This window comes from Lynx canadensis, chromosome B2 (genome assembly GCF_007474595.2).
Source record: "Lynx canadensis isolate LIC74 chromosome B2, mLynCan4.pri.v2, whole genome shotgun sequence".
Taxonomy (NCBI): Eukaryota; Metazoa; Chordata; class Mammalia; order Carnivora; family Felidae; genus Lynx; species Lynx canadensis.
Window position 1 is genome coordinate 27,527,124 of NC_044307.1, and position 144,179 is coordinate 27,671,302.

A 144,179-nucleotide genomic window follows, 5' to 3' on the forward strand; every position below is an offset into this window, starting at 1 on the left:
CTGTCAGCACAGAGGCTAAGGTGGGATTTGAACTGGTGAACCCAGAGATTATGATCTGAGTAAAACTCGGATGCTTGACCTACTGAGCCACCCAGGAATCGGAATCTCTTTTTATTTAACTTTGCTGGGTGATTTCCTCATATTACTGACACTGTGTTCAGTGATATATATTCTAATATTTTTCAAAACTAACAATTTTTTTTCCCAGTAAGAATTATATTGTTATCACTGACTGCCTTTCGGAGTTTTGCCATCTCATTTTATATCCTCTAAATCTCTTTTTTAAAGTACTTCCCAACTGGTGGCGCCTGGCTGGCTCAATCAGTAGAGCATGTAACTCTTGACCTCAGGATTGTGAGTTTGAGCCCCATGTTGGGGCTTAGAGCTTACTTAAAACAAACAAACAGTTTCCCAACTAACTGCCAAAAGAATCTATTCACTTTTCAATTTGAGAGTACAGAGAAATATTTTCCTAAAATTTTCTTTTTTTACCTTCAATGAGTTTTCTTAAGTATATTCTTCTTTGCTTGTAATTATCATTTACTTTCACTTAAAAATTTGCGATGTTTGTGCACATGGTCTATTTCATATCCCTTCTGCATATTACTCATTTTTATTGGGATGGGTTTGTCTGTACCTTCTATTTGCTCAAAAAAAAAAAAAAAAAAAAAGATGAGGAGGGCAGAGAGTATTAGCTTCCAATCAGTCAATAGCGTCCAATTAGTTATATTGTCACTAAATGCTTTTTCCACAAAATCTACCACTTGGTGGACATAGTTCTTTCCTTATATTTGGAGTCTTCACTTTATTGAAGTAAAATGATCTCCCAACAGCAGCTGGACAGTGATTTCCAGAGATGCCTCATAGCTCAAAAGTTATTAGGTTTAACATTGATAATAATTTAACATTGATTTTTCTCTGCTCCTATGACTCTGGTTAACAATTTCTTACTTCCAGCTGCTTCTCCAGATTAAAACCTGTTTATAGAAAATAAATAAGAATGTCTAGTGTTGACCTCCACCCTTAACCAGTCTTCAAGATGGAAAATTGTATGTCTCCTACTACTCCTCTCCTATATTCATGCTCTCACCTTTTGATTTTCAAGTATAGCCTCATCAGATTCCTCAAGGTCCACTTACCTTCAGAGCAATCTAAAAATCTTGAGAGGTGTATTATCAGCTTTGAGATAGTTCCACTTCAGATGCATATGCAAGCTATAGAAAACCCAACTGAAAGAGCTCTAAATAAACAAAGTCAATTGTCTCCCACAGCTGATGAATCCAAGGGCATATCTGGCTTCAAATGAGATTTAACCAGGCCTTAAGCAATGTGACCATGAACCACTTTCTCTCTGTTTTTTGTCTTTGCATCTTGGGAGTTCTCAAGCAGGTCTTTTTTGGAGGTCTTAAGAGGCTGACTGACTATATGGGCCAATATAATTCTCATTTACTTGCAAAAGGAAAAAGAAATGAACTCTTCTCCAGTATGTCAGCCAAAGTATTGGAGATTAGTCTAATAGGCCCTTATGGGTCTAACTTGGGTTCTGTGTCCAGAATTGAACAAATAGTCTCAGCCCAGGGGTTTGAGATGGTCTCAAGATAATCAGAGTCTCTGCTTGGGCTAGGAGGAAAGTTCAATTCCACTGAAACCACATGGCCAGGAGACCGGAGTCCAGTTATGAGGAGAGAATAGGTACAAGGTGTGGAGGCAACCATAGTATTCTCAGCTGATCAAAATGTCAATTTATCTGGTGGAATTCTTAATATTCTTGAACTCCTTCCTAATTTAGTTAGAGATGAAGTTTTCTACTTCATTTTCTTTTTGTTGTTGTTTGTTGTTGTTCATTTTTATGACTTCCAGAGATGGGAAGAGAGTAAACCTCTTCATTTCTAATTTTTAATTCGAAGTCCCAAATTAGCAATTTTTTCAGCTTTATGATTTGGATTCTTCTTTGTTCATTAAACCAACGTATTTTGAGTGTCTGCTAGGCATTGTTCTAAGACTGAAATTTCAACAATAATTAAGAAAGACATTTCTCTTGCCTTCTTGACATTTATAGTCTATGGTATAAGACATAATTTGGGGGAAAATAGTTTTTTTTTCAAAAAAGTATAAAACCATTGCTGTATTCCATGTAACACTCCCTTTTCCTTATTTATAGGTAGGGTATAAAGAACAAAGCAACAAAGCAGAATGAAGAAATGGAAAGTTTCAGTAATAGTAAAGGAAGTCCTAGGTGATATAGGCCTTCCCCAATAGATGCTGCATATATCTGGGCTTTCTTGATTTTTGATTCTTAATATTCCCAAAGCAAACTCCAGTTGCACAATTTCTCTATTTCTTCAAGCTTTTGGCATTATGCAACATATTCCCAAAGCCAGGAACTCAGTATTGCTGTCTTGAATGGTTTGCTCTTCTTTTTTCTTGCCTCTTTTGTCCATCTTCTCTCCATTTTCCTTCCTCATGTTTCCCTTGGTGGTCATGAAAACCTACGTAGTGAGAACAGAATCTGGGGCCAGTATCTTTAGTCTACAGGCATAGAATTCATAGACCTTTGCCAATGCAAGTCCTATTCACATACATGGATATGCTGTTGTCATTTGCCCCTGTAAAGAACTAGGGTAGGGCCCCTGGAAAGGTCAGGCTCAAATCAGCTGTTGTTAGTGACATTCATTAATGGCCCATCCTGAAGACTTATTATGAGTCCGGAGTTATGCTCAGTCCATCACATGTGTCATTTCCTTCTGTCCCCACAACCCCCAGCAAGAGTTAAGAAATAGTTATTTCCAGAAGCGCCTGGGTGGCTCAGTGGGTTAAGCATCTGACTTAGGCTCAAATCATGATCTCACAGTCCGTGAGTTTGAGCTCCACATCTGGCTCTGTGCTGACAGCTCAGAGCCTGGAGCCTGCTTCAGATTCTGTCTCCCTTTCTCTCTGCCCCTCCCCTGCTTGCACTCTTTCTCTTTCTCTATCTCTCTCAAAAATAAACGTTAAAAATTTTTTTGAATAACAATTTAAAAAAGATAATTATTTCCATCTTACTGACCAAAGATGGAGGGACTCATCCAAGTCTTTCACTTTACCTGGGCATTATACTATGTCCACCTGGCTCCCAAGCCCAGGTACCCACACATTGTGCTCCACAAAAGTGATCCACCACTTACTCCCTTTGCATCTCATAACCTCTGGAGAGAAGGGCTGCATTTGCCAGCTACAGCACTACCCCGCTCATTTTGTACCCTTTCTCCCTTAGGTAGCAGGACTCTCCTTGACAAATTGGCAGGGTAAAGAGGTACAGGGATTGCAAGGGAAGGGCTCTGCTTGTCAGACAAGGTGTGTTGCTAAATAAGCATCTATGCTTGATGAAAGGGTAAGCTTTTGTGGGTCTCCATGTCAAAACTTTGAAGGCTCTTTTTGCCTTTATGGTTTTTGCCTTTGTTCACTCATTGTTTGTTTTTCTGTAATGTTTAAGTAAAATTTCTTTTGAATATCCCATGCTTTCTCAGCTGTGCAAAGAGGAACAGAGAAAAGAGACTTGGTGTTTTGTCCATACTTAGGTATTCTAAAGAGGAAGAGGCCTATCTTTGCCCCATCTGATGGTGCTGGGCCCAGTAGGGAAGAAATGGAAGGGGCTTAGATCCAGGCATGAAGCCTTATTGTGCTTTTCCACTGGCTGCCTTCCCTACCTCAGGTGTGTGTTATGATTGTTCTTTCTCACAAAGAGCTACTGCATCCCTTTATCATCCACAAAATGGAGATTAAAAACAATGTATTCCAGGAAGTTTACCAATTTATCCCTAAAAAAGATCCAAGTCAATGTTCTAATTCTTCCAATCCCACTCTGGCTATGATCTCCAGCATGTCATTAGGAAAATCAAGAGAGGCCAAGTGGGAAGAGGACTGGATTGAATGGAGTGAGATGAGACTGCTTTACCCCGATTTGGCATCAGGGCTGACTGGGTGAGTCACTGAACCCTTCTGAGCATCAGCTTCCAAACCTAAAAAGGAAAAAATGATACTGACTTTACAGGACAGTTGTAATGACTGAACAGGGAAATATATATGGAGATACTTGGTAACAATAACTCTTTCCAAACATTAGTGTCAGTATCTGAGCACTTAAAGGGTGTAGTGCATTTGTATTGTGTCTGTGCTAGTGAGCTTGTGTTTTTGTTCAGCTGAAAGGTAGACAATGCAGTACGTGGATACTAAACAATCAATCAAAGATGGGTTTGGCAAGGGGCCCCTGGATGGCTCAGTCAGTTAAGCATCCGACTTCAGCTCAGGTCATGATCTCATGGTTCGTGGGTTCGAGCCCCACATTGGGATCTGTGCTGACAGCTCAGAACCTGGAGCTTGCTTCAGATTCTGTGTCTCCCTCTGTCTCTGCCCCTCCCCCACTCATACTTTGTTGCTTTCTCTCTCTCAAAAATAAATAAACTTAAAAAAACATTAAAAAAATTAAACAGATAGGTTTGGCAAAAGTGTTCTCCTGGAGCAGGCCTATACCCACTCACAAGACAGATGCTGCTCACTTCCTTCCATTCCACATCCACACATCACGTTGGGAGCTGAGAACCAGCCATCATGGGACACTCATATCACAGAAATCAGTAAATGCTACCAATTAGGACTTTTTTGATTGAAGGGACAGTTCACCAGCAAACCACTGATTGGTAGGTTATATTTAAAAAAAAAAAAAAAAGGTGGGGCGCCTGGGTGGCGCAGTCGGTTAAGCGTCCGACTTCAGCCAGGTCACGATCTCGCGGTCTGTGAGTTCGAGCCCCGCGTCAGGCTCTGGGCTGATGGCTCAGAGCCTGGAGCCTGTTTCCGATTCTGTGTCTCCCTCTCTCTCTGCCCCTCCCCCGTTCCTGCTCTGTCTCTCTCTGTCCCAAAAATAAATAAACGTTGAAAAAAAAAATTAAAAAAAAAAAAAAAAAAAAAGGTTTCCAGGTAATGTCTTAGTTATTATTAAACAACAAGTGAAATCTGAGTAGTCCTAACCTCAGCAATCAGACAAAAGAAATTGGTAGAAGAAGTCAAACGTTCACGTTTTGCAAATGACACAATACTCTACATGGAAAACCTGAAAGACTCCACCAAAAAGTTTCTAGAACTGAGCCATGAATTCATCAAAGTCTTAGGATACAAAATCAATGTACAAAAATCGGTGGCATTTCTACACACCAATAATGAAGCAGTGGAAAGAGAAATCAAGACATTGATCCCATTTAGAATTGCACCAAAATCCACAAATACATAGGAATAAGCCTAACCAAAGATGTAAAATATCTGTATGCTGAAAACGATAGAAAACTTATGAAGAAAATTGAAGAAGACACCAAGAAATGGAAAAACATTCCATGCTCGTGGATTGGAAGAATAAACACTGTTAAAATGTCAATACCACCCCAAGCAATCTACACATCCAATGCAATCCCAGTCAAATTGCACCAGCATTCTTCTCAAAGCTAGAACAATGATCTTAAAATTTGTATGGAGCCAAAAAGACCCCAAATACCCAAAGTAATATTGAAAAAGAAAACCAAAGCAGGAGGCATCATAATCCCAGACATTAGCCTCTACTACAAAGCTGTAATCATCAAGCAGTATGGTGTTGGCACAAAAGCAGACCCATGGACCAATGGAATAGAATAAAGAACCCAGAATTGCACCCAGAAATGTATGTCCAACTAATCTTTGAGAAAGCAGGAAAGAATATCCAATGGAAAAAAGGCAGTCTCTTTAACAAATGGTGCTGGGAGAACTGGACAGCAACATGCAGAAGAATGAAACTAGACCACTTTCTTACACCATTCACAAAAATAAACTCAAAATGGATGAAAGACCTAAACATGAGACAGGAAACCAAAACCCTAGAGGAAAAGATAGGCAACAACTTCTTTGACCTCAGCCACAGCAATTTCTTGCTTGACATGTCTCCAAAGGCAAGGGAATTAAAAGCAAAAATGAACTATTGGGACCTCATCAAGATAAAAAGATTCTGCACTGCAAAGGAAACAATCAACAAAACTAAAAGGCAACCAATGGAATGAGAAAAGATATTTGCAAATGACATATGGGATAAAGGGCTACTATCCAAAATCTATAAAGAACTCACCAAACTCCACACCTGAAAAACAAATAATCCAGTGAAGACATGGGCAGAAGACATGAATAGACACTTCTCTAAAGAAGACATCCAGATGGCCAACAGACACATGAAAAGATGCTGAACATCTCTCATCATCAGGGAAATACAAATCAAAACCACACTGAGGTGTTACCTTACACCAGTCAGAGTGGCTGGAATTAACAACTTCAGGAAACAACAGATGCTGGTGAGGATGTGGAAAAATAAGAACCCTCTTGCACTGTTGGTGGGAATGCAAACTGGTGCAGCCATTCTGGAAAACAGTGCAGATGTTCCTCAAAAATTTAAAAATAGAACTACCCTATGGCCTAGCAATAGCACTACTAGGAATTAATCCAAAGGATACAGGAGTGCTGATTCACAGCAGCACATGTACCCCAATGTTTATAGCAGCACTTTCAACAAGAGCCAAATTGTGGAAAGAGCCTCAATCTCCATCAACTGATGAATGGATAAAGAAGATGTGGTTTATATATACAATGGAATACTACTTGGCAATGAGAAAGAATGAAATATGGCCTTTTGTAGCAACGTGGATGGAACTGGGAGTGTTATGCTAAGTGAAATAAGTCAGGCATAGAAAGACAGATACCATATGTTTTCACTCTTATGTGGATCCTGAGAAACTTAACAGAAGACCATGGGGGAGGGGAAGGGGGGAAAAGTTACAGAGAGGGAAGGAGGCAAACCATAAGAGACTCTTAAAAACTGAGGATAAACTGAGGGTTGATGGGGGGTGAGTGGGTGATGGGCAGGGAGGAGGGCACCTGTTGGGATGAGCACTGGGTGTTGTATGTAAGCCATGAATTATGGGAATCTACTCCCCAAACCAAGAACACACTGTATACACTGTGTGTTAGCTAACTTGACAGTAAATTATATTAAAATTTAAAAAGGAGACACAAAATGAAGGCTTGGGATTGGATCTCACACTGGCTATGAGATAAAGAAGACACAATCCTTGATGGAAAGGGCACATATAGACCCTGATGCAAGACGGGAGCTCAATTACTAAACATTTCACTGGAGTTGGCCTTGGAAAATGACCCTATGTGGAATGTTGCTGAGCTAAGTGCAATGATACAAGCATTTGAAAAACATGAGGGAACAGTTCTGACAAAGATAGTGGAGTTGGTCAGTTATTGCTATGTTGAGCTGATGTCCTGAAGCAAAAAAAGGAGAGAGTGAGATTTACTTACATGTATGAGTAAGCATAGAAGCCAGAGAGCTTCAGCCAGGGCTTCCAAAGAGATTTTCATCATCTGTGGTTAGCAGGAAGCTGCAATATAGCAGAGGGTCTATGTGAGAGTTTTAGATCTCTATAGTGGTGTGAATGTCCAGTGAAGGCAGGTCTGAGATATGCAAGTCAGAACCTTGGTGGGGAGGAACTTGGAAACCTGAAAACTATGACAGGAGTATCTGGGTGGAGATCCCTTTGGATGGTGATTCTACAGATCCCATTGTCTTTCAGGACTACAGAGTGCCCTCCCCTTTCCCAGTTAGAGCTCAGAAGGTCCCACCCCCATACACAAGCCAATAGGCACTTTCCTCTTCTAGCTGCCAAGACAACTAAGATTAAATATTAACAGAACCCAGTTAGGTATATGCTGGGCCTGATAAGGGAGGAAAAAGACTATTCATCTAAAGAATTGAAAGGCTCCCAACCAGGAGCAAAGGGAGTATACTTGGGATGGATTTTGAGGGTATGTGATCAAAGGGCTCAGACTATAAAGTCAGATAAGCAATAATTAAAGTTTTGTGGGGTTTTTTGGTTTGTTTTTTGTTTTTTGTTTTCTTTTGGTTTTTGTGTGTGTGTGTGTGTTTTAGGATATGGGACTTAACATCTTAGTCAGGAGTCCTAGAATGGAGCTAACTCACTACCGAGGTGACTTTGAGAAGACTAGAGAAAACTGGTGGCTAAATATCAGCAAAGTAGGTAGATGTAGAGGAAGGAACAAAGAGGCTAAGAGAATGGAACGTGTAGAAATAGGCACATGGTAAGAAACCGAAGGGCTACAAAATGACTATCTTTCATGAGAGGGCCCAATGGATATACATGCACCAAGGGCATAGGAAGGCACAGGTGAGAAGGGCATGAACACTAGGAAGTTTGGTGATAACCCTTCTCTGCACACTGGGTCACCAAACTGGATTCAATAACATCCTGGGAATGACAGGGCCCCAAAGTAATAGAGAGTAGAATCCAGGAAGCCATAATTACCATGTTCAATGGAGAGGTAGCCATAGATACCTGACCTACAGGGAGTTTTAGAGATTAATAGAGCAAAATGTTCTTAGGATTAAAAAAAAGTTGGGAGAAGAGCAACTGCTGTATTCCAGAATGCTCCCATATCCCCAAGGAGAGTTTCTACACATGTCTGTTGCCTGATTTTTATGTCTAGTTATATGGATTTTGCAGCTGCCATCCAGGGGCGTTCCTTGATTGCCTGGATCTGGAGGTCAAGGAAGGAGCTTTCATTTCTGGGTCTCGTAAAGCTGTAACAATGAGAGAGACAGTTTGGGGCAGACTATTACTCCCAGGGTACTGCACTGAAAGCAGATTGAAACACACTTCCAGTCTTTCTGAGAAAGAGGTCTATTTGCTTATCCAGGAGCTTTGGCTTGAGGGGCAGCTTTCTGGTTTGGTACACTTACAACAGCTCACGGAGTTGTCAGGGACACTTAGAGTAGCCTACAGAGGAGCTTCCAGGGAATGGAGGCTGATAAATTCAATTTTGTGCTTTCTTCTGCTTCACTACAGCTCATCAGTATCATACAGAAAGGAGCTTACATCCTTTTCTGGTGCCCTAATTTTTCATCTGCTACCAGAGGACACCTGTACATCATCTGGCTCTCGTGACCAGTGATGATTATGCTTATGGATGGATCCCACAAAACTATAACCAATGGAGAAAGAGTTCTTAAATAGTTACCACCACCAGGGCACAGTGAAAGGCACTGACCCAGAAGCTCAATATTTCTGAAAAGAGATCCATTTGTTTATCAGCACAGCTTCAGCTTGAGGGGCAGATCTAAGGGCTGACTGTAAACCTTTCCTGAGACCTCAGAAGGAGAGCACTACCTTCATGCTTTCCCTCTGCCATGATCCAGAGTGCCAGAGTGCTCATCCATTAAAGAGGAGTTCTTATACATGCTTGGTATTCTAGTTTATGTCTTGTGATCTGGTTTTTGCAACTGCCACAAAGGGGGTACTCTTTGATATCCTGGAACTGGTAGAGGGGCTAGCATTCTTGGGTCCCCTGGACTATAACAATCAAAGAAACATCCCTTGATAGGCTGCCACCTCCAGGGCACTGTACAAACAGCATAGTAATACACACTCCCAGGCTTTCAGGAAAGAGGCCAATGGGTTAGTCCTGGAGATTTGGCCTTAGTGGCAGTCTTCATGCTAGGCACACATGTAGAGGCTATACAAGTTCTTTCAGTGAATATAGGCTGAGGAATGCCATCTTTATTCTCTCTGTCTGCCTTGTATCTTCCAGAAAATGGCTGATAAGTTTGTCTGGAGCCCCACTTTTTGTAACTGCTACCCAGGGAACAACTCCAGATTACCAGGTCTTGGGGGCAATAGGGCTAAAACATGTGACAGGACTGTATATTTTGCATTTTTATAAAGCTATTGCCTGAGGGTCTCACTTCCAATCACCCTAAATCTAAATGCAGATATTTCTTTTAGTATCTGAGATACTTCTTTTTGGGACACTGATAGATCTTGGCACACCCTCAACTACAAGGAGCTGTTAAAAATAACATAAGCCACTTGGAAATCACAAAAGTTTGAGAGAAAACCAAAGAGAACAGGATTGAATGATAAATTTCATCTCCTATACAAGGTCAGTGCTTTGAGACAGAGAGGTGGCTGTTTGTTCCAATGTATAGAAATAAATATGAATGTCAACCAAAATGAAGAACCAGAGGAATACATTCTCAATGAAAGAATATGATATAATCCCAGATAAAACCTTAATGTCATTGAGATAAGGAGTTTACCAGATAAAATGTTCAAAGTAATAGTCATAAAGATGTTCACCAAACTGAAGAATGGATGAATACAGTGAGAACTTCAATGAAGAGATAGAAAATATAGGGAATTGCAAACAGAAGTCACAGAACAAAAGAATAGAATAACTGAAATGAAAAGTACACCAAAGGGGTTTAATAGCAGACTAGATGAAGCAGAAGGAAGGATCAATGAACTAAAACACAGGACAGAGGGACTCAACCAATGGGAGAAACAAAAAGAAAAAAGAATTTTAAAAAATGAAGATAGCTTAGGGGGCTTATGGAACAACATCAAACAGATTAACATTTGCATTTTAAGGATCCCAGAAGAAGGGAGATATAAATGAATAGAAAATTTTTATCTGAAGAAATAATGGTTGAAAACTTTTTTAACCTAGGAAAAGAAACAGACATCCAAGTCAAGGAGGCCCAGAGAGTTCCAAATAAGAGGAACCCAAAGAGACACACATCAAGACAAATCATAATTAAAATGTTAAAAGTTAAAGACAAGAAAAGAATCTTAAAGACAGGAAAAGAAATACAATTTTCTAGATACAAGAAAACCCCTGCAAGACTATTAGCAGATTTTCTTCAGCAGCAACCCTGCACAATAGAATGGACTGGCATGATATATTCAAAGTGCTAAAAGAAACAAAACAAACAGGAGTTGGAAGATGGCTGTGGAGTAAGAAGATCCGAGGCTCACCTCATTCCATGAACACAACTGGATAACTATCAAATGATCCCAAATGCCCCAAGAAATTGACTTGAAGACTGGCAGAACAAACTCCACAACTAAAGGTAGAGAAGAGGCCATGTTGAAGAAGGTAAGAAGTGTGGAGATGTGGTTTGGGAGAGAAGTGGATCATGGCTACTGCAGTGGGGAGGGAGCCATGGTTGCAGAGAAGGGTGTGAGACAGACTGACACAGAGGAGAGCACACTGGGAAAACAAATCCTCATAGTAAATGCCCCAGTAGGGCATAAAGTCTGGAGTTTTAAAGGTCAAAAGCCATGGCTGAGATAGAGCCCAGAGGGCATTGCATTGCTTTTGGAGTCAAGGCATACAAACAACCCCTGACAGACAGTGAGGAAACTGAGATCTAAAAAGTAGCTGATGCACACAGTAGGGAGGTTATTCACTCATCTCCTAGTGATATGGGATACAAAGGCAGAAGAAAAGGGCATATAGAATTAAATTTCCTTTAACCTGCAGCCCATTAACAAATACTTGAGGCAGGTAAACATTTCTCCAAGAATGCCCTACTGCCTTAATGTTAATGTTTTGCTAGAGGGAAAAACAACCTTAGTTTGACAATACTGAGGCCTCCAGTATCCTGTGAGTCTTCTTTAGCATATGAAAATCTCTTTGGAAACTTCCTCTTGACTTCACCTCCCCAAACTCCCAAGTATATAATCAGTCTCTCCTCAAGGTACAGGGCAGCTCTTCCTGCCCATGGGTCCTGTCCCCGTGCTTTCATAAAATCACCTCTTTTTTTTGCACCAAAGACATCTTTAAGAATTATTTTTGACCATTAGCAACAAACCTTACCATCACTTCAAAAAAACATCATCACTAGAACATCCCAGAGAGGCAGCATCACAGAGAAGCCCCCTCCAGGAAGAAAGGAAATAGCCTGTGGCATTTCCTTCCCCCACCCCTCAACATTAACAGAGAGACATTTGTTGGAACTAGCACAGACAAATAGTTCCTACCTAATTTGCTTACACTAAACCCCAGCCCTGGATTCCAAAAGAACAACCCTTCCAGTCACCCTTGTCTCAGTCCCATTAGGGTAGGCACCCTCCCCCAGAAGACCAGCCCAAACCCCTGCTCACACCTTACCTCCTGATGTAGGAATTTTGCAGAGCTTCTGTGTCCATGGTGGTAACACAGGTTTCAGTTCACAAATAGACCAGAGCACACCTACTTAAAATGAGCCACATTCAGGCTAAGGACCAAACACTGCCCACATTGAGCAAAGAGAGCCTTTGAAGATGACTAACCTGAAAAATAAAGCAGCCAGGACAAAATACCAGAGAACATATAACACACACTGGAGACACTCCTGAAAGAGCCAGGCTGTGGGCAACAGGGGACACTACATGGCAGAGCACTGCAGAACCTCTTTTTCATAAGGCCATTATCCATAAGAATGGGAGATATAGTTGACTTTCATCACACACAGAAACAGGCATAGCGACTTAGAAAACATGAGAAGATAATGAAAGTTATCCCAAACAAAGAAAAGTACAAGGCCATGGCCAGCGATCTAAGCAAAATAGATATAAGTAACATGTCTGATAGAGAATTTAAAGTAATATCATAAGGATAGTCACTGGACTCGATACATAGTGGAAAACATGAGTGATACTCTTAATACAAAGATAAGGAATAACATAGTAGAGATAAAAGGCTCAATAAATAAAATGAGAAACATGTGTGATGGAATGGACAGCAGGCTGGAAGAAACAGAGGAATGAATTAATGACCTAGAAGACAGAGTAAGGGAAAGTCATCAAGTTGAGCAAAAGAGAGCAAAAATAAATATGCAACATGAGAATAGACTTAAGGAACTCAGTGACTACATCAAGCATAATAATATTTATATTATAGGAATCCAGAAGCAGAAGCAGAAGCAGAGGAGGAAGAGGAGGAAGAGGAGGAGGAAGAGAAAAAAAAAAGCGGGCAGAAAATGTATTTGAAGAAAAACTAGCTGAAAACTTCCCTAATCTGAATAAGGAAATAGGTATCTAAATTCAGGAGGAACAGAGCTCTCATCAAATCAACAAAAAGAAGATCCACACAAAGACATATTGTAATTAAAATTGGTAAAATATAATAATAAGGAAAAAAATTTTAAAGCAGCAAGACAAAAGAAGATATTAAGATGAAAATGGAAAACTCATAAGGCTAGCAGGGGATTTTTCAGTAGAAATTTTTCAAGACAGAAGGTAGTGGCATGATATATTCAAAGTGCTGAATGGGAAAATCTGCAGCCAAGAATACTCTATCCAGCAAGGCTAACATTCAGAATAGAAGGAGAGATAGTTTCTGAGACAAACAAAAGCTAAAGGAATTCATGACCACTAAACCAACCCTAAAAGAAATATTAAGGGGCCCTTTGAATGAAAAGGAAAGACCAAAAGTGATAGTATAAAGGTAGACAACACAAAAGCAGTAAAAATGAATATTTCTGTAAAATTCAGTCAAAGAATTCACAAAATGAAAGGATATAAAATATGACCACATACTCTTAAAATGTGGAGAAGAGTAAAAAATAAGATCAAACTTAAAGGGCCATCAACTTAATATAGACAGTTATACTCAGAAGAGCTTATATACAAAACTGATGGTACCATATATCAAAAAACACAAATAAATATGCAAAGAATAAAGAGAAATAAATCGAAATAGATCACTAAAGAAACTAAGCAAACCATGAAAGAGAGAAAGACAAGAATCAGAGAAAATCTTCAGAACAATCACAAAACAAATAATAAAATGACCATATACATATCTATCAACAATTACTTCAATGCAAATAAACTAAACACTCTATTCAAAAGACATAGGGTGACTGAATGGATTAAAATAAGACTCATCTAAAAAAAAAAAAAAGAGACTCATCTATATGTTGCCTATGAGAAATTCATTTTAGACCTGCAAATTGAAAGTGAGGGGATGGAGAAACATCTATCATGTAAATGAATGTCAAAAGAAAGCTGGAGTAGCAATAAATATATCAGACAACATGGACTTTAAAACAAAGACTAACAAGAGACAAAGAAGGTCACTATATCATAATAAAGGAGACCATCCAACAAGAAGATAAAACAATTGTAAGCATTTATGCCTCCCAAATCCAAGCACACAAACATGTAAAAAAAAAAATGAATGACCAACATAAAGGAACACTTTGACAATAATATAATAATAGTAGGGGACTTTAAACCCCACTTACCCCAGATCATCTAAACAGAAAATCAACAAGGAAACAATGGCTTTGAAAAACACCCTGGAACAGATGGATTTAACAGACATAGTCAGAACAATTTATCCTAAAGCAGCAGAATACACACTCTTCTCCAGTACACATGGAACATTCTCCAGAGTAGATCACATAGCAGGTCACAGATCAGCCCTCCAAAAGTACAAAAAACCAAGATCATACCATGCATATTTTCAGACCACAATACTAGGAAACTTAAAAACCAGAAGAAAAACTGGAAAGACCACAAATACTTGGAGGTTAAAGAACATCCTATTAAAGAATGATTTGGTTAACCAGGAAAATAAAAGAAATAAAAAAGTACATGGAAGCAAATGAAAATGAAAACACAATAGTCCAAAACTTTTGGGATGCAGCAAAGGAAATCCTAAGAGGGAAGTATTTTGCAATACAAGCTTACATCAAGAAGCAAGAAAAGTCACAAAAACACAACTTAGCCTTACACCTAAAGGAGCTAAAAAAAAAAAAAGTAGCAGCAAAGCTCAAAGCAGCAGAAGAAGGGAAATAATAAAGATTAGAGCAGAAATAAATGATACAAAAACAAACAAAAACCCAGTAGAACATATCAATGAAACTAAGAAGTGGTTCTTTGAAAGAATTAACAAAATTGATAAATTTCTAGTCAGACTTATTAAAAAGAAGACAAAAGGCCCAAGTAGATAAAATCATGAATGAAAGAGAAGAGATCACAACCAACACTGCAGAAATACAAATAATCATAAGAGAATATTGTGAAAAATATGTCAACAAACTGGGAAATCTGGAAAAAATGGACAAATTCCTAGAAACAAACAAACTACCAAAACTGAAACAGGATGAAATAGAAAATGTGAACAGAGCCATAATCAGCAAAGAAATTGAATCAGTAATCAAAAATCTCCCAACAAACAGAAGTCCAGAGACAGATGGCTTCCCAGAGGAATTCTACCAGACATTTAAAAAAGAGTTAATACTTATTCTTCTCAAATTGTTCCAAAAACTACAAATGGAAAGAAAACTTTCAGATTTCTTCTATGGGGCCAGCATTACCCTGATTCCAAATCCAGACAAAGACCCCACTGAAAAGAAGAATTAAAGATCAATATTACTGTTGAACATGACACAAAAATTCTCAACAAGATACTAGCAAATCAAAGTCAACAGCATATAAAAAGAATTATTCACCATGATCAACTGGGATTTAATCTTGGGCTTCAGGAGTGGCTCAATATTCACAAATCAATCAATGTGTTACATCACATTAATAAACAAAAGGATAACAACCATATTATCCTCTCAATAGATGAAAAACATTTGACGGAATACATCATCCATTCTTTATAAAAACCCTCAAGAAAGTAGGGATAGATGGAATATACCTCAACTTAAAAAAAGCAATATATGAATGACCCACAGCTAATTTTATCCTCAATGGGGAAAACTGAGAACTTTTCCTCAATGGTCAAGAATAAGACAGGGTTGTCCATTCTCACCACTACTAATTAATATAGTACTGAAAGTCTTAGCCTCAGCAATTAGACAACAAAAAGAAATAAAAGGCAATCAAATCATCAAAGAAGAAGTCAAACTTTCACTATTTGCTGACAACATGATACTCTAATGTGAAAAACATGAGACTTCACCAAAAAAGTTGCTAGAACTAATACATGAATTCAGCAAAGTTTCAGGATATAAAAGAATGTACGGAAGTCTGTTGCATTTTGACATACAAATAATGAAGCAGCAGAAATAGAAATCAAGGAATTGATCCCATTTACAATTACACCAAAACCCATGAGATACCAAGGAGTAAACCTAACTAAAGTAGTAAAAGATCTGTACTCTGAAAACTATAGAACACTTATGAAGGAAATTGAAGAGGACACAAAGAAATGGAAAAACATCTCATACTCCTCATACTCATGGGTTGGAGGAAAAAATATTGTTAAATAGTCTATACTACCCAAAACAATCTACACATTTAATTCAATCCCTATCAAAATTCCATGAGCATTTTTCACAGAGCTAGAACAAACAATCCTAAAATTTGTATGGAACCACAAAAGACCCTGAATAGCCAAAGCATCCTGAAAAAGAAAAGCAAAGCTGGAGGTATCATGTTTCCAACTTGAAGCATACCATAAACCAGTAGTCATCAAGATAGTATGGTGCTGGCATAAAAACAGACACAGTTGGGTCTCACTCTTTCACTCCCCGATTTGTGCTGTCTGTCTCTCTCAAAAATAAAATCAATAAAACTTACAAAAATGGTGCTGGGAAAACTAGACAGCAACATGCCAAAGAATGAAACCAGACCACTTTCTTACACCATACACAGAAATAAATTCAAAAGGGATGAAAGACCTAACTGTAATATAGGAAACCACCAAAACCTTGAATAAAAACTCAGGCAGCCACCTCTTTGACCTTGGCTGCAGCGACTTCTTACTAGACATGTCTCTGGAGGCAAGGGAAACAAAAGCAAAAATGAACGATTGAGACTTCAAGATAAAAATCTTCTGCACAATAAAGACAACAATCAACAAAACTAAAAGGTAGCCTATGGAATAGAAGAATATATTTGCAAACAACCTATCTGATAAAGGGTTAGTATCCAAGATATATAAAGAAGTTATCAAACTCAACACCCAAAAATCCAATAATCTAGTTAATAAATGGGCACAAGACATGAACAGAAATTTCTCCAAAGAAGACATACAGATGGAAAACAGACACATGAAAAGATGCTCAACATTGCTTATCATCAGAGAAATACAAATCAAAACCAGAATGAGATACCACCTCACACCTGTCAGAATGTCTAAAATCAAAAACATAAGGAACAACAGGTGCTGGTGAGGATTTGGAGAAAGGGGAACCATTTTGCACTCTTGGTGGGAATGTAAACTGGTACAGTCTCTGTGGAAAACAATATGGAGGTTCCTCAAAAGGATTAAATAGAACTGCCTTATGATCCAGCAATTGCACTACTAGTTATTTACACAAAGAATACAAAAACACTAATTCAGAGGAATACATGTACGCAATGTTTATTGCAGCATTATTTAGAATCACCAAGATATGGAAACAGCCCAAGTGTCAATCAGTTTATAAATGGTTAACAAAAGAACAAATATATATCTACAATGGAATAGTATTCCTCCATAAAAAAAAAATGACATTTTGCCATTTGCAGTGAAACAGATGGAGCTAGAGTATGATGCTCAATGAAATAAGCCATTCAGAGAAAGACAAATACCATATGATTTCACTTATGTGTGGAATTTAAGAAACAAAACAAATGAGCAAAGGGAAAAAAGAGAGAGATAGACAAATCAAGAAACAAACCACAGAGAACAAATTCATGGTTACAGGGCAGGAGTGTGAAGAGATAGGTTAAACAGGTGATGGGGATAAAGGAGGGCACCAAGTGATGTATGGAATTGTTGAATTTCTGTATTGTACACCTAAAACTAATATAATATTATATATTAACCAACTGGATAAAATAAAAAGAAGCTAAATGAAAAAAAAAAGAAGGTGGGTGAGGAGAGAAAAGAGCTAAAAGAATTCATCACCACCAGACAAGCTTTATAAGAAACTGAAAAGAGATTCTGGGAAGATGGCGGCGTAGGAGGACACTGGGCTCACCGCGCGTCCTGCTGATCACTTAGATTCCACCTACACCTGCCTAAATAACCCAGAAAACCGCCAGAGGATTAGCAGAACGGAGTCACCGGACCCAAGTGCAGACGAGAGGCCCACGGAAGAGGGTAGGAAGGGCGGCGAGGCGGTGTGCGCTCCACGGACTGGCGGGAGGGAGCCGGGGCGGAGGGGCGGCTCGCCAGCCAAGCAGAGCCCCCGAGTCCGGCTTACAAAAGCGGAGGGGCCTGACGGACTGTGTTCCGACAGCAAGCGCGACTTAGCGTCTGGGAGGTCATAAGTTAACAGCTCTGCTCGGAAAGCGGGAAGGCTGGAGGACAAAGGGAGGGTGAGCTGCGGAGCCCCCGGACGACAGAGCTCAGTTTGGCGGGGAACAAAGGCGCTCGCCAGCGCCATCTCCCCCGCCCATCCCCCAGCCAAAATCCCAAAGGGAACCGGTTCCGGCCAGGGAAATTGCTCGCTCCGCGCAAACACCCAACTCTGTGCTTCTGCGGAGCCAAACCTCCGGCAGCGGATCTGACTCCCTCCAGCTGCCACAGGGCCCCTCCTGAAGTGGATCACGTAAGGAGAAGCAAGCTAAGCCTGCCCCCCCTGCCGCCGTGCACCTTGCCTTCCCACCCCAGCTAATACGCCAGATCCCCAGCATCACAAGCCTGGCAGTGTGCAAGTAGCCCAGACGGGCCACGCCACCCCACAGTGAATCCCACCCCTAGGAGAGGGGAAGAGAAGGCACACACCAGTCTGACTGTGGCCCCAGCGGTGGGCTGGGGGCAGACATCAGGTCGGACTGCGGCCCCGCCCACCAACTCCAGTTATACACCACAGCACAGGGGAAGTGCCCTGCAGGCCCTCACCACACCAGGGACTATCCAAAATGACCAAGCGGAAGAATTCCCCTCAGAAGAATCTCCAGGAAATAACAACAGCTAATGAGCTGATCAAAAAGGATTTAAATAATATAACAGAAAGTGAATTTAGAATAATAGTCATAAAATTAATCGCTGGGCTGGAAAACAGTATACAGGACAGCAGAGAATCTCTTGCTACAGAGATCAAGGGACTAAGGAACAGTCACGAGGAGCTGAAAAACACTTTAAAGGAAATGCAAAACAAAATGCAAACCACCACGGCTCGGATGGAAGAGGCAGAGGAGAGAATAGGTGAACTAGAAGATAAAGTTATGGAAAAAGAGGAAGCTGAGAAAAAGAGAGATAAAAAAATCCAGGAGTATGAGGGGAAAATTAGAGAACTAAGTGATACACTAAAAAGAAATAATATACGCATAATTGGTATCCCAGAGGAGGAAGAGAGAGGGAAAGGTGCTGAAGGGGTACTTGAAGAAATCATAGCTGAGAACTTCCCTGAACTGGGGAAGGAAAAAGGCATTGAAATCCAAGAGGCACAGAGAACTCCCTTCAGACGTAACTTGAATCGATCTTCTGCACGACATATCATAGTGAAACTGGCAAAATACAAGGATAAAGAGAAAATTCTGAAAGCAGCAAGGGGTAAACGTGCCCTCACATATAAAGGAAGACCTATAAGACTCGTGACTGATCTCTCTTTTGAAACTTGGCAGGCCAGAAAGAATTGGCACGAGATTTTCAGTGTGCTAGACAGAAAAAATATGCAGCCGAGAATCCTTTATCCAGCAAGTCTGTCATTTAGAATAGAAGGAGAGATAAAGGTCTTCCCAAACAAACAAAAACTGAAGGAATTTGTCACCACGAAACCAGCCCTACAAGAGATCCTAAGGGGGACCCTGTGAGACAAAGTACCAGAGACATCACTACAAGCATAAAACATACAGACATCACAATGACTCTAAACCCGTATCTTTCTATAATAACACTGAATGTAAATGGATTAAATGCGCCAACCAAAAGACATAGGGTATCAGAATGGATAAAAAAACAAGACCCATCTATTTGCTGTCTACAAGAGACTCATTTTAGACCTGAGGACACCTTTAGATTCAGAGTGAGGGGATGGAGAACTATTTATCATGCTACTGGAAGCCAAAAGAAAGCTGGAGTAGCCATACTTATATCAGACAAACTAGACTTTAAATTAAAGGCTGTAACAAGAGATGAAGAAGGGCATTATATAATAGTTACAGGGTCTATCCATCAGGAAGAACTAACAATTATAAATGTCTATGCGCCGAATACCGGAGCCCCCAAATATATAAAACAATTACTCATAAACAGAAGCAACCTTATTGATCAGAATGTGGTAATTGCTGGGGACTTTAACACCCCACTTACAGAAATGGATAGATCATCTAGACACACGGTCGATAAAGAAACAAGGGCCCTGAATGAGACACTGGATCAGATGGACTTGACAGATATATTTAGAACTCTGCATCCCAAAGCAACAGAATATACTTTCTTCTCGAGTGCACATGGAACATTCTCCAAGATAGATCATATACTGGGTCACAAAACAGCCCTTCATAAGTTTACAAGAATTGAAATTATACCATGCATACTTTCAGACCACAATGCTATGAAGCTTGAAATCAACCACAGGAAAAAGTCTGGAAAACCTCCAAAAGCATGGAGGTTAAAGAACACCCTACTAACGAATGAGTGGGTCAACCAGGCAATTAGAGAAGAAATCAAAAAATATATGGAAACAAACGAAAATGAAAATACAACAATCCAAACGCTTTGGGACGCAGCGAAGGCAGTCCTGAGAGGAAAATACATTGCAATCCAGGCCTATCTCAAGGAACAAGGAAAATCCCAAATACAAAATCTAACAGCACACCTAAAGGAAATAGAAGCAGAACAGCAAAGGCAGCCTAAACCCAGCAGAAGAAGAGAAATAATAAAGATCAGAGCAGAAATAAACAATATAGAATCTAAAAAAACTGTAGAGCAGATCAACGAAACCAAGAGTTGGTTTTTTGAAAAAATAAACAAAATTGACAAACCTCTAGCCAGGCTTCTCAAAAAGAAAAGGGAGATGACCCAAATAGATAAAATCATGAATGAAAATGGAATTATTACAACCAATCCCTCAGAGATACAAACAATTATCAGGGAATACTATGAAAAATTATATGCCAACAAATTGGACAACCTGGAAGAAGTGGACAAATTCCTGAACACCCACACTCTTCCAAAACTCAATCAGGAGGAAAGAGAAAGCTTGAACAGACCCATAAGCAGCGAAGAAATTGAATCGGTTATCAAAAATCTCCCAACAAAGAAGAGTCCAGGACCAGATGGCTTCCCAGGGGAGTTCTACCAGACGTTTAAAGCAGAGATAATACCTATCCTTCTCAAGCTATTCCAAGAAATAGAAAGGGAAGGAAAACTTCCAGACTCATTCTATGAAGCCAGTATTACTTTGATTCCTAAACCAGACAGAGACCCAGTAAAAAAAGAGAACTACAGGCCAATATCCCTGATGAATATGGATGCAAAAATTCTCAAGAAGATACTAGCAAATTGAATTCAACAGCATATAAAAAGAATTATTCACCATGATCAAGTGGGATTCATTCCTGGGATGCAGGGCTGGTTCAACATTCGCAAATCAATCAACGTGATACATCACATTAACGAAAAAAAAGAGAAGAACCATATGATCCTGTCAATCGATGCAGAAAAGGCCTTTGACAAAATCCAGCACCCTTTCTTAATAAAAACCCTTGAGAAAGTCGGGATAGAAGGAACATACTTAAAGATCATAAAAGCCATTTATGAAAAGCCCACAGCTAACATCATCCTCAACGGGGAAAAACTGAGAGCTTTTTCCCTGAGATCAGGAACACGACAGGGATGCCCACTCTCACCGCTGTTGTTTAACATAGTGCTGGAAGTTCTAGCATCAGCAATCAGACAACTAAAGGAAATCGAAGGCATCCAAATTGGCAAAGATGAAGTCAAGCTTTCGCTTTTTGCAGATGACATGATATTATACATGGAAAATCCGATAGACTCCACCAAAAGTCTGCTAGAACTGATACATGAATTCAGCAAAGTTGCAGGATACAAAATCAATGTACAGAAATCAGTTGCATTCTTATACACTAACAGTGAAGCAACAGAAAGACAAATAAAGAAACTGATCCCATTCACAATTGCACCAAGAAGCATAAAATACCTAGGAATGAATCTAACCAAAGATGTAAAGGATCTGTATGCTGAAAACTATAGAAAGCTTATGAAGGTAATTGAAGAAGATTGAAAGAAATGGAAAGACATTCCCTGCTCATGGATTGGAAAAATAAATATTGTCAAAATGTCAATACTACCCAAAGCTATCTACACATTCAATGCAATCCCAATCAAAATTGCACCAGCATTCTTCTCAAAACTAGAACAAGCAATCCTAAAATTCATATGGAACCACAAAAGGCCCCGAATAGCCAAAGAAATTTTGAAGAAGAAGACCAAAGCAGGAGGCATCACAATCCCAGACTTTAGCCTCTACTACAAAGCTGTCATCATCAAGACAGCATGGTATTGGCACAAAAACAGACACACAGACCAATGGAATAGAATAGAAACCCCAGAACTAGACCCACAAACGTATGGCCAACTCATCTTTGACAAAGCAGGAAAGAACATCCAATGGAAAAAAGACAGCCTCTTTAACAAATGGTGCTGGGAGAACTGGACAGCAACATGCAGAAGGTTGAAACTAGACCACTTTCTCACACCATTTACAAAAATAAACTCAAAATGGATAAAGGACCTAAATGTGAGACAGGAAACCATCAGAACCTTAGAGGAGAAAGCAGGAAAAGACCTCTCTGACCTCAGCCGTAGCAATCTCTTACTCGACACATCCCCAAAGGCAAGGGAATTAAAAGCAAAAGTGAATTACTGGGACCTTATGAAGATAAAAAGCTTCTGCACAGCAAAGGAAACAACCAACAAAACTAAAAGGCAACCAACGGAATGGGAAAAGATATTTGCAAATGACATATCGGACAAAGGGCTAGTATCTAAAATCTATAAAGAGCTCACCAAACTCCACACCCGAAAAACAAATAACCCAGTGAAGAAATGGGCAGAAAACATGAATAGACACTTCTCTAAAGAAGACATCCAGATGGCCAACAGGCACATGAAAAGATGTTCAGCGTTGCTCCTTATCAGGGAAATACAAATCAAAACCACACTCAGGTATCACCTCACGCCAGTCAGAGTGGCCAAAATGAACCAATCAGGAGACTATAGATGCTGGAGAGGATGTGGAGAAACGGGAACCCTCTTGCACTGTTGGTGGGAATGCAAATTGGTGCAGCCGCTCTGGAAAGCAGTGTGGAGGTTCCTCAGAAAATTAAAAATAGACCTACCCTATGACCCAGCAATAGCACTGCTAGGAATCTACCCAAGGGATACAGGAGTACTGATGCATAGGGGCACTTGTACCCCAATGTTCATAGCAGCACTCTCAACAATAGCCAAATTATGGAAAGAGCCTAAATGTCCATCAACTGATGAATGGATAAAGAAATTGTGGTTTATATACACAATGGAATACTACGTGGCAATGAGAAAAAATGAAATATGGCCTTTTGTAGCAACGTGGATGGAACTGGAGAGTGTGATGCTAAGTGAAATAAGCCATACAGAGAAAGACAGATACCATATGGTTTCACTCTTATGTGGATCCTGAGAAACTTAACAGGAACCCATGGGGGAGGGGAAGGAAAAAAAAAAAAAAAAGGACGTTAGAGTGGGAGAGAGCCAAAGCATAAGAGACTGTTAAAAACTGAGAACAAACTGAGGGTTGATGGGGGGTGGGAGGGAGGGGAGGGTGGGTGATGGGTATTGAGGAGGGCACCTTTTGGGATGAGCACTGGGTGTTGAATGGAAACCAATTTGTCAATAAATTTCATAAAAAAAAAAAAGAAACTGAAAAGAAAGAGTGCTAATTAGTAAAGGGAAACATAAAAATCTAAATCTCACTTGTGAAGGTAAATTTGTGATAAAGGTAGTAGATTAATCAATTATAAAGCTAATATAAAGTTTAAAAATGAAAATAACTGTAACTATAATAGTTAAGGGATACACAAGATAAAAAAGTAAAACATGACATCAAAAACATAAAATATAGAGCTTTAGAATGTGTTCAAACTTCACTTGCTATCAACTTAAAATAGACTGTAATAAATATAATTTGTTATATGTAAACTACTTAGAAAATAACCTCATAAAAACTCAAAAGATAATGAAAAAAAATCTAAGCATACTACTCAAAAAATTTTCAAACTACAAAAGAGGAGAACAGAAGAAATAGAAACAAAGAGATGAACTACAAAACAGCCAGAAGATAACAAAATGGCAATAAGTTATATCTATCAATAATTACATTAAGTGTAAATGAACTAAATTCTCCAATCAAAAGACTTAGGGTAACTAAATGGATTTTAAAAATCTACATTCATCTCTATGCTGCCTACAAAAGATTCACTTCAAATGTTAGGAAGCACACACACTAAAAGTGAAGAGATGAGGAAAGACACTCCATGCGAATGGAAACATACAAATATATATATATATATATATATATATATATATACATATATATATATGTCTGTGTGTATGTATATATATACACATATATATATATGTTTGTGTGTATGTATATATAGTAGTTATATATATATATATGGAAATATATATATATATTTGGGGTAGTTATATCAAACCATATAGACTTTGAAACAAAGATTGCCATAAGAAACAACAATGGATATTATATATTGATAAAAAGATCATTTCAAAGAGAGCATATAACCTTTATAAATACTTATGCACCCAACATAGAAGTACATATATATATATATATATATATATATATATATCAACCTAACTGGAGAAATAGACAGCAAACAATAATAGTAGAGCACTTTAATACACCACTTACAGTGATAGATAAATCATCCAGAGAGATCATCAATAAGGAAACATTGGCTTTAAAAAACACATTAGGTCAGATGGACCTAATGGATAAATGCAGAGCATTCCATCCAAAACCAGCAGAATATACATACTTCCCAAATGCACATGAAACATTCTTCAGGATAGATAATGTATTAAGCCACAAAACAAGTGGCTCAACAAATTTAAGAAAACTGAAATTATATCAAAGCATCTTCTTTGAACAAAACTGCATAGAACTAGAATAAATTATAAGAATAAAAATGGAAATTTTACAAAGATATGTAGACTAAACAACACACTATTAAACAAAGGGTCAACCAAAGAATCAAAAGTAAAATCAAAAAATACATTCAATCAAACAAAAATGGAAATACAACACACCAAAACCTATGGGATACAGAAAAATCAGTTTTAAGAGGAAAGTTCAAAGGCATAATAAAAGCCTACCTCAAAAAAAAAAAAAAAAAACCCTCAAACTAGCAACCTAACTTTGCATCTCAAGGAACTAGGAAAAAGAACAAATAAAGCCCGAGCTTAGTGGAAGGAAGGAAATAACAAAGATCAGACCAGAAATAAATAAAATAGAAACTAAATAGACAATATAAAAGATCAATGAAACCAAGAGCTGGTTCTTTGAAAAGACAAACAAAATTGACAAACTTTTAGTTAGGCTCACAAAGAAAAAAAGAGGATTCAAATAAATAAAATCAGAAGTGAAAGAGGAGACGTTAAAATGAATACCACAGAAATACAAAGGATCATAAGAAACTACTATGAACAGTTATATGCTAACAGATTGGATAATCTAGAAGAAATGGATAAATTCCTAGAAACATAATCTACCAAGACTGAATCATGAATATGTTAACCAGTAATTTAGATTTGAGATGCCTGAGAAACAGATCAGTTTGATAGTTGGTCTCTGAATAACAAAATCCAGGGCGGGGTGGGGGTGTGGAGGTCTGACTAGACTTAGACAGGTGAATGTCCACACCTCACTGGGAACCAGAATGACACACCACTTAGAAATGTGTGTCCACCAGTGTGAGGTGGCTCAGGGCTAGGGTATTTGTTTTCAACTTCCCTGGACAAATCTGTGCAGCCAGGAAGAACAATCAGAGGTAGTGTGAAAGAACACAGGCTTGTGTGAATCTGAATCTCAGGATTATTGTTTACTAACTGTGTAACCTTGAGCAACTCATTTTACTTCTCTGAGATTTAATTTCTCATTACCCATATTTACCCATAGATTCCTTTGAAAATTAAGTGAAATAATTATGAAGATGCCTAGTAAACTTTTTGTATAAACCAAGTGCTTGATAAATGCAGAGTACTATTATCAATAATATATTTTTATTCTTAACATCAAAGTTAATGTGTTGCAGGAAGAATAGGTCCCCATAGAAATAGAAAATCAAACACAGTGATTGCAAGTAAGAAGATTGAATCAGTAATTTAAAAACTCCCAACCACATGGGTGGCTCAGTTGGTTGAGCATCCGACTTTGGCTCAGGTTGGATCTCGAGGTTCATGAGTTCAAGGCCCACATTGGACTCACTGCTGTCAGTGCAGAGCCTGCTTTGAATCCTCTTTCCCCCCCCCCTCTGCCCCTTCCCTGCTTGTGCTGTCTGAAAACAAAACAAAAAACAAAAACAAAAACAAAAACCCACAAAAACCACAAAAGCAAACAAAAAAACAACTCCCTGCAAACAAAAATCCAAAACTAAACAGACATTATTAGTGAACTTTACCAAAAATTCAAAAGAGAATTAATATCAATCCTTCTTAAGACCCTCCAAAAAATAAAAGAGGAGGGAATACTTAAAGCTCATGTTAGGAGGCCAAAATTACCCTAATACCAAAACCAGACAGGAAATCAAAAGAAAAGAAAATTACAGGCCAACATCCCTGATAAACATAGATCCAAAACTCCTGAACAAAATATTAACAAACTTAATTCAACAAAACATTAGAAGGATCATACACTCTGATCAAGTGGGATTTCAGAGATAAAAGGACGGTTCAACATCTGCAAATCAATCAATGTGATACCCTTCATTAACAAAATAAAGAATAAAAATCATATGATCACCTCAATAGATGCAGATAAAGCGTTTGATAAAATTCAACATTTATGTATGATAAGTACTCAATAAAGTGGTAAAGAGGGAACCTACCTTACCATAATAAAGACTGTATATGACGAGCCCACAGCTCACATTATACTCAGTGGAGAAAGGCTGAAATATTTTCCTCTAAAATCAGTAATAAGATGAGGATCCCCACTTTTGCCACTTCTATTCAACATAGTATCGGAAGTCCCAGCCAGAGCAATTATGTCAGAAAAAGAAATAAAATGCATCCATATTGGAAAGGAAGAAGGGTTGTCTTTCCTACTTGCATAGTCTCAGCCAGCACCATAGTCCAGGTGTTTGAAGAATTCCTGATCCACAAGTATGGAACCTTATACATTTTAGCATTTAACCAGGGCACCCACCTCAGAGCAAAGGCAGCGCAGGAGTGGGTCCATGACCATGGAATACACTAGGTATATCATGACCTTGCCCTAAAGAAGCAATTGGTCTTGTAGAACATTGGCATAGCCTTCTGAAGGCTGAACTGAGGTACTAGATTAGAGAAACCTCTCTGAAAGGATAGGCTACCATCCTTGAAAATATAGCATACTTATTAAATCAGTCACCCCACAGTGGTGCTGTGTCCCCAGTAGGAAAGATACTTGGGTCTGGAAATCAAGAGGTATAAGTAGGCAGGGCCCCACTTAATATCACTCCCAATTACTTCCACAGACTGCTATGCTTTTCATCTACCTAGAGGAGTTAGAGGTTCCAGGTCTTATAAGGCAGTATACCCTTGTAGATGATACAACAAGAGTCCTATTGAATAAAAGTTATAATGATCACAGGGCACGCTGGACTGCTGTGTTCAAGAACCAGCAGGCAGGAAGGGGTGTTACCATACTGGCAGGGAAATTGACCCTGATCAAGGGACGAGCTGGGGTTGCTTTTACATGGTTGGAACATAAATGAACACCTGTGGAAGCCAGGGGCCCAAATGGGACTTTCTCCTTTGTGAGCAAGAATGGACATTCTGAGCAACCCTGGACTGAGAAGAATATGCTTATCAAGTTTTGGACTCTCCATGAATGAAGGTTTGGGTCATCCCATAAAATAAATGCACATGATCTGCTTAGGCGCTCTCTCAGCATAAGGGACATTTAGAACAGAGAGTGGAGTAGGGGGAGGATAAGTACCGGTTGTGCCCCCAAGTCAACTTTCATAATGGCAAAGGAGGATACAGTTCATCCTAATCATCTCCCTATTCTGCATTTTCCCTTTGGAGAAAGCCCCACAGGAGCCAGGGAGGCACTGCTCCCAAATGTATGATCTTTAACCATAGAGAAATAATTGAATGAGGGGCCCAGCATCTGCCTTCTGAAGTCTATCACCATATTTGTGCCATGGCCATCCCTCTTCCTGGCTAATAACAGGGCAGCAGAGATCCCAAAGCCAGCCCTGGAAGAAATGGGCTTCTCTGACTTTTGCTTAAAGACTGACTCTCTGAGGGCACTTGGGTTGCTCAATCAGGTAAGTGTCCAACTTCAACTCATGATCTCAGAGTTCATGAGTTCAAGCCCTGTAATCAGACTCTGTGTTCACAGCTCAGAGCCTGGAGCCTGCTTTTGATTCTGTGTCTCCCTCTGTCTCTGCCCCTCTCCTGCTCATGTTCTGTCTCTCAAAAATAAATAAATGTTAAAAATTAAAAAAAAAAAGACTGACTCTCAGACTGGCTTAATAGCAGTGTAGGATGATTCCTTCCACCCCACCTCACCACACTGCCTCCACTCTATCACTCCAGCACACACTTGCCTCTCAGTCTGATAGTTTTTGCAACCTTCCTCCATTCCCTGTCCATTCTCTCTCACATGGGGATGTATAACATTCTTGCACATCCAGCCTCATATTGGTAAATTTTACATGGCTGTGGCCAAGTCAGTTTACCTCTCTGTATTTTGGTCTCATACACAAATTTATAGATTTAGAATTTCAGAATCCAAGGTACTATTAAGAATATTTTATTCAAACCTCCAAACTCATTCTATGAGGTCAACATTACCTTGATTCCAAAATCAGACAAAGACCCCACAAAAAGGATACCTACAGACCAATTTCTCTGATGAACATGGATGCAAAAATTCTCAACAAGATACTAACAAACCAAATCCAACAATACATTAAAAGAATTATTTACTACAATCAACTGAGCTTTATTCCTGGGCTGCAGGGGTGGTTCAATATCCATAAATCAATCAACATAATAGATCACATAAACAAAAGAAAGGATAAGAACCACATGATCCTCTCAATAGATGCAGAAAAAGTATATGACAAAATATGGCATCCTTTCTTGATAAAAATCCTCAAGAAAGTAGGATTAGAAGGAAAATACCTCAAAATCATAAAAGCCATATATGAAAGACCCACAACTAATATAGTCTTCAGTGGGGAAAAACAAAGCTTTCCCCCTAAGGTCATGACATGTGATGTCCAATCTCACCAACATTGTTCAACATAGTGTTGGAAGTCCTAGCCTCAGCAATCATACAACAAAACAAAAAGGCATCCAAATCAGCAAGGAAGAAGTTAAACTTTCACTCTTCACAGACAACATGAAAATCTACGTGAAAAACCCAAAAGACCACCAAAAAACTGCTAGAATTGATTCAGCAAAGTTGAAAGATATAAAATCAATGTACACAAATTGGTTGTATTTCTATACATCAATAATGAAGCATCATAAATAGAAATCAAGGAATCAATCCCATTTACAATTGCAGCAAAACCAGAAAATGCCTAGGAATAAGTCTAACCAAAAAGGTAAAAGATCTGTAAGCTGAAAACTATAGAAAGCTTATGAAAGAAATGAAGAAGCACACAAAAATGGAAAAACAGTCCATGCTCATGTGTTGGAAGAACAAATATTGTTAAAATGTCAATACTACCCAAAGCAATCTATGCATTCAATGCAATCCCTATCAAAATAACACCAGCATTCTTCACAGAACTAGAAGAAACAATTCTAAAATTTGTATGGAACCAGAAAAGACCCCAAATAGTTACAGCAATTCTGAAAAAGAAAACCAAAGCTGGAGGCATTCCAGACTTCAAGCTGTATTACAAAGCTGTAATCATCAAAACTGTATGGTAATTCCACAAAAACAGACACATAGATCAATGGAACAGAATAGAGAACCCAGAAATGGATCTACAAATGTATGGCCAACTAATCTTTGACAAAGCAGGAAAGAATATCCAGTGGAAAAAAGATGGACTCTTCAGCAAATGGTGTTGGGAAAACTGGACACCAACATGTAAAAGTCTGGACCACTTTCTTACACCACACACAAAAATAAACTCAAAATGAATGAAAGACCTAGATATAATACAGGAAACCATCAAAATCCTAGAGGAAAATTCAGGTAACAACCTCTTTGACCTCGACCACAGCAACTTCTTACTAGACATGTCTCTGGAGGCAAGGGAAATGAAAGCAAAAATGAACTATTGGGATCTTATCAAGATAAAAAGCTCCTGCACAGTGAAGGAAATCATGAACAAAACTAAAAGGCAACTGACAGAATGGGAGAAGATATTTTCAAATGACATATCAGATAAAGGATTAGTATCTAAAATCTATAAGGAACTTATCAAACTAAACACCCAAAAAACAAAGAATCCAGTGAAAAAATGGGCAAAAGACATGAATAGACACTTTTCCAAAGAAGATCTCCAGAATGCTAACAGACACATGAAAAGATGTTCACCATTACTCATAATCAGAGAAGTACAAAGCAAAACCACGAGATATCACCTTGCACCTGTCAGAATGGCTAAAATTAAGAACTCAGGAAACAACAGATGTTGGCAAGAATGCAGAGAAAGGAGAACCCTTTTGCACTGTTGGTGGAAATGCCAACTGGAGCAGCTACTCTGGAAAACAGTATGGAGGTTCCTGAAAAAATTAGAAATAGAGCTACCTGACGATCCAGCAATTGCACTACTAGGTATTTATCCAAATGATACATAAATGGTGATTTGAAGGGGCACATGCACCCCAATGTTTATAGAAGCACTATTAAAAATAACCAAATTATGAAAAAGCCCAAATGTCCATCAGCTGATGAATGGATACAGAAGTGGTATACATGCAATGGAATATTACTTGATGGTCAAAAAGAATTAAGTCTTTTCACTTGCAACAACGTGAATAGAGCTAGAAAGTATTATGCTAAGCAAAATACTATGTCAGTCAGAGAAAGATAAATATATGATTTCACTCATGTGGAAAGTAAGAAACACAACAGATGAATATAGGGAAAGGGAAGGAAAAATAAGATAAAAATGGAGAGGGAGGCAAACCATAAGAGACTTTTTAAATTTTTTTTTAAAAAATGAAATTTATTGTCAAATTGGTTTCCATACAACACCCAGTGCTCATCCCAAAAGGTACCCTCCTCAATACCCATCACTCACCCACCCCTCCCTCCCATCTCCCATCAACCCTCAGATTGTTCTCAGTTTTTCAGTCTCTTATGCTTTGGCTCTCTCCCTCTCTAACCTCTTTATTTTTTTTCTTCCCCTCCCCGATGGTCTTCTGTTAAGTTTCTCAAGATCCACATAAGAGTGAAAACATATGGTATCTTTCTTTCTCTGTATGACTTATTTCACTTAGCATAACACTCTCCAGTTCCACCTGTGTTGCTACAAAAGGCCATATTTCATTCTTTCTCATTGCCACGTCGTACTCCATTGTGTATATAAACCACAATTTCTTTATCCATTCATCAGTTGATGGACATTTAGGCTCTTTCCATAATTTGGCTACTGTTGAGAGTGCTGCTATAAACATTGGGGTACAAGGGCCCCTATGCATCAGCGCTCCTGTATCCCTTGGGTAAATTCCTAGCAGTGCTACTGCTGGGTCATAGGGTAGATCTATTTTTAATTTTTTAAGGAATCTCCACATTGTTTTCCAGAGTGGCTGCAACAGTTTGCATTCCACCAACAGTGCAAGAGGGTTCCCATTTCTCCACATTTTCACCAGCATCTATAGTTTCCTGATTTGTTCATTTTAGCCACTCTGACTGGCATAAGGTGGTATCTGAGTGTGCTTTTGATTTGTATTTCTCTGATGAGGAGCGACGTTGAGCATCTTTTCATGTGCCTGTTGGCCATAAAAGACTTTTAAATACAGAGAGCAAACTATGGGTTGCTGGAGGGTAGTTGGGTGGGGGGATGGGCTAAATGGGTGATGGGCATTAGAAGGGCCCTTGTTGGGATGAGCACTGGGTGTTATATATAAGTGATGAATCACTAAATTCTACTCTTGAAATAATTATTACACTATATTTAACTAACTTGGATTTAAATAAAATTAGAAGAAAGTAAGAAAGAAAGAGAGAAAGGGAGGGAGGAGGAAGGAGGAAGGAAAGAAGGAAGGAAATTTTATTTGTGTGATAAGAACTTTAATTCAGGTCACACCCAAATTCCTAACGCAATGGAGAACTTATGTTCATTAGTGAATTTTACAGGTTAAAAAATTTGGGATATGGGGTGTTTGAATCAGGAAGATAGGTCTCCTTCCCAGGATCTCCTCTGGCAGCTGTTCATAACATGTATCACCCACTCCCATTCTACTGTATGCCTCTCCAGATTGCCACAGCTTCTGTGATCACTCGTGAACCTGAATTTTTGTGTCCTTTTCTCCCCAAGCTTCTGCCCCTGCAGTAGCTTTACCCAGTGTGTTTAGGTAGGAGAGAACATTGTACCGGGAGGCTCATAAGCCTTTTACTTGAGTATCTCTGGCATTTTCTCCTCCACTCTGAAATACATACTCTGAATTATATTGTATCATCCCCAAAAGGCTACATTTTAAATTAATATATTGGTGGGGTGCCTAGGGGGCTCATTTGGTTAAGTATACAACTCTTGATTTCAGCTCAGGTTATACATAATCTCGCAGTTCATGAGTTTGAGCCCAGTCTTGGGCTCTCTGATGTTAGCAGGGAGCCCACTTTGGGTCCTCTGTCCCCCTTTCTTTCTGCCTCCACCTCACTCATGTTCTATCTCTCTCTCTTTCTGAAAACAAAAACAAAAACAAAATTTTAAAAATAAATAAATTATTATTTGGATAGCAGTGTCTATTTAGTGAATACTTAGAATTTTGTATTCATTATAGAGTCTTTCAAATAACCAGGGTTAATATTATCTTCATTGAAATATGAGGGAACTCAGAAAGGGTAAGTAAGTTGTCCAAGGTCCATAGAGCAAGTATGTAGCAAAATTAAATTAAAATATAGTTTTTTGGATTTCCCTGAGTCAAGGCATGTTTCCAGTGCTCACCATTTTAATAATGAAGAATTGAAAATCAGATAAGGCATTCCCTGAACACTCAATGTCAGAATCATTTCCTTTCTTTGAGGATTCTAGAGCACAGCTGGGCTCCCTGGCTTACCATTTATCCCACTACAATGTAATTGCCTGTTAACTTATTTTCTTACCCACTAGACTAACTAAAGTCTCTTGGAAGGCAGAAGTGGGGCCTTACACATTGTATTCCTGGAGCACAGCATGATACTTAGCATGTAGAAACTGTGTAACAAATAGTTATTCAGTAAATTAACGGATGATAGTAAAAATTAGTTTAATTTATTCTACAAAACACAAAGTAATCTTGGGTAAATTACTGAAGATGTTTGAACCCCAATTCCATTTCTTCATTTGTAAAGTGAATACTATATGCTTTAATTAAGTAATCTCTGAGTTCCTTTCCAGATATAAAGACTTGTGATAGTAAATAATATGTATATGTTATGAAAGCTTAAAATCATGTACTCATGTGTACAATAAGGAAGAATGCTAAGAAATTAGTTAACCTTTTCCTGTTTCAGCATTTTGAGGTAACAGTTAATGTTACTAAACATAATTCTTTGACTATAAATCTTGGTATACAACCTATATTAGCTATGGACTGAAAAATGGACATGTTTTGTAGAAATTCACATATACTATTTACAGACAGCAAAAATTTCTAATAAAGTCGAAGACACATTACTCACATAAAGGATTACTGCTAGCTATGAAAGGTCAGTGTAGTCCTTACTAATGAACATTCCAAGTGTTCTCTCACAAGTGTGGATGGTAGTGTGATCTAAACACAGACATGAATCACCATGGTTTTACAGAACATGAATTTCTTAAATAGCATACTTTTCATGGTAGCCCAAAGAACAGATTTATTTTTCCCATTCTAAATGTGGAAGAATTTTGAGTGGATTTTTTTTGGGAAATCCAGAGAAGCAAATCATGCAAATTAGCCTTCATGTGTTTATGTATATTATTTGAGCCTATAACTGAAACAAGCTAGGGGTTAGCTCTGGGATGTACAGGTGGAAACAGTGGGAACTGCTCACCAAAAAATAAAGAACCCTTTAGATTTTTGCCTACAAAGTAAAGCCAGAGAATCTCCAGTCAGGGTGGGCTTTTCCCCTGGACTCCCTTGTTACTAAGGTGTGAACATGCAAGAGGTGGGGTGTGGGTAGTCATAGGGTTACCTAACTGCAGTTTTATGATCTTTTAGTGCATAGCTCCTGCTGTTAGTCACAGTAAGGACTGAAATTTCAGAGGTGGCTTTATTGTCTACTTGACCAAAAAGCAGATTTTAAACTTCAATCCCAATGAGGCTATTATCAATGAAGCTATCTTTGATTAAGAAACAGAATCTATGGGGCACCTGGGTGGCTCAGTTGGTTAAAGGCCTGACTCTTGGTTTCGGCTCAGGTCATCATCTCATGGTTTGTGAGTTCAAGACCCACATCAGGCTCTGTGCTGATGGTCTGGAGCCTGCTTGAGACTCTCTTTGTCCCCCTCTTTCTCTGACCCTTTCTGCTCTCTCTCTCTCTCTCAAAATTAATAAATAAATTAATTAATTAAAAACATTCAGAATCTATTTTGGTCACAATGCTCAATGTCTATAATCTAAACTTTGAAAAGTTCAATTAATATATATTTTCCTTAAAATCAAATAGAAATGTGTTCTTGTAATTTTAATTCTTCTTAGCATATGGTAGGGTATTTGCTTCATTCTGAGATGTACTTTGCTTGTTCTATTCTGTTCAATTGACGTTTATTTTTTTTAAGTAGAAGAAAAAATTATAAATTGGAACCCTCTTCCTATAACACGTTGACTTTAATGTTAAGAATAAAAATATATTATTGATATTCGTACTGAGCATTTATTGAGCACTTGGTAAATGCAAAAAGTTTACTAGGCATCTTCTATTATTATTTCACTTAATTTTCAAAGGAATCTATGCATAAATGTCTTCTCTCTACATTTTTTTCTCTTTTTCAAATGAGAAATTAAGTCTCATAGAAGTAAGATGAGTGGCTGAAGCCTACATAATTAGTGATGAATTATCCTGTGAATTCAGATTCACACAAGCCTGTGTTCTTTCACAGCACCTCTGATTCTCCTCCCTGGCTGCAAAGATTTGCCCAGGGAACTTAAAAAATCCCCTAGCTCTGTGCCACCTCACACTGGTGGAAACACACTGAGTGGTGTGGGAGGCATCTGGCATAGACCACCCTACTCTACATGCTGGCTCCCAGTGAGGTGTGGACATTCACCTGTCTAAGGCTAGTACAGACATCCCCCCTGGACTTTGTTATTCAGAGACCAGCTACCCAGCTTATCTGTTTCTCAAGGCATATCAAACCCAAATTACTGGTTAACATGTTCTCCTTTTCTGAATATAAACTAAAATGTTCACTTCTACTTTGTCAATATGTATGAAATTCCATAACATGAACAATTCCTGGAATTCTAGAGATTCTAGATCACTGGACTTGGGGGCCTGACAACAAGGCTGGGCGATATGGGAATAGGAGGCAGCTGAGGTCCTGTCAGTATACGCTCACTGACATCCACAGACGAAATCATTTCGTAGTCAACCCATCATATAAACAAATTTCCATAGTTGTATATTCCTGTTATTTTGAGACAGAGGGAATAGTAGGGATAGTACCTGCTGTGTACCAGGCCCTATTCTAAGTACTCTGTCTCTGTATGTATTAATTCATAATCTGCACAACTCTACACTATTAACATCCCCCATTTTACAGATAAGGAAGCTGAGGTGCATGTCACACAGCAAGTGTGACTAATGAAGCTAGGACTGAAGCTCCAGAGCCCATAGTGATAACTAGAGGCTATACTGAGGTATCAGTAAGGAAGGTATCAAATGTTTCTTTACCTGTTAGAAAATTAGAAAGTCAAGCAAACAATAAGAAAAACATTCCCAGTCATTCTTCTACCTGCTATTAATATTTTTATAAATACCCTTGTAGAATTTACCTTTTATGTATATATTTATTTTATGTATTTATAGGGTTTTTAAGAAACAAAAATCATATCATATCTTGTAACCTGAATATTATTTATAAGTATTTAAATTATTGACCTTTAACTTATTGATAAAAATACTTCATTGGAGGCAATATAGAGGAATATATAGGAATTTATAACAGACCATTCTTTTGGTACCTCTTGATTTCTCTAAATAAGAATGCCTTCTTCTGAGTCTCCAATGGAAATATTTCGCCAATCTCAAAGCTAAATATTAAGTATTTTGAGAATGCTTATTACCACTCCTCTACATGTGAAATTTAGCTTATCACCTCCCTTTGGTATTATAGTGCCCAAGTGCCTCTCATTCATTTCTATTCTGTGTCAATTCCAATCTTTTCTCTTTTTCTTGCCTTTCAGAATGAGTGTTGTTTTGGTTGAATCCAGTTGATTATGATTTTTCTGTCTTCACTTTTAATATCTGAAACTGTCACTAGAATATCAGAGTCTGTGGTGGGCAAGCTATGAGTTAATATTAAGCAACTACCATTTGTAGAATAGACTACAGCTCAGGATAACATAAATGTACAAAGTCCCTTAAGTGAATGAATGCTGAGGATTGACCAGGTTATTCATGTGTGCATCACCTCAACCCCCCTAAAGCATTGTCTGTAACCTAGTCTCTGTGCTCTTAGGTGGGTGGTGACTTTATGCCTTTTCTCTCCTCATTGTCTTTCTTCACTCATTTTCTCCAATATGCAGTCTTTTTCATTTTCCTCTGTTCTTCTTTCTCCCAGATTTTGACCTACCAGAAATTTCTAATCAATGCCCAGTTCAAAGACATTTTCTCCATAAAGTCTTTGTTCTTTTCCTTCAAATAGGCATAATGTATTACTCTTTTTTTCTGTCTTCTCAGAGTATGTTTCTTATACTTCTATTGTAGTACTTCTCTAATTATTCTGTTCTAATTATCTGTGAACTGTTCTGATTATCTGTGAACTGTATTATGGATTGTACTAGATCAGAAACCACCAGGTAACTAGGGATCAATCTTTTGTACTTCCCTCTGCCCTAGTCCAGTGACTGACACATGTATATTTTTTTTTAAATTTTTTTTTCAACGTTTTTTATTTATTTTTGGGACAGAGAGAGACAGAGCATGAACGGGGGAGGGGCAGAGAGAGAGGGAGACACAGAATCGGAAACAGGCTCCAGGCTCTGAGCCATCAGCCCAGAGCCTGACGCGGGGCTCGAACTCACGGACCGCGAGATCATGACCTGGCTGAAGTCGGACGCTTAGCCGACTGCGCCACCCAGGCGCCCCAACACATGTATATTTTTATTGAAAAAGTAAATGAGGGAATGAATAGACGGTTGAATAAGCATGTGAGCTTGAAGATCTAAGTCCCCAAATTGTCTCATTTTTTTACTACTTAATTTTGCACATAGGAAAACTGGAGGCTAACCTCATACATTGGATCCTCTAGGGCCCTTGTTCAAAGGAAACTTTAAAAATGCAATCACTATGAAAAGGGTTTGTCTCTATAGCCTTTGGATAGGAGGATTTATTATGAGAGATTTTACAGGACTGCCATAAACAGTGAGTAAACAAGAAGAAGGAAAACAAATGTGACAACTCTGCATCTGTTTATTTCCTTTATTTATGTTCTGTCTTCTGTATTTAGATTAATTTCTATATCAGAAGCTTTGGAGGTCGTGCTGGTCTTTAATTAAGTATGAGTGAGTCAGTGTGTGTGTGTGTTGGGGGGTGTGCATGTGCACTCCCTGATGTCAGACTGAAGAGCAAAAAAATTTAATCACATAAGCAAATAACAAGATTTCCCATGGCTTGAAATGCATTAACAGTCACCAACGCCCCATATTTCAATGTGTCCCTTGGGTTGTAGATGCTACAGTTATAGATCTTCAAGTGGGAGGGTCCAGCTCACTGAAGTCAGACTGATTTATTCACTACCCAGTCCTCACTCAGTCGCTCATGAAGAAGCTTAGATAAACATGGACAAAGAAGCTCAGTGTTCCATATTGAGTGTAACAGTCTCAGAATCTACTTCAAACACAAAAGGTTAGCTTTGTGTCATATGGGCCTCTCACATAGTGAAGTCCATGCTCCCCATTCAACTTCTCATTGAAGATTTCTGATTAGGGGAAGGTCAAGGAAAGCCTGTTTGGGCTCAGTTCCTCAGCAACTTCAAGGTAGCAGATTTCATTACCTGGAAAACTGAGGAGCCACACTTTATATGGAAAAGAAGACTGGACTTATTTCTGGAAGACCCATCTAGCCCTGACTTGCATTAATTTCTTATATTCTTGAGCCTTGTTAGATCTGTTTTCTGCTTACTTACCTCATAGGATTGTTTTAAGAACTGAAAGCTCCAAGCAGACTCCCAAGGCTTGATTGGGCCTGTCATGAAATGTCTGTATGATCAAAACCTCCTGTATGACCTCCAGGTGAAACTTTCATTGAGGTATACTATCATTGAAGATTTACACCGGAGAGAAAAATACCACAAATACCATTAAAATGTGTCCAGAAAAGTCTGAAATTGGCATTTCCTTTGGTTTAGACTTATGCTGCTGGGTATAAGGAGGGAAATGAATAAATCTCTGGATAGCTTCTACTTCACTGATAGGATTCTACCAATGCTCCACTTATTAAAAGTAGGTACGTTGAGATGCTAAGAAAAAACACCTTGTGCTAAGGAGAACCATTATTAAGAATGAAGACTCTGAAATACATTTCAGTTGGAAAACACCCCCTTGAGTCAGTACTACAAGTGGAAAGTGAAAACACTGAGTGGAGAATATTTATTACAAAATGTGAAGGCTCATGAAAAATCTGTCTTGTAGAGGCAGGAAGATAATCTCAACCAAATGTAAAATTGCAAGTGAATGTTTTTATAGGACAAATTGTGAGTCTGATATATATTTACTTTGCCTAATGGGTAGCTGAATCAAAAGAAAGAAATCATAAATATAGTATGATTTCATATGTTTTAGCTGAAGTACATTTTTCAAGCCCAAATGAGTTATCAGAAGACAATGGGTAGAGTTGAAGTTTTAAGAAGGAAAAAAGTCTAAATTGACCAAAACATAAAGTAGTGCAGGAAAGTTAAAATTTTTTTGCAGGGTTATTGAAAATATCAGATCACAAAAAGTGCCTTGAGCTGACAATTGTACAGATGGAAGAGAGAAATTAAAAGTTAGACAAGATGAGTAGGACTTGGAAAGGAGAGCAAATGTCATGGTGGTTTGAGTGGGAGTTTGCTGCCAAGAGGAACATGTGTTGAGGGGCATGAATACATAGCTATTCTGTCTCAATTGTTACTGTGGACAGGGCTTGGAAAACTTTTCCTTCAAGAAAGTCCTGGAAAACCTACAATATATGGGTCATTTCATGGGGAACCTAGAAAAATGAATAAGACTGCAGGGACACTGCCTGTCACCCTTAGATAAAAATTTGCCAGTAAGACCAGGATTCATATTTGGTGCCCACAAATCCAGATGCACAGCTAGCATTATGATTTAACTAGATCAGATACATCACCTCTCTTACCCATTCCTGTCCTATCTTTCAAATTATATAGATACCACTGTGATTCATAAAATGCAAACTCTTTGATAACCATTACTGAAGGCATAGTAAATTGTAATCATGTAGTTAAGCAATACACACATTCTGAAAGTCACAGATAGTCACAAAAAGAAATGTCCTTAAAATTTCTGGGTTTTAAAGCAAATTTATTAAATTCATAATGGTTAGAAATATGTGCTCCAGAGCATAACATTATAGAGATGAGTTCTTTCCTCAGAACAGGAAAAGTGCTTAAAGAACCCTGGCTGAGTTCTGTCTTTTATGGCAACAACTGGCTGACAACTGGCCCCACAGATTGCTAAGAGCTTTCCTTTATGGACTGAAGATTTGGAAAGATTGGCTCTGAAGCATTTAGTGGAGAGAAAATCACACCCAGAAGGGAAGAGAATTTTTTTTTATGAAAAGTGTAGACTGTGATAGCAGCAAGAAAACAGCTGTGGGATGGAAGACACATGTAGACCAGATCTGTATAAAAAGAGAAAATACAGGGATCTGGCTTAGAAGCATTCCCAACAGTAAGTGAGTGGTAGTCTGCCCCATCTGCCCCTCCACCCTTCGCTAGGCACAAAAATGTTCTGACAAAGATGTTCACATCCTAATCCCTAGAAACTATGAATGTTACTTTACATGGCAAGAGGGACTTTGTAGGTAGGATTAAGGACCCTGAAATGGGGAGATTACTCTAGATTATCCAGGTGGGGCCAATGTGATCACACAGATCCTTAATAGCAGAGCATCTTCCTTGGCTATGGTCAGAGACAGAGATGTGCCAACAAAGAAAGGTAAGAGAAATGTGATATTTCTGACTTTGAAGAAAGGAGGCACAAGGCCAAGAAATGTGGACAGTATCTAGGACCTGCAAAAGGCAAGAAAATGGTTTTTCCCATAGAGCCTCCAGAAGGGAATTTAGCCCTCTGACAATTCAATTTTAGTGCATTGACACCCATCTGAACTCTGACTTACTAAATTGTATTATAATAAATTTATGTCTTTGTTTTTGGTAATTTGTTTTAGTAGCCGTAGGAAGCAAATAAAAGCCCTCATCACCAGCTACAGACCACTGGGAAAACTGCATTTTGAGGGCAGTATTGGGCTTGGCCCTTGGAGCTGAAGACTCTTGAAACACTTCTTGCCTCTGTGGTGCACTTGAACTGCTAACACCCAAGGACACTTGAGCAAAAATGTCTCAGGAGATCCATCCTTACGGAGATTTTTGCAGAGTGAATTCAGAAGACTTGGGTGGTGGAGTATTGGAATTACCAATTCTAACAGAAAACCTATTTTCTAAATGGCCTTGATGAGGACCTGTAGGAAGTCTACACAAGTAATGAAACTTCAAATTGGGCAACACCATTATTTCTTTAGGAATTGGGCCAATTACTAAAGGAAGATTGGGGAAAAACATATTATTTGAAAAAAAATACTCTAGAATAAGCCTTGTAAATAAGGTTGAAGTACACTATTTTCAGGGCTCTGGAAAAGCAGCCCTGAAGATTTCAATGACTAGAACATACCTGAAAGGAGGAAAGACTCTACTAATTTGTAAGGCAGTTATGATTAGGCAATTAGAGAAGAAGGTGGGAGATGTTTCAGTACTAGAAAACAGGGAACTAGCATCCTGAGGTAGGAAAACAACTGTCATGTTAGTATACAGTGAGAAAAATGATCAGAAAAGAAGAAAAGAAAGAAGCGTAAGGAGGGAAGGTGAAAGAAGGAAGGAAAGCTGGTTGTGAGGCAGGCATGAGGGAAAGTAGGAAGAGGGGACTAAAGTCAAATTGTAACAGGCCTTGACTCCCAGCCCTCTGCTCCTATACCTCTGGGAGTTACTTTGTCAGCTCTGGATGAGTGACAAAGTGGTATGGGACAGGGGTCTAAGGTTAGTGCATGCCTTTTTTTTAATAGCTCCTTGCATTTGTATAATACTTTTATATTTGTAATGTAGTGTATTGGAAAGGAGAACTGGACTGGCAGTAAGCATGGAAAAGAAGGAGTGAAAGTAAGAGAAACCATCAGTGTTGAATGATTCAGTAAAGCTCAAGGACCTGCCCCTGACTAGATGTCAGCAGTGAGGGAAAGAGAGAATAAGACTTAACAATTTGTCCTATATGCACTAATACCAGCCTTTCCTGTTTCAAGCATCCCCTCCACCAATCATTTCATCTCTCTTGGACACAGCTCACTGAGTTTTCAACTTTAAACTGCCCTTCCAAAAAGTCACAGACAGATGGGTGCTCTAAAGCCTCAGATCTCACAGTGCCCTGTTGCAAATAGATAGCTACCTGTGCACACACAGAGAAAAGATGACTATTGAAAAAAATGGGTTATAAACAGAAGCTACACATGTGAAAAGCTGCTCAACATCACTAAATTATTAGGGAAATACAAATCAAACCAACAAGAAGAAACCATTTCACCTCCACTAGGATGACTACTATCAAAGAAACTAAAGAAAACAAATAGATAAGAGCTATGTGAAGAAACTGGAACCCTGGTAGCTACTGTGGAAACAATATGGCAATTCCTAAAAAAATTAAACAGAATGGTCGTATGATCCAGAATCCCACTTCTGGGTATATACTCAAAGAAGTGAAAGCAGCGACTCAAGCAGCTATTTTACAAAAAATGTTTATAGCAGTGCTATTTATAATAGTCAAAAGGTGGAAACAACCCAAATGTCCACCAGTGGATGAAAGAATACACAAAATGCAGTATACACATACAGTAGAATATTATTCAGCCACAGAAAGGAAGGAAATTCTGATATATGCTATGGTAAGCATAAATTCAGAAGACATTATTTTAAGTGAAATGAGCCAGACACAAAAAGACAAACACTCTATGATTACATTCATATGAGGTCCCTAGAGTAGTCAAATTCATAGAGACAGAAAGTAGAAGGGTGGCTACCAGGGGCTGGTGGGGAAGGACAGGGACAGTGTTTAATGGGTGCAGAGTTTCAGTTTTGCAAGATAAAAACAGTTCTGAAATGGATGGTGGTGATGGTTGACATTAAAGTTAAAAATGGTTAAAACGGTAAATTTCATGTTGTGTGTATTTTACCACAGTAAAAAAGAGACTAAAATGTGTGACTATCACAAGCACACTCATTCATTACTGATACAATTATTTAGCAACAAATGGGGAGCCAAGCACATGTTGCCAACACATAATCCAGTTTATAATAAGCAGATATCAAATCCAGCACTGGTTTTACCTCGAGACTCCTGTAGTAACTTGGAAACAACACATTTTGCACCTCTCTAAACTTCAGTTTTCTTATCGGTAAAAACATATGTTTCAACTAAGTAGTACTTAAGATTCTAATTCTAATCCATTGTGCTTCTTAGATAGTTTGGGATCAGGCTGACAAATCTGGCATATTTCTAAATCAGCCTGATGTAGTCACAACATGAGTATGTTTCCTTGTCCAAAAGTACAAAATTATACCAGAATGTGTTCAGGATGGTGTGATCTGGTAGCTCACTGTCTAGTAGTGAGAAAATGCCTTTCTAGAATAATGAAGTTCTTATCAGGTCAAATTAGCTAACAACCCTGACTCCCCCAGACTCTTCCTGACTTGAGGGCTAATTAAGTGTATGGATGCCAGAGGCACCTCTTTTAACTCTTGTCCCTACCTGGAAGAGATGCAGAAAGTCTAGTCTTGCAGTCCTTTCTTCAATACATGGGTAGTCCCTGAGCCTTCCTCTGTGGCCAAAGAAACTCTTGGGTTACTGGTATGTTTGACCTGAGAAGTCTACCCCGTGGTAGCGTCTTTTGGTAGCTGATGCTTCTACCGCCCCATAGAACTTGTCCAATACCGCTGGTGTCCTGGTCTCCATAGTCCATAGTCCTGCTCTTCTGTGTGAGGCTGCATTTTGCCCACCTAGAATTAGGGAAAGCCTTCTCCTTGCCTGTGAGCACAGGCAACACTCTCTCTGACTTTGAGTAGCGTGACCTTACAGAAAATGCTGCTTTTTTGTTTTGTTTGTTTGTTGTTGTTTTTTACTTTGGTCCAGCGTTGACAATTCAACAAGGGGCCAGATTACATTTGAGTCATATACCGTGGTGTGATATACTTCTGTGCATAGATGCCTACCCTGCTAACAAGGATAGCAACACTATTGATAGGATGGAAGCTTGCCATTTGGTACTCAGGATTGTAGTGAGAAATCTCAATAAGGAAAGGGGGGCAGAATTGGACTTATTAAAGTGCAGGTGGCAGACATAGGGATGCTTGTCACATGTGCACCAAATTTAAATAATTCTGGAGAGTCCATAACAACTAGAAATGTTTTCACTAGTATTGATAGTCAACCTGATCTGTATTGACCTCTTTGCTAGCTGACCATAAATCAGTTTATCCCAAACATGCAAACTTTCTGCAGCCTTGCCTTCCCTGTCTGCTTCTGTTCTCATATGCATCTCTTTTTTCCTTTGTCAGAGAACACTGATAAAGTGGATTACTGCCTCCCATGTGAATACAAGTAAAAAACTGATGACAATTAACCAGATGTCTTTGAGTTACTCTTTGACAGTTGTGGTCTCTATGAAGTTTGGAACAAAATTTCTGTCCCTTTCTTTTCAGGGAAGCACAATTTTGGCTCCTTCTACCTGAACAATGACCATGAAATTTCATTTTATTGCTTTGCTAGGAACTCAAGCCATGCTCATGAGGACTCTGAGGGTCTATCTCTGAAGGGCAATGTCTCTTGTTGGGTGAGCATATCAAGCTCCACACACTGTCTTACTATATCTTGATTCATCATTTTCAAACAGGTAATAATGTGTGATTTTAGGACTGTCCTAATACCTATATCACTGTTTGATTCTAAAACATACAATCTGACCTATGAGAACATTGAAAAACACCTTACCCACCCTGATTGAATCCCTTTTCTGCTTCCAAGAAAACACCCAGGAATGTGCTGAGGAAGTGGCACACTGGTTGCTTGCACCTAATGTGCAGGAAGTATGGTTGCAAGATGCCAGAACAGTCAAGCAGGAAAAAAGTCAAAGGGGCATAAAAATATCTTTTAAACAAGTACAAAAGAGCCTTCTGCACCTGGTGGAACCCTCACTTCTCGTAGATGGGGTCACCCTTAGCTGTTTGCCCACCTGGGGAGCTTTCGGTCACCTGGAAAGAGACATTCCTGTCTGGGAAGACACTGTACTATCTGCATTTTGTGTACATCTCTTACTAAGTGTCCCAACTTTGACATTAAAGAAACTCTATACCTTCTAACTGTGAATGCTGGCAACTCTCTGTCAAGTACATCCATGTTCCCATTGGGACCATGTACAGAGCCACAGAGACAATGAATGTTGGGCTTAGGAACTACAGAGCCAAGTACACATTGGAGAAACAGGATGAAAACATACTTAGGGAGCTGAGAGATTTAAAAGCTATATCAATTCATTATTTTTTATAATGATAGAAATATATTTGCAATGTAGAAAAACAAAGAAATATTCTACTGCTAAAGAGCTGAGCCTTTGATTTTTTTTAACATATATGAAAGTAGGATACATATAGATTTAAAACCATATTTAATTTTCAATTTTTTAAAGAAAGAAAGAGAACACATCTGCATTTTAAAATATCCAAAATAGAGAACATATGTAAACATATTTCAAAAAATGAAATCTGGCTGTCTATATCCATCATATATGATCTTCTTGCTGCATTTACCTCATGGTCTCAGGGACACAGGGATCTGACCCTTCTGTTAAATATCTCCAGTGCTTATCATAGTATCTGGCACATTTTTAAAAATAATAAAAGCAATATTAGCTACAAAACCTGTATGCCATTTTCTTTAATATTAAAGTGGTGGCCTCTATAATGAGAACACAAAAATAGACAAAATTATATCTAATAAAGTAAAACAATAAATAATTTCAAATCATTAAGAAAAATGAAATCCTGAGAAACTGTGATTATAAATACTGAGTGAAAAAAGCAAAAGAAAGAAGTACATTTACAATATTCATTCTAAACGTTGACATTACTAAATCTATGTGGTAAAAGAACAGATAACTTTAATGTTTTGATTCATGTTTTCAAACATTTTAAAAATATTTTTTAATTTTATTTATTTATTTTGAGATAAAGAGAGAGAGAAAGAAAGCACGAGTAGAGAGAGGAGGAGGAGGGAGAATCCCAAGCAGATTTCACACTGTCAGCTCAGAGCCCCACATGGGGTTCAAACTCATGAACTATGAGAACACTACCTGTGCCAAAACCAAGAGTGGGATGCTTAACCAACTGAGCCACTCAGGTGCCCCTGTTTTCAAATATTTTTATAAAAAACACATATTACTATTAAAGAGTAATAATTTTAGAAAGAAATTATTCTCACTTCAACTTCTCTCAGGAAGTTATTTTTTATTAAACTTTTTATTTTGAAAAAAATCAAGATGACAAAGGAGACAGAGAGAGACAGAGAGACAGAGAGAGAGAGAGAGAGAGAACAGAAAAACAGACCCTTAGCTACAGAGAACAAACTAATGGTTATCAGAGGGCAGGTGGGTGGGGACATGGGTGAAATAGATGGTGGCGATTAAAGAGTGCATTTGTTGTGATAAGCACTAACTAGCACAGAATTGTTAAATCACTATATTGCACACCCCAAGGTAATATAACACTGTCTGTTAACTACACTGGAATTAAAATTAAAAAAAAAAAAACGTTTAAAAAAATAAATAAGTTCTGGAGAATCTAATATATAGCATTGTGGCTATAGTTAATATTACTGTATTAAATAATTTACATTTGCTGAGAGTAGATTGTGAGTGTTCTCACCACAAAAAAAAAAAAGGCAACTATGTGAGGTAATGAATGTTATTTAGCTTGATTATGGTAATTATTTCACAATGTATGCATATATCAAACCATCACATTGCACACTTTTTTTTAATGTTTATTTATTTTTGAGAAAGAGAGAGAGAAAGAGAGAGACAGAGCATGAGTGGGGGAGGTGCAGAGAGACAGGAAGACACAGAATCCATAGCAGGCTCCAGGCTCTGAGCTGTCAGCACAGAGCCGGGCGCGGGGCTCGAACTCACAGACCTGGAGATCATGACCTGAGTCGAAGTCCGAGGCTCAACTGACTGAGCCACCCAGGCACCCCTGTGCATTTTAAATATATACAAGTTTTGTCAACTATACTTCAATAAAAAAAAAAGATGTAAAGAAAAGAAAAAAGAACATTAAAGACAACAAAAACGTTGCAAGGATAATACCAGTCAATGTTCATATGTCCTTTACCTCTATTCTGACCATGAACTCTTTGCCACATTGACTCTCTCTGTCTGTCTCTCTGTCTATCCATTAACTCAACTCTTCTTTGCTAAAAAAATTATTTGAGGGGCACCTGGGTGGCTCAGTTGGTTAAGTGTCCGGCTCTTAATTTCGGCTCAGGTCATGATCTCACAATTCGTGGGTTCGAGCCCTGCCTCAGGCTCCATGCTGAGTGCAGAGCAGAGGCCTATTTGTGGTTCTCTCTCCCTCCCTCCCTCTCTCTCTCTCTCACTCTGCCCTTCCTCTGCTTGTGCATGCTCACTTTCTCATGCTGTCTCTCAAAATAAAAATAAACTAAAAAATTATTTGCTGTAAGTTTAAAGAAATAATGACACTTCACCTATAAATATTTAGTGTCTCCTAATAAATAGAACAATCTTTCACATCATCACAATGCAATTATCAAATTTAGAAAATTTAATATGGATAGAAAATTATTATCATTAGATAATACAGTGAATTTTCAAGTTTTGTTGATTGTCCCAAAACTATCGTTAAAGTTAACTTTCACTTCCCAATTCAAGAGCCAATCTAGGATTATACAAGCATTTATATATCATGTCCACTTAGATTCCTTTAATCTAGAACTATCCTCAACCTTTCATTGTCTTCTGTGACACTGACATGTCCGGGTTTTTTTTTTTTATGTTTTGTTTTGTGTGTCTGTGTGTTTTGTTGTCCCATGGACATTTCTAAAGAACTCAGGATTACTGCTTTGTAGACCATCTCTCAGTTTGTGTGTAGTCCCTTAGCAATGGTGGTGCCATTTCAATTTCTCCACTAGGAAGCTTCCTTTTATTCTTGGATAGTAAGTAATCTATGGACAGATACTAAGAGACTGTGTAAATGATCTGCACCTCCCCCAATCTCACCTAGTGAATTATTTAGTGAAGATTCTTGCCTGGATCAATTATTATGATGGCTGCAATGTAGTAAATTTCTATTTCTATTACTCCTTCTTCATTAATTTGTTGGCATTCTACTCTAAAGGAAGAGCTTCCCCTTCTACCTTATTCCTTTATTTATTTCTTTATTTTCTGCTACTAGTATGTAGTCACAGGTTTATTATCAATTTATTTATTCAAAGAGTTATAATCCATTACAGTCACTATTTGTTTTGATGCTCAATTTGCTTCAGGTTTGGCCAGGGACAGCCCCTTCAAACAAATTCCTGTGTACTTTTGGCATGTCCTCATTATTTTTTAAAACAATTTCATCTTCTGGGGCTCATCTTATCCTTTATAGCTCCAGCCCTGGAGTTGGCCATTTCGCTAAGGAGCTCTGATTCCTTTTAGTGGGTCTGGCACATTTTTAACAAAGGAAGAAGAAATGGAGGGAGGGAGGGAGGGAAGGGGAAAAAAAGAAGGAAATAAGGGAGAGAAGAAGGAAGAGAACATAAACACCACACAAACTTCATTTTAGAGAGTCTTGAAATTATCTGAGGACAGGTAGACTTCTTAATATCCAGTGGATTTTAAGTTTAAACTGTCCACATCATAAATCCTGGGTGTTTTTCTCTGTAAAAGTTACACAGTTTGCTCTGAGGCAGATCAACCAAGCCCTTCTCCAGTATGAACTCAATAAAACCACAAGAATTTTAGTTCACATTATGACTCATCTCAAAATCAAGTTTGTGAGTATATGACTTGCTTTTAACCTTATGTAAAAGAAAATCTCCCATGTGATGTTTATGTATCCCCAGATAAGAGAGAGCATTTGTGATGTCTTCTGTTTCCTGAAAGGTGAAATCACTGCACCTTGTTAATAACTTCCTTAAGAGGGACCTGTGTTTGGAACTTCTCCATACCCATTCTCTCACTCCTCTGAGACACTGGCATTTTGTTGAAACACACATCTCTAAGCAGGAATCATTTTTATCCTTACCTGTGCCTGGAGGGAGGTGTGTGTGTGTGTGTGTGTGTGTGTGTGTGTGTGAAAATAGAGGGAAATGGGATTGAGGAGGTAAGGTACTATTGAATAGATGAGATATTCATTATTATGGACATTTTTGGGTTTAATCCTAGTATCTCCTAGGGCAGAAACTTATAACTTAGGGTTTGTTTGTTTCCCCTTTCTCTGGGGACAGAGAAAGAGAAAGGAAAACATATCCAGAAGGGGCCTATTCAATCCTGAGGGGAAGGTGGAAGCTGTTTGAAAATGTGTCTACTTTTCATGTACCACTGCAGTCCTCCAACACCTTGAGTGTCACCTAATTGGATATTAGAGTTATGTTGCATTCAAAGTACTTCTCGACAGCCATAAAAGATTTGAAAAATAAATTGTACCTTTGAGAGATCTATAAAGAGTCTACATATTTATTTCAGCTTTTCTCTTAGTCACCTTTCTTACCCAGCACAGTTGCTTAAGCACCTCCACCTGCACCTCCCACAAAGCTGATATCCCTTCTCACCCAGTTGTTATCACATATGTCCCCTTAGTCTAAGAATATCCTCCAAGATATCCAAGAATGTCCTCCTTAGGACATTGGGGAAGGAGAAATGGGGATGATAACTGAATTAGAGGATATCTTATCCAAGAAAGGTGAGCAGGAAGTCTATGAATATCATGTTAATATGTCTGCCCATTATATCAGTTAAATCATTTCACTTCTTTATGCATCTGTTTCTGTGGCTTAGAAATTTGGGTTTTAATTGTAATAAAATGTTTAAAAGACTGAAATGTATTATATAAATCCAAAAATAGTTTATTAAAACAGTTTTAGAAAGCCATGTACCCCCTTAAACTGTCTGCAAAAATTGGGATTTTCTTTCTGAGTGAGGGTCAGAATACATGGTTGTCATAACTTTTCAACAGTCTTTCCAAGATCAGACAACCTGTCTCAGTGCCTGATCCCTTCCTGCTCTCTCTGCCAAGGTTTCTGGTGACTGCCGGCAGTTAGATTTGGCCAGTAAGAGATACAATGGGATAACGTATTCTACATATGGATCGATGATATATCCAAACCAAACTGAGGGTTATACTTACTCTACAGCAAATAGCTATTAATATGACATGGGCAAATCAACTGTAGAATAATTACCAACATTTTCCATGTGAAAGCAGAAAATTTCATATTTGGCTTTTTCATGGGTAACTTTACCAAATCCATTAACTTCTTAAATATGAAGACAATCTCTTATACTCTGTTTACTACAAAGTGGACCTTATGGAGATGGCTATCTCAAATTGAGAGTCACTATTCTGAAAAATGAACAATGTATAAATAGTAAAGTAATATTTAAGAGGATAAATGAGTCTAAAAAACATGGTAATTTGTCTAGAATTTTCTGTATTAAAGTCTAATTAAATAATCGTAAGTGTAACTCATTTATGTCCCAAGAAAAACAACAAATTGTTTTCACCTGTAATGCATTCCAATTGTCCACGGCAGGACGATAATGTGATATTGTGATATAGAAACTTCTGACTTCTAGAAATTGCTAGAATTAGATTAAAGTTGCTCTTTCTCAGAAGCGGAGTGGTGGGAGATCCTCTGCAGCAATAATGCCTTTGTTTAAATCTCCACTTACTGGCATGTGACCCTGGCTGGGGTAATGAGACTCCTGGACCTTACATTCTCCATTTGCACAGAGTAAGAATGAAATAAGGGTGAGGATGAATGGGCTAATATATATGTAGCACTAAGGGCATAGCTTGGCTCTGAGTTGGCACCATAAAATGTTTGCTATTTTATACTAGCTTGGAATGGTGTTTGTCCCTTGAGGCATTGATGATCTTTGAGGATGGTTTCCATAGCCATAGCCTTCTCCAGCTTTCTTATTGCCTGCTCTTCATCATATGGTCTCCTTGTGCTCTCCCTACACAATAGGCTGAAAACTGATTCAAAATCACAAAAGACTAAATCTTCACCTGTGCCATGATTCTCCTCAACCACCACCAGGACAAAGCTATGATGTCAGAAACTCACTCCCATTTCCCAAATTTGAAGACCAAGTTTTAAAGCTGTCTTTTCAATTCCTTCTTTCCTTTCTAAGACTAATGAATGTGAAAGAATTAACCCAAAGTGGTGTTAACCACAAATAAGGATTGCAGAATGTAGAGTTATTTCTAATAGTAGTTCTTTAAGGAACTAATTTTTTTTCTGATTAATTTACATCTATCTTGAGCACATAAAAGAATTTCCAAATACTGTTACATGTCTTATTCTCAATTTCTAAAATGAACTTTTAAAACAAAATTTCTTTTGCTTTATACCTAAAACTTTCCTTGAAAAATAGTCACACACACACACACACACACACACACACACACACACAATCCCACTCTGGGGACTCCCTCACTTTACTTTCTCTTCCTTGGCTGTTTCCTTCTCTTTTTTTTTCTTTATGTATATTTTCATTCCAAATATCAAAATGATAGTGAGACAGAAAACATGTAAACAAATAGCAAAAGAGATAATTCCTGTTAGAGATAACTGCTATAAACAAAAATAGTTGGTCATCTATAAAGAGTAACTAATGCTGCATCATGGACGTGAAAAAGACCCAAGGAAAGTGTTGCAGCAGAAATATATAAAGATTGGAAACTAGCTTGGCAAGAACAGGTAGAAGGCCAGTGTGGCTAGAACATGGTGGGTTTGGTGAATGGGGGCCTGTGAGGGTCTTGCAATATGAAGGGAGGGGAAGGAGTCCAAGAAGCAAGCAGAACCTTGATCATCTTAGGGATCTGTAGTCCTTGGTAAGGACCTTGATTTTTCCTTAAGCACTGTAAGAAGCCATTCGATTTACATACACCAAAAGTGACATTACCAGCTGTGTGCGGGATAGGTTATACCAAAGCAAGAGTGAACCCAGGAAGACAATTGAGGAGGCCACTAAATTAGTCCAGATAAGGGGTGGTGATGACTTAGATTGTGTGATAGGTGAGGGTGGACTTGGAGCGAAATGGGTGGGCTCTGGGTGTACTTTGGTGGTAAAACTTGATGATAATTAGATATGGAAATGGGAGGAATCAGTGGGTCAGTTTTAGACCAGTGAGTGCCCCTAAGTGATCTAGAGAGGTCATTTTGGCAGTTGGAGTTGAAGCTGTGAATTTTGCATTTATTAGCCTATAGACAGTGTTAACACCCAGCACAGTTTGGAACCAGGTTTGAGGGGAAAGATGATGACTTCTGTAGTTGACACCCACGAACTGGTTTTCTGGACCACAGGAACTCTTCTGATGTGCAGAGCCAGTCTCAGTGACATGTCTGTGCCACGTACTCTGTTCCTTTGGTTATAACTGATTGACCCTGGCTTGGGTCACTGTTCATCTCTAGAGCAGAGTCCCTCCTGTAATTTTTTGAAGCCAGAACTAAGGAAAAGAGTTAATCCAGCCTCTGCCATGCATGTTCCCCTCACATTCTTGAGGAAGGTGGTATGCAACAGAACATGAAGCAACACACAGGAACAAGTGGAAGAGGGGCAGTGGCAGGGGGAGGTGAGAGATTCTCATCTGTGCTTAAGAGACCCAACCCCAACATTTCTCACAATTACACAGATGCCCAGATCTCCTTGCAAAATATTTTTCTTCTTTCCCTAGTTGTTAGGCTTGTGTTATTTCTCACTTGTGAATAGAAGAACTCCATATAGTAAATTTGACTTTGTACAAGTTGAGTGTGTGTCCCCTCTGGAACATTCCTGTATATCTATTTGCCCTGTAGTTGAAATTACAAATCTGGAGTTCAGGGAGCACTTGGATCTGCCTCAGCACTCAGATACTCCATAAAGTCAAGTCAGGAGCCTGGCTGACATTCCTGGTAGAAAGTTCTCTGTTATAGAATGAGAAGAGAGTGGTAGGGAGGATGGAATTGTTGGGTTTGGGGATGTGCTGCATTCTGAACTCTAACCAGCAAGCATCAAGCCAGAGATCAATAGTCACATGAGGGTGCATGTGCCAGTGTTATGAATAGCTAGTCAGATGTCACCAGGACCAACCTCTCCAGAAGATGAATTGGAGTGCAAGGGTCCCCTCCTTGGGTACCACACTGGCATTTCAGTGGGGACAATTTTTTCTGTAGTGCACTCTCAGCCTCCTTTACTCAGGTATTCATGGGTGAGGGTCTCCACCCTCACCCTATGGTGGGAGAAAGAAGAGAAAAAGAGGTGTGTCCAGTGGTGCCTAGTAAATTAAAAAAATTAATTGAGAAAGAGAGAGAGAGAGAGAGACAGAATGCAAGCAGGGGAGGGGTAGAGAGAGAGGAGACACTGAATCTGAAGCAGGCTCCAGGCTCCAGGCTCCAAGCTGTCAGCATGGAGCCTGATGTGGGGATCAAACTCACAAACTATGAGATCATGACCTGAGCTGAAGTCAGACATTTAACCGACTGAGCCACCCAGGTGTCCCGTAATTTTTTTTAAATATTATTTTCTCTTGCAGACTCTAAGGTGCTTTGCATGTTAGTCTTTGTCAGTAGCAGAACAAAATACCCAAGATACTGTATGAACTGAAAAAATAAATATGTATATATAATATCTCTAATTTCCTAGTTGCTCCTTTTGTCATGGAGGCAGTGTTTTAAAGAAAATTTATCTTCTAAGCAAAAGCTTAGCATGAGGAGGAAAGGGGTGAATTGGTGGGCACCAGTGGCTCACAGAAGGGAATAAGTGAAACTTTGGAGCAGAGAGTTGGCTGGTCTTCTAATCCCAATATTTCTCTTCTTGATTTGTCTTTCCTATCCTTGGGTCTTCCCTTCTTCATATTTTAACCTGATATGCAAAGGGGCAGATTAAAAGCTTTGTTTTCTTCAGTGATATTTTTCAACATGAAGCATCTTATATTGGGTCTAATATATGAATTCAGGATGTCTCCTTTGAGTTTTTCTCAAAAGCCCCATTCTTCCAGGTCATCTTGTAACTGTATGTCACATCCCTAACCCAAAAGAATGTGCAAATCAAGAATATGTAAGTAGAATGCATTGTCCTAAAGCAACATATATTTTTATAAAATTAAGGTACATAGAAAAAAGTGAGACGGTCAAGTTTGTTTTATATCCTATGCATGATTGAATTTTGATTTAGAGCACAAAGAGAAGATTACTACATATACTACATTTTCTCATGTTTTAGAGAGAGTTCACTAACGTGGATGATTTGAGACATAATTTGCTGCAAACTTGAAAATAACAATAATTTGTGGCTTACAGAATGATTGTTTCAAGTAATTCCCAGGAATTGAACTTAAATAACCATCAACATACGGGAGAACCCATACTGTTCTGACGATGCTTTGAGCTTAGTGGCCACAGTTGCAAACATGTGTCTGCCCTGCCGGGTTTCAGATTTCATTGTCCTCCTTTTAGATGAAGCTTATTTAGTAACTCACATCTCTCTCTTTAGATTATTGGCCCAACATTCTGGTCTCTAGACCCAATCATTGCTTATTTGGTTTTCATCATGGAGTTTAGGCTAGTGCATTCCATGCCATAGTTAGTGGGGGTCGTGGTAAGCATCAAAAGATTCTAGTGAGGAGGGAGCCAGCTAACTCTCAGATGCTTATGTAAGCATCATTGGTCTGGAACCAAATTGACTGGAAACCTTATATGAAGACAAAATTTCTCCTTTCCAATCTTTTGAAAATAGCATTAGACATCACCTCAGAGGGTTTTGATTCTGCTAATTTTGACCTCAGAAGAAATCTGTGTGTTTTCAAAGCTTCAAGTGACCCCTGAACACCAGAATTTCAGGGAAGCCATGGTGGTCCTTACCAAAGCTTCCTCCTGACCACAAACATGGTGTGTGGACCTATCTAGTACAGTAAATGAAACAATGTCTGCTTTTGGACAAAAAGCATCTCAACTTCAAGAAGCCTCATTCTTTTTAATCAGTTTTTTGCACAACCAAAGTTTAAAACAGCAAAGAATCTGCATGGCCATGTGAGGTAGTCTTAAGTAACATTGGGCCTGTTACTTAATAACAGTAAATAAGAGAATAGAAGAACACGGTGGAAAATAGGGGGACCTGAGGTTCCCTTGTCCCTCAAACACAGCAGTGTTGAGGATAGAGGACTTGGAATTCCAAGATTCTGGGCTACAGAGTGACAGAGACATATCCAGGAGCCCACAGGGACAACATGGTGGGCCATAGGTGCATGATTGAAAACTGGGAGAGATAAAATGGGAGACTTAGGCATGTAAGGGAGGGATCCCCTTCTGCAGAGAGACAAAAAGAAGAGAGAGACTGTAGAAGTATAGGATTTTATTTAGACAAGAGAAAAAGCATGGACTGGGTATTGGAAAAAACAGACAAAGATCCAATTTCTAACAGAGGGGCTTTCTCCAGACTGGGTCTCGTTGCCCTGTTAGTGTGCCTAAGGAGGAGGGGAGCCAGCCCCAGCCTTGGTAACTAGCTCAGAGTCATAGTCCACAGTGATAGAAATCATTCCCCTCCCCTGAGTGCTGTGGGAAGAAGGAAAAGAGCCATTCCAAAGACAAAGGTCCCTGCTTGCGCCTGACAGCCAGAGGCCCTTTACTGGTGGGGCAGAGTGACTTTACCCCAGAACCAGAGAGCAAAGAGAGGGATCCTTTAATACACTGTGGTTTGAACCCCAGCCAAGTTCCTGGGAGCTATGGAAGACTGTGGAGTGGGACAAACAGCGTCATTCTTGCCATGCAGCACTATGAGGAGCCACAGGCCCTTTGTCGGTGGGGCAGAGTGTCACTTCCCCGGAACCAAGGCATGCAGAGTGGGATTCTTTAAGACATCAGGGTTTGAATCCCAGGCGACTACCTGTGGCACAGGAGACTGTGGATCAGGCACAGGAGACTGTGGATCAAAAAACACGGCCCACTCATGTGCACACAGCACTGTGAGGACAGCCTGAACAGAGTGGTTTGGGACACCTGGTCTGGGGAGGAGAGACTGGGGTGTCACCATTTTTCTCCCCATCACCAACAATGTAAGGCTTCAGGGAACAGAGAGTGGGCTCACAGTGGAGGTGGGACCTGCCTACACCAAACTATGCTTTCCGTGCCTGGTAACTGTGTGTCTACCAGAGCAAGACTGATAGTGACCAACCAGACAGCCCCTCTTCCAGACCAGGCTGCCACCAATTCCAAGGCACCTAGCAATTTTTCATTTTCTGATTTAATTCTTGGTCAATTCATATATATATATATATATAGATATATATATATATACACACACACACACACACACACATATACATATATATATATACATATATATATGTGTGTGTGTGTATATATATATATATATATATATATCCTTCCTTTTCTTCCTCTTATTTCTTCCCTTCTCTAGTCTGGTTATTCTGGTGGTTGGTTTGTTTAAACAGCCATATTTAATCTATTCTCTTTACACCTGTTCTGTATCTCCTTTTTTATTTTCCTCTCTCTGAATTAAGCTGTATAGTTTCTCTGCCTGATCTACCTTTTTATTTTATTTTATTTTATTTTATTATTATTTTTTATTTTTCCCTGCTCCTATTATTTCTTTTTTTGTATGGGATAAGGCTTCTTCCACAACCACCAGACACTTAGAACGGAGTTAATACCTATCCTTCTCAAGCTGTTCCAAAAATGGAAATGGAAGGAAAAATTCCAGACTCATTCTACGAATCCAGCATTACCTTGATTCCCAAATCAGACAGATACCCCACAAAAAAGGAGAATTACAGACCAATATCCCTGAGGAACATGGACGCAAAAATTCTCAAGATACTAGCAAATCAAATTCAAAATATAAAAAAAAAAAAATTACCATGATCAAGTGGGATTCATTCCTGGGCTGCAGAGCTGGTTCAATATTTGCAAATCAATCAATGTGATACATCACATTAATAGAAGAAAGGATAGAACCATATGATCCTGTCAATAGATGCAGAAAAAGCATTTGACAAAATACAGTATCCTTTCTTAATAAAAACCCTCAAGAAAGTCAGGATAGAAGGAACATACTTAAACATCATGAAAGCCGTATATTAAAAGCCCACAACTAATATCATCCTCAGTGGGGAAAAACTGAGAGCTTTCCCCCTGAGATCAGGAACAAGACAGGAATGTCCACTCTCACCACTGGTTAACATAGTGTTAGAAGTCCTAGCTTCAGCAATCAGACAACAAAATGAAATAAAAGGTATCCAAATTGGCAAAGAAGTCAAACCTTCACTTTTCACAGACTACATGATACTCTACATGGAAAATTCAAAATACTCCACCAAAAAGCTGTTAGAACTGATCCGTGAATTCAACAAAGTCTCAGGATACAAAATCAGTGTATAGCAATTGGTTGCATTTCTATCACTAATGATGAAATCAATACCATTTACAATTGCACCAAGAACCATAAAATTCCTAGGAATAAACCTAACCAAAATATAAAATATCTGTGTGCTGAAAACTATAGAAAACTTATGAAGGGAATCGAAGAAGACAGAAAGAAAGTGAAAAACACTCCATGCTCATGGTTGGAGGAACAAATAATGTTAAATGTCAATACTACCCAAATAATCTACATTTTCAACGCAATCCCAGTCAAAATTGTACCAATATTCTTCTCAAAGCTAGAACAAACAATCCTAAAATTTGTATGGAACCTGAATAGCCAAAGTAATGTTGAAAAGAAAACCAAAGTAGCAGCCACCACAATTCCAGACTTAACCTCTACTACAAAGCTGTAATCATCAAGACTGTATGGTATTGGCACAAAAACAGACCCATAGGCCAACGGAATAGAATACAGAACCCAGAATTAGGCCCATAATTGTATAGCCAACTAATCTTTGACAAAGCAGGAAAGAGTATCCAATGGAAAAAAAGACAGTCTCTTTAGCAAATGGTGCTGGGAGAACTGGACAGCAACATGCAGAAGAATGAAACTAAACCACTTTCTTACAGCATACATAAAAATAAACTCAAAATGGATGAAAAACCTAAACGTGAGAAAAGAAATCATCAAAACCATAGAGGAGAAGAAAAGCAACAACCTCCTTGACCTCAGCGGCTGCAATTTCTTGCTGGACACACCTCCAAAGGCAAGGGAAATAAAAGCAAAAATGAACTATTGGGACCTCATCAAGATAGAAAGCTTCTGCACTGCAAAGGAAACATTCAACAAAACTGAAAGGCAACTGACAGAATGGGAAAAGATATTTGCAAATGACATACGGGATAAAGGGTTAGTATCCAAAATCTATAAAAGAACTTACCAAACTCAACACCCAAATAACAAAACAGCCAGTGAAGAAATGGGCAGAAAACATGGATAGACACTTTTCCAAAGAAGACATCCAGATGTCCAACAGACACATGAAAAGATACTCAACATCACTCATCATCAGGGAAATATGAATCAAAACCACACTGAGGTACTACCTCACACCAGTCAGAGTGGCTAAAATTAACAACTCAGGAAACAACAGATACTGATGAGGATGTGGAGAAACAGGAACCCTCTCGCACTGTTGGTGGGAATGCAAACTGGTGCGGCTGCTCTGGAAAACAGTGCAGAGATTCCTCAAAAATTTGAAAATATAACTACCCTATCACTATGACCTATCGATAGCACTACTAGGAATTAATCCAAAGGATACAGGAGTGCTGATTCACAGCGGCACATGTACCCCAATGTTTATAGCAGCACTTTCAGCAAGAGCCAAATTGTGGAAAGAGCCTCAATCTCCATCAATTGATGAATGGATAAAGAAGATGTGGTATATATATACAATGGAATACTACTTGGCAGTGAGAAAAGATGAAATTTTGCCATTTGCAGCAACATGGATGGAACTGGAGGGTATTATGCTAAGTGAAATAAGTCAGTCAGAGAAAGATCTCATATATTTTCACTCATATGTGGAACTTGAGAAACTTAACAAAAGGCCATGGGGGGAGGGAAGGGGAAAAAATAGTTACAGAGAGGGAGGCAGGCAAGCAAACCATAAGATTCTTAAATGCAGAGAACAAACTGAAAGTTGATGGAGGGAATGGGGGAGAGGGAAAAATGGGTGATGGACATTGAGGAGGGCACTTGTTGGGATGAGCACTGGGTGTTGTATGTAAGTGGTGAATCATGGGAATCTACCCCCAAAACCAAGAGCACACTGTGTACACTGTGTGTTAGTTAACTTGACAATAAATTATATTTAAAAAAAAACAGTAAATAAGTAATTTTTAAGCACTTAATGTGGGTCCCATTTGATATTCAACACAGTGTCTGCCCTCCAGGTAAGACATAGGTCCTCCCAACCCTCAGAGTGATTACCTAGGACCTTGACCCCCTTCCTGTATTTCACCTTTCACATCCCAGCCCTAACACAATGCCATATATTTACCTTTTGTTTGAGAAGTTTGTTATTGGTGTTTTGTTTTTAAGAATTATTCTGGGATTTCTCCCTTGATAAAATTTGATAGACTTGGGCCAGAATCAGATAAGGCTTGAAAGAATCTATGGATTGCTTTGTTAAGAGGGAGGCTCACAGATACAGATCTGGCTGAAATGGAGAGAGAAAATGGCCTGAGATGGATGGAGGCTATGAAAACACAGATATGGGCTTTTCTTTCTTCACACTGTTCCTGGTAAAATGAAAGGTGCAGACACAGGAAAGGACCTCCCCATCGTTCAAAAAGAGGAACTTTATTGTCCAGGACATCTCACCTGCAGGAGGTCAACTATTTGTCTAGATTGGTCCCATAAATGATCTAAACACATTGAACTCAGAGAGTGGAGACTTTGTCATTATTACCTTGTGTCCAATCCGATGTCACTGTACCTTGGAATGGCACAGATATAATGCTACTGAGAAAAACTTGCAATAAAAATAACACACTTTCTGGGTTTCCTGGGTATCTCAGTCAGTTAAGCTCTGACTTCAGCTGAGGTCATGATCTCATGGCTTGTAAGTTTGAGAGCTGCATCAGGCTCTGTGCTGGCAGCCCAGAACCTGGAGTCTGCTTTGGATTCTGTGTCTTCCTCTCTCTGCCCTTCTGCCCCATTCATGCTCTCTCTCAAGAATAAATAAACATTAAAAAAATTTAAATAACACATTTTCTAAATGAAGAGTGGGGTGGAGGAGTAGGATAAAACACCATACAGCTCTTTTAAAAAAATTACTAGCAGGGTTTTTGTTTGCTTGTTTGCTTGCTTGTTTGTTTTCCTTCCAAAAGTATGGCAGCAAGATTAACTGGTATAGTAAGATGGCAGATGAATGAGTTTAACATGCATTCTCTATGTCTAAACTAAGACGAAGATAAACTAGCCCAATTGTTACAAAGACTTATCTGGAACAGTGATTGACAAAAACATTGTCACACAAAAACACAGTGTCATGGAAATTTATAGGACAAATAATGAGAGCATACAGTTATGATTTTTGTGTATTTTATTATGAAACTGGAAGACAAAAGACAAAAGCATGTATGGACCCTGGTAATCATTGTGCCTGACGCAATTCCTTCCGGGGGCATTTTACTCTAAACCTTTTTTCCCTCTTGAGCTCTAAACATTACATATTCTTGAAAAAAATTAACAGTTCAGTTCAGGGGCAGATCTAGAAACCATACATACTAAAATAAAAGGATTTTCTACCAATGTAAGTAGCATAGAATTCTTGGAATTATTGTCAAGTGCTTGTTTCTGAAAGATAAATAAGATCAGAATTAGGAGTTGGAGGTGAGCAAAGGGCACAGCACCATTTATAGTTTCATATAATAGCAGAAGCTGGAAGGCCTAGTATTTCTGCTCAGAAATGAAGACCGTACAGTTAAAGATGGTGTCTTTGATCATTTCTGTAAAGCAAGTCCATTGTCAGTGGACAGCTTCCCAGAAAACAGTGTAAGCCAGGCCAGAAAACATAACACAAAAGGACTTTCAGTCATGCTAACAAATGTTTCTGACTCAGTTGGGCAACTAGGAATGGATAGGTCAGATATAGGCAGCTCCCTGGTCTAGGGGCTCATGTTTCTCTGTGGCCAGCTTAGGGTTAAAGATTCACTAAAGGGTACATTAAATGCTTCTCTCAAGATTTCTTCTTCATTTTTTTTTATATATGAAATTTATTGACAAATTGGTTTCCATACAACACCCAGTGCTCATCCCAAAAGGTGCCCTCCTCAATACCCATCACCCACCCTCCCCTCCCTCCCACCCCCCCATCAACCCTCAGTCTGTTCTCAGTTCCCAACAGTCTCTTATGCTTTGGCTCTCTCCCACTCTAACCTCTCTTTTTTTTTTTTCCTTCCCCTCCCCCATGGGTTCCTGTTAAGTTTCTCAGGATCCACATAAGAGTGAAACCATATGGTATCTGTCTTTCTCTGTATGGCTTATTTCACTTAGCATCACACTCTCCAGTTCCATCCACGTTGCTACAAAAGGCCATATTTCATTTTTTCTCATTGCCACGTAGTATTCCATTGTGTATATAAACCACAATTTCTTTATCCATTCATCAGTTGATGGACATTTAGGCTCTTTCCATAATTTGGCTATTGTTGAGAGTGCTGCTATGAACATTGGGGTACAAGTGCCCCTATGCATCAGTACTACTGTATCCCTTGGATAAATTCCTAGCAGTGCTATTGCTGGGTCATAGGGTAGGTCTATTTTTAATTTTCTGAGGAACCTCCACACTGCTTTCCAGAGCGGCTGCACCAATTTGCATTCCCACCAACAGTGCAAGAGGGTTCCCGTTTCTCCACATCCTCGCCAGCATCTATAGTCTCCTGATTTGTTCATTTTGGCCACTCTGACTGGCGTGAGGTGATACCTGAGTGTGGTTTTGATTTGTATTTCCCTGATAAGGAGCGACGCTGAACATCTTTTCATGTGCCTGTTGGACATCTGGAGGTCTTCTTTAGAGAAGTGTCTATTCATGTCTTCTGCCCATTTCTTCACTGGGTTATTTGTTTTTCGGGTGTGGAGTTTGGTGAGTTCTTTATAGATTTTAGATACTAGCCCTTTGTCCGATATGTCATTTGCAAATATCTTTTCCCATTCCGTTGGTTGCCTTTTAGTTTTGTTGGTTGTTTCCTTTGCTGTGCAGAAGCTTTTTATCTTCATAAGGTCCCAGTAATTCACTTTTGCTTTTAATTCCCTTGCCTTTGGGGATGTGTCGAGTAAGAGATTGCTACGGCTGAGGTCAGAGAGGTCTTTTCCTGCTTTCTCCTCTAAGGTTCTGATGGTTTCCTGTCTCACATTTAGGTCCTTTATCCATTTTGAGTTTATTTTTGTAAATGGTGTGAGAAAGTGGTCTAGTTTCAACCTTCTGCATGTTGCTGTCCAGTTCTCCCAGCACCATTTGTTAAAGAGGCTGTCTTTTTTCCATTGGATGTTCTTTCCTGCTTTGTCAAAGATGAGTTGGCCATACGTTTGTGGGTCTAGTTCTGGGGTTTCTATTCTATTCCATTGGTCTGTGTGTCTGTTTTTGTGCCAATACCATGCTGTCTTGATGATGACAGCTTTGTAGTAGAGGCTAAAGTCTGGGATTGTGATGCCTCCTGCTTTGGTCTTCTTCTTCAAAATTCCTTTGGCTATTCCGGGCCTTTTGTGATTCCATATGAATTTTAGGATTGCTTGTTCTAGTTTTGAGAAGAATGCTGGTGCAATTTTGACTGGGATTGCATTGAATGTGTAGATAACGTTGGGTAGTATTGACATTTTGACAATATTTATTTTTCCAATCCATGAGCAGGGAATGTCTTTCCATTTCTTTAAATCTTCTTCCATTACCTTCATAAGCTTTCTATAGTTTTCAGCATACAGATCCTTTACATCTTTGGTTAGATTTATTCCTAGGTATTTTATGCTTCTTGGTGCAATTGTGAATGGGATCATTTTCTTTATTTGTCTTTCTGTTGCTTCATTGTTAGTGTATAAGAATGCAACTGATTTCTGTACATTGATTTTGTATCCTGCCACTTTGCTGAATTCATGTATGAGTTCTAGCAGACTTTTGGTGGAGTCTATCGGATTTTCCATGTATAATATCATGTCATCTGCAAAAAGCGAAAGCTTGACTTCATCTTTGCCAGTTTGGATGCCTTTGATTTCCTTTTGTTGTCTGATTGCTGATGCTAGAACTTCCAGCACTATGTTAAACAACAGCGGTGAGAGTGGGCATCCCTGTCGTGTTCCTGATCTCAGGGAAAAAGCTCTCAGTTTTTCCCCTTTGAGGATGATGTTAGCTGTGGGCTTTTCATAAATGGCTTTTATGATGTTTAAGTATGTTCCTTCTATCCCGACTTTCTCAAGGGTTTTTATTAAGAAAGGGTGCTGGATTTTGTCAAAGGCCTTTTCTGCATCCATTGACAGGATCATATGGTTCTTCTCTTTTTTTTTGTTAATGTGATGTATCACGTTGATTGATTTGCGAATGTTGAACCAGCCCTGCATCCCAGGAATGAATCCCACTTGATCATGGTGAATAATTCTTTTTTTTTTTTTTTTAAATTTTTTTTTTTCAACGTTTATTTATTTTTGGGACAGAGAGAGACAGAGCATGAACGGGGGAGGACAGAGAGAGAGGGAGACACAGAATCGGAAACAGGCTCCAGGCTCTGAGCCATCAGCCCAGAGCCCGACGCGGGGCTCGAACTCACGGACCGCGAGATCGTGACCTGGCTGAAGTCGGACGCTTAACCGACTGCGCCACCCAGGCGCCCCTGAATAATTCTTTTTATATGCTGTTGAATTCGATTTGCTAGTATCTTCTTGAGAATTTTGGCATCCATATTCATCAGGGATATTGGCCTGTAGTTCTCTTTTTTTACTGGGTCTCTGTCTGGTTTAGGAATCAAAGTAATACTGGCTTCATAGAATGAGTCTGGAAGTTTTCCTTCCCTTTCTATTTCTTGGAATAGCTTGAGAAGGATAGGTATTATCTCTGCTTTAAACGTCTGGTAGAACTCCCCTGGGAAGCCATCTGGTCCTGGACTCTTATTTGTTGGGAGATTTTTGATAACCGATTCAATTTCTTCGCTGCTTATGGGTCTGTTCAAGCTTTCTCTTTCCTCCTGATTGAGTTTTGGAAGAGTGTGGGTGTTCAGGAATTTGTCCATTTCTTCCAGGTTGTCCAATTTGTTGGCATATAATTTTTCATAGTATTCCCTGATAATTGTTTGTATCTCTGAGGGATTGGTTGTAATAATTCCATTTTCATTCATGATTTTATCTATTTGGGTCATCTCCCTTTTCTTTTTGAGAAGCCTGGCTAGAGGTTTGTCAATTTTGTTTATTTTTTCAAAAAACCAACTCTTGGTTTCGTTGATCTGCTCTACAGTTTTTTTAGATTCTATACTGTTTATTTCTGCTCTGATCTTTATTATTTCTCTTCTTCTGCTGGGTTTAGGCTGCCTTTGCTGTTCTGCTTCTATTTCCTTTAGGTGTGCTGTTAGATTTTGTATTTGGGATTTTCCTTGTTCCTTGAGATAGGCCTGGATTGCAATGTATTTTCCTCTCAGGACTGCCTTCGCTGCGTCCCAAAGCGTTTGGATTGTTGTATTTTCATTTTCGTTTGTTTCCATATATTTTTTGATTTCTTCTCTAATTGCCTGGTTGACCCACTCATTCGTTAGTAGGATGTTCTTTAACCTCCATGCTTTTGGAGGTTTTCCAGACTTTTTCCTGTGGTTGATTTCAAGCTTCATAGCATTGTGGTCTGAAAGTATGCATGGTATAATTTCAATTCTTGTAAACTTATGAAGGGCTGTTTTGTGACCCAGTATATGATCTATCTTGGAGAATGTTCCATGTGCACTCGAGAAGAAAGTATATTCTGTTGCTTTGGGATGCAGAGTTCTAAATATATCTGTCAAGTCCATCTGATCCAGTGTCTCATTCAGGGCCCTTGTTTCTTTATTGACCGTGTGTCTAGATGATCTATCCATTTCTGTAAGTGGGGTGTTAAAGTCCCCAGCAATTACCACATTCTTATCAATAAGGTTGCTTCTGTTTATGAGTAATTGTTTTATATATTTGGGGGCTCCGGTATTCGGCGCATAGACATTTATAATTGTTAGCTCTTCCTGATGGATAGACCCTGTAACTATTATATAATGTCCTTCTTCATCTCTTGTTACAGCCTTTAATCTAAAGTCTAGTTTGTCTGATATAAGTATGGCTACTCCAGCTTTCTTTTGGCTTCCAGTAGCATGATAAATAGTTCTCCATCCCCTCACTCTGAATCTAAAGGTGTCCTCAGGTCTAAAATGAGTCTCTTGTAGACAGCAAATAGATGGGTCTTGTTTTTTTATCCATTCTGATACCCTATGTCTTTTGGTTGGTGCATTTAATCCATTTACATTCAGTGTTATTATAGAAAGATACGGGTTTAGAGTCATTGTGATGTCTGTATGTTTTATGCTTGTAGTGATGTCTCTGGTACTTTGTCTCACAGGGTCCCCCTTAGGATCTCTTGTAGGGCTGGTTTCGTGGTGACAAATTCCTTCAGTTTTTGTTTGTTTGGGAAGACCTTTAACTCTCCTTCTATTCTAAATGACAGACTTGCTGGATAAAGGATTCTCGGCTGCATATTTTTTCTGTCTAGCACCCTGAAAATCTCGTGCCAATTCTTTCTGGCCTGCCAAGTTTCAAAAGAGAGATCAGTCACGAGTCTTATAGGCCTCCCTTTATATGTGAGGGCACGTTTATCCCTTGCTGCTTTCAGAATTTTCTCTTTATCCTTGTATTTTGCCAGTTTCACTATGATATGTCGTGCAGAAGATCGATTCAAGTTACGTCTGAAGGGAGTTCTCTGTGCCTCTTGGATTTCAATGCCTTTTTCCTTCCCCAGTTCAGGGAAGTTCTCAGCTATGATTTCTTCAAGTACCCCTTCAGCACCTTTCCCTCTCTCTTCCTCCTCTGGAATACCAATTATGCGTATATTATTTCTTTTTAGTGTATCACTTAGTTCTCTAATTTTCCCCTCATACTCCTGGATTTTTTTATCTCTCTTTTTCTCAGCTTCCTCTTTTTCCATAACTTTATCTTCTAGTTCACCTATTCTCTCCTCTGCCTCTTCCATCCGAGCCGTGGTGGTTTGCATTTTGTTTTGCATTTCCTTTAAAGCGTTTTTCAGCTCCTCGTGACTGTTCCTTAGTCCCTTGATCTCTGTAGCAAGAGATTCTCTGCTGTCCTGTATACTGTTTTCCAGCCCAGCGATTAATTTTATGACTATTATTCTAAATTCACTTTCTGTTATATTATTTAAATCCTTTTTGATCAGCTCATTAGCTGTTGTTATTTCCTGGAGATTCTTCTGAGGGGAATTCTTCCGCTTGGTCATTTTGGATAGTCCCTGGTGTGGTGAGGGCCTGCAGGGCACTTCCCCTGTGCTGTGGTGTATAACTGGAGTTGGTGGGCGGGGCCGCAGTCTGACCTGATGTCTGCCCCCAGCCCACCGCTGGGGCCACAGTCAGACTGGTGTGTGCCTTCTCTTCCCCTCTCCTAGGGGCGGGATTCACTGTGGGGTGGCGTGGCCCGTCTGGGCTACTTGCACACTGCCAGGCTTGTGATGCTGGGGATCTGGCGTATTAGCTGGGGTGGGAAGGCAAGGTGCACGGCGGGAGGGGGGGCAGGCTTAGCTCGCTTCTCCTTAGGTGATCCACTTCAGGAGGGGCCCTGTGGCAGCCGGAGGGAGTCAGATCCGCTGCCGGAGGTTTGGCTCCGCAGAAGCACAGAGTTGGATGTTTGCGCGGAGCGAGCAATTTCCCTGGCCGGAACCGGTTCCCTTTGGGATTTTGGCTGGGGGATGGGCGGGGGAGATGGTGCTGGCGAGCGCCTTTGTTCCCCGCCAAACTGAGCTCTGTCGTCCGGGGGCTCCGCAGCTCACCCTCCCTTTGTCCTCCGGCCTTCCCGTTTTCCGAGCAGAGCTGTTAACTTATGACCTCCCAGACGCTAAGTCGCGCTTGCTGTCGGAACACAGTCCGTCTGGCCCCTCCGCTTTTGCAAGCCGGACTCGGGGGCTCTGCTTGGCTGACGAGCTGCCCCTCCGCCCCGGCTCCCTCCCGCCAGTCCGTGGAGCGCGCACCGCCTCGCCGCCCTTCTTACCCTCTTCCGTGGGCCTCTCGTCTGCACTTGGGTCCGGTGACTCCGTTCTGCTAATCCTCTGGCGGTTTTCTGGGTTATTTAGGCAGGTGTAGGTGGAATCTAAGTGATCAGCAGGATGCGCGGTGAGCACAGCGTCCTCCTACGCCGCCATCTTCCCAGAATCCCCAAGATTTCTTCTTTAAAAATATAAACGATGATAAACTGAGAAAATGTCACAGTTGAAAAAAAGCATGACTATCCCACTATGGATTGTTCAGATCTACTGAATTGCTTAACTTCCACCCAATCTCCTTGTTGCTTTCACCATGTTTACAAATACTTGTTGAGTACAAGTAGAGATAGTCATTAGTATCTTCTCTACATTTCAGATTTGTCCCAGAAAGCGCCAAAGGAACTACCTTTTACTCATCTGCATGGAACCTGTCACCTGTCTAGGTGTCCCCTAATGACTGAGAGGTCTCCCTACTGATTTATGGCCACAGAAACAGCCAACAGCCCACAAGGCCCAGCCTGCAAAAGGCTGTGGCAGAATTGGAGATTCTGTGTATGTCTATGTACACAGGGGATGATGAGTGCATCTCTTTTAACTGTACCTCAAAGCTAATTCTAAATGAAGAATTATGATGCCAAGGGAAATCCACTATTGATAACTGTTATGGGTTGAATTTTGTCCCCTCAAAAAGATATGTTGGAGTCCTAACCCCTAGTACCTCAGAACGTGACCTTATTTGGAGGAAATAGTTTTCTATATATGTAATCAAGTTATTCGATCCAATTCCATTCATATTCACAGTCCACTCATATTCATACTCAATATGTCTGATATCCTTATAAAAGGGAGAAATTTTGACACAGAGATATGCATATAGGGAAGGAAATGTGAAAAGACACAAAGAGAAGATGGTCAGCTACAAGCCCAGTGGACGTGCTTGGAAGAGATTCCCTCACAGCCTCAGAAGGAGCCAGCTCTGACAACCTGGATTTTATACTTCTGGCCTCCAGAACTGTGAGACAGTACATTTCTGTTATTAAGCCACCCAGTTTGTGTACTTTGTTATGGCAGCCAAGCAGACTCACATACTATTTAATTCATCAGTATTGAAAATGTCTTGCCAGTTAAGCCAATGTTCTACTACTTGTATATTGACATCAGCTTATTTTTCTTTTAAGTCAGTGTTCAAATATTTATTTTTGAGAGAGAGAGAGAGAGAGAGAGAGAGCATGAGCAAGGGAGGTGCAGAAGATCCAAAGTGGGCTCTGTGCTGACAGCAGGGAGCCCCACGTGGGGCTCGAACTCACGAACTGTGACAATATGAGCTGAGCCACCCAGCTGTGATATCTGTTTCTGAATTTTTCCTTTTTGTTCTTTGGTATGTATGCATACAGAAAGCTTCAAAGAGAACCAGACAATGCAAACTCATTTACTTAATTCTGGGGAAGGTGGTTGGTGAAAAACTGAAAGAAAAAAAATGACTTTCTGGTATAAAATGGGATAGACAGAAAGCAGGTAGTTGGGTCTTGACCATTGTTGGGGGAGAAGGAAGGTGGTAGCAGTCTCCTTTCTCTGGCAAGACACGTGTTGTGGTCTGGCTTGGAGTCTGAGCCAAAGCAGTTTAACTCTAAGAAACAGTGAAGTTTCTGGAGGGTCTTGGTGGTTCAGTTTGTTAAGGCTCTGACTTTGGCTCAGGTCATGATCTCACAGTTCATGAGTTTGGGCCCTACATTGGGCTATCTGCTGTCAGCACAGACCCCACTTCAGATCCTCTGTTCCCCTCTCTCTGCTCCTCCTCCACTCATGTGCTCTCTTTCTCTTCCTCTCTCTCTCTTTTTCTCTCAGAAATAAATAATAAACATTAAAAAAAGAAAGAAATAGTGAAGTTTCTGCTGCATGTTGAAAAGAAAGAGAAGGAAAAGGCCACCTGAGGTGAGAGCCAGGTGGGCCTTTTTGCAATGCCTGATAGAGAAACACAAGGCTGCAGGTGAGTGGTAAGCAGGTGGAACTGAGGATGGGGTGCTGAGCACAGAACATAGGTACATTGGAGCTATAGTATCCATGGCATGCCAAAGGATGCCAGAGCTCCTGGGGCAAGCACTAAGACACCTGGAAGTCAAAGGCACATGGGAGATGGCAATCTGCGAAGGGAGAAGTGTGTTCTCTTCCTTCCAAGCTATAGAAAGCCATGGGTTTCCAGTGTTCCTGGAACTTACTGGCTATGGAACACAGGGATCTTCTATTTATCTGAAGTCTGTTTTCTTATTTAAAAAATTAGAATGAAAGGTGATGGGCATTGAGGAAGGCACTTGTTGGGATGAGCACTGGGTGTTGTATGTAAGCCAATTTGACAATAAATTATATTTAAAATTTTTTTAAATTAAAAATAAATAATAAAAAATAAAGACAAATCTTAATTGAAAATTAGAATAACAATAGTGTGTTTCTTATAGTATGTTGTGAAGATTGAAAGCATTAATGAACATCTGGTATGTAGTAAATGCTTAGCAAATGCAGACTAAAACTATTACACCAGTATTATATGTTCTACAAGTTTCCTATTTTATATTGCACTTATAGAGCAGTATTTAATAAATGGTATAGGTAATAAATTAACATGCACAGAAAACATCTGATATGGGTTACAAATAAGGTCTTTTACTTCTGTACAGGCATTAATTGACCCCAGACCACTTCAAGTTTACTCTGGGTCTGTGCAGCACCCATGGAGGTAAGTAGTAAATGTGGCTCTCCAGGGATGCTGAAGGTCAGGATTTATTCAGCCTCTCAGCAGGTATTTACTGAGCCCCCATCCTGTGCAAGGCAGTGCTGTAGGCCTCAGTGCAATGTTGTAGCAGGGGGGAGGAAGACAAGATAGGCATGGTGAAATGACCCAGCACATCATTTCAGACAGGACTGAAGGGTATCCAGAGGGAGTGTTCAGAAAATAATGCAGTATTTCCAACTGTGCAAAATAGCAAGGTACAAGACATGAGAACCCTGAAAACAAGGCATCTCTAGAGAGTCCAAATAAAGTGGGTTTACAGGTATGTGTGCTTAGAATGGGCAACTAGGGAGTGGTCTTGCAGTTACATTTTCAAATCAAGAATGTTCTTATAGCTTTGTTCCTATACCTATGCTACTTCTGAACCTACATTCCTTTAGGGTGATTTGAGAGGTGAGTTGATGGAGAATATATGGAGGATGTATGCAGAAGGGAGTGGCAACCATGATCTTCCCTGGCCCTGCAACAGGCCATTGTCCTTCAGCACTGCTCTGGGGAAAAGAAAGATTAATATGCTAGAGGATCCTAGACTAAAGAAAAAAAAAAAAGAGTGGAAAGGAGAGGAGGTAGAGGGAAGAGGAGGGGAGGAGAGGAAGGAGAGAATAGGGGGGCAGAGAGAAGGAAAGAAAAAAAGAGAAAAGAGAAATAAAGGGAAAAGAGAAGAGAAAAAACAATATTTACCAGTCTATATACATCTCTACTGTGGACTTGGTTCTCATGTTCTCATTTTCTTTTTAATAATAACTTTACTAAGATATAATTCAGATAGAACACAATTCACCCATTTAAAGTATACGGCTGAATGGTTTTTAGCATACTCACAGAATTGTGCAACCATCACCACCATCAGTTTGATAACATTTTTCATCACCCCAGAAAGAACTCCTGTGTTCCTACTTCCTCCCAGTACTCTAGGCCCCAAGTCCTAGGCAACCACTAATCTACTTTCTGTCTCTATGGATTTACATGTTCTGAACATTTCATACAACAACTGGGCTTCTTTTCCTTAGCATAACGTTTTCAAGGTTCATCCATGTCATACCATGTTTTAGTGTTTCATTTCTTTACATGACTGAATAATATTCCATTGTATGGATGGACCACATTTTGTCTATCTACTCATCAGTGGTTGGATTGGTTGCCTCACATTTCATTCCCCACCTTAAAGATACCATGTGATCCACTTCTGTTCCCTCAGTGCTCTATCCTGTTCCTGGACTCATACTGCTAGGAAGCTGGCAAGAAGGGAGTATGGAAAGGGAGTAGAGGGAGAAAGGGGGCAGAGGTCACAGAACAACCAGTAAGACACAGAGTCCTTACATTCTTTTCCTTCCTGGCCTCACGCCCTTTTCCCTTGGTCAACTTTAACCCTAAAAAACAAACAAATAAACAACAACAAAAACTCTGTCACCTCTTACTACCAGCTTCCAGAGTTTCTGGAGAGAATTCTCTAACCAGCTTCCACCCAGATTCCTGCCTCCAGCTCATTCCTCAAAGCAGACTTCTCAAGCCTTTTCTGTAGTTCCCGAGCTCTATCTGTGTCTTCCTCCTTTGTTAGTTAGTTTTCCATCACTCCTCTGATGATCCCCCATCCCAGCCCCGAACCAGACTTTATCCATCTTGACACCCCAGGGCATCTAACACCTGACCTTACCTCTAGGAAGTATGAAGCTGGAACACATTACTGACTTTCCCCTTCAGATCTGAGAGATGAAGAGATTTATGTCCCCATTTCTTGGAGTGCTGCTGTTGTCATCCCCACTTGTCCCCACTCCAGGCACTGCCCTCAGCTGGAGGGGCCTACCTTGAACAATGTCATGGGAACAGCTTGCATCCAATGATGTTAACATGACAGGAAGGCCCCCGCCCTTTCATCCCAATTTGGAATAACTGTGAAGGGCTGTCCTAGCTCCACACATCCACTTATTGGGGTCAGCTGAGGCCTTTGTTGAGACTACACCAAAGCCCAACTTCTCCCTCTGCCCATCTGGCTGCCCACCTTTTTCTGCACGTGTCAGTTCTGATACCTTTCCTTAGGAAATATCCTGCATGGTAATCTCTATAACAAAGTCAGCTTCCTAGGAAACCTGACAAGCAATAGGCACCCAAAATATAAATTTATTGAAACTGTTGACTGAAAAAAATTATGACTCAGAAAGAAAATTTTCCTCATAAATTACAAATTATAAATTTTACTGTTCCATTGGTGTGGGGATCAATTTAAGCTTTTTGTTAAACGTTCAAGTTTATTTAAATTTGTTAATATGAAATGTTTAATTCAAATCTCTCCTTATAAAATAAATAATGGTGTAAAACCTGAAAAAGAAAAGAAAAAAACTTACTTGATGAGAAAATGTAAGACTTTACCCTACTAATTGTTTTTGTGAAATATATTCTTCACACAAGAGTAAAAATCATATCCATGTGATATTTAAATAATAATAAAACAAACACCTATGTATCTTCCAAAGAACTTAAGAAATAGAATATCCCCAATAATGTAGACTGAAGCTTTGTTATAGCTCCTCTGTATATATCACCTTCCAAACTAATTAACTGCTATCTTGGTTGAATATTTTGTTGATTATTTCCTTGCTTTCCTTTAAGATATTTAGGTAGATGAAAGACAGATGATAGGCAGATAGACAGAAGATAGATAGATGATAGATGGATAGATAGATAATATACATTCACATAGTATATTTTTCTTTTTTTCTGTACTTTATTTAACTGGAATTTTATATTGTATATGCATATCTATCTGACTCGCCTTTTGACTAAATTATTATTAAAATACATCTATGTTGATATGTGCCACTGTGGTTCATGTGCATTCATTACTGTGTATTTCATTGTATGATTAATCACAATTTATGCACTCTACTATTGATAGCCATTTGGGTGGATTCCAGTTTCATGCTGACTGTGCTGCTTTTATAAATTGTGTAGATTCTCCATTGTTATAGTGTTGCTATGGGTCTTGTTGCTTATGTGTCTTGGTACTGTTTATGCAAAATGAATAAACCTTTTTATAAAATTTCAAAGAGAAAGGAAAAAGCTTTATTCAAGCCCAAGTTAGGATATCTTCCTGGGATACACAGACTTCACAAAGAAGCGCTTCAAAGAAGGAGCATTTGATGCAGGTTATATATGTTTTTTACATAAAGAGTTACAAATAATCAAGATGGAGGGCATTCCAGAAAATTACAGACTATCTTAGATTTTTAGTATGTGCAAGGCTTTAACCTTATGGGAACTCAGAAAGTTATTTTTTCCTTATCTTTATGTTTGGAGTGCTCCTTTTGGTTTTTATTTACTTATTTATTTTTTTTACCAAAGCCATACAATGTGTGCTCAGGGCAGAAATAGAGCCCATGCTTTAAGGTTTGTGGAGTCATTTTGAACTTGGTAAATGTTAAAAGTATAGCTTCCCTAGGAGTCCAGGAGCAGGGGCCACAAATGTTAAAAGTTGAAAATGTCCTTTATCAGTACACATGGTCCACAGTTTTTCAAGGTTACATATCTGGGAATAGAGTTGTCAGTTCATAGAGTATAAACATATTCAAGTTTGCTAAGTCAGTCCAGACCTTTTCCAAATGTTTTTATCAGGTTACACCTTCACACACAATGGGTCAGAGTTGGCACCCCTGCACACCTTCACTAATTTCAGCTCCACCTGACTAATTTTGTGAAGTTGGTGCAAGTGGAATGAAATGTCACCATGGTCTTAATTTGCCCTTCACTGCTACCAGCCAAGTGAAACATCTTTTCACAAGACTATGGACTATTCATGTTTCCCCCTCTTTACATGATTATTCGAAGCTATTGCCTATTTTTTTCCGATTAGGTGGTCTTTTTATTGTCAATTCAAAGGAGTTCTTTATATATTTTGCAGACAAACTCTTTATTAGTTTATATGATAAAAATAATTTTCTCCCAGTTTTTATTTTTTTCTTTTAAAATTATCTTTTGATAAACATAATAAAATGAATTGAGTTAAAATTAAATTATTAAATGTTAACATGGTCTAATTTATCAGCTGTTTTATTTACTATTTGTATATATTTGTCTTTTATAATAAGTTTGTCTCTGTTCTAAGCAAGTAAAGATATTTTCCCATATAATCCTCTAAAAACCTTTATAAATTTGCCTTTCATATTTACTTATTTTACCTAGAATTGATTTTTTTGAGTGGTATGTTATAAAAAATCACTTTCACTCTTTTCCATTTGATAACTAGCAACATTGATTTTTTAAAAAAATTCTGGGTTCATATCAAAGAATCAAAACAGTGTCAAATGACATAAAGTGGAAATTCATATTTTACCCTGCTTCAACAATTCATTTTCCCACCTGCACACCCAGACATAACCACTTTTAGTAAATCTTTTATAAACATCCTGGTTACTTTTTGTAAATACAAGAAAACGTGAAACTATATTCCCATTTTTTCTTCCTTGTTCCATTCATGAAACTTGCTGTTTTACAATTAGAAGCAGACCTTGGAGATTGTTCAATATTCCCACTGAGAGCATCCTTCTTCTTTTTATAGAATTGTACAATATTCCTCTGCATGGTAAAACCATGATTTCGAGAGTTCCATTTTCAGGCCTGATGGAGGAACAGAGACTTAAGCAATTGGAATTTGTGAGGCTGAATGCCAGAAAGTAAACAGCTGGAATGAAGGAATGCACTCCAGATACTTGTGGAGGGTTCTTCTTCATAGTGATCTGCACATACTTATGAGAAAACCAGCCAAGCTGGGCAACACCAATGGAAAAAATTAGGGGAGTAATCGTCAGAGTAAATGCAGGGCTCCTACAAGCCAGAGTGGAAAGAACTGCTCATATGAAGACACAAGGTGAAACTCTCAGAATATTGACTCCAAAATGGGCTCACTTCAGCCCTATATACTGAGGATAGTCTGGATCTACCTTAACTGAACTTAAATGAAAATATCAATGTACTCAAACTGATTCCAAGCAATGTAACTATGTTCCAGAACGAAGATTAACACATATTTTAAATATAACAAATTCATTATCCAATAATGCAAAATTCTCAATGTCTAGCCTCTAAAAAGTAATTGCTGGGGGAAGGGTGTTCAAGATGGTGGCATACAAAGATCCTGAACTGGAGTGCCTGGGTGGTTCAGTCGGTTAAGCGTCAGACTCTTGGTTTTGGTTTAGGTCATGATCTCATGGTTCATGAGTTCAAGCCCCACATCAGGCTCTGTGCTGACAGCTCAGAGCTTGGAGCCTGCTTCAGATTCTGTGTCTCCCTCTTTCTCTGCCCTTCACCCAGCTTGTGCTCTATCTCTCTCTTTCTCTCTCAAAAATAAACATAAAAAAAATAAAGAAAGAGAAAGAAAGAAAGAAAGAAAGAAAGAAAGAAAGAAAGAAAGAAAGATCCTGAACTCACCTTCTCCTAAGGACACAGTAAATTTATAGCTCTATATGGCATAATTTTCCTCGAAAAAGGACTTGCAAAATAGATGAACAATGACTCCACAACAAAAGAGAAAAGACACACACTGAAAAGAATAGAAGCCTGTGACTCCGCACAGATGTGGTGACCCCACAATTGGGGGGATCCTAAAAATATGGAACTCCTTCTCAGGGAGTGAAAGAATTGTGTCCCATACAAGGCTCCCCCAACCCTAGGAGTTGGCATTGGAAAGATCAATACACAAAACATCTGGTTTTGAAGATCAATGGGGCTTAATACCAGGAGAATCATTGACCTATAGGGAATGGAGATCCCACTCTTAAAGGGATCACAGGCAAACCCACTTACTCTGAGATCCAGTGCAAATACAGAAGATTAAAAGTTCTTAGACCATAAGTGAGGAACACCCACTTACTAACTGTAACATGGCTGCCAGAGAGGCAGGAAGCTTCAGGGATTTCATCTGGGGACAGAGCACTGGTAGATGCCATTTTTTGCACTTATCCTAACTTGCTGATGACAGAGCTGACAGGCACCATTTTTGGTACCTTGTCTCTAGCCTGCTTGCACCAGAGAGCATGATCTGCCCACCTCATGCCATAGTAGGCTGGGAAAGTGCCCTGCACCCTATCCAAACCACACAACAGATGAACCACTACTGAGCCAGTGAGTGTCCTAGCCTCACCCTCCTCTAACAGCAACAGAGCCCCAATCAACCTGGGTGGCAGATCAGGAAATGTCCTGTGTGCCCTTGAGAAGAATGTGTATTCTGTTGTTGCTGGAGAGCATGTTCTGTACATGCCCTGTTAGATCTAGTTATCATGTTCTTCAAATCCTCTATTTCCTAACTTACCTTCTGTCCAGTTGTTCTGTCCATTTTTGTGAACAGGGTAATGAAGTCTCCAACTACAACTGTAGAACTATTTCTCCCTTCATTTCTATCAGTTTTTGCTTTATATTTTAATGGTCTGTAATCAGATGCATAAATGTTTATAAATATTACATCTTGCTGTACTGAAATTTTATTGCAACATAACATCCTTCTGTGTCTCTTTTAATCTTATTTTTCTACTTAAGTCTATTTTGTCTGATATTAGTATAGCCAACTATACTATTGTGGTTGCTATTTGCATGGAATATCTTTTTCCATCCTTTCAATCTATTTGTGTCACTGGGACACTTGTAAACAGTGTACAGTTGAGGAAACATATATATCTTCATTGTGTCAACATCTGTCCTTTGATTAGAGGGTTTAACCCATTTACAGTAATAACTGATAAGGAGAGATTTACTTCTGTCACTTTGTTATTTGCTTTTCATATGCTTTAGACACTTTTGTCCTTGCATTACTGTTTTCTTTTGAGTTAATTTTTTGTAGTGAAATGTTTAAACTAATTTCTCATTTTCTTTTGTGTATACTCCATACGTATTTCCTTTGTGGGTACCATCAGCATTACATTAGCATATTAAACACCCTAAACTTAGAACACACTCATTTTGGGGCGCCTGGGTGGCGCAGTCGGTTAAGCGTCCGACTTCAGCCAGGTCACCACTTCGCGGTCCGTGAGTTCGAGCCCCGCGTCGGGCTCTGGGCTGATGGCTCAGAGCCTGGAGCCTGTTTCTGATTCTGTGTCTCCCTCTCTCTCTGCCCCTCCCCCGTTCATGCGCTGTCTCTCTCTGTCCCAAAAATAAATAAACGTTGAAAAAATTAAAAAAAAAAAAAGAACACACTCATTTAAATATATTCCAGTTTAACTTTAATAACAAAAACTCTGCCTCTTTATATCTCTGTTCTCACACTGGGGGTTGTTGATGTGGCCAGAATTAGATCTTTATATACTGTCCATCCCAAAATATAAAGTAATAACTCTTTAAAATACATCAGTCTATTAAATTTTGTAGAAAAGAACATGCAGAGTTAAAAAACAAAGTTGTGGTAATAGTGGATTTTTGACTAATTTTTTATTATTTTTTTAATATGAAGCTTATTATCAAAATTGTTTCCATACAACACCCAGTGCTCATCCCAAAAGGTGCCCTCCTCAATATATATCACCCACACACCCCTGCCTCCCACCCCCCATCAACCATCTGTTCTCAGTTTTTAAGAGTCTCTTATGTTTTGGCTCCCACCCTCTCTAACCTCCTTTTTGTTTTATCCCTTCCCCTCCCCCATGGTCTTCTGTTAAGTTTCTCAGGATCCACATAAGAGTGAAAACATATGGTATCTGTCTTTCTCTGTATGACTTATTTCACTTAGCATCACACTCTCCAGTTCCATCCACGTTGCTACAAAAGGCCAGATTTCATTCTTTCTCATTGCCACGTAGTATTCCATTGTGTATACAAACCACAATTTCTTTATCCATTCATCTGTTGATGGACATTTAGGCTCTTTCTATACTTTGGCTATTGTTGAGAGTGCTGCTATAAACATTGGGGTACAAGCGCCCCTATGCATCAGCACTCCTGTATCCCTTGGGTAAATTCCTAGCAGTGCTATTGCTGGGTCATAGGGCACGTCTAGTTTTAATTTCCTGAGGAACCTCCACACTGTTTTCCAGAGCTGCTGCACCAGTTTGCTTTCCCACCAACAGTGCAAGAGGGTTCCCGTTTCTCCACATCCTTGCCAGCATCTATAGTCTCCTGATTTGTTTTGTCCCTTTTAGCCACTCTGACTGGCGTGAGGTGATATCTGAGTGTGGTTTTGATTTGTATTTCCCTGATGAGAGCAACGTTGAGCATCTTTTCATGTGCCTGTTGGCCATCTGGATGTCTTCTTTAAAGAAGTGTCTATTCATGCTTTCTGCCCATTTCTTCACTGGATTATTTGTTTTTCAGGTGTGGAGTTTGGTGAGCTCTTTATAGATTTGTCCGATATGTCATTTGCAAGTATCTTTTCCCATTCCGTTGGTTGACTTTTGTTGATTATTTCCTTTGCTGTGCAGAAGCTTTTTATCTTCATGAGATCCCCAATAGTTCATTTTTGCTTTTAATTTCCTTGACCTTAGGGATGTGTCAAGTAAGAAATTGCTGCCCCTCATGTCAGAGAGGTTTTTCCCTGCTTTCTCCTTTAGAGTTTTGATGGTTTCCTGTCTCACATTCAGGTCTTTATCCATTTTGAGTTTGTTTTTGCAAATGGTGTAAGAAAGTGGTCTAGTTCCATTCTGCATGTTGCTGTGCAGTTCTCCCAGCACCATTTGTTAAAGAGACTGTCTTTTTCCCATTGGATATTCTTTTCTGCTTTGTCAAAGATTAGTTGGCTATATTTTAGTGGGTCTAATTTTGGGGTTTCTATTCTATTCCATTGGTCTGTGTGTCTGTTTTTGTGCCAATACCATGCTGTCTTGATGATTACAGTTTTGTAGTAGAGGCTAACGTCTGGGATTGTGATGCTTCCTGCTTTGGTCTTCTTCTTCAAAATTACTTTGGCTACTCAGGGCCTTGGTGTTTCCATACAAATTTTAGGATTGCTTGTTCTAAGCTGGTGAAAAGAGGAATGGTGGTGCAATTTTGATTAGGATTGCATTGAGAGCTTTGGGTAGTATTGACATTTTAATAATATTTATTCTCCCAATCCATGAGCACGGAATGTTTTTCCATTTCTTTGTATCTTCTTCAATTTCCTTCATAAGCTTTCTATACTTTTCAGCATAACAGATCTTTTACATCTTTGGTTAGGTTTATTCCTAGGTATTTTATACTTCTTGGTACAGTTGTGAATGGGATCAGTTTCTTTATTTGTCTTTCTGTTGCTTCATTAGTAGTGTATAAGAATGCAACTGATTTCTGTACATTGATTTTGTATCCTGCGTCTTTGCTGAATTCATGTATCAGTTCTAGAAAACTTTTGGTGGAGTCTATCGGATTTTCCATGTGTAATATCATGTCATCTGCAAAAAGTGAAAGCTTGACTTCATCTTTGCCAATTTTGATGCCTTTGATTTCCTTTTGTTGTCTGAATGCTGATGCTAGCATTTCCAACACTATGTTAAACAACAGCGGTGAGAGTGGACATCCCTGTCGTGTTCCTGATCTCAGGGGGAAAGTTCTCAGTTTTTCCCCATTGAGGATGATATTAGCTGTGGGCTTTTCATAAATGGGTTTATGATCTTTAAGTATTTTCCTTCTATCCCGACCTTCTCGGGGGTTTTTATTAAGAAATGATGCTGAATTTTGTCAAATGCCTTTTCTGCATCGATTGACAGAATCATATGGTTCTTTTCTTTTCTTTTATTAATGTGATGTATCACATTGATTGATTTGTGAATGTTGAACCAGCCCTGGATCTCAGGAATGAATCCCACTTGATCATGGTGAATAATTGTTTGTATATGCTGTTGAATTTGATTTGCTAGTATCTTCTTGAGAATTTTTGCATCCATATTCATCAGGGATATTGGCCTGTAGTTCTCTTTTTTTACCGGGTCTCTGTCTGGTTTAGGAATCAAAGTAATGCTGGCTTCATAGAATGAGTCTGGAAGTTTTCCTTCTCTTTCTATTTTTGGAACAGCTTGAGAAGGATAGGTAATATTTCTGCTTTAAATGTCTGGTAGAATTCCCAAGGGAAGCCATGTGGTTCTGGACTCTTATTTTTTGGGAGATTTTTCATAACTGATTCAATTTCTTCACTGGTTAAGGGTCTGTTCAAGTTTTCTATTTCTTCCTGTTTTAGTTTTGGAAGTGTGTGGGTGCTTAGGAATTTGTCCATTTCTTCCAGGTTGTCCTGTTTTTTGGCATATAATTTTTCATAGTATTCCCTGATAATTGCTTGTATCTCTGAGGGATTGGTTGTAATAATTCCATTTTCGCTCATGATTTTATCTATTTGGTTCATCTCCCTTTTCTTTTTGAAAAGCCTGGCTAGAGGTTTATCAATTTTGTTTATTTTTTCAAAAAACCAACTCTTGGTTTCGTTGATCTGCTCTACAGATTTTGTTTAGATTCTATATTGTTTATTTATGCTCTGATCTTTATTAGTTCTCTTCTCCTGGGTTTGGGGTATCTTTGATGTTCTGCTTCTATTTCCTTTAGGTGTGCTGTTAGATTCTATATTTGGGATTTTTCTTGTTTCTTGAGATAAGCCTGGATTGTAATGTATTTTCCTCTTAGGACGGCCTTTGCTGCATCCCAAAGGATTGCTGTATTTTCATTTTCATTTGTTTCCATATATTCTTAAATTTCTTCTCTAATTGCCTGGTGGACCCATTCATTCTTTAGTAGGGTGTTCTTTAACCTCCATGCTTTTGGAGGTTTTCAAGACTTTTTCCTGTGGTTGATTTCAAGCTTCATAGCATTGTGGTGAAAGTATGCATGGTATGATCTCAATTCTTATATACTTATGAAGGGCTGTTTTGTGACCTATCTTGGATGTGATCTATCTTAGAGAATGTTCTATGTTCACTTGAGAAGAAAGTATATTCTGTTGCTTTTGGATGCAGACTTCTAAATGTATCTGTTAAGTCCATCTGATCCAATGTATCATTCAGGGCCCTTGTTTCTTTATTGATCCTGTGTGTAGATGTTCTTTGCATTGTTGTAAGTGGAGTATTAAAGTCCCCTGCAATTACCACATTCTTATCAATAAGGTTGCTTATGTTTGTGATTGTTTTATATATTTAAGGGCTCCCTTATTCAGCGCATAGACATTCACAATCATTAGCTCTTCCTGATGGATAGACCCTGTAATTATGATATAATGCCCTTCTTCATCTCTTGTGACAGCCTTTAATTTAAAGTCTAGTTTGTCTGATATAAGTATGGCTACTCCAGCTTTCTTTTACTTCCAGTAGCATGATAGATAGTTCTCCATACCCTCACTTTCAATCTGAAGGTGTCCTCAGGTCTAAAATGAGTCTTGTAGACAGCAAACAGATGGGTCTTGTTTATTTATCCATTCTGATACCCTATGTCTTTTGGTTGGCACATTTAGTCCATTTGCATTCAGTGTTATTTTAGAAAGATATGGGTTTAGAGTCATTGTGATGTCTGTAGGTTTCATGCTTGTAGTGATGTCTCTGGTACTTTGAGGTCCTTGAAACATTTCATTCACAGTATCCTCCTTAGGATCTCTTGTAGGGCTGGTTTAGTGGTGATTAATTCCTTCAGTTTCTGTTTGTTTGGGAAGACCTTTATATCTCCTTCTATTCTGAATGACAGACTTGCTGGATAAAGGATTCTCGGCTGCATATTTTTTCTGTTCATCACATTAAAGATTTCCTGCCATTCCTTTCTGGCCTGCCAACTTTCAGTAGATAAATCTGTCACTAGTCTTATGGGTCTCCCTTTATAAAGCGTGTTTATCCCTAGCTGCTTTCATAATTTTCTCTTTATCCTTGTATTTTGCCAGTTTAACTATGATATGTCATACCGAAGATCGGTTCAAGTGACATATGAAGGGGGTTCTCTGTTCCTCTTGGATCTCAATGCCCTTTTCCTTCCCCAGATCAGGGAATTTCTCAGGTATGATTTCTTCAAGTATACCTTCAGCACCTTCTCTTCCTCCTCTGGAATCCCAATTATGTGTATGTTATTACATTTAATTGTGTCACTTCGTTCTCTAATTCTCCCCTTATACTCCTGGATTTTTTTATCTTTTTCTCAAATTCTTCTTTTTCCATAATTTTATGTTCTAATTCACCTAATCTCTCCTCTGCCTTTTCAATCTGAGCTGTCGTCGCCTCCATTTTATTTTGTAGCTCATTTATAGCATTTTTTAGCTCCTCCTGAATGTTTCTTAGTCCCTTGATCTCTGTAACAATAAATTATCTGCTGTTCTCTATACTTTTTTCAATCCCAGCGATTAATTTTATGACTATTATTTTAAATTCATTTTCTGTTACATTGCTTGAATCGTTTTTGATCAGTTCGTTAGTTGTCGCTACCTCCTGGAATTTCTTTTGAGGAGAATTCTTCCATTTCATCATTTTGGATACTCCCTGGAGTGGGGTGGAACTGCAGGGCTCTTCCTCTGTGTTGTCTGTAGTAACTTGTGTTGGTAGGCGGGGCCGCAGTCAGACCTGATGTCTGCCCCCAGCCCACCACTGGGGCCACAGTCAGACTGGTGTGTACCTTATCTTCCCCTCTCCCAGGGGCGGGACTCACTGTGGAGTGGTGTGGCCCTTGTCTGGTCTACTTGCACACTGCCAGGCTTGTGATGCTGCTGTGATGGGATTGGCGTTTTGGCTAGGGTGGATCCACAGGTGCTAGGGGTGGGAGAGACAGGGTTAGCTAACTTTGCTGCTGGTCATCCTCTGCAGGAGGGGCCCTCCAACACTGTGAGTGAGGCAGGCCAACCCATCCAAGGGATGGATCCACAGAAGCACAGCGTTGGGTGTTTGCACAGTGCAAGCAAGTTCCCTGTCGGGAGCTTGTTTCCTTTGGGATTTTGGCTGGGGGATGGGCGAGGGAGATGGCACTGGCCAGCGCTTTTGTTCCTCTGCCAATCTCTGTCCTCTGGGGTCAACATATCTCCCTCCCATTGTCCTCTAGCCCTCCTGTTCTCAGAGCAGAGCTGTTGACTTATAACATTCCAGATGTTATGTCCGCTGGCTGTCAGAACACACTCTGTCTGGCGCCTCCACCTTTGCAAGCCAGACTCGGGGGCTCTGCCTTGTGGGCGGGCTGCCCCTCCACTGCCCTGGCTCCCTCTGGCCAGTCCATGTAGAGCCCACTGCCTCTCCACCCTTCTTAACCTCCATGGGCCTCGCATCTATGCTTGGCTCCAGAGAGTCCATTCTGCTAGTCTTCTGGCATTTTTCTGGGTTATTTAGGCAGATGTAGGTGGAATCTAAGTGGTCAGTAGGACGCAGTGAGCCCAGCGTCCTCCTATGCTGCCACCTTCCTAATAAGACCGGTTAGCTTATGTTTTGACAGATACTCCCTTGAACATCTGAAGCCCTCCCAAAACAATAGAAAAGAAAGAAGAAAATAAAAACCCTCTCCAGTATTTGTAAATTATCGCTGTGTTAGGAGACTCCTATAATGCTCATTCAGGCTATTTGCAACTCTGCTTTAGCTTTCACTTCCTGCCTATTCTGAGCTGTTTTTAGGTTGCTTTTCTCTTGATTCAGTGTTCATTTGGTTGCTTTAAATTCTGATGACTTTCTAGACTTTTGACAAAGTTGATTCAGTTGCTAACTTTGCAGTATTTAATTCAGTATTTATTAATTATTAATTAACTTTTAACTATTAACTATTAATTAATTATTTATTAATTTAATTTAAGTATTTGATTCATTATACACAGTGACAAACTATTAAAAGTAACAATTGAATTCAGCAATATTGCATGCAAATCAACATACAAAAAATCCACTACATTTCTGTACAATTTAATGAGCAATCTGAAAGTGAAATTAAAAAGACAAAATGCATTCAAAGTAGCATCAAAAAATTAAACACTTAAGAATAAATTTAACATACAAATCAAAATCACAATGAGATTTTGTGACAAGTGACAACAGGTACTAGAAAGGATGCAGTGAAAAGGGAACCCTTACACTTTTGGTGGGAATATAAATTGATCCAACCACTGTGGACAATAATATGGAGGGTCCCTCCAAAATTAAAATTATATCTTCCATACAATCTAACAATTCTGCTTCTTGGTATATACACATAGGAAGTTGAAACAGGGTTTTGAAGAGATATATGCACTCCCCTGTTTACTGAGACATTATTCACAATAATCATGATTTGGAAACAACCAATCCTCATCAGTGGATGAATGAATATAAGTGATGTTATACACACACACACACACACACACATGCATGCACGCACACACAAAAGAATATTCAGCCACACACATGAATACTCAGGCACAGAAAGGAGGATATTCTGCCATTTGCAACAACATGGATGAAACTTGAGGACATTATGCTAAATAAGATGAGTCAGAGAAAGACAAGTATTGTATCATATAACTTATATGTAAAGTCTTAAAAAGTTAAGCTCATGAAAAAAGCAGAGAATAAAACGGTGGTTATGAGGAAATGGAGGTGTAGGGACAAAATTGATGTTTAAGTCATGAACTTACAATGAGTAGTAAATAAGCTGTAGAGATCTAATGCACATATAATAAATACAAACAACATTGTACTACAATAAACGTTTGTTTTAGTAAGTAAACGTTTAGTAAGTTTTTACTAAGAAACTAAAACTTAATTATCCTAACCCCAAAAATGAAAGGATAATTATATAATGGGTAGAGGCTAAATATTGCTACAACAGCAATCATATTACAAATATAAATGTTTATCAAATAAAAAATAAATTTCACAAATGAAATACTATACACTTAGATTTACAAAATATTGCTAGGAGAAATTGATCTAAAAACATGAAAAAAAATCATGTTCATGGATTGGAAGACTTAACATTGTTAAGATGGCAATACTCCCCACAGTGATCTACAGATTCAATGCAATCTGAATCCGAGCTGAGTTCATTGTAGAAATAGACAAGGTGATTATAAAATTCATATTGAATTTTGGTGGACATAGAATAGCCCAAAATCTTGAAAAGGAAGAGTAAAATACGACTCAAGCACTTCCTGATTTCAAAACTTACTACAAAGCAACCATAGTCAAAACAACATGATAATGACATGAGGAGAAACATATAGATCAATGTGATAGAAATGAGAATGCAAAAATAAACTTATACATCTATGGTCAACACATTTTCAACAATTGTATCAAGACCATTCAAAGAGAAAAATAGTGGTCTTTTCAACAAATAATTTGGGACAACTGGATAGCCAAAGCAAAGATTTTTACCTCACACCATATGCAGAAATTAATTCAATGTGGAGTAACAATCTAAATGTAAGAGCTAAAACTACACAAATCTTAGAAGAAACCAGAGGATCAAATCTTCATAATTGTGTAGTTGACAAAGAATCCTTAGAAATGACAAGAAAAACACAAGCAGCAACTACAACAACAACAACAAAATAGATGGATTGGACTTCAGAAAAATTAAAAACTTTTATGCATTAATAACAATAAAGTAAAAAAAACAACTCATAAAGTGTGAGAAAATATTTATACATCATATATCTGATAAAAAATTAATATCCAGATTAAATAAGGAACACTTACAATTTAATAATCAATATAGGTAACTCAATTAAAAATAAGCAAAGGATCTGAATAGACATTTCTCTAAGGAAAATGTATAAATAGCCAATAACCACATGAAAGATTCCTGAGCTTATCATCATTAATCATCAGAGAAATGGAAACAAAACCATAATGAAAGACCAATTTAAATGCATGGGATGGCTAAAATATAAAAAGTAAGATAATAACAGATGTTGGTAAGGATGTGGAGAAATCAGAACCCTCACACCCTGCTGGTGGGAATATAAAATGGCACAATCACTTTGGAAAATAGTCTGAGGCATTTCTTCAAGAGGTTAAATGTTGAGTTACCATATGACCCAGGAAATCCACTTAGGTAAATACCCCAAAGAAATAAAATCATGTATCCAGACAAAAACTTGTATGTGAATGTTCATAATAGCCAAAAGGTGGAAATAACCAAAATTTCCATGTACTGATGAATTGATTAAAAAATGCATAAAATGAAATACTATTTGGTGAGAGGAAATAATGCAGTACCGATGCATTCTACAGCATGGATGAAACTCAAGAACATGTGCTAAGTGAAAGAAATCAGGACAAAATACCACATATCATATGGTTCTATTCATGTGAATGTGCAAAATAGGGAAATTTACAGACTCAAAAGTTTACATAAACAGAAATGTTCCTTCGGACTACAAAGGAGCTGAAATCCCTTGCTGTCAGCTCCTTCAGGGTCTGCCTCAGTTGTAGGCAGGCCTTGGGAAGGTCCAAAGCCCTGCATCTCCAGAGGCAGTCTGCTTATGAGGAAGCCAACCTACCATGGATATGTACACAGGAAATTTTAGAAGAGAATGAGGGAAGGGGTGCCTGGGTGGCTTAGTCGGTTAAGCGTCCAGCTTCTGCTCAGGTCATGATCTCACAGTCAGTAAGTTTGAGCCCTGCATTGGGCTCTGTGCTGACAGCTTAGAGCCTGGAGCCTGCTTCAGATTCTGTATCCTTCTCTCTCTCTCTCTCTCTCTGCCTCTCCTCCACTCACACTCTGTCTCTCAAAAATAAATAAGCATTAAAAAAATTTTTAGAAGAGAATAGGGGGAAATTGGGGCACCAATAAAATTGTGTGAGTCACCTCCTTGAAAAAGTGAATGCAACAGGAGATGAGCAGGAGACAGAGGTTGACCCCTGCTTTGAATTCTATTCATTCAACACAGGCATTAATCATCTACTTAATACTAAGCAGTAAGGTTTACATTTTAAATGTTTTCAGCAAGAAATTTAGACTTTCTGTATGCAGATCACTTGCACAGCTTCCACCACCATTCTGGGGCAAGTATGAATGTGATGCTGAGGTATATTACAGCAGTGTTGAACTTTGTACTATAATGATGATGGCTTAAGTTTATTCAACAGTTCACAAAGTAAAACAATTAAAACCCCAGGAAACACTGAAACTGCTGCTGGGGAATATAAACATTCATAATACTCAGAAAATCTGCTGCCAAGGTATATCTGAAGCACTGAATTATTGTATTTTTGATCTAGGTGGAAAAAGAAGAGTAGCATGAAATCTCAGCTTAAGGCTTTGTCTCCATAGGGAACTGTACACCAAATATAAAATGTAAACATAACTTAAGTCTATTAATATCATCTGAAACACTTTTCTACATAAGTTGAATACATTACTGTCATTATTATCTGGCCTAAAATCCTCTCCTTAAAACAAAATGAAGCTACCCAATAAAGAATACCCAATTAGATTTTATTACCAGCCCCTCCCCACTCCCAAGCTGTGTCTTCATAACCTTTTGTTACCTGTGAAAGTTAGCCTGAGGCTTTGTGGCAGTCACTGAATCCTAAGTCTTTAGTGTTAGAACATGTTTTGTGTATTTAAAAACATCAAAATATTGAATTAAGTAAAGTTACTAGGGTGACTATAACTTATTAAGATCCAGGTAAACTCTTACTTAGGTAGACCAAAATATGGAAGAAGCCACCAAAAACTCCTGCTCAGATTACAAGTTAAAATTCATGTAGGTACATGTGCACACAGGCAAAAACCAACTGGTGAGAGGTGATAAAACACGAAGCTGTAGGCTTCTCTATTGATATTTTATGTGACTCTGTCCCCTGACTTACTGGTGGGAGTAGAGGGTCTGTGGTTTGTGGTTCTGTGGCATCTGTATTTTTGTTTCCCTTCATCTTCATGCATTATACCTTCTTTTTACAAATTACTTTTAAAAAATTTTCCCTTCAGCTTGTCTTTATATTTATATTCTCTCTCTCTTTTTAAAAGTAAACTTCACTAGAGGTACATGGGTGGCTTAGTAGGTTATGTGTCCAACTTCAGCTAAGGTCATGATCTCACAGTTTATGAGTTCAAGCCCCATTTTGGGCTCTGTGCTGACCTTTCAGAGCCTGGAGCCTGCTTCAGATTCTGTGTCTCCCTTTCTCCCTGCCCCTCCTCTGCTTGTGTTCTGTCTCTCTCTCTCTCTCAAAAATAAATAAACATTAAAATTATTTTAATAAACTTCATTGAAAAAATAAAATAAAAATAAACTTCATTTTTTTATTTATTTATTTTTTTCAATATATGAAATTTATTGTCAAATTGGTTTCCATACAACACCCAGTGCTCATTCCAAAAGGTTTATATACATAATGGAGTACTACGTGGCAATGAGAAAGAATGAAATATGGCCCTTTGTAGCAACGTGGATGGAACTGGAGAGTGTGATGCTAAGTGAAGCCATACAGAGAAAGACAGATACCATATGTTTTCACTCTTATGTGGATCCTGAGAAACTTAACAGAAACCCATGGGGGAGGGGAAGGGAAAAAAAATCAACTTCACTTTTTAAGCACATTTAGGTTCACATCAAATTGAGTGGAAAGCACAGAGATTTCCATAAACCTGTTTCCCCCTGCATATGCAGCCTCCCCACTATCAACAGCGCTCACCACTCACCAGAATGATATGTGTGTCACAGTTGATGAACCTACATTGACACCTCATCATCACCCACAGTCTATAATTGTATCTGTTTTAAAAATGTGGGGGTTTTTTTGGAAACAATTTTATCCCCTCCCACACAATTTTAGAGCTAACATTAACAAACAAAAAATAAGCCTCTGGAAGAGTCCTTCAAAATGGGGGAAGAGGGAGCTAACATTATTGGACACCTATCACATGTCAGGCACACACCTTTTCTGATTTCATTATATCCTCAAAATGATAAATTTTCCCACTTTAGATATTCTTTTCCATTTTCCAGATAAGAAAATTGAGACAGGGCAAATCATGCCCAAAGTCATATTTCCAATAAGATTAAAAATGAACCATGCTGGGGCGCCTGGGTGGCGCAGTCGGTTAAGCGTCCGACTTCAGCCAGGTCACGATCTCGCGGTCCGTGAGTTCGAGCCCCGTGTCAGGCTCTGGGCTGATGGCTCAGAGCCTGGAGCTTGCTTCCGATTCTGTGTGTGTCTCTCTCTCTCTGCCCCTCCCCCATTCATGCTCTGTCTCTCTCTGTCCCAAAAAATAAATAAACGTTGAAAAAAAAAAAAATGAACCATGCTGTCACACTTACCATACTCGAGTATAACACATTAAAGGTTAGACTTAGATGGAATTTTGGGGGAATATGGCAGAGTAGGAGGACGCTGGGCTCACCACTTCCTGCTGATTGAAAGGGCAGGCCTACTCCATCTTGTTCTGTGTTCTCCACCTTGAGTGACTATGTCCCCAACAAGACCCCTTTTCTGGGAAAATCGCAGAAACCTCAGATCGTGCCTCCTCCCCTTGAGTAACCTCCCGCTCACCTGTTCAAACTTCCTGATCAAAATATGCCCAGCGACCTGCGTAACAGGACTCTCACCCTTCCCCAGCCAATCGGCTGCCCCTAGACCCCTATAAAACCTTTGTGCTTTTGAAACTCGCTCTCTCTCCCCGGTATCTCACCACTGCGTCGGTGCAGGTAGGGGACTGAGCTCGAGCTAGCTCGAATAAAGGCTCTTTTGCTTTTGCATCGGACTCAGCTCCCTGGTGGTCTTTGGGGATCACGAATTCTGGGCATAACACTGATCACTTAGATTCCACCTACACCTGCCTAAATAACCCAGAAAACCACCAGAAGACCAGAAGAACAGAGTCTCCAGAGCCAAGTGCAGACGAGAGGCCCACGGAAGAGGGTAGGAAGGACAGCAAGGTGGTGCGAGCTACACGGACTGGCGGGAGGGAGCCGGGGCAGAGGGGCGGCCTGCCAGCCAAGAACAGACCCCAAGTCTGGCTTGCAAAAGCAGAGGGGCCGGATGGAGTGTGTTTGGACAGCGAGCTGGACTTAACATCTGGAAGGTTATAAGTTAACAGCTCTGCTCAGAGAGCAGGAAGGCTGGAGGACAACGGGAAGGAGAGTTGCTGAACCCGGGACAACAGAGCTCAGTTTGGCGGGGAACAAAGGTGCTCGCCAGCGCCATCTCCCTCACCCATCTCCCAGCCAAAATCCCAAAGGGAACCAGTTCCTGCCAGGGAACTTACTTGCACCGTGCAAACACCCAACACTGTGCTTCTGCGGATCCAACCCTCCGGCTGCGGCGGGTCTGACTCCCTCCCGCTGCTGCAGGGCCCCTCCCCAAGCGGTTCACAAAAGGAAAAGTGAGCTGAGCCTGCCCCTCCCACCCCCATGTACCTTGCCAATCCGCCCAAGCTAATACACCAGATCCCCAGCACCACAAGCCTGGCAGTGTGCAAGTAGCCCAGACGGGCCACACCACCCCACAGTGAATCTCACCCTTAGGAGAGGGGAAGAGAAGGCACACACCAGTCTGACTGTGGCCCCAGCAGTGGGCTGGGGACACACATCAGGTCTGACTGCGGCCCCACCCACCAACATGAGTTATTCAAGACAGCACAGGGGAAGTGCTCTGCAGTTCTGCACCATTCCAGGAACTATCCAAAATGACCAAACGGAAGAATTCCCTTCAAAAGAATCTCCAGGAAATAACAACAGCTAATGACTGATGAAAAAGGATTTAAACAATATAACAGAAAGTGAATTTAGAAAAATAGTCATAAAATTAATCGCTGGGCTTGAAAACAGTATAGAGGAGAGCAGAAAATCTATTGCTACAGAGATCAAGGGACTAAGGAAGAGTCAGGAGGAGCTAAAAATGCGATAAACGAGCTGCAAAATAAAATGGAAATGACCACGGCTCAGATTGAAGAGGCAGAGGAGAGAATAGGTGAACTAGAAGATAAAATTATGGAAAAAGAGGAAGCTGAGAAAAAGAGAGATAAAAAAAATCCAGGGGTATGAGAGGAAAATTAGAGAACTAAGTGACACACTAAAGAGAAATAATCCACGCATAATTGGTATTCCAGAGGAGGAAGAGAGAGGGAAAGATGCTGAAGGTGTACTTGAAGAAATAATAGCTGAGAACTTCCCTGAACTGGGGAAGGAAAAAGGCACTGAAATCCAAGAGGCACAGAGAACTCCCTTCAGACGTAACTTGAATCAATCTTCTGCACGACATATCATAGTGAAACTGGCAAAACACAAGGATAAAGAGAAAATTCTGAAAGCAGTGAGGGATAAACATGCTCTAAATTATAAAGGGAGACCTATAAGACTCGTGACCAAACTTTCTTCTGAAACTTGGCAGGCCAGAAAGGAATGGCAGGAAATCTTCAATGTGATGAACAGAAAAAATATGCAGCCGAGAATCCTTTATCCAGCAAGTCTGTCATTCAGAATAGAAGGAGATATAAAGGTCTTCCCAAACAAACAAAAACTGAAGGAATTTGTCACCACTAAACCAGCCCTACAAGAGGTGCTAAGGGGGATACTGTGAGAGAAGTACCAGAAACATCGCTACAAGCATAAACATACTGACATCACAATGACTCTAAACCCATATCTTTCTAAAATAACACTGAATGTAAATGGACTAAATGTGCCAACCAAAAGACATAGGGTATCAGAATGAATAAAAAAACAAGACCCATCTATTTGCTGTCTACAAGGGACTCATTTTAGACCTGAGGACACTTTCAGATTGAGAGTGAGGGGATGGAGAACTATTTATCATGCTACTGGAAGTCAAAAGAAAGCTGGAGTAGCCATACTTATATCAGACAAACTAGACTTTAAACTAAAGACTATCACAAGAGATGAAGAAGGGCATTATATCATAATTACAGGGCCTATCCACCAGGAAGAGCTAACAATTATAAATGCCTATGAGCTGAATATGGGAGCCCCCAAATATATAAAACAATTACGCAGAAACTTAAGCAAGCTTATTGATAAGAATGTGGTAATTGCAGGGGACTTTAACACTCCACTTACAGAAATGGATAGATCATCTAGACACATGGTCAATAAAGAAACAAGGGCCCTGAATGATACATTGGATCAGATGGACTGACAGATATACTTAGAACTCTGCATCCCAAAGCAACAGAATATAATTTCTTCTCGAGTGCACATGGAACATTCTCCAAGAGAGATCACAACCTGGGTCACAAAACAGCCCTTCATAAGTTTACAAGAATTGAAATCATACCATGCATACTTTCAGACCACAATGCTATGAAGCTTGATATCAACCACAGGAAAAAGTCTGGAAAACCTCCAAAAGCATGGAGGTTAAAGAACACCCTACTAAAGAATGAGTGGGGCGGATTCTGGGAAGATGGAGGCGTAGGAGGACGCTGGGCTCACCGCGCGTCCTGCTGATCACTGAGATTCCACCTACACCTGCCTAAATAACCCAGAAAACCGCCAGAGGATTAGCAGAACAGAGTCACCGGACCCAAGTGCAGACGAGAGGCCCACAGAAGAGGGTAGGAAGGGCGGCGAGGCGGTGCGCGCTCCACGGACTGGCGGGAGGGAGCCGGGGCGGAGGGGCGGCTCGCCGGCCAAGCAGAGCCCCCGAGTCCGGCTTGCAAAAGCGGAGGGGCCTGACGGACTGTGTTCAGACAGCAAGCGCGACTTAGCAAGCGCGACTTAGCGTCTGGGAGGTCATAAGTTAACAGCTCTGCTCGGAAAGCGGGAAGGCCGGAGGACAAAGGGAGGGTGAGCTGCGGAGCCCCCGGACGACAGAGCTCAGTTTGGCGGGGAACAAAGGCGCTAGCCAGCGCCATCTCCCCCGCCCATCCCCCAGCCAAAATCCCAAAGGGAACCGGCTCCGGCCAGGGAAATTGCTCGCTCCGCGCGAACACCCAACTCTGTGCTTCTGCGGAGCCAAACCTCCGGCAGCGATTTGACTCCCTCCGGCTGCCACAGGGCCCCTCCTGAAGTGGATCACCTAAGGAGAAGCGAGCTAAGCCTGCCCCCCCTCCCGCCGTGCACCTTGCCTTCCCACCCCAGCTAATACGCCAGATCCCCAGCATCACAAGCCTGGCAGTGTGCAAGTAGCCCAGACGGGCCACGCCACCCCACAGTGAATCCCGCCCCTAGGAGAGGGGAAGAGAAGGCACACACCAGTCTGACTGTGGCCCCAGCGGTGGGCTGGGGGCAGACATCAGGTCGGACTGCGGCCCCGCCCACCAACTCCAGTTATACACCACAGCACAGGGGAAGTGCCCTGCAGGCCCTCACCACACCAGGGACTATCCAAAATGACCAAGCGGAAGAATTCCCCTCAGAAGAATCTCCAGGAAATAACAACAGCTAATGAGCTGATCAAAAAGGATTTAAATAATATAACAGAAAGTGAATTTAGAATAATAGTCATAAAATTAATCGCTGGGCTGGAAAACAGCATACAGGACAGCAGAGAATCTCTTGCTACAGACATCAGGGGACTAAGGAACAGAAACGAGGAGCTGAAAAACGCTTTAAAGGAAATGGAAAACAAAATGCAAACCACCACGGCTCGGATGGAAGAGGCAGAGGAGAGAATAGGTGAACTAGAAGATAAAGTTATGGAAAAAGAGGAAGCTGAGAAAAAGAGAGATAAAAAAATCCAGGAGTATGAGGGGAAAATTAGAGAACTAAGTGATACACTAAAAAGAAATAATATACGCATAATTGGTATCCCAGAGGAGGAAGAGAGAGGGAAAGGTGCTGAAGGGGTACTTGAAGAAATCATAGCTGAGAACTTCCCTGAACTGGGGAAGGAAAAAGGCATTGAAATCCAAGAGGCACAGAGAACTCCCTTCAGACGTAACTTGAATCGATCTTCTGCACGACATATCATAGTGAAACTGGCAAAATACAAGGATAAAGAGAAAATTCTGAAAGCAGCAAGGGGTAAACGTGCCCTCACATATAAAGGGAGACCTATAAGACTCGTGACTGATCTCTCTTTTGAAACTTGGCAGGCCAGAAAGAATTGGCACGAGATTTTCAGGGTGCTAGATAGCAAAAATATGCAGCCGAGAATCCTTTATCCAGCAAGTCTGTCATTTAGAATAGAAGGAGAGATAAAGGTCTTCCCAAACAAACAAAAACTGAAGGAATTTGTCACCACGAAACCAGCCCTACAAGAGATCCTAAGGGGGACCCTGTGAGACAAAGTACCAGAGACATCACTACAAGCATAAAACATACAGACATCACAATGACTCTAAACCCGTATCTTTCTATAATAACACTGAATGTAAACGGATTAAATGCGCCAACCAAAAGACATAGGGTATCAGAATGGATAAAAAAACAAGACCCATCTATTTGCTGTCTACAAGAGACTCATTTTAGACCTGAGGACACCTTTAGATTCAGAGTGAGGGGATGGAGAACTATTTATCATGCTACTGGAAGCCAGAAGAAAGCTGGAGTAGCCATACTTATATCAGACAACTAGACTTTAAATTAAAGGCTGTAACAAGAGATGAAGAAGGACATTATATAATAGTTACAGGGTCTATCCATCAGGAAGAGCTAACAATTATAAATGTCTATGCGCCGAATACCGGAGCCCCCAAATATATAAAACAATTACTCATAAACAGAAGCAACCTTATTGATAAGAATGTGGTAATTGCAGGGGACTTTAACACCCCACTTACAGAAATGGATAGATCATCTAGACACACAGTCAATAAAGAAACAAGGGCCCTGAATGAGACACTGGATCAGATGGACTTGACAGATATATTTAGAACTCTGCATCCCAAAGCAACAGAATATACTTTCTTCTCGAGTGCACATGGAACATTCTCCAAGATAGGTCATATACTGGGTCACAAAACAGCCCTTCATAAGTTTACAAGAATTGAAATTATACCATGCATACTTTCAGACCACAATGCTATGAAGCTTGAAATCAACCACAGGAAAAAGTCTGGAAAACCTCCAAAAGCATGGAGGTTAAAGAACACCCTACTAACGAATGAGTGGGTCAACCAGGCAATTAGAGAAGAAATCAAAAAATATATGGAAACAAACGAAAATGAAAATACAACAATCCAAACACTTTGGGACGCAGCGAAGGCAGTCCTGAGAGGAAAATACATTGCAATCCAGGCCTATCTCCAGAAACAAGAAAAATCCCAAATACAAAATCTAACAGCACACCTAAAGGAAATAGAAGCAGAACAGCAAAGGCAGCCTAAACCCAGCAGAAGAAGAGAAATAATAAAGATCAGAGCAGAAATAAACAATATAGAATCTAAAAAAACTGTAGAGCAGATCAACGAAACCAAGAGTTGGTTTTTTGAAAAAATAAACAAAATTGACAAACCTCTAGCCAGGCTTCTCAAAAAGAAAAGGGAGATGACCCAAATAGATAAAATCATGAATGAAAATGGAATTATTACAACCAATCCCTCAGAGATACAAACAATTATCAGGGAATACTATGAAAAATTATATGCCAACAAATTGGACAACCTGGAAGAAATGGACAAATTCCTAAACACCCACACTCTTCCAAAACTCAATCAGGAGGAAATAGAAAGCTTGAACAGACCCATAACCAGCGAAGAAATTGAATCGGTTATCAAAAATCTCCCAACAAATAAGAGTCCAGGACCAGATGGCTTCCCAGGGGAGTTCTACCAGACGTTTAAAGCAGAGATAATACCTATCCTTCTCAAGCTATTCCAAGAAATAGAAAGGGAAGGAAAACTTCCAGACTCATTCTATGAAGCCAGTATTACTTTGATTCCTAAACCAGACAGAGACCCAGTAAAAAAAGAGAACTACAGGCCAATATCCCTGATGAATATGGATGCAAAAATTCTCAAGAAGATACTAGCAAATCGAATTCAACAGCATATAAAAAGAATTATTCACCATGATCAAGTGGGATTCATTCCTGGGATGCAGGGCTGGTTCAACATTCGCAAATCAATCAACGTGATACATCACATTAACAAAAAAAAAGAGAAGAACCATATGATCCTGTCAATCGATGCAGAAAAGGCCTTTGACAAAATCCAGCACCCTTTCTTAATAAAAACCCTTGAGAAAGTCGGGATAGAAGGAACATACTTAAAGATCATAAAAGCCATTTATGAAAAGCCCACAGCTAACATCATCCTCAACGGGGAAAAACTGAGAGCTTTTTCCCTGAGATCAGGAACACGACAGGGATGCCCACTCTCACCGTTGTTGTTTAACATAGTGCTGGAAGTTCTAGCATCAGCAATCAGACAACAAAAGGAAATCAAAGGCATCAAAATTGGCAAAGATGAAGTCAAGCTTTCGCTTTTTGCAGATGACATGATATTATACATGGAAAATCCGATAGACTCCACCAAAAGTCTGCTAGAACTGATACATGAATTCAGCAAAGTTGCAGGATACAAAATCAATGTCCAGAAATCAGTTGCATTCTTATACACTAACAATGAAGCAACAGAAAGACAAATAAAGAAAATGATCCCATTCACAATTGCACCAAGAAGCATAAAATACCTAGGAATAAACCTAACCAAAGATGTAAAGGATCTGTATGCTGAAAACTATAGAAAGCTTATGAAGGCAATTGAAGAAGATTTAAAGAAATGGAAAGACATTCCCTGCTCATGGATTGGAAAAATAAATATTGTCAAAATGTCAATACTACCCAAAGCTATCTACACATTCAATGCAATCCCAATCAAAATTGCACCAGCATTCTTCTCGAAACTAGAACAAGCAATCCTAAAATTCATATGGAACCACAAAAGGCCCCGAATAGCCAAAGGAATTTTGAAGAAGAAGACCAAAGCAGGAGGCATCACAATCCCAGACTTTAGCCTCTACTACAAAGCTGTCATCATCAAGACAGCATGGTATTGGCACAAAAACAGACACACAGACCAATGGAATAGAATAGAAAGCCCAGAACTAGACCCACAAACGTATGGCCAACTCATCTTTGACAAAGCAGGAAAGAACATCCAATGGAAAAAAGACAGCCTCTTTAACAAATGGTGCTGGGAGAACTGGACAGCAACATGCAGAAGGTTGAAACTAGACCACTTTCTCACACCATTTACAAAAATAAACTCAAAATGGATAAAGGACCTAAATGTGAGACAGGAAACCATCAGAACCTTAGAGGAGAAAGCAGGAAAAGACCTCTCTGACCTCAGCCGTAGCAATCTCTTACTCGACACATCCCCAAAGGCAAGGGAATTAAAAGCAAAAGTGAATTACTGGGACCTTATGAAGATAAAAAGCTTCTGCACAGCAAAGGAAACAACCAACAAAACTAAAAGGCAACCAACGGAATGGGAAAAGATATTTGCAAATGACATATCGGACAAAGGGCTAGTATCTAAAATCTATAAAGAGCTCACCAAACTCCACACCCGAAAAACAAATAACCCAGTGAAGAAATGGGCAGAAAACATGAATAGACACTTCTCTAAAGAAGACATCCAGATGGCCAACAGGCGCATGAAAAGATGTTCAGCGTCGCTCCTTATCAGGGAAATACAAATCAAAACCACACTCAGGTATCACCTCACGCCAGTCAGAGTGGCCAAAATGAACAAATCAGGAGACTATAGATGCTGGAGAGGATGTGGAGAAACGGGAACCCTCTTGCACTGTTGGTGGGAATGCAAATTGGTGCAGCCACTCTGGAAAGCAGTGTGGAGGTTCCTCAGAAAATTAAAAATAGACCTACCCTATGACCCAGCAATAGCACTGCTAGGAATCTACCCAAGGGATACAGGAGTACTGATGCATAGGGGCACTTGTACCCCAATGTTCATAGCAGCACTCTCAACAATAGCCAAATTATGGAAAGAGCCTAAATGTCCATCAACTGATGAATGGATAAAGAAATTGTGGTTTATATACACAATGGAATACTACGTGGCAATGAGAAAAAATGAAATATGGCCTTTTGTAGCAACGTGGATGGAACTGGAGAGTGTGATGCTAAGTGAAATAAGCCATACAGAGAAAGACAGATACCATATGGTTTCACTCTTATGTGGATCCTGAGAAACTTAACAGGAACCCATGGGGGAGGGGAAGGAAAAAAAAAAAAAAAAAAAAAAAAGGACGTTAGAGTGGGAGAGAGCCAAAGCATAAGAGACTGTTAAAAACTGAGAACAAACTGAGGGTTGATGGGGGGTGGGAGGGAGGGGCGGGTGGGTGATGGGTATTGAGGAGGGCACCTTTTGGGATGAGCACTGGGTGTTGTATGGAAACCAATTTGTCAATAAACTTCATATAAAAAAAAAAAAAAAAAAAGAATGAGTGGGTCAACCAGGCAATTAGAGAAGAAATTAAAAAATATATGGGAACAAATGAAAATGAAAATACAACAATCCAAACGCTTTGGGATGCAGCGAAGGCAGTCCTGAGAGGAAAATACATTGCAATCCAGGCCTATCTCAAGGAACACGAAAAATGCCAAATACAAAATCTAACAGTACACCTAAAGGAAATGGAAGCAGAATAGCACAGACAGCCTACCCCTAGCAGAATAAGAGAAATAATAAAGATCAGAGCAGAAATAAACAATATAGAATCTAAAAAAACTGTAGAGCAGATCAACGAAACCAAGAGTTGGTTTTTTGAAAAAATAAACAAAATTGATAAACCTCTAGCCAGGCTTCTCAAAAAGAAAGGGAGATGAAACAAATAGATAAAATCATGAGTGAAAATGGAATTATTACAACCAATCCCTCAGAGATACAAACAATTATCAGGGAATACTATGAAAAATTATATGCCAACAAACTGGACAACCTGGAAGAAATGGACAAATTCCTAAACACCCACACGCTTCCAAAACTCAATCAGGAGGAAATAGAAAGCTTGAACAGACTCACAACCAGCGAAGAAATTGAACCAATTATCAAAAATCTCCCAAAAAATAAGAGTCCAGTACCAGATGGCTTCCCAGGGGAGTTCTACCAGACGTTTAAAGCAGAAATAATACCTATCCTACTCAAGCTATTCCAAAGAATAGAAAGGGAAGGGAAACTTCCAGACTCATTCTATGAAGCCAGCATTACTTTGATTCCTAAACCAGACAGAGACCCAGTAAAAAAAGAGAACTACAGGCCAATATCCCTGATGAATATGGATGCAAAAATTCTCAAGAAGATACTAGCAAATCGAATTCAACAGCATAAATAAATTATTCACCATGATCAAGTGGGATTCATTCCTGGGATGCAGGGCTGGTTCAACATTCACAAATCAATCAATGTGATACATCACATAAATAAAAGAAAAGAACCATACGATCCTGTCAATAGATGCAGAAAAGGCCTTTGACAAAATTCAGCAAAGTTTCTTAATAAAAACCCTCGAGAAAGTCGGGATAGAAGGAACATACTTAAACATCATAAAAGCCATTTATGAAAAGCCCACAGCTGACATCATCCTCAATGGGGAAAAACTGAGAGCTTTTCCGCTGAGATCAGGAACACGACAGGGATGTCCACTCTCACTGCTGTTGTTTAACATAGTGTTGGAAGTTCTAGCGTCAGCATTCAGACAACAAAAGGAAATCAAAGGCATCAAAATTGGCAAAGATGAAGTCAAGCTTTCGCTTTTTGCAGATGACATGATATTATACATGGAAAATCCGATAGACTCCACCAAAAGTCTGCTAGAACTCATACATGATTCAGCAAAGTTGCAGGATACAAAATCAATGTCCAGAAATCAGTTGCATTCTTATACACTAACAATGAAGCAACAGAAAGGCAAATAAAGAAAATGATCCCATTCACAATTGCACCAAGAAGCATAAAATACCTAGGAATAAATCTAACCAAAGATGTAAAGGATCTGTATGCTGAAACTATAGAAAGCTTATGAAGGAAATTGAAGAAGATTTAAAGAAATGGAAAGACATTCCCTGCTCATGGATTGGAAAAATAAATATTGTCAAAATGTCAATACTACCCAAAGCTATCTACACATTCAATGCAATCCCAATCAAAATTGCACCAGCATTCTTCTCGAAACTAGAACAAGCAATCCTAAAATTCATATGGAACCACAAAAGGCCCCGAATAGCCAAAGGAATTTTGAAGAAGAAGACCAAAGCAGGAGGCATCACAATCCCAGACTTTAGCCTCTACTACAAAGCTGTCATCATCAAGACAGCATGGTATTGGCACAAAAACAGACACACAGACCAATGGAATAGAATAGAAAGCCCAGAACTAGACCCACAAACGTATGGCCAACTCATCTTTGACAAAGCAGGAAAGAACATCCAATGGAAAAAAGACAGCCTCTTTAACAAATGGTGCTGGGAGAACTGGACAGCAACATGCAGAAGGTTGAAACTAGACCACTTTCTCACACCATTTACAAAAATAAACTCAAAATGGATAAAGGACCTAAATGTGAGACAGGAAACCATCAGAACCTTAGAGGAGAAAGCAGGAAAAGACCTCTCTGACCTCAGCCGTAGCAATCTCTTACTCGACACATCCCCAAAGGCAAGGGAATTAAAAGCAAAAGTGAATTACTGGGACCTTATGAAGATAAAAAGCTTCTGCACAGCAAAGGAAACAACCAACAAAACTAAAAGGCAACCAACGGAATGGGAAAAGATATTTGCAAATGACATATCGGACAAAGGGCTAGTATCTAAAATCTATAAAGAGCTCACCAAACTCCACACCCGAAAAACAAATAACCCAGTGAAGAAATGGGCAGAAAACATGAATAGACACTTCTCTAAAGAAGACATCCAGATGGCCAACAGGCGCATGAAAAGATGTTCAGCGTCGCTCCTTATCAGGGAAATACAAATCAAAACCACACTCAGGTATCACCTCACGCCAGTCAGAGTGGCCAAAATGAACAAATCAGGAGACTATAGATGCTGGAGAGGATGTGGAGAAACGGGAACCCTCTTGCACTGTTGGTGGGAATGCAAATTGGTGCAGCCGCTCTGGAAAGCAGTGTGGAGGTTCCTCAGAAAATTAAAAATAGACCTACCCTATGACCCAGCAATAGCACTGCTAGGAATCTACCCAAGGGATACAGGAGTACTGATGCATAGGGGCACTTGTACCCCAATGTTCATAGCAGCACTCTCAACAATAGCCAAATTATGGAAAGAGCCTAAATGTCCATCAACTGATGAATGGATAAAGAAATTGTGGTTTATATACACAATGGAATACTACGTGGCAATGAGAAAAAATGAAATATGGCCTTTTGTAGCAACGTGGATGGAACTGGAGAGTGTGATGCTAAGTGAAATAAGCCATACAGAGAAAGACAGATACCATATGGTTTCACTCTTATGTGGATCCTGAGAAACTTAACAGGAACCCATGGGGGAGGGGAAGGAAAAAAAAAAAAAAAAAAAAAAAAAAGGACGTTAGAGTGGGAGAGAGCCAAAGCATAAGAGACTGTTAAAAACTGAGAACAAACTGAGGGTTGATGGGGGGTGGGAGGGAGGGGCGGGTGGGTGATGGGTATTGAGGAGGGCACCTTTTGGGATGAGCACTGGGTGTTGTATGGAAACCAATTTGTCAATAAACTTCATATAAAAAAAAAAAAAAAAAAAAGAATGAGTGGGTCAACCAGGCAATTAGAGAAGAAATTAAAAAATATATGGGAACAAATGAAAATGAAAATACAACAATCCAAACGCTTTGGGATGCAGCGAAGGCAGTCCTGAGAGGAAAATACATTGCAATCCAGGCCTATCTCAAGGAACACGAAAAATGCCAAATACAAAATCTAACAGTACACCTAAAGGAAATGGAAGCAGAATAGCACAGACAGCCTACCCCTAGCAGAATAAGAGAAATAATAAAGATCAGAGCAGAAATAAACAATATAGAATCTAAAAAAACTGTAGAGCAGATCAACGAAACCAAGAGTTGGTTTTTTGAAAAAATAAACAAAATTGATAAACCTCTAGCCAGGCTTCTCAAAAAGAAAGGGAGATGAAACAAATAGATAAAATCATGAGTGAAAATGGAATTATTACAACCAATCCCTCAGAGATACAAACAATTATCAGGGAATACTATGAAAAATTATATGCCAACAAACTGGACAACCTGGAAGAAATGGACAAATTCCTAAACACCCACACGCTTCCAAAACTCAATCAGGAGGAAATAGAAAGCTTGAACAGACTCACAACCAGCGAAGAAATTGAACCAATTATCAAAAATCTCCCAAAAAATAAGAGTCCAGTACCAGATGGCTTCCCAGGGGAGTTCTACCAGACGTTTAAAGCAGAAATAATACCTATCCTACTCAAGCTATTCCAAAGAATAGAAAGGGAAGGGAAACTTCCAGACTCATTCTATGAAGCCAGCATTACTTTGATTCCTAAACCAGACAGAGACCCAGTAAAAAAAGAGAACTACAGGCCAATATCCCTGATGAATATGGATGCAAAAATTCTCAAGAAGATACTAGCAAATCGAATTCAACAGCATAAATAAATTATTCACCATGATCAAGTGGGATTCATTCCTGGGATGCAGGGCTGGTTCAACATTCACAAATCAATCAATGTGATACATCACATAAATAAAAGAAAAGAACCATACGATCCTGTCAATAGATGCAGAAAAGGCCTTTGACAAAATTCAGCAAAGTTTCTTAATAAAAACCCTCGAGAAAGTCGGGATAGAAGGAACATACTTAAACATCATAAAAGCCATTTATGAAAAGCCCACAGCTGACATCATCCTCAATGGGGAAAAACTGAGAGCTTTTCCGCTGAGATCAGGAACACGACAGGGATGTCCACTCTCACTGCTGTTGTTTAACATAGTGTTGGAAGTTCTAGCGTCAGCATTCAGACAACAAAAGGAAATCAAAGGCATCAAAATTGGCAAAGATGAAGTCAAGCTTTCGCTTTTTGCAGATGACATGATATTATACATGGAAAATCCGATAGACTCCACCAAAAGTCTGCTAGAACTCATACATGATTCAGCAAAGTTGCAGGATACAAAATCAATGTCCAGAAATCAGTTGCATTCTTATACACTAACAATGAAGCAACAGAAAGGCAAATAAAGAAAATGATCCCATTCACAATTGCACCAAGAAGCATAAAATACCTAGGAATAAATCTAACCAAAGATGTAAAGGATCTGTATGCTGAAACTATAGAAAGCTTATGAAGGAAATTGAAGAAGATTTAAAGAAATGGAAAGACATTCCCTGCTCATGGATTGGAAAAATAAATATTGTCAAAATGTCAATACTACCCAAAGCTATCTACACATTCAATGCAATCCCAATCAAAATTGCACCAGCATTCTTCTCGAAACTAGAACAAGCAATCCTAAAATTCATATGGAACCACAAAAGGCCCCGAATAGCCAAAGGAATTTTGAAGAAGAAGACCAAAGCAGGAGGCATCACAATCCCAGACTTTAGCCTCTACTACAAAGCTGTCATCATCAAGACAGCATGGTATTGGCACAAAAACAGACACACAGACCAAGGGAATAGAATAGAAAGCCCAGAACTAGACCCACAAACGTATGGCCAACTCATCTTTGACAAAGCAGGAAAGAACATCCAATGGAAAAAAGACAGCCTCTTTAACAAATGGTGCTGGGAGAACTGGACAGCAACATGCAGAAGGTTGAAACTAGACCACTTTCTCACACCATTTACAAAAATAAACTCAAAATGGATAAAGGACCTAAATGTGAGACAGGAAACCATCAGAACCTTAGAGGAGAAAGCAGGAAAAGACCTCTCTGACCTCAGCCGTAGCAATCTCTTACTCGACACATCCCCAAAGGCAAGGGAATTAAAAGCAAAAGTGAATTACTGGGACCTTATGAAGATAAAAGCTTCTGCACAGCAAAGGAAACAACCAACAAAACTAAAAGGCAACCAACGGAATGGGAAAAGATATTTGCAAATGACATATCGGACAAAGGGCTAGTATCTAAAATCTATAAAGAGCTCACCAAACTCCACACCCGAAAAACAAATAACCCAGTGAAGAAATGGGCAGAAAACATGAATAGACACTTCTCTAAAGAAGACATCCAGATGGCCAACAGGCGCATGAAAAGATGTTCAGCGTCGCTCCTTATCAGGGAAATACAAATCAAAACCACACTCAGGTATCACCTCACGCCAGTCAGAGTGGCCAAAATGAACAAATCAGGAGACTATAGATGCTGGAGAGGATGTGGAGAAACGGGAACCCTCTTGCACTGTTGGTGGGAATGCAAATTGGTGCAGCCGCTCTGGAAAGCAGTGTGGAGGTTCCTCAGAAAATTAAAAATAGACCTACCCTATGACCCAGCAATAGCACTGCTAGGAATCTACCCAAGGGATACAGGAGTACTGATGCATAGGGGCACTTGTACCCCAATGTTCATAGCAGCACTCTCAACAATAGCCAAATTATGGAAAGAGCCTAAATGTCCATCAACTGATGAATGGATAAAGAAATTGTGGTTTATATACACAATGGAATACTACGTGGCAATGAGAAAAAATGAAATATGGCCTTTTGTAGCAACGTGGATGGAACTGGAGAGTGTGATGCTAAGTGAAATAAGCCATACAGAGAAAGACAGATACCATATGGTTTCACTCTTATGTGGATCCTGAGAAACTTAACAGGAACCCATGGGGGAGGGGAAGGAAAAAAAAAAAAAAAAAAAAAAAAAGGACGTTAGAGTGGGAGAGAGCCAAAGCATAAGAGACTGTTAAAAACTGAGAACAAACTGAGGGTTGATGGGGGGTGGGAGGGAGGGGCGGGTGGGTGATGGGTATTGAGGAGGGCACCTTTTGGGATGAGCACTGGGTGTTGTATGGAAACCAATTTGTCAATAAACTTCATATAAAAAAAAAATAAATATGATAATAACAAAAAAAAAAAAAAAAAAAAAAAAAAAAAAAAAAAAAAAACTGAGAACAAACTGAGGGTTGATGGGGGGTGGGAGGGAGGGGCGGGTGGGTGATGGGTATTGAGGAGGGCACCTTTTGGGATGAGCACTGGGTGTTGTATGGAAACCAATTTGTCAATAAACTTCATATAAAAAAAAAAAAAAAAAAGAATGAGTGGGTCAACCAGGCAATTAGAGAAGAAATTAAAAAATATATGGGAACAAATGAAAATGAAAATACAACAATCCAAACGCTTTGGGATGCAGCGAAGGCAGTCCTGAGAGGAAAATACATTGCAATCCAGGCCTATCTCAAGGAACACGAAAAATGCCAAATACAAAATCTAACAGTACACCTAAAGGAAATGGAAGCAGAATAGCACAGACAGCCTACCCCTAGCAGAATAAGAGAAATAATAAAGATCAGAGCAGAAATAAACAATATAGAATCTAAAAAAACTGTAGAGCAGATCAACGAAACCAAGAGTTGGTTTTTTGAAAAAATAAACAAAATTGATAAACCTCTAGCCAGGCTTCTCAAAAAGAAAGGGAGATGAAACAAATAGATAAAATCATGAGTGAAAATGGAATTATTACAACCAATCCCTCAGAGATACAAACAATTATCAGGGAATACTATGAAAAATTATATGCCAACAAACTGGACAACCTGGAAGAAATGGACAAATTCCTAAACACCCACACGCTTCCAAAACTCAATCAGGAGGAAATAGAAAGCTTGAACAGACTCACAACCAGCGAAGAAATTGAACCAATTATCAAAAATCTCCCAAAAAATAAGAGTCCAGTACCAGATGGCTTCCCAGGGGAGTTCTACCAGACGTTTAAAGCAGAAATAATACCTATCCTACTCAAGCTATTCCAAAGAATAGAAAGGGAAGGGAAACTTCCAGACTCATTCTATGAAGCCAGCATTACTTTGATTCCTAAACCAGACAGAGACCCAGTAAAAAAAGAGAACTACAGGCCAATATCCCTGATGAATATGGATGCAAAAATTCTCAAGAAGATACTAGCAAATCGAATTCAACAGCATAAATAAATTATTCACCATGATCAAGTGGGATTCATTCCTGGGATGCAGGGCTGGTTCAACATTCACAAATCAATCAATGTGATACATCACATAAATAAAAGAAAAGAACCATACGATCCTGTCAATAGATGCAGAAAAGGCCTTTGACAAAATTCAGCAAAGTTTCTTAATAAAAACCCTCGAGAAAGTCGGGATAGAAGGAACATACTTAAACATCATAAAAGCCATTTATGAAAAGCCCACAGCTGACATCATCCTCAATGGGGAAAAACTGAGAGCTTTTCCGCTGAGATCAGGAACACGACAGGGATGTCCACTCTCACTGCTGTTGTTTAACATAGTGTTGGAAGTTCTAGCGTCAGCATTCAGACAACAAAAGGAAATCAAAGGCATCAAAATTGGCAAAGATGAAGTCAAGCTTTCGCTTTTTGCAGATGACATGATATTATACATGGAAAATCCGATAGACTCCACCAAAAGTCTGCTAGAACTCATACATGATTCAGCAAAGTTGCAGGATACAAAATCAATGTCCAGAAATCAGTTGCATTCTTATACACTAACAATGAAGCAACAGAAAGGCAAATAAAGAAAATGATCCCATTCACAATTGCACCAAGAAGCATAAAATACCTAGGAATAAATCTAACCAAAGATGTAAAGGATCTGTATGCTGAAACTATAGAAAGCTTATGAAGGAAATTGAAGAAGATTTAAAGAAATGGAAAGACATTCCCTGCTCATGGATTGGAAAAATAAATATTGTCAAAATGTCAATACTACCCAAAGCTATCTACACATTCAATGCAATCCCAATCAAAATTGCACCAGCATTCTTCTCGAAACTAGAACAAGCAATCCTAAAATTCATATGGAACCACAAAAGGCCCCGAATAGCCAAAGGAATTTTGAAGAAGAAGACCAAAGCAGGAGGCATCACAATCCCAGACTTTAGCCTCTACTACAAAGCTGTCATCATCAAGACAGCATGGTATTGGCACAAAAACAGACACACAGACCAATGGAATAGAATAGAAAGCCCAGAACTAGACCCACAAACGTATGGCCAACTCATCTTTGACAAAGCAGGAAAGAACATCCAATGGAAAAAAGACAGCCTCTTTAACAAATGGTGCTGGGAGAACTGGACAGCAACATGCAGAAGGTTGAAACTAGACCACTTTCTCACACCATTTACAAAAATAAACTCAAAATGGATAAAGGACCTAAATGTGAGACAGGAAACCATCAGAACCTTAGAGGAGAAAGCAGGAAAAGACCTCTCTGACCTCAGCCGTAGCAATCTCTTACTCGACACATCCCCAAAGGCAAGGGAATTAAAAGCAAAAGTGAATTACTGGGACCTTATGAAGATAAAAAGCTTCTGCACAGCAAAGGAAACAACCAACAAAACTAAAAGGCAACCAACGGAATGGGAAAAGATATTTGCAAATGACATATCGGACAAAGGGCTAGTATCTAAAATCTATAAAGAGCTCACCAAACTCCACACCCGAAAAACAAATAACCCAGTGAAGAAATGGGCAGAAAACATGAATAGACACTTCTCTAAAGAAGACATCCAGATGGCCAACAGGCGCATGAAAAGATGTTCAGCGTCGCTCCTTATCAGGGAAATACAAATCAAAACCACACTCAGGTATCACCTCACGCCAGTCAGAGTGGCCAAAATGAACAAATCAGGAGACTATAGATGCTGGAGAGGATGTGGAGAAACGGGAACCCTCTTGCACTGTTGGTGGGAATGCAAATTGGTGCAGCCACTCTGGAAAGCAGTGTGGAGGTTCCTCAGAAAATTAAAAATAGACCTACCCTATGACCCAGCAATAGCACTGCTAGGAATCTACCCAAGGGATACAGGAGTACTGATGCATAGGGGCACTTGTACCCCAATGTTCATAGCAGCACTCTCAACAATAGCCAAATTATGGAAAGAGCCTAAATGTCCATCAACTGATGAATGGATAAAGAAATTGTGGTTTATATACACAATGGAATACTACGTGGCAATGAGAAAAAATGAAATATGGCCTTTTGTAGCAACGTGGATGGAACTGGAGAGTGTGATGCTAAGTGAAATAAGCCATACAGAGAAAGACAGATACCATATGGTTTCACTCTTATGTGGATCCTGAGAAACTTAACAGGAACCCATGGGGGAGGGGAAGGAAAAAAAAAAAAAAAAAAAAAAAGGACGTTAGAGTGGGAGAGAGCCAAAGCATAAGAGACTGTTAAAAACTGAGAACAAACTGAGGGTTGATGGGGGGTGGGAGGGAGGGGCGGGTGGGTGATGGGTATTGAGGAGGGCACATTTTGGGATGAGCACTGGGTGTTGTATGGAAACCAATTTGTCAATAAACTTCATATAAAAAAAAAAAAAAAAAAAGAATGAGTGGGTCAACCAGGCAATTAGAGAAGAAATTAAAAAATATATGGGAACAAATGAAAATGAAAATACAACAATCCAAACGCTTTGGGATGCAGCGAAGGCAGTCCTGAGAGGAAAATACATTGCAATCCAGGCCTATCTCAAGGAACACGAAAAATGCCAAATACAAAATCTAACAGTACACCTAAAGGAAATGGAAGCAGAATAGCACAGACAGCCTACCCCTAGCAGAATAAGAGAAATAATAAAGATCAGAGCAGAAATAAACAATATAGAATCTAAAAAAACTGTAGAGCAGATCAACGAAACCAAGAGTTGGTTTTTTGAAAAAATAAACAAAATTGATAAACCTCTAGCCAGGCTTCTCAAAAAGAAAGGGAGATGAAACAAATAGATAAAATCATGAGTGAAAATGGAATTATTACAACCAATCCCTCAGAGATACAAACAATTATCAGGGAATACTATGAAAAATTATATGCCAACAAACTGGACAACCTGGAAGAAATGGACAAATTCCTAAACACCCACACGCTTCCAAAACTCAATCAGGAGGAAATAGAAAGCTTGAACAGACTCACAACCAGCGAAGAAATTGAACCAATTATCAAAAATCTCCCAAAAAATAAGAGTCCAGTACCAGATGGCTTCCCAGGGGAGTTCTACCAGACGTTTAAAGCAGAAATAATACCTATCCTACTCAAGCTATTCCAAAGAATAGAAAGGGAAGGGAAACTTCCAGACTCATTCTATGAAGCCAGCATTACTTTGATTCCTAAACCAGACAGAGACCCAGTAAAAAAAGAGAACTACAGGCCAATATCCCTGATGAATATGGATGCAAAAATTCTCAAGAAGATACTAGCAAATCGAATTCAACAGCATAAATAAATTATTCACCATGATCAAGTGGGATTCATTCCTGGGATGCAGGGCTGGTTCAACATTCACAAATCAATCAATGTGATACATCACATAAATAAAAGAAAAGAACCATACGATCCTGTCAATAGATGCAGAAAAGGCCTTTGACAAAATTCAGCAAAGTTTCTTAATAAAAACCCTCGAGAAAGTCGGGATAGAAGGAACATACTTAAACATCATAAAAGCCATTTATGAAAAGCCCACAGCTGACATCATCCTCAATGGGGAAAAACTGAGAGCTTTTCCGCTGAGATCAGGAACACGACAGGGATGTCCACTCTCACTGCTGTTGTTTAACATAGTGTTGGAAGTTCTAGCGTCAGCATTCAGACAACAAAAGGAAATCAAAGGCATCAAAATTGGCAAAGATGAAGTCAAGCTTTCGCTTTTTGCAGATGACATGATATTATACATGGAAAATCCGATAGACTCCACCAAAAGTCTGCTAGAACTCATACATGATTCAGCAAAGTTGCAGGATACAAAATCAATGTCCAGAAATCAGTTGCATTCTTATACACTAACAATGAAGCAACAGAAAGGCAAATAAAGAAAATGATCCCATTCACAATTGCACCAAGAAGCATAAAATACCTAGGAATAAATCTAACCAAAGATGTAAAGGATCTGTATGCTGAAACTATAGAAAGCTTATGAAGGAAATTGAAGAAGATTTAAAGAAATGGAAAGACATTCCCTGCTCATGGATTGGAAAAATAAATATTGTCAAAATGTCAATACTACCCAAAGCTATCTACACATTCAATGCAATCCCAATCAAAATTGCACCAGCATTCTTCTCGAAACTAGAACAAGCAATCCTAAAATTCATATGGAACCACAAAAGGCCCCGAATAGCCAAAGGAATTTTGAAGAAGAAGACCAAAGCAGGAGGCATCACAATCCCAGACTTTAGCCTCTACTACAAAGCTGTCATCATCAAGACAGCATGGTATTGGCACAAAAACAGACACACAGACCAATGGAATAGAATAGAAAGCCCAGAACTAGACCCACAAACGTATGGCCAACTCATCTTTGACAAAGCAGGAAAGAACATCCAATGGAAAAAAGACAGCCTCTTTAACAAATGGTGCTGGGAGAACTGGACAGCAACATGCAGAAGGTTGAAACTAGACCACTTTCTCACACCATTTACAAAAATAAACTCAAAATGGATAAAGGACCTAAATGTGAGACAGGAAACCATCAGAACCTTAGAGGAGAAAGCAGGAAAAGACCTCTCTGACCTCAGCCGTAGCAATCTCTTACTCGACACATCCCCAAAGGCAAGGGAATTAAAAGCAAAAGTGAATTACTGGGACCTTATGAAGATAAAAAGCTTCTGCACAGCAAAGGAAACAACCAACAAAACTAAAAGGCAACCAACGGAATGGGAAAAGATATTTGCAAATGACATATCGGACAAAGGGCTAGTATCTAAAATCTATAAAGAGCTCACCAAACTCCACACCCGAAAAACAAATAACCCAGTGAAGAAATGGGCAGAAAACATGAATAGACACTTCTCTAAAGAAGACATCCAGATGGCCAACAGGCGCATGAAAAGATGTTCAGCGTCGCTCCTTATCAGGGAAATACAAATCAAAACCACACTCAGGTATCACCTCACGCCAGTCAGAGTGGCCAAAATGAACAAATCAGGAGACTATAGATGCTGGAGAGGATGTGGAGAAACGGGAACCCTCTTGCACTGTTGGTGGGAATGCAAATTGGTGCAGCCACTCTGGAAAGCAGTGTGGAGGTTCCTCAGAAAATTAAAAATAGACCTACCCTATGACCCAGCAATAGCACTGCTAGGAATCTACCCAAGGGATACAGGAGTACTGATGCATAGGGGCACTTGTACCCCAATGTTCATAGCAGCACTCTCAACAATAGCCAAATTATGGAAAGAGCCTAAATGTCCATCAACTGATGAATGGATAAAGAAATTGTGGTTTATATACACAATGGAATACTACGTGGCAATGAGAAAAAATGAAATATGGCCTTTTGTAGCAACGTGGATGGAACTGGAGAGTGTGATGCTAAGTGAAATAAGCCATACAGAGAAAGACAGATACCATATGGTTTCACTCTTATGTGGATCCTGAGAAACTTAACAGGAACCCATGGGGGAGGGGAAGGAAAAAAAAAAAAAAAAAAAAAAAAGGACGTTAGAGTGGGAGAGAGCCAAAGCATAAGAGACTGTTAAAAACTGAGAACAAACTGAGGGTTGATGGGGGGTGGGAGGGAGGGGCGGGGGGGTGATGGGTATTGAGGAGGGCACATTTTGGGATGAGCACTGGGTGTTGTATGGAAACCAATTTGTCAATAAACTTCATAAAAAAAAAAAAAAAAAAAAAGAATGAGTGGGTCAACCAGGCAATTAGAGAAGAAATTAAAAAATATATGGGAACAAATGAAAATGAAAATACAACAATCCAAACGCTTTGGGATGCAGCGAAGGCAGTCCTGAGAGGAAAATACATTGCAATCCAGGCCTATCTCAAGGAACACGAAAAATGCCAAATACAAAATCTAACAGTACACCTAAAGGAAATGGAAGCAGAATAGCACAGACAGCCTACCCCTAGCAGAATAAGAGAAATAATAAAGATCAGAGCAGAAATAAACAATATAGAATCTAAAAAAACTGTAGAGCAGATCAACGAAACCAAGAGTTGGTTTTTTGAAAAAATAAACAAAATTGATAAACCTCTAGCCAGGCTTCTCAAAAAGAAAGGGAGATGAAACAAATAGATAAAATCATGAGTGAAAATGGAATTATTACAACCAATCCCTCAGAGATACAAACAATTATCAGGGAATACTATGAAAAATTATATGCCAACAAACTGGACAACCTGGAAGAAATGGACAAATTCCTAAACACCCACACGCTTCCAAAACTCAATCAGGAGGAAATAGAAAGCTTGAACAGACTCACAACCAGCGAAGAAATTGAACCAATTATCAAAAATCTCCCAAAAAATAAGAGTCCAGTACCAGATGGCTTCCCAGGGGAGTTCTACCAGACGTTTAAAGCAGAAATAATACCTATCCTACTCAAGCTATTCCAAAGAATAGAAAGGGAAGGGAAACTTCCAGACTCATTCTATGAAGCCAGCATTACTTTGATTCCTAAACCAGACAGAGACCCAGTAAAAAAAGAGAACTACAGGCCAATATCCCTGATGAATATGGATGCAAAAATTCTCAAGAAGATACTAGCAAATCGAATTCAACAGCATAAATAAATTATTCACCATGATCAAGTGGGATTCATTCCTGGGATGCAGGGCTGGTTCAACATTCACAAATCAATCAATGTGATACATCACATAAATAAAAGAAAAGAACCATACGATCCTGTCAATAGATGCAGAAAAGGCCTTTGACAAAATTCAGCAAAGTTTCTTAATAAAAACCCTCGAGAAAGTCGGGATAGAAGGAACATACTTAAACATCATAAAAGCCATTTATGAAAAGCCCACAGCTGACATCATCCTCAATGGGGAAAAACTGAGAGCTTTTCCGCTGAGATCAGGAACACGACAGGGATGTCCACTCTCACTGCTGTTGTTTAACATAGTGTTGGAAGTTCTAGCGTCAGCATTCAGACAACAAAAGGAAATCAAAGGCATCAAAATTGGCAAAGATGAAGTCAAGCTTTCGCTTTTTGCAGATGACATGATATTATACATGGAAAATCCGATAGACTCCACCAAAAGTCTGCTAGAACTCATACATGATTCAGCAAAGTTGCAGGATACAAAATCAATGTCCAGAAATCAGTTGCATTCTTATACACTAACAATGAAGCAACAGAAAGGCAAATAAAGAAAATGATCCCATTCACAATTGCACCAAGAAGCATAAAATACCTAGGAATAAATCTAACCAAAGATGTAAAGGATCTGTATGCTGAAACTATAGAAAGCTTATGAAGGAAATTGAAGAAGATTTAAAGAAATGGAAAGACATTCCCTGCTCATGGATTGGAAAAATAAATATTGTCAAAATGTCAATACTACCCAAAGCTATCTACACATTCAATGCAATCCCAATCAAAATTGCACCAGCATTCTTCTCGAAACTAGAACAAGCAATCCTAAAATTCATATGGAACCACAAAAGGCCCCGAATAGCCAAAGGAATTTTGAAGAAGAAGACCAAAGCAGGAGGCATCACAATCCCAGACTTTAGCCTCTACTACAAAGCTGTCATCATCAAGACAGCATGGTATTGGCACAAAAACAGACACACAGACCAATGGAATAGAATAGAAAGCCCAGAACTAGACCCACAAACGTATGGCCAACTCATCTTTGACAAAGCAGGAAAGAACATCCAATGGAAAAAAGACAGCCTCTTTAACAAATGGTGCTGGGAGAACTGGACAGCAACATGCAGAAGGTTGAAACTAGACCACTTTCTCACACCATTTACAAAAATAAACTCAAAATGGATAAAGGACCTAAATGTGAGACAGGAAACCATCAGAACCTTAGAGGAGAAAGCAGGAAAAGACCTCTCTGACCTCAGCCGTAGCAATCTCTTACTCGACACATCCCCAAAGGCAAGGGAATTAAAAGCAAAAGTGAATTACTGGGACCTTATGAAGATAAAAAGCTTCTGCACAGCAAAGGAAACAACCAACAAAACTAAAAGGCAACCAACGGAATGGGAAAAGATATTTGCAAATGACATATCGGACAAAGGGCTAGTATCTAAAATCTATAAAGAGCTCACCAAACTCCACACCCGAAAAACAAATAACCCAGTGAAGAAATGGGCAGAAAACATGAATAGACACTTCTCTAAAGAAGACATCCAGATGGCCAACAGGCGCATGAAAAGATGTTCAGCGTCGCTCCTTATCAGGGAAATACAAATCAAAACCACACTCAGGTATCACCTCACGCCAGTCAGAGTGGCCAAAATGAACAAATCAGGAGACTATAGATGCTGGAGAGGATGTGGAGAAACGGGAACCCTCTTGCACTGTTGGTGGGAATGCAAATTGGTGCAGCCGCTCTGGAAAGCAGTGTGGAGGTTCCTCAGAAAATTAAAAATAGACCTACCCTATGACCCAGCAATAGCACTGCTAGGAATCTACCCAAGGGATACAGGAGTACTGATGCATAGGGGCACTTGTACCCCAATGTTCATAGCAGCACTCTCAACAATAGCCAAATTATGGAAAGAGCCTAAATGTCCATCAACTGATGAATGGATAAAGAAATTGTGGTTTATATACACAATGGAATACTACGTGGCAATGAGAAAAAATGAAATATGGCCTTTTGTAGCAACGTGGATGGAACTGGAGAGTGTGATGCTAAGTGACATAAGCCATACAGAGAAAGACAGATACCATATGGTTTCACTCTTATGTGGATCCTGAGAAACTTAACAGGAACCCATGGGGGAGGGGAAGGAAAAAAAAAAAAGAGAGGTTAGAGTGGGAGAGAGCCAAAGCATAAGAGACTGTTGGGATCTGAGAACAGACTGAGGGTTGATGGGGGGGTGGGAGGGAGGGGCGGGTGGGTGATGGGTATTGAGGAGGGCACCTTTTGGGATGAGCACTGGGTGTTGTATGGAAACCAATTTGTCAATAAATTTCATATATATAAAAAAAATAAATAAATAAACATAAAAAAAAGAAACTGATCCCATTCACAATTTCACCAAGAAGCACAAAATAGCTAAGAATAAATCTAACCAAAGATGTAAAAGATCTGTATGCTGAAAAGTATAGAAAGCTTATGAAGGAAATTGAAGAAGATATAGAGAAATGGAAAAACATTCCATGCTCATGGATTGGAAGAATAAATATTGTCAAAATGTCAATACTACCCAAAGCTATCTACACTCTCAATGCAATCCCAACCAAAATTGCACCAGCATTCTTCTCAAAACTAGAGCAAGCAATCCTAAAATTTGTATGGAACCACAAAAGGCCCCGAATAGCCAAAGTAATATTGAAGAAGAAGACCAAAGCAGGAGGCATCACAATTCCAGGCATTAGCCTCTATTACAAAGCTGTAATCATCAAGACAGCATGGTATTGGCACAAAAACAGACACATAGACAAATGGAGTAGAATAGAAACCCCAGAACTAGACCCACAAACGTATGGCCAACTCATCTTTGACAAATCAGGAAATAACATCCAATGGAAAAAAGACAGTCTCTTTAACAAATGGTGCTGGGAGAACTGCACAGCAACATGCAGAAGAATGGAACTAGACCACTTTCTTACACCATTCACAAAAACTAACTCAAAATGGATAAAGGACCTGAATGTGAGACAGGAAACCATCAAAACCCTAGAGGAGAAAGCAGGAAAATACCTCTCTTGACCTCAGTCATAGCAATTTCTTACCTGACACATCCCCAAAGGCAAGAGAATTAAAAGCAAAAATGAACTACTGGGACCTTATGAAGATAAAAAGCTTCTGCACAGCAAAGGAAACAACCAACAAAACTAAAAGGCAACCAATGGAATGGGAAAAGATATTTGCAAATGACATATCGGACAAAGGACTAGTATCTAAAATCTATAAAGAGCTCACCAAACTCCATACCCAAAAAACAAATAACCCAGTGAAGACATGGGCAGAAAGCATAGACACTTCTCTAAAGAAGACATCCAGATGGCCAACAGGCACATGAAAAGATGCTCAGCGTCACTCGTCATTAGGGAAATACAAATCAAAACCACATTCAGATATCACCTCACTCCAGTCAGAGTGGCCAAAATGAACAAATCAGGAGACTATAGATGCTGGAGAGGATGTGGAGAAACGGGAACCCTCTTGCACTGTTGGTGGGAATGCAAGTTGGTGCAGCCACTCTGGAAAACAGTGTGGAGGTTCCTCAGAAAATTAAAACTAGACGTAGCTTATGACCCAGCAATAGCACTGCTAGGAATTTACCCAAGGGATACAGGAGTGCTGATGCATAGGGGCACTTGTACCCCAATGTTTATAGCAGCACTCTCAACAATAGCCAAATTATGGAAAGAGCCTAAATGTCCATCAACAGATGAATGGATAAAGAAATTGTGGTTTATATACACAATGGAGTACTATGTGGCAATGAGAAAGAATGAAATCTGGTCCTTTGTAGCAACGTGGATGGAACTGGAGAGTGTGATGCTAAGTGAAATAAGTCATACAGAGAAAGATACCATATGTTTTCACTCTTATGTGGATCCTGAGAAACTTAACAGAAGACCATGGGGGAGGGGCAGGAAAAAAAAAAGAGGTTAGCGAGGGAGAGAGCCAAAGTATAAGAGACTCTTAAAAACTGAGAACAAACTGAGGGTTGATAGGGGGTGGGTGAGTGGGCGATGGGTTTTGAAGAAGGCACCTTTTGGGATGATCACTGCGTGTTGTATGGAAACCAATTTGACAATAAGTTTCATATATTGAAAAAAAATAAAAATAGAAAAATAAAGGTTAGACTTAAAATGGATCCTGCATGGTCATAAAGGGAAGAGCATCCACAACTTACCTACAGGAAGTTCTCATAGCCATTATAAATTCCCTAGCAAGCTAAATTCTTTTTATCCTGCTCTTTCCTTAGAGGGATTGGGGTAGGCTGGGTACCATCTCTGACATACAATGTCTTAAATATTTACTTAATATTTTTCATATTATGGGCTCGACTAAAAATTCCAAAATTGTGTCATCTTTACTAGACTTAGACTTCTTGAGGCTTGATACTATTCATTTTTCTTTACTTCAGGCATGGGCCTTTGTATAAACGGTGAGACAGCCTGATAAAATACAAAAGACAGACTTTGAGCAAAGAGGTTTGGGTATAAATCTAAGGTTTGTCATTTTCCAGACTGTCTGAAATTGACCAAGTAGCTTTACTTCTCTTAGCCTGTAAATTTTTTTAAGAGGGTACATTTTTAAAGATAACAAGGAAGATGCTTTGCCATTACATGCCAATTTCGGTGATCATCCTCTTGATGCACTTTCTCCTTTCTTTTTTTAAATCTTTTTTTAATGTTTACTTATTTTTGAGGGAGAAAGAGAGAGAGAGAGGGAGAGAGACAGGAAGAGAGACAGAGACAGAGCAGGCAAGAGGCAGAGAGAGAAGGAGACAGAAAATCTGAAGCAGTCTCCAGGCTCTGAGCTGTCAGTACAGAGCCTGATGTGGGGCTCAAACCCAAACACCACGAGATCATAACCTGCCCCAAAGTTGGACGTTCAACTGACTGAGTCACCCAGGCGCCCCTACTTTCTCTTTTTTTTAAACACTCTTTATAGTCCTCTTCTGTAGACATTTTTAGTGCCAAGAACTGCCTTTGAATACCCTACCAATGGAATGAGAAGTTACATAGTCCTCTGTACTTCCCCTGAAGGAGTAAATTATTCTGTTTCTTACACAAAAGGCATGTAAAAGAGTTTTCCATATGTATAAGTCCCATATGAACCTACCTTTGCAAAATGCTTCAGAAACGCTTGAATATCTCAAATTCAGAAAGTTGCCTGGAGGCCAGCTCCACATATAACATCTCGTAATTGTGTTCTCTATAGCTCTTCGGCCCCTAAAAAAATTCTTGAAAGCCCCATGCTTAAAATACCTATTTTTAAATTTTTATCATTTAATTATTTACTTTTTAAAAATTCATTACATAATTAAAATGAAATGGAAAAATCTACCTTTTACCCCATCCCCTTCAGTCAGGTCCCTTCTATGTATTAGATCTACCATTGCTATTTGGATCCTGTGAAGTCAGGTAGCTTGGCTTTGGAACATGCAATAATATCCTGGATAATATGGAAATCAGGTTTTTTTACAGTTGTGATCTCCTGCTCAGATTGCACATCAGAAAGACCTGTACAGCTTTAACAATGCAGATACCCAGGCTCCACTGCATAGGATGAAACAGGTATGACATTTCATACAGAGCTACAGTTGAAAACCATTGCATGATAGTGTCAACTATCCTGTAAATACAGGCTAAAGTGGTACAGATGATGTGTTACACTTGTGCCAGGCCTGCCACCAGAGTGGAGTTCTCAGTGTGTCCACAGGCAACCATTTATAGTGTCCCTGTGGAGGGATGTTGACCAGGATCATGCCAAAAATACAAATCGTGTCTCAAAGAAAAAAATCAAAAATCTTTGTTCTCTCAGGTACCTCTAAAAATATACCCCTTTAAAACCTTTTTTTAGGAAGCACAGAGAAAAGCCAATAGTCACAGCACATGTTTAGTAAAAATAACACAAGTTATAAAACAATTTACTACAGATTGAAAAAAACCAATAAGAAGGAGGAAGAAGATGGTGGCATAGGAGGATACTGGGCTCACCACATCCTGCTGATCACTTAGATTCCACCCACATCTGCCTAAATAACCCAGAAAACTGCCAGAAGACTAGCAGAATGGACTCTCCAGAGCCAAGCATATACAAGAGGCCCACAGAAGAGGTTAGTAAGGGCAGAGAGGCAGTGTGCACTACACAGATTAGTGGGAGGGGGCCAGGGCGGTGGAGGGGCAGCCCCCTTGGCAAGGCAGAACCCTTGAGTCTGGTTTGCAAAGCAGAGGGGCCAGACTGCATGAGTTCTGACAGCCAGCAGGACTTAACATCTGGAATAATATAAGTCAACAGCTCTGCTCAGAGAGCAGGAGGGCAAGAGGACACTGGAAGGGAGAGGTGTGAGCCCTGGAAGACAGAGCTTAGCTCAGCAGGAAACAAAGGTGCTGGCCAGCACCATATCCCTCTCCCATACCCCAGCCGAACTCTCAAAGGGAACCAGTTCCCATCACTGAACTTGCTTGCACAATGCTAACACCCAACGCTGTGCTTCTGTGTATCCATCCCTCGGATGGGTCAGCCTGCCTCACTCACAGTGCTGGAGGGCCCCTCCTGCAGGGGATGACCGGCAACAAAGCTAGCTAAGCCTGTCCCTCCCGACCCTGTGCACCTTGTGGGTCCACCCTAGCTAATACGCCAATCCCATCACAGCAGCACCACAAGCCTGGCAGTATGCAAGTAGCCCAGACAGGGGACACACCACTCCACAGTGAATCCTGCCCCTAGGAGAGGGGAAGATACAGTACACACCAGTCTGACTGTGGCCCCAATGGTGGGCTGGGGGTAGACATCAGGTCTGACTGTGGCCCCGCCCACCAACAAAAGTTACTACAGACAGCACAGGGGAAGTGTCCTGCAGTTCCCCACCACTCTAGGGACTATCCAAAATGACAAAATGGAAGAATTCTCCTCAAAAGAAACTCCAGGAAGTAGCGACAGCTAACGAATTGATCAAAATGATTTAAGCAGTGTAACGGAACAAGAATTCAGAATAATGGTAATAAAATTAATTGCTGGGCTTGAAAAAAGTATAGAGGAAAGCAGAGAATTTATTGTTACAGAGATCAAGGGGCTAAGAAACATTCAGGAGGAGCTAAAAATGCTATAAATGAGCTGCAAAATAAAATGGAGGTGACGATAGCTCAGATTGAAGAAGCAGAGGAGAGAATAGGTGAATTAGAAGATAAAATTCTGGAAAAGGGGGAATTTGAGAAAAAGAGAGATAAAAAAATCCAGGAGTATGAGGGGAGTATTAGAGAACTAAATGATGCAATGAAACGGAACAATATCCATATAATACAATTCCAGAAGAGGAAAAGAGAGAAAAAGGTGCTGAAGGTGTACTTCAACAAATCATAGCTGAGAACTTCCCTGATATGGGGAAGGAAAAAGGCACTGAAATCCAAGAGGCACAGAGAACTCCCTTCAGACATAACTTGAATCGATCTTCTGCACAACATATTGTAGTGGAACTGGCAAAATACAAAAATAAAGAGAAAATTCTGAAAGCAGCTAGGGATAAACACGTTCTAACATATAAAGGGAGACTGATAAGACTAGTGGCAGATCTATCTACTGAAAGTTGGCAGGCCAGAAAGGAATGACAGGAAATCTTCAATGTGATTAACAGAAAAAATATGCAGCCAAGAATCCTTTATCCAGTAAATCTGTCATTCAGAATAGAAGGAGAGATAAAGGTCTTCCCAAACAAACAAACTGAAGGAATTCATCATCACCAATTCATACCCCTACAAGAGATCCTAAGGGGGATTCTGTGAGTTAAATGTTGCAAGGACCTCAAAGTACCAGAGACATCACTATAAGCATGAAACCTACAGACATCACAATGACTCTAAACCCATATCTTTCAATAACACTGAATGTAAATGGACTAAATGCTCCAACTAAAAGACATAGGGTATCAGAATGGATAAAAAAACAAGACCCATCTGTTTGCTGTTGAACAGAGACTCATTTTAGACCTGAGGACACCTTCAGATTGAAAGTGAGGGGATGGAGAACTATCTATCATGCTACTGGAAGTCAAAAGAAAGCTAGAGTAGCCTTACTTATATCAGAAAAACTAGACTTTAAATTAAAGGCTGCCACAAGAGATGAAGAATGGCATTATATCATAATTATAGGGTCTATCCATCAAGAGGAGTTAACATTTTTAGGTGTCTATGCACCAAATTCAGAGCCCCCAAATATATAAAACAATTAATCACAAACATAAGCAACCTTATTGATAAGAATGTCGTAATTGCAGGGGACTTTAACACTCCACTTACAGAAATGGATAGATCATCTAGACACACGGTCAATAAAGAAACAAGGGCCCTGAATGATACATTGGATCAGATGGACTTGACAGATATACTTAGAACTCTGCATCCCAAAGCAACAGAATATACTTTCTTCTCAAGTGCACATGGAACATTCTCCAAGATAGATCACATACTGGGTCACAAAACAGTCCTTCATAAGTATATAAGAACTGAGACCATACCATGTACACTTTCAGACCACAATGCTATGAAGCTTGAAATCAACCATAGGAAAAAGTCTTGAAAACCTCCAAAAGCATGGAGGTTAAAGAACACCCTACTAAAGAATGAATGGGTCCACCAAGCAAATAGAAGAATTTTAAAAATATATGGAAACAAATGAAGATGAAAATACAACAATCTAAACGCTTTGGGATGGAGCAAAGGCAGTCCTGAGAGGAAAATACATTGCAATCCAGGCCTATCTCAAGAAACAAGAAAAATCCCACATACAAAATCTAACAGCACACCTAAAGGAAATAGAAGCGGAACATCAAAGACACCCCAAACATAGCAGAATAAGAGAAATAATAAAGATCAGAACAGAAATAAACAATATAGAATCTAAAAAAACTGTAGAGCAGATCAACGAAACCAAGAGTTGGTTTTTGAAAAAATAAAGAAAATTTATAAAGCTTCAGCCAGGCTTCTCAAAAAGAAAAGGAAGAGGACCCAAATAGATAAAATCATGAGTGAAAATGGAATTATTACAACCAACCCCTCAGAAATACAAGCAATTATCAGGGAATACTATGAAAAATTATATGCCAAAAAACAGGACAACCTGGAAGAAATGGAAAAATTCTGAAACACCCACACACTTCCAAAACTCAAACAGGAAGAAATAGAAAACTTGAACAGACCAATAACCTGTGAAGAAATTGAATCAGTTATCAAAAATCTCCCAAAAAATAAGATTCCAGGACCAAATGGCTTCCCTTGGGAATTCTACCAGACATTTAAAGCAGAGATTATCCCTATCCTTCTCAAGGTGTTCCATAAAACAGAAAGGGAAGGAAAACTTCCAGACTCATTCTATGAAGCCAGCATTACTTTGATTCCTAAACCAAAGACACAGCAAAAAAAGAGAACTACAGGCCAATATTCCTGGTGAATATTGATGCGAAAATTCTCAAGAAGATACTAGCAAATCAAATTCAACAGCATATACAAACAATTATTCACCATGATCAAGTGGGATTCATTCCTGGGCTGCAGGGCTGGTTCAACACTCACAAAGCAATCAATGTGATACATCACATTAATAAAAGTAAAGATAACAACCAGATGATCCTGTCAATTGATGCAGAAAAAGCATTTGACAAAATTCAGCATCGTTTCCTTATAAAAACCCTTGAGAAAGTCGGGATAGAAGGAATATACTTAAGCATCATAAAACCCATTTATGAAAGGCCCACAGCTAATACCATCCCCAATGGGGAAAGCTCTCAGTTTTCTCAGTTCCTGAGATCAGGAACCCGACAGGTATGTACACTCTCAAAGCTGTTGTTTAACATAGTGTTGGAAGTTATAGCATCAGCAATCAGATAAAAAAAGGAAATCAAAGCAATCAAAAATGGCAAAGATGAAGTCAACCTTTCGCTTTTTGCAGATGCCATGTAAAACCCGATAGACCACCAAAAGCCTGCTAGAACTGATACATGAATTCAGTAAAGCTGCAGGATACAAAATCAATGTACAGAAATCAGTTGCATTCTTATACACTAATAATGAAGCAACAGAAAGACAAATAAAGAAACTGATCCCATTCACAAATGCACCAAGAAGCATAAAATACCTAGGAATAAACCTAACCAAAGATGTAAAAGATCTGTATGCTGAAAAGTACAGAAAGCTTATGAAGGAAATTGAAGAAGATACAAAGAAATGGAAAAACATGCCGTGCTCATGGATTGGAAGAATAAATAGTGTTAAAATGTCAATACTACCAAAGCTATTTACACTGTCAATGCAATCCCAACCAAAATTGCACCAGCATTCTTCTCGAAGCTAGAGCAAGCAATCCTAAAATTTGTATGGAACCACAAAAGGCCCCGAATAGCCAAAGTAATATTGAAGAAGAAGACCAAAGCAGGAGGCATCACAATCCCAGACGTTAGCCTCTACTACAAAGCTGTAATCATCAAGACAGCATGGTATTGGCACAAAAACAGACACATAGACCAATGGAATAGAATAGAAACCCGAAAATTAGACCCACTAAAATATAGCCAACTAATCTTTGACAAATCAGGAAATAACATCCAATGGGAAAAAGACAGTCTCTTTAACAAATGGTGCTGGAAGAACTGGACAGCAACATGCAGAAGGATGAAACCAGACCACTTTCTTACACCATTTGCAAAAACAAACTCAAAATGGATAAAGACCTGAGTGTGAGACAGGAAACCATCAAAACCCTAGAGAAGAAAGCAGGATAAAACTTCTCTGACCTCAGCGGCAGCAATTTCTTACTTGACACATCCCCAAAGGCAAGGGAATTAGAACCAAAAATGAACTATTGGGACCTCATCAATATAAGAAGCTTTTGCACTGCAATGGAAACAATCAACAAAACTAAAAGTCAACCAACGGAATGGGAAAAGATACTTGCAAATGACATATCAGACAAAGGGCTAGTATCCAAAATCTATAAAGAGCTCACCAAACTCCACACCTGAAAAACAAATAATCCAGTGAAGAAATGGGCAGAAAGCATGAATAGACACTTCTCTAAAGAAGACATCCAGATGGCCAACAGGCACATGAAAAGATGCTCAACGTTGCTCTCATCAGGGAAATACAAATCAAAACCGCACTCAGATATCACCTCACGCCAGTCAGAGTGGCTAAAATGAACAAATCAGGAGACTATAGATGCTGGAGAGGATGTGGAGAAACAGGAACCCTCTTGCACTGTTGGTGGGAAAGCAAACTGGTGCAGTCGCTCTGGGAAACAGTGTGGAGGTTCCTCAGGAAATTAAAACTAGACGTACCCTATGACCCAGCAATAGCACTACTAGGAATTTACCCAAGGGATACAGGAGTGCTGATGCATAGGGGCACTTGTACCCCAATGTTTATAGCAGCACTCTCAACAATAGCCAAAGTATAGAAAGAGCCTAAATGTCCATCAACTGATGAATAAAGAAATTGTGGTTTGTATACACAATGGAATACTACGTGGGAATGAGAAAGAATGAAATCTGGCCTTTTGTAGCAACGTGGATGGAACTGGAGAGTGTGATGCTAAGTGAAATAAGTCATACAGAGAAAGACAGATACCATATGTTTTCACTCTTATGTGGATCCTGAGAAACTTAACAGAAGACCATGGGGGAGGGGAAGGGATAAAACAAAAAGCAGGCTAGAGAGGGTGGGAGCCAAAACATAAGAGACTCTTAAAAACTGAGAACAGACAGAGGGTTGATGGGGGGTAGGAGGGCGGGTAGGGTAGATGATGGGTATTGAGGAGGGCACCTGTTGGGATGAGCACTGGGTGTTGTATGGAAATGAATTTGACAATAAATTTCATATTTTAAAAAATGAAAAAACCTATAAGAATTTGAAAGACACTTCTGTAATTGTGTAAATTACATTTACACTACACATTGCCAAAATAGGAAAACCCTGTAGTCTCCTGTAACTGATCAGAAACAGTGAGATTTTTTCTAGTCTCCTTGGGTAGATTTTATTCTTCAATTTTCCTATTTCTCTACTTCAGTTTGAATTTTTATAGTGTGTTAAATTATAAGCAATTATTTGACTCTTTGACTTTCAAATCTAAATGTTAACAATTTGGGATTGCTGGTTCACATGAATTTTTATATAACAGTATATGTTATGTATTCTTAGGTGAAAAACATTGCATCCTAATTTTCACTAATGCTGGGGAACATCCTTTTTTTTTAAACTTTTTTAACGTTTATTTATTTTTGGGACAGAGAGAGACAGAGCATGAACGGGGAGGGGCAGAGAGGGAGACACAGAATCAGAAACAGGCTCCAGGCTCCGAGCCATCAGCCCAGAGCCCGACGCGGGGCTCGAATTCACGGACCGCGAGATCGTGACCTGGCTGAAGTCGGACGCTTAACCGACTGCTCCACCCAGGCGCCCCAACATCCTTTTAATATATCATTATTTTCTGCTTGCGTTTTCTCTTCTTCTGTCAATATTAAATCTTTTGCTAAAAATTTTTTGACCAAAGAATTAACACAAACAAATAATTCCACCATGTTGCTAGTTATAAACCCTTTAAAAAATATATTTGCATGTGTTGTGTACATTAAGTACTATTTGTATATTTTTTATAAATGCTAAAAAACAAGCAATCCATGTCCTATTGGCTGTTACCCTAGTTCCCTTACTCATAATCAGTGCTGTCTCATAACTTTATGTTTCTTCAGGGTGCCCATTCATACTTATGTCAGCCATTTACTTAACTGAGCAAATGCATTCAAGGGATTCAGGTTACAAACCCAAAATGTTACACAACATGGAGGGGCTTCCGTTTTTCTGAATTTTCAGTACAAGGTGAATTCAAGAGGATTAAATACAAATGTATTAGTTTAGGAACTTAATTTTTCTGAGTTGCCACCTGAGATTTAGTTTTAAAATCAGAAGCCCTCTGAGGGCTGATTACCTTTGGGGGAAAGACTGAGGTAATATCAAGGGGTTAGTATAACAATATCCTGCAGGGCAAAGTAGGCATGCAATTGCTTTGTGGATTAGCAACTTCTCTAAGAGTAACAACGAAGAATATATTTTCTGAAGTCAAACCTGTGATGTAAGATTTGACATTACAGCTATGCTTGTGGTGACACTGCAAGCCAACAATATAGAATATATGTATACATTTCTACTGGAAAATTCATCTATACATCAAAAATAAACTGAGGGTTGAAATTAAAATCAGATATATTTCTTGGACTTGAAGCTGAGATAGTGTGAAGCAAACTACTCATTTTGGAGATCTTCAGTTAAAATTTATTCTAATTTCATAGAGCAAATTATCAGTAATAAATTGTATTTAAATGTTTTTAAATTATAAGAAGGAAAAATTAAATTACTTTTAGAAATAGTATTTATCTTAATACTTTAGAAAATAAAGTGAATGACTTACTGGGCTTTGGTTTTTAATTTTGTTTTTGTTTTTTAAATTAATAGATTTATTTTTAGAAAAGTCTTAGGTTTAAAGAAAATTAAGAATAAAGTACAGACAGTTTTCATACAACCCCTACCCTCATAGTTTCTCCTATTATTAAAATCTTGCATCAGTATGGTACTGTTGTCATAACTGATGAACCAATATTGATGCATTATTACATTAATTATTATGTTAACATAACAATTGCCTTATTATAATATGGTAACATAATATGTTTCCTTAACATAATGTAATACATATAATACATGTAATACATGCACATGTATTGTACATTCTATTGGCTTGACAAATTATAATATCATTCAGTCACCATTACAATATCACCCAGAAAGAAGGGTTCACTGCCCTAAAAATCCCTTCTATCCCACCTAGTCATCCTTCTCCTCTCCCCAGACCTCTGGTAATTACTGATCTTTGTCTTCTGCTTATAGTTCTACCTTTTCCAGAATGTCACAGAGTTAGTATCATACAATATGTAGCCCTTTAAAACTGGCTTCTTTCACTTGGTAATATGAATTTAAGTCTCTCTGTGTCTTTTTATAGCTTGATAGCTTGTTTCTTTTTATTCTTGAATTGTAGTTCATTGTCTGGATGTACCACAGTTTATTTATCCATTCACCTATTGAAAACATCTTGATTGCTTCTAGATTTTGGTAATTATGAATAAAGCTGCTATAAACATCTCTGTGCAGGTTATTATGTGGACATTTTCTCAGTTCATTTGGCTAGATACCAAAGAGTGTGTTGTGTCAGTCTCACCCTATTGATAGTGATGCTATTGGCTAGGAATGCCCCACAGACATTTCCTCAACCAGAGCCAATGTTGTGGCTAGACAACATTGTGGGTCTTAATAAGATGGAAGGATGCACTTCATCAACAACCTTCATAGAACTTTGAGGAACAAGATTTATCACTGACAAGTCCTAGAGGTTACACGGCACACCCTAGACCACACAAAGAGGTCTCTGGTAAAGAGAGAGAAGGATGGAACATAGACTTGGGGCTCTACCTCTATTAGGGTAGGGTGCCTCGGATTTCTCGGGCTCATTATTGGTGAATATAAAGCATAAGAGTGGGAATTGGAGTGCAGAAAGGGAGAAGCAGGTTCATTCAAGTGGTCAGTTATCTAGGTTGGCTTTCTAAGAAGAAAACTTCATGGGAGAAGGTGGCCTTATACCTTACCTAGTGGTTTTGCTAGTAGCTGTGTCTTACAGCTGGCAAGGTATTTATTTAAGAAGATTGTCTTTGAAATGGATGCCTCAACAATGGGAAGCTTAATGTCAGGTACTTGTATTACAATCAAAAAGCTCAATGATAGGCATTTACACTGCAGAATGAGATTGCTGGACTGCATGGTAAAATCATTTAGCAACTTTACTATTTTGCGTTTCCACCAGCAATGAAAGAGAGTTCCTCTTCCTCCATGTCTTTGCCTACATTTTGATTTAGTCATTCTAATGAATGTATAGTGGTATCGCATTGTTTTAATTTGTATTTCCATAGTGATATATGATGCTGAGCATCTTTTCAAATACATATTTTCTATCTGTATATCTTCTCTAGTGGAGTTGTCTGTTCAGAATTTTTCCCCACTTTTTAATCAGGTTGTTTTCTGCATGCAGAAATTTTTAATTTTAATGAGTTTCCACTAATCAATTCTTCCTTTCATGGATCAAGCTTTCGATGTCATATCTTTTAGATATCATTGTCAACCAAATGTCACCTAGATTTTCTTCCTCGTTATCTTCTAAAACTTTTATAGTTTTGCATTTAACATTCAGGTCTATAATTTATTTTTAATTTTTGTAAAAAGAATGAAGCTGGGGTTTAAATTATCTTATTTTATTTTATTATTTTATTTCAGGTGGATATCTAATTGTTCCACCACTATTTGTTGAAAGGTTATCTTTTCTCCATTGTATTACCTTGCTTCTTAGTCAAAAATCAGTTCATTATATTTGTGTGAGTTTATTTCTAGTCTCTCTACTTTGTTCCATTGATCTATTTCTCTACTCTTTCACCAATACAACACTGTCTTCATTATAGTAGCTTTATAATAAGTCTTCAAGTTGGGTAGCTAACTTGGTTTTAAGAATTCATTTAGGGGTACCTGGGTGGCTCAGTTGGTTAAGTCCCTGTCTTTTGATCTCAACTCAGGTCATGATCTCAAGGTAGTGAGTTCAAGCCCTGTGTTGTGCTCCATATTGGGCATGAAGCTTATTTAATTTTTTTTAAATTCATTTAAATTCTTTTTTTTTTGCCTATTAATGATTATGACAGCCAGAACATAGGATAAATGAAAATGTTAATTCACAGTGAGATAACTATACATTATACTCAAAATTGTAGGGCAGAGATTGTTAAAGAGAAAATACTTTAAAAAACAACAAATGTATATTCTGAGTAATCAGGGGAGCTTAGAATGCTATTGTCTTTTTATTTTACACAACTCAATTTTTTTCTTTATTTTTTTCTTTTAATTTTTTTATTCTAGAGAGAGAGAGAATGAGTTGGGGAGAGGGGCAGAGGGTGAGAGAAAGAGAGAGAGAATCTTAAGCAGGTTCCACACTTAGCAAGGAGTCTGACGTGGGGCTCAATCTCATGACCCTGGGATCATCATCTAAGCTGAAATCAAGAGTCAAGATGTGCACCCCACTGAGCCACCCAGATGCCCCTACCCAACTGAAAATTTTAAAGCAAAGTATCTCTTCAAAAAAAATTACTGTCATTTTTGATGTGGAGAACAAAGGTAAAAGAAATGTAGAAAAATTAAACATCCTTACAACTTGAGAAGTACTTTATTTAAATGTTTATTTATTTATTTTGAGAAAAAGAAGTGGGGAGACAGGCAGAGAGAGAGGGAGAGAGAATCCCAAGCAGGCTCCACACTGTTAGCACAGAGCCTGACGCTGGGCTCAAACTCACAGATCCTGAGTTTGAACTGAAGAGTCAGATGCTTACCCAACTGACCCACCCAGGCTCCCCTGAGAAGTACTCGAGACAGGCAAGGTGATTTTCCTCCAAGAATTCAACTGCCTCGATGTTAATACTTTGCTAGAGGTGAAAGGCAACATGAGTTTGACATTATCCCCAACTTCCAGGATCCTATAAGTCTTCTTTAACATATGAAAATCCCTTTGGAAACTTCCTTTATGTCTGCCCCCCAGGATATATATTAGCAATCATTCTCCAAGTATATAGCTAATTGATATACATCTGATGTGTCTCATGACTAAGGTTTTACTAGACAGTAGTAAATGACTCCTCAATGTTCTGGAAACCTTGCTTCCAAATTCCTTAGAAACTTACACTATCCCCGACCTCTTCCCAACCTGAAAGCATATAATTGGTCACTCCTCACAATCCCAAGTGTGGCTCTTTCTGCCCAAAGGTCCTGTCCCCGTGCTTTAACAAAACCACCTTTTTGCACTGAACATGGCTTAAGAGTTCTTTCTCAACTCTTTGCTCCTTTATCAACCCAACATTTCACCTCAATTTTAAGTGTTGGTCACTAAAAGTGTTAAGTGTTAAGGCTTAAACTGTTAAGTGAGCACAATTTGATATCATCTTATATAACTAGAAGTCTAAGAGGGATTCTAGGTAGACCTGACATTTTAATCCAATTTTATTATGTAACAAACTTAGCATACATTATGAATATGTGTGATAATGAGGTATAAGATCTTTTTTTATTCAAGAACATCTGACACTCTATTCAATAAAACCAATTCAATTTAACTCACACTATTAAGCTATGTGTCATGCCAGTCTGGGTGGGAAATTAAGAAATGAATAAAATATTATGCATGCCCTCAGGAAACCTAAAATCTAATGACCTATGTGATTCCACCCAATTTTCTAATTAAAATCTGAAAGTTATTTGCTACTGTTTTATTCCCCAAAAACATTAAATAAAAATTAATGTGCATATGATGCAAATCTCTGGAAGAGTTTTGGCACTAATTGTTTATTAGTTAATGATAGTATACTAGTTTATGGTAAAACTATAAACTATTCTTCATTTAGTTTCATTAGAAGAATAGAAAGTTCTCATCTTAATTTGTTAAGGTATATAAACAGGAAGGATTATTGAAAGTTTGAAACATTGCCATCTGTCTTTTATAGCTACTACTTAAAGTTCAGTGTTTCATCTGTTCCCAAGTATGACATGTTTGTGGGCTTGGGCAGTATCCAGGAACAATTGTTTTATTACCTGTTTTCATCCTGCATGAATGTTTGAGGTAGGCTCACCTATGAGGCTGTGATAGGTTCTTTTCCTACTTTACTTGCCTTGTCCTACTTGCTAGGAAAAAACTCTTCCATTATGCTCTTATTAATACCCTGACCCCAGTCTTCCCCACTTGTACCCTCAGATCTTGGAAAACTCCAGATAGAGTCACTAACTCTTCCTTTGTCAGGAAGCAACCCAAATTTCACCTTTACCCTGAAGCTTGGTGAGAATGCAGGAGCACTTCTCTATCTAAAATATGTTGCATTCATTGCTTGACATCCTACAGTATATGTTTACTCTTTTTTTTGTATACAAAGTTCTTATGTTTCAGTTTATTTGATATTGTTTTTGTAAAAGTAAACAATAGTCTTGTGTTTTAAAGTAAATAAAGAGAGGGGAATATCACAAACCTTAAAGTTCTAGCAGGCTTATTGAAGACACAAGTCTGTTCCCAAGTTGATCATAATCTGGACATAAGGATGAATAAAAATATTCATTCATAAGGAAACAATAATACTTTATTTTCAAAATTGTGAGTACAGACATTTTTAAGAAAATTATTTTTAAAATAAACTTATTGCATGAAGGAAACCCAGATGAATATTGTAGTGAGAATTACCTTAAATTTTCACACATTTTGGTCATAATTTTGAAGTAGAATGCAGATATCCTTCTAAAATACACATTAAGATTGAGTTTCACCAGCAACATCCAGAAGACTGAACCTAGACCACTTTCTTAGGCCATATACAGAAATAAACACAAAATGGATGAAAGACCTAAACCTAAGACAGGAAGCCATTGACCTAGGCTGCAGCAATTTCTTACTTGACATGTTCCTGTAGGCAAGGGAAACAAAACCAAAAATGAACTATTGGGACATCATCAAGATAAAAAGCTTCTGCATAACAAAGGAAACAATCAGCAAAACTAAAAGGCAACCTATGGAATGGGAGAAGATATTTGCAAATGACATGTCAAATAAAGAGTTAGTATCCAAAATCTATAAAGAATTTATCAAACTCAACACCCAAAAAACAAATAATCTGGTGGAGAAATGGGAAAAAGAATGAATAGACACTTTTCCAAAGAAGACATCCAGATGGCTAGCAGACAATGAAAATATGCTCAATATCACTCATCATCAGGGAAATAAAAATCAAAACCACAATGAGATACCACCTGACACGTGTCAGAATGGCTAAAATTAGCAACTCAGGCAACAACAGATGTCGGCAAAGAGGCAGAGAAAGAGGAACCCTTTGTACTGCGGGTGGGATTGCAAGCTGGTGCAGCCACTCTGGAAAACAATGTGGATGTTCCTCAAAAAATAAAAAATATAACTACCCTATGATCCAGCAATGGTGCTACTAGGTATTTATCCAAAGGATACAAAAATGCAGATGCGAAGGAGCACATTGAACCCAATGTTTATAAGAGCACTATCAACAATAGCCAAAGTATGGAAAGAGTCCAGAGTTCCATTGACTGATGAATAGATAATGAGGAAGTGGTATATATATGCAATGAAATATTACTCAGCAATCAAAAAGAATGAAATCTTGCCATGTGCAACAACATGGATAGAACTAGAGTGTATTATCTAAGTGAAATAAGTCAGTCAGAGAAAGATGAATATCATATGATTTCACTCATGTGTAAAATTTAAGAAAAAAAAACATATGAACATAGGAGAAAGGAAACAAAACTGAGATAAAAATGGAGAAGGAAACAAACCATAAGAGACTCTTAAATACAGAGAACAAACTGAGGGTTGCTGGTGGGGTTTTGGGTCAGGGGATGGGCTAAATGGGTGATGGACATTAAAGAGAGCACTTGTTGGGATGAGCACTGGGTATTATATGTAAGTGATGAATCACTAAATTCTATTCCTGAAATCATTATTATACTATATGTTAACTAACTTGAATTTAAATAAAAAAAGAAAAATTAAGATTGAGTTCCACAGTCTGTAATGATTAAGATTTTCACCAAATCTCCAACCAGCTAAAACATCCCCAATTTCACATCATTTCCTTCCCAATTTTGGAGTTTGGAGTCAGGCACATCACCTAGAATTCAGACCCACCTTTATTACCATTTATAAACAATAATTCTGGGACAGAAGTCTTCATCTTAATCAGCCTCATGTCTTGTATTTGAAGGATGCAATGTTAAGCACCAGGCACCCAAAAATGGAGAGCATAAACTCAATCCCTGTCATGAAAGAGTTTCTAATACAGTGGAGAAGAAAGTCACAAAGCCAGCCTACAAAGGTAGTGGTTGTTACAAAGTAAGTGCTCTAGAATAGATGGCAGAGAATTTTATGTAGGCTAGTTAAGGACAGTGGTTCTCCAATTTGTTATAATGATCCATTCCCACCAGGAGTGCTGATGTATAGGGGCACTTGTACCCCAATGTTGATAGCAACACTTTCAACAATAGCCAAATTATGGAAAGAGCCTAACTGTCCATCAACTGACAAATGGATAAAGATGTGGTTTATATATACAATGGAATACTACTTGACAATGAGAAAGAATGAAATCTGGCCATTTGTAGCAACATGGATGGAACTGGAGAATATTATGCTAGGTGATATAAGTCAGGCAGAGAAAGACAGGTACCATATGTTTTCACTCATATGTGGATCCTGAGAAACTTAACAGAAGACCAGGGGGGAATTTAAGGGGGGAAGTTACAGAGAGGGAAGAAGGGAAACCATAAGAGACTCTTACATACTGAGAACAAACTGAGGGTTGATGGAGGGTGGGGGAGAGGGGAAAGTGGGTTATTGGCATTGAGGAAGGGCACCTGTTGGGATGAGCACTTGGTGTTGTATGGAAACCAATTTGACAATAAATTATATAAAGACAAGAAATAAGTATGTTAAAAAAATTCATTAGAAAGATCCAGGGATCTTATTAGTAACACAATTGATAAAATCCAGATAAGGACTTTGTTTTCATGTGACATAATGAGCACATGACAGGAAAGACATTTTTATGTCACCTAAATATACAATAGGGCTTACAGGGGAAGGACATGTAAGGCTATTGATTTTGCCTGTCCTAGGCATAATGTCACCAACGGAGAGGAGGCTGGGAGTCATGGCTTTGTGGTCCATGCAGCCAGGTGAGCCTTTCAGACACCTACCTGGTGGTTAAGGAGTGTCACAAAGACTTTTCCTCTGCTTGTTTTGTTCAGGAAAACCAGGTAATCACAAACACCCCTCCTGAACATGTTTGCCTTATTCTCATCAAACCATGGAATCCAAATCACTTTTACATAAAATGCTAAATTTGTTAAAATGTCCTAGCAATTTTCTTCCTCATCTCTTTTCCAATGGTTTCATAATTTATTCATTCTATTCTGGGCTGAATTGTGCCCCAGCCTCAAATTCATATGTTGAAACCCTCTGAATTGTGCCCCAGCCTCAAATTCATATGTTGAAACACTCCTCTGAGAGTGTAACCATATCTGGAGATAAGGTTTTTAAAGAGGTAATTCAGTTAAAATGAGGTCATTAAAGTGGGCCTTACTCCAATATGACTAGTCTCCTTATAGGAAGAAGAAGTGAGGATGCCAATATACACAAAGGAAAGACCATGTAAAGGTAGGGAAATAACACAGCCCAAGGAGAGAAACCTCAGAAGAAATCAACACGGATCTTGGACTCCTAGTCTCTGGAACTGTGAGAAAATATTTTTTTTTTTGTTTTTTCTGCCACCCAGTCTGTGATACTTATTATGGCAGCCCTAGCAAACCAATATACATTCTTTAAAAATAAAACACTTACCAACCACCTACTAAATTAACACAATTTGTACTCATAAACACACAGTTTCTTGTTTCTTTGGAGGACATAATTTCTGGAACATACTTTCATAAATAGAAATCATATTTCACTTTGTTACTAAATCAAATTTCACCTGAAAAGCTATTTAAAAAAAATTTTATCTATTGTTAAAAGCATTCTGGGTTGAGTTTGTGTTATTATAACAGAAATAGATCTGTTATTCAACAAAGCAACCAAATTGATAAAACACCAATATGCTAAAATAATTATCTCTAAAATATATGTATAGTCCATAGTAATTTTCTTCAATTAAGCCTTTGATAAATTACAGTTGTTTTTAAGCTCTTGGCTCTCAGGTATTCTTCATATACATTGCCAGTTTGGCCTTATTATTCTGTTTCTTATATCTCTTATAATTAAGCCATCCAGCCTGGGCATACATTTCCCATTATAGATAGCTTTATACTTAGAGACACATTTTTAATCAGTGATGCATAAGAAGTGTTAGCATTTTCTTTTCTGTTTTGACATTTTCCTATCATCCTGGCAGTTCTCCCCATATCCCCTGTAGTTCCACTCTTTGCTGTCTTTGGAACCATTTTGAGGAGAAAAGAGACACGAAGCTCAGCAAACACCAAGCCAAAGGCTTATTTTGCAGGGTGTGAAGTCTCATCCCCTCCCCTTTCAGGATCTGAGGACAGCACCCAACTTCATCCTGAGGACCAGCTGGAGCCCTGCTTCCCTAATATATATATATATATATATATATATATATATATATATATATTATATATTATATATATATATATTTGGCCCTGTATTGGTTGACCACCATGAGCACTCTTTTCTTCTAGACTTCGCCTACCTTCTTATCGAGCCTTGTCTCATCCTAGGGCCAGTGTGGGAAGAGGAGTGAACCCTGAACTGCAACCCAGTGACCTGAAAGGGGCCCAGGGCACCTATGTTGCAAAACAGGACAATAAATCTGAAAATATTTTGTCACTAGTCTAATCCCATTTTCTGTAGTTTTGGTTGTTCTTATGGAGGGTGAGTTGACAATAAACTACGCCATATAATGAAGTAGGCATATCCCAAGGCCAGCTCTGAAATAAATTCCCACATCAACTGCTTCATTATTGTCTCTGATGATTGCTTGCTGACACCATACCAAAAACAAAAGAACTCATTTAAAGACCTCTGCTTACTCCTCCTTCTGATAAAGGGATTATGTTCTTTCTTGTTTACCTGTTTCTTTCCCAATATTTTGCATTGTTTAGAGGATGTGTTCAGTGGGATCAAGGTTATACAGTTTATAAAGAAGAGAGAACCTCGGAACACAAACTATATTTATCTAAGGTGAGTTACAGGTGAACAGTTTCCAATTACTTTCTTTGCTTGTCATAGTTTAAAACATTAAATCATCTCTCAACAATTCCCTGCAGTTTGCCATTGTCTCCTCACACCTCCACCCCTGGGGCTCATGAGTCTCAGCCTCAGATTCCCAGCTTCAGACCATCTTTGTGTGGCAGGATGTGTTAAGTCAGCTTCCTCAGAAAGAGATTCTGACCAACTTGGTCTTTTGTTCTGAATTTCGGGGTCTCTCTCTCTCTCTCTCTCTCTTTTCTTATCCTTTGTCTTTATCATTGTAGAAAATGAACTTTATTTTAATCTTTTTTTTGATGCTATAATACATTACCTAGTACAACGTTCTAAGGAAACAAATATGTGAAAAATAGGTCTCCAATGCACAGCTTTTCAGAACGATGCTGTTGTTCTGCTCCACTAGGGGCACCCAGTTTCTTGTGTATTTTTCCAGAGATATTCTATTAACATTAAACAATGATATCTTATTTTGATAGATTGGAATTTTCATCTACATTGTTGTCTTAGGAATCAGAAAGCTCTTACCAACATGAGGAATTAAGTAACAGTGTGATTATTCATAATAGGAACACAGTTTTTGTCTTATCATTTTGGTCTCAAGCATGAGCCATCAGCCTTGTGAATCTTATTAATAAAACAGATGGCTCCATTGACTTTCTTTATGCCACATTTTCATTGTACAGGCTGGCAAAGGATATAGATTCTTGCACGTTCCTTGACCACAAATATTAGAATTACCCTAATATGGATTGATTGCTCTCCATTCCTGGTGCACAGCAGTAATTATTAAATACACAATCACCATTCTCCACAAGATTCCTTTCATCACACTCTGGAACTAGATATCCAGTTTTCTGAGTTCCATGTATTTCTTTTTGTTTGTTTATTGGCTTTATTTGGTGGAGCACATTTACATTACCTTCTTTAAAACGGGTCTGAAAGGATATCTTTCTTCTCCCACTGAACTGATAGTTTGGCTGGAAATACAATTTTAAATTGAAAATCATTTTCCTTCAGAATTTTAAAAACATTGTTTCTTTGTAATCTACTACTCAACGTTACAGTTGGGTAAAAAATTAACCCAAATTCTTTTTTTTTTTTTTTAGAGTTTATTTATTTTAAGAGACAGTGCTTGAAAGGGGGAGGGGCAGAGAGAGAGGGAGAGAGAATCCCAAGTAGGCTCCACTGACAGTGCAGAGCCCAACATGGGGCTCAATCCAACAAACTGTGAGATCGTGACCTGAAGCTAAATCAAGAGTCATACAGATGGATTCTTAACCCACTGAGCCACCAAACAGCCCCCAAATTAAGCTGAATTCTAGTTCGTTTTCCTTTCTTGTGACCTGTTGGTGGTATTATTGCTGCTGGTTTGGGTTTCTTTCTGGAAGGTTTTAGGACATTTTGTCATCATTGCTTTGAAATTTCAAAATGCTTTGGCTTGATGTGGATCTACTTTCATGAATCATTTTGGGTTTAGTGTCTCTCTCAGTCCAGAAACTTGTATACTTCAGTTCTAGGGAACTATTAAAATTCCTTCATTGATGTTTCTTCCCCCTATTTTCTCTCTGCTTTTTGGAAATTCTGTTATTTTAATGTTGAACATATAATTTTCTTAACTTTTCTTTCTTGTTTGGTACATTTTGTTCTACATAACTTAATTTTTTAAGCTATGTATTATTTTTAAATTTTCATTATTTCATTAAATTTTTTTCAATTGTGAAATACATGTAACATAAATTTTGTCATCATACCCATTTTTAAGTATACAGTTCAGTTGCATTATGTATATTCATATTGTTTTGCAACTATCACTACCATCCATCTCCAAAACTGTTTTTGTCTTGTGAAACAGAAATTATGAATTTATTGAATGCAAACTCCTCATTTCATCTTCCCTCCAGGCCCTGGAGCCCCATTCTACATTTTTATCTCTTTGAATTTGACTACTCTAGGGACCTCATGGAATCATACAGTACTTGTTCTTTTGTGACTGGCTTATTTCACTGAGCATAGTGTCCTGAAGTGTTCATCTATGTTAGAGTATGTATCAGAATTTCCTTCTCCTTGAAGGCTGAATAATATTCTGTTGTTTGTATATACCATATACTTTGTTATCCATAATATGTAAGGGAACACTTAAGTTGCTTCCACATTTTTTCTATTGTAAATAATGTTGCTATAGAGACAGGTATACAAATATCTCTTCACTACCCTGCTTTCAATTCTTGGGGTACATAAAAGTAGAGTTGCTTAATCATATAGTAGTTATATTTTTAATTTTTTGAGGAAACTTCATGGTTTCCACAGTGGCTAAACTATTTGTATAACAGTGTTCAAGGGTACTGACATCTCCGCATCTTCATCAATATTTGTTTTTTTCAGTTTTTTTTTTTTGATAGTAGCCTTTCTAGTTCCTTAAATGGTCAAGCTAGTTTATTAATTTGAAATTCTTCTTTTTTTCATATCAGCATTTATTGCTATAAGTTTCCCACTCAGAACTGCTTTCAAGTGTTTTGATGTGTTGTGATTTCACTTTCACTCATCTCTAAGTATTTTCTAACTTCCCTTGTGATTTTTTCTCTTTTTTTCTTTTTTTAAAATGTTTTTATTTATTTTTTAAGGAGAGAGAGACAGAGAGTGAGCTGGGGAGGAACAGAGAGAGAGGAAGACATAGAATTTGAAGCCAGCTCCAGGCTCTGAGCTGCCAGCACAGAGCCCAATGTGGGGCTCAAACCCACGAACCGTGAGATCATGACCTGAGCTGAAGTCGGACGCTCAACTGACTGAGCCACCCAGGTGCCCCGTGATTTTTTCTTTGATCTGCTAATTCTTTAAGAGTGTACTGATGAGTTTCCACAAAATCTGATTTTCCAGTTTTCCTTCTATTATTACTTTCTAAGTTCATCTCTGTGACCAGAGAAGATACTTTCTATGATATCTAAACCAATCAGACTTAATCTGTGGCCTAAGTTATGATCTATCCTGGAGAATGTCATGTGTACTTGAGAAGGATGTCTCAATAGATTCAGCAGTACAGGATGTTTGTTTTGGTCCCACAGGGCATTTCAATCATTTGGAATGTTTCAGTTGCACAAGTTCTTTGAATTTTGCAAGTAATTTCTGTTGCACAGGTAGAACTACTAGTCATCAATGTCCATCCTGACCCAGAATGAGACAGTTGCTGTGATGGTTGACCAGAAACTGAGGCCTGTCTTTAAGCTCCATTTCTCTTTGTGTATCCATCACGTTACACTTAGTGTGAGTGTTTGAGTGCTTTAATGTTTTTCCAGTGTTTCATAGCATTATTTCTAAAATGTTTTCAGTTTGGCCAAACCCCAAATGTATTTTTGCCAAACGTCTTCTTCTTCAATCTGCCTACATTTCAAAGAAAATTTGAGCCATCTGTTTCTGTTTCATTGGCTTCACTGTTGAAAATTCTCTTTGGTAGGAACTAAGTGCAAGAAGTCTTAAATCTCTGCTAAAACCTTCCACACCCTTCTCTGAAGCACTTCATAATAAAAGGGTCTGCAGAATCAAGTTCTTTTTTGAACATTATTTTGACTAAATGCCTTCCTCATTTCTACTCACATCACACACCTGCTCACCAGTGAAATGTTAATTGGTAGATGAGTCCAGGGGGGCCAGGGCCCTTTTAGAATGAATGAGTCACTGGCCCAGATTACCTACTTCTTTTTTCCATGCTTAACCTACTCTGTGTTGCTTAGGGGATTTATTTCAAGGTAGTACAGATGGCATTTCTTTTCTACATACTTTTCTGTATTTGAATAAATGCTCCAAATATAGATGTCATGTTTTATTATGTTAAAAACGAAAAACAGAAGAATATAATGACAGTGCAGTTCTTATTTTAAGCAAAATAAGCACAAATACATAATGGAAGTACTTTATTTCCCACTAAGTTAATATCATTTATTAAGTATAGAAGGAACGTGGGATCAAACGGTATGTATATTTTTATTCCCTGGATTTTCTTTATTCAAATTATATCATGAACACTGTTATTAAACCTAATCCTCAAAAACATGATTTTATAACTCTATAGTATTTAATTACACAATTATCCCTTAAAATGTTTCTATTTTTTAAATTTTTTGTTTTTATTTTTTTTAAATATAATTTATTGTCAAAGTGGTTTCCATACAACACCCAGTGCTCATCCCAACAAGTGCCCTCCTCCCTGCCCATCACCCACTTTCCCCTCTCCCCCCATCTACCCTTAGTTTGGTCTCAGTCCTTAAGAGTCTGTTATGGTTTGCCTCCCTCCCTGTCTATAATTTTTCCCCCTTCCCCTCCCCCATAGTCTTCTGTTACATTTCTCAAGATCCACATATGAGTGAAAACATATGGTATCTGTCTTTCTCTGCCTGACTTATTTCACTTAGCATAATACCCGCCAGTTCCATTCTTGTTGCTGCAAATGGCATGATTTCATTTTTTCTCATTGCCACGTAGTATTCCATGGTATATATAAACCACATCTTCTTTATCCATTCATTAGTTGATGGACAGTTAGGCTCTTTCCATAATTTGACTATTGCTGAAAGTGCTGCTATACACATTGGGGTACATGTGTCCCTATGGATCAGCACTCCTGTATCCTTTGGGTAGATTCCTAGCAGTGCTATTGCTGGGTCATAGGGTAGGTCTAGTTTTAATTTTTTGACGAACCTCTACACTGTTTTCCAGAATGACTGCACCAGTTTGTATTCCCACCAACAGTGCAAGAGGGTTTCCGTTTCTCCACATCCTCACCAGCGTCTATAGTCTCCTGATTTGTTCATTTTAGCCTCTCTGACTCATGTGAAATGATATCTCAGTGTGATTTTGATTTGTATTTCCCTAATGATGAGTGACATTGAGCATCTTTTCATGTGTCTGTTGGCCATCTGGATATCTTCTTTGAAAAAGTGTCTGTTCATGTCTTTTGCTCATTTCTTCACTAGATTATTTGTTTTTTGGGTGTGGAGTTTGGTGAGTTCTTTATAGATTTTGGATACTAGCCCTTTATCCGATATGTCATTTGCAAATATCTTTTCTGATTTCGTTTGTTGACTTTTAGTTTTGTTGATTGTTTCTTTTGCAGTGCAGAGGCTTTTTTATCTTGATGAGGTCCCAATAGTTCATTTTTGCTTTTAATTCCCTTGCCTTTGGAGATATGTTGAGCAAGAAATTGCTGCTGTGGAGGTCAATGAGGTTGTTTCCTGCTTTCTTCTCTAGGGTTTTGATGATTCCCTATCTCACATTCAGGTCCTTCATCCATTTTGAGTTTATTTTTGTGTATAGTGTAAGAAAGTGGTCTAGTCTCATTCTTCTTCATGTTGCTGTCCAGTTCTCCCACCACCATTTGTTAAAGAGCTTTTTCCCATTGGATACTCTTTCCTGCTTTGTCAAAGATTAGTTGGCCATACATTTGTGGGTTCAATTCTGGGGTCTCTATTCTATTCCATTGGTCTAAGTGTCTGTTTTTGTGCCAATACCATGCTGTCTTGATGATTACAGCTTTGTAGTAGAGGGTAAAGTCTGGGATTGTGATGCCTGCTGCTTTGTTTTCTTCTTCAAAATTACTTTGGCTATTTGGGGCCTTTTGTGGTTCCATACAAATTTTAGGATTGTTTGTTCTAACTTTGGGAAGAATGCTGGTGCAATTTTGATTGGTATTGCATTCAATGTGTAGATTGCTTTGGGTAGTATTGACATTTTAACAATATTTATTCTTTCAATCCATGAGCATGGAATGTTTTTCCATTTCTTTGTATCTTCTTCAATTTCCTTCATAAGCTTTCTATAGTTTTACTATATAGATCTTTTACATCTTTGGTTAGGTTTATTTTATGGATCTTGGTGCAATTGTGAATGGGATCAGTTTCTTTAATTCTCTTTAATGTTGCTTCATTATTGGTATATAAAAATGCAACCAATTTTTGTACATTGATTTTGTATCCTGCATCGTTGCTGAATTCATGGATCAGTTCTAGCAGACTTTTCATGGAATCTGTCGGGTTTATTAAGTATAGAAGGAACATGGGATCAAACTGTATGTATATTTTTATACCCTGGATTTTATTTATTCAAATTATATCATGAACACTTTTATTAAACCTAATCCTCAAAAACATGATTTTATAACTCTATAGTATTTAAATGATTATCCTTTAAACTGCTTCCATTTTTAAAATTTTTTTAATATATGAAATTTATTGTCAAATTGGTTTCCATACAACACCCAGTGCTCATCCCAAAAGATGCCCTCTTCAATTCCTAGCACCCACCCCCCCTCCCTCCCACCCCCTATCAACCCTCAGTTTGTTCTCAGTTTTTAAGAGTCTCTTATGTTTTGGCTCTCTCCCACTCTAACCTCTTTCTTTTTTCCTTCCCCTCCCGCATGGGTTTCTGTTAAGTTTTTCAGGATCCACATAAGAGTGAAAACATATGGTATCTCTCTTTCTTTGTATGGCTTATTTCACTTAGCATAACACTCTCCAGTTCCATCCACGTTGCTGCAAAGGGCCATATTTCATTCTTTCTCATTGCCATGTAGTACTCCATTGTGTATACAAACCACAATTTTTTTATCCATTCATCAGTTGATGGACATTTAGGCTCTTTCCATACTTTGGCTATTGTTGAGAGTGCTGCTATAAACATTTTTTAAATGATTATTTATTTTTGAGACAGAGAGAGAGAGCATGAATGGGCAAGGGGCAGAGAGAGAGGGAGACACAGAATCCAAAGCAAGCTCTAGATGCGCTGATAGCTCAGAGCCTGATGCGAAGCTCAAACTCATGAACCGCAAGATCATGACCTGAGCTGAAGTTGGATGCTTGACTGAGCCACCTAGGTGCCCCTAAAGTGTTTCCATTTTTTTATCTTTATAAATCACACTCTGGAGGCGTCAATTTATATAAATCTGTAACCATATTTTTGATAACTTCCAGGGAATAGATTCTTCGAACTGAGATTGCTAAGATAAAGGGTATAAATATTCTCAAATTACTCTTCATAAGGCTCATTATCTGTTTTAAAGCTTTTACAATAATTTATTTAAAATTTTCTGTAGAAATTAGACATTTAAGTTTTTGTGAATTTATCCTATTACAAATAATGAAAACCAATTTTGAAGCACATTTATTTTAATCACTGATAGAGCATAAAGTATTATCTATTTTCTGATTCTCTCTAGCATATTTAAGAAAAAATAAAAGAAAAATAATTATTTTCATTTAAAAAGATAACTGGGGTGCCTGGGTGACAGATTAAGTCACTCAATCGGTTAAGTGTCTGACTTCGGCTCAGGTCATAATGTCATGGTTTGTGAGTTTGAGCCCCATGTCTGGGTCTGTCTGTGCGGACAGCAGAGCCTGGAGCCTGCTTCAGATTCTTTCTCTCTCTCTCTCTCTCACCTTCTCTCTCTCTCTCTTTCTCTCTCTGCCCCTCCCCCTCTCCCCCCACTCTTTGTCTCAAAAATAAATAAAATGATTTTACTCTCTTAAAAAAATACTCTGTTAAAAAAATAAAGAATAAAAAGATAACTTTTGATCTCCAATGAGGAAACTAACCCTATTAGGGTTAATTGGTGATTAGGCCAAAAGAATCATGTCAAGAAAAAAAAATAATATCTTCATCTAATAATATATTTTAAGGTGGATCTGGAAACAGGATGCTATGAATCATAGACTTATGGTTCAGAAGTGCTTGTGATAGAAAAGTTTATAATTACATGGAGGCAAATGACATAGAAGGAAAGAAACAATCCATAAACCAATAGAGTAGAATGCAATTAAAACAAATAATAATAATAATCATAGTTGTCAAAATAAAATTATGATGGAAAGTGACAAAGTAAAGAAAAAACTATCGAACAGGCCTTAACAAAAATCAGAATTTGAACTAATATATGTAGATAATCTGGGGTACAAAATTCAGATTTTGATGACATATATCCTGAAACCTAGAGGGCAACAAGGTAGCTGAATATTTTAATGACTGAAGAATCAGGACAAAGTTTGGTACACAAGAGAAAAACAGGGCAACTGTTTTTCTGAAAGCAAAACAAAACTGAAAAACACAAGGGTAATATTGTGAATTATAGAGCAGCAAGTCAGCCTACAGATTCCAGCTATACAATAGCAAAGAGGGAGAAAGAGAAAAAATGGATTTTATGGATATAACACTAGAATTTAAATAACAAGAACAAGATGACAGCCTTGAGTCCTTTTTGGCATATGACTTAACTTTTCTGAATCTCCATTTTTAAGTTTCTAGTGTGTAATTACTAAAATATACTCCACTTGCCACACAAAATTTCTGTTAGGATGTAAGCTGTTTAGTGCCACATCAATACAAAATATTTTCATGTCTCTCATCTGAAGATCAGGGAGAGCTTTGAGAGTTACCAACACTAAAAGACTTTAGATGTGACCCAGAGAACAGAGTTAGCCTCTTTAGTCTTTGCACTTTGTTGGCCCAGACATGAAACTCAACATCCCTTTGAATTCCTCTGACTAACCCATTCTTAACAAAAGTATCAGTAAACAATGTCATCTTTATTAAGATCCTTGATGTTGAGATGAAGGTGAGCCATCCAGCCCACATCAAACAGTATAACAAATCCCAATTGCAGCACTTCTGTCCCCAAGTTCTGTCTCACTGTTCAGTTGGTCCTTATTCCTTCTTCCCTTATTGCCTGTCTTACTGGGTCTTCCTCTGGCTCCTTTCCCCTTTTCCTCTCCCTGTGTCACTGTCAGAGCAATTCAGCTTTCTCACTTACTGCTCCCAGGATTATATACTGAATCTCTTCAAGATGCTCTGGAATGCCACACCCTTCCCATTAATGGGATACACTCTCTTTAGAAAGCAATTG